This window comes from Podarcis vaucheri, assembly GCF_965113315.1.
Source record: "Podarcis vaucheri genome assembly, chromosome: 11".
Taxonomy (NCBI): domain Eukaryota; kingdom Metazoa; phylum Chordata; class Lepidosauria; order Squamata; family Lacertidae; genus Podarcis; species Podarcis vaucheri.
Genome location: NC_138749.1, coordinates 15,262,486 through 15,375,552, shown reverse-complemented (window position 1 = coordinate 15,375,552; position 113,067 = coordinate 15,262,486). Strand labels below are relative to the sequence as shown.

At 45.4% G+C, this 113,067-nt stretch overlaps 1 protein-coding gene and 4 long non-coding RNA genes across 5 annotated transcripts; 3 read left to right on the top strand and 2 right to left on the bottom strand.

The window, feature by feature from the left end:
* The first annotated feature begins 3,605 nt into the window (after positions 1 to 3,605).
* On the top strand, positions 3,606 to 7,257 carry LOC309514420. The gene is made up of 2 exons (XR_014211983.1): positions 3,606 to 3,659; positions 7,135 to 7,257. It is a non-coding gene; the product is annotated as an uncharacterized lncRNA (long non-coding RNA).
* Positions 4,578 to 12,072, bottom strand: LOC309514419. The gene is made up of 2 exons (XR_014211982.1): positions 9,016 to 12,072; positions 4,578 to 8,890 (listed from the first exon to the last, which is right to left on the bottom strand). It is a non-coding gene; the product is annotated as an uncharacterized lncRNA (long non-coding RNA).
* A 603-nt stretch (positions 12,073 to 12,675) lies between these two features.
* On the bottom strand, positions 12,676 to 88,428 carry ONECUT2 (one cut homeobox 2). The gene is made up of 2 exons (XM_082242054.1): positions 86,706 to 88,428; positions 12,676 to 20,185 (listed from the first exon to the last, which is right to left on the bottom strand). The coding sequence occupies exons 1-2, from the start codon at positions 87,934 to 87,936 to the stop codon at positions 19,899 to 19,901; spliced, it is 1,518 nt and encodes a 505-aa protein (XP_082098180.1). The 5' UTR covers positions 87,937 to 88,428; the 3' UTR covers positions 12,676 to 19,898.
* A 4,235-nt stretch (positions 88,429 to 92,663) lies between these two features.
* On the top strand, positions 92,664 to 94,526 carry LOC309514311. Its single transcript, XR_014211912.1, has 2 exons — positions 92,664 to 92,787; positions 93,563 to 94,526. It is a non-coding gene; the product is annotated as an uncharacterized lncRNA (long non-coding RNA).
* A 4,421-nt stretch (positions 94,527 to 98,947) lies between these two features.
* Positions 98,948 to 100,420, top strand: LOC309514267. Its single transcript, XR_014211853.1, has 2 exons — positions 98,948 to 99,068; positions 99,549 to 100,420. It is a non-coding gene; the product is annotated as an uncharacterized lncRNA (long non-coding RNA).
* Positions 100,421 to 113,067: the final 12,647 nt, after the last annotated feature.

Below are 113,067 nucleotides of genomic sequence, written 5' to 3'. Positions count from 1 at the left end.
CACCGCTTGATTTCTGTTCTCATCCTGAGGTAAAGTTCTTAACCCGAGGTACTGTTTCTGGGTTAGCGGAGTCTGTAACCTGAAGCGTCTGTAGCCCGAGGTACCATTGTATACAAATTTTAACGACGACAACAACAATCTGGTTAGTCCTGTGAGAGCAGGATGCTGGACTAGATGGGCACCTGACTTGATTCAACAGTGTTTTCTCATATTTTTATGCTCATTATTGCCCACACTCATTGGCAGACAAGAGACTCTGCCAGTCCCTGGAGATGCCAGGAATTAGATCCGAAACCTTCTGCAGGCAAATCAGAACCTCTACCAACTAAGCTGGCTTTAATGTGAGTGTGTGTGCCTCTGCCTCTGCGCTTTATTGATTCTGCTGGCTTGTTTGTTTTTTTATTAATTCCGCTTAGTTTTTGTTTTTTTTTACTGCTCTTCTGTGCTTAATTTATGTTTGTTTTTATTTGATATTGCTCTGGCGACTGGAAGTTTTGTTAAATGGAAGGGTGGCACAGAGATGCCTTAACGTAAACAAGTAAAATAAAATAAAAGCAGTTTGCCTTAAATCTGGGGGCTCCGTTTAGCTTTCTTGGATGAGAGGTTGGCGGATAAATTGGCCTCTTTAAAAGCTAGCGAAGCCAGTCAGTGCAATAAATGAATTGCTTCTTGAGTGTGAAGAAGCGATTCCTTTTGTCAGTCTTGAATGGGCTGCTAATCAGCCCGGACAACTCTAGATCTGGGCTGGGGATCCTGTGGTCCTTCAGACATTGTTGGACTCCACCTCTGAGTCCAGCAGCCAGCACTGCTACTGGTTAGAGATGGTGGGAGTTATAGTCTAACTAACACCATCTGGGGGATGTGGGTGGTGCTGTGGTCTAAACCACTGAGCCTAGGACTTGCCGATCGGAAGGTCGGTGGTTCAAATCCCCGCGACAGGGTGAGCTCCCGTTGCTCGGTCCCTGCTCCTGCCCACCTAGCAGTTTGAAAGCATGTCAAAGTGCAAGTAGATAAATATGTACCGCTCTGGCGGGAAGGTAAACGGCATTTCCGTGCGCTGCTCTGGTTCGCCAGAAGTGGCTTACTCATGCTGGCTACATGACCTGGAAGCTGTATGCTGGCTCCCTCGGCCAATAAAGCGAGATGAGTGCCGCAACCCCAGAGTCATCCGCGACTGGACCTAATGGTCGGGGGTCCCTTTATCTTTTTAACACCATCTGGAAAGCCAAAGCTGGTAGAATGGAGTCTACTGCTTCAGAGTACAAGTCACATTATGGAATGCTTTGCTGTGTTATAAAATACACACAAACTTCCTGTGCCTAGCAAAGTGGGGCAAGCACCCTGGCCTGCAACATTTCTCCAGTATATGCTTAAAAAACAATACATTAGAGTTTTTGTTTGTGTCCGTAAGACAGCAATACAAGTAACACCTGCAGTCTGGAATAGTACATTCCACTCTACCCCCCTTCCCTCCCAAATTATCACCTTATCCTGCTGCATGTATAAACCAGGCCTAATATTGTTCCCAGTGGGGTGGTTGTTGGAATGAATGGAAATGTTCAGAAAGGATGTTGTCAATCAAGCCGCACAATGCAGGGCTGGGTAATTAATACAGTGAATTGATCCCATCAGTTAATTGCCACTTCAGATCCTCTTAATGGCCATTTGGTTTGCTCCAGTCACCCACTCCAGAAAAATATGAAGTGGTTTCTTAGATTTAGTCAAGTGGCTCAGAGTCAGAAGTGACAATTGGTTGCAGCCGGCTGAACTGCCATCCATCTCCGCGGTCTGTGCTGCTTAACACCAGGTCAAGCGAAATATAGGCTCTGGAAGTATCCAAAGTCTACAAAACTGAACTCACAAACGCAAGGGCAACACAGATGGGTCCTTTTGGTTGCTGGACTGGTTGAATGTCACTTGTGCGTTGCCAGAAGAAGAGGAAACGCCACTCCAAAAATGGGGACACAGAAGATGGAGCAAACCTTTAGGGGAAGACATGCAGAATGGTTGCCCAGCTGAGGTGGAGTTGCTATGTTAGCTTCCCAGCAGATCGGGTCCTCCCTTAAAGAGGGCACGTGTTGCGGTGAGACCTGGCAACCAAACCCTGTGTTGTGGGTGGGTACGATTGGATAGCCACAACACCCAATTGGTAGTCCCTTGATGCAGGTTTTATGAGGCCAATGGGACGCAGCCTAAACAGATCTAGGGACCTATATATACCCATGCACATGACCCAGAGCTTCCTCTTTCGGTGCGTGCATTCAGAACACCTGCCCAGCTCTCCCTACTTTTAGGGCATTGTGCAAATGACCTTGCTATGCTGTCGTGTGTCATCTGTCGTTGGGCCGGGCACGGCAGGAATTTCCCCACTTGGCTGATTGGCTGTGCCATTTGGGTTTCACCTGCTGCGTAGCAAATCGTCACAACTTGTAAGGTTGCAGATAGGCTCTGGTTCAGGTGATAGGGATGGGAGAACGCTCTTGCCATCCCTATGTGAAGGGTATTCCGTTAAAGGAATCCAGGGGCTCGATGTTTTGCTCAACCCTGTGAGGGGGTTGTGCCCGTGCCAGAGTCCAGGGGGACATCTGGGTGGCGGACATAGCCTGTTCCCAGCTTTCCGCCTATCCGGGTATTCACCCTAGGCTGACCTACACTGGTGCCCTGGGTCAGTGCTACCTGCAACGGTGCAGGGAGCTAGTCGAACCAGAGCCTATGCAGCCACTCACGTGCAGTAATCAATAAAGTTGTGGCCTAAATTCTGCCAAAAACCAAACCAAAATTTGAGTCTTGTCTGAATTAATTTAAGGGGGAGGTTTAAAGGTCTGAACACGCAAATGGGCTGTTGCTGTTTACCAGGCGGAAGGGGGCGGGGGATGAGGCAGTTGAGAGGTCAGCATCATGCAACTGCACCAACAGAGACAATCCTGGTGCTCAGCATTGTTCAGATTCACCAATGGGCCAAATCTTCTGCTCCTGTAACCAAAGCACCTGGCTGGAGCCCTGCCCCACCGGACCAGGTTTACACAAGTCGTCCTCTATGGCTGCTTCTGAGCAAACTGATCTCATCCCACGCCACATGCAAGGAGTCTTCTTAGTTGAAACTGGAACCACCTTTCAAGGCGCAAGCCCAGAATAATGAAGAACAGCCAGCCAGGAGCACAGAACACAATTGTGTCTCTGGGTGGGTACTTTGGGGTTGATTGGGGGGGGGACTTTTTATTATTCAATTAATTTATTTCTCATGGCCTGCTTGTGTACCCTGGCACACCACTTGGGAATCATGGCTTTAAATATTGCTTCAGCAGGTTAGTATGAGCCACTGTCAGTCCTGAGACCACTTGCATCTAAAGTCAAAGGGAAATGGACTTAAGGTCCTGTGTATGTATTTGTGTGCACGCGCTGTTTTTCCATTTCAGTTGATAACAGAGGAAATGGCTTCTCTAAACGCTTTAACTTTTTTTTCCCCTTTTAAAAGAAGCAGCAGCTCTGAGACACAAAGGGAAAGTTCACTCCTAAGTGCTTTCCCTTGTTTGTTGATGCAATTGCATCTGTTCTACTCTGCGTGAGGCCACTCGAGAGACAAATACTGGACTTTTCCATTCAAAGTAAAATGAAGGTCAACGGAATCCATTGTCAGAAAGCCTTCAACTCTCTTCTAGGTAACTAAAACACTTTTATTGGGGGGGGGGAGAATTGTGTCTACATTGGATGGTTTCGCTCAACTCTTAAAAGATAACTATCCCAGTTATATTTGGATTCTCTGAAGCGGTTGCCCTTTTATTCTCTCTCTCTCTCTCTCTCTCTCTCTCTCTCTCTCTCTCTCACACACACACACACACACCTGTTGGACTTACTGATTTAACAGTCTTTCTTTCTAGAGAATCTTGGATTGGGAACTTGTGAGGAAGGTCAAAAGCTACACAATACACTTAGTACATTTCGAAAATTACGTATCCATAGTGGTATGTAACTATAGGGTCCACTGTAGAATTGTGGGTTGCATCCAAACCAAGTTAGCTGAACTTAATTCCTATTGAAATCAGTTGGGTCGAGTTAGTCCTGATGTAATTTCCATTCCACTGGCTTCAATAGGAAGTAATGTTGCCTGAATGCAGGTCTATGTTCATTCCCACCAGCTCAGCTTTGTAGCTTTCTAAGAAGAGTTTGGATTTGATATCCCACTTTATCACTACCCGAAGGAGTCTCAAAGCGGCTAACATTCTCCTTTCCCTTCTTCCTCCCCCACAACAAACACTCTGTGAGGTGAGTGGGGCTGAGAGACTTCAGAGAAGTGTGACTAGCCCAAGGTCACCCAGCAGCTGCATGTGGAGGAGCGGGGAAGCAAACCCGGTTCACCAGATTACGAGTCTACTGCTCTTAACCACTAACAACATTTGGGCATAACTCAGTGTCTACCATGATTGGCAGAGGCTATGCAGTGTTTCAGGCAATTCCTCCCTTTTGCCCATGGCACAAGGTGCGTCTTGTGCAAGGGGATGCAACAAAATAAAAGTAAAGTAAAATAAAAAATAAAAAAGAGTAGGCATTCTTCATTTATTCAACTTTGACAAACCATACGTGTTTTTCTCTTTATTTTCACATCAAGAACTATAAATTAAGACTTTGACACATATACAGTAATTTGTTATTAAGGTAAAGGATGTCTGTTGGCACAAATAATTGAGTAAAAACCATTTAATAATAAAATAACATTCATTCTGTAGCTACTTTTATTTGTCTGGAACACTCGATTTAACATATCACCTTCACGAAAGAAAAACAAAACAACAAAAAAAACCAACGAAAACGAAAACCCAAGACATATAATGGCATTATAAAATATACCTTAAATTACAAGTATTCTTGGCAAAACTTAGTAACCTGGACCACCCGCTGTTTGGCGAAACAGCAGCTGGCATTGCCATTCTCTCACATACCCCTTATTTCCTTTGGATCGAAAGAAAAAAATAAAATAAATGCATTTGAGTGTTATGCAAACATTACAACAAACGGCTGCATTTCGGGTAACTATGGTTTGTGAATCTGTTAGCATGACTGGAATTCACTTGAAACAGATATTTGGTTCGGCTTATTGCGGAAGAACATATAAAGCTTTTGGGAAGTTTTTTTTCCTTTTTCTTTTTAAACACTATTACAATCATTAACTGTCTTACAAAAAAACCTATTTAAAATCCTTGTATCCAGTACCATCTTTGGCAGATAAATAGGAAAACAAAAATAAACAGACTATAGTACAAAGCTTTCGTTTATCACAATCTACTTTTATAAGGCCAAATAAAAAATATGTTCCTTTGCACTAATGTAAAGCACACGTCCAATATATTCTTAATGACAAAAGACATAGAAACACACTACGGATGTTAATGTTGGACGTCGTCTTGTATAGCAGACTGCCGTTTCCCACACACGGCCTATTTCCTAAGTGGCACTCTCCTAAACATAGTAAAGTGTACTTAGCAGTTTTTTTGGCTTTATGGTGTGGCCGGGTGGATGGGTTGAGGCAGAAAGTTTGCAAATGGGACCAGTAACGAACCCAAAGGAGATCCGGTGTGCTAAAGGCAAGCCAGTTCTGCCACATACTATGGTTTTGGTTTTGTTTTAATTTGGTCAAGGCTGGTTCAAGTATTGTGTACTACCCTTGACAGGAGAGTGTGCTGCTGGGATTGGGCCAAAAGGAATTCCCCTCATAGCCTGAGAGTGCTCCCCATCATTCTTGTTAAACCACAAGGATTCTGCAAAGCACTCTTGCAAGGAGCTGGCTGAGACAGATGCAAGAACCTGTGTTTGACATCTGATAATGGCAGGCCCAAGGTCTACCCTGCCTTTGAGGTTGGTTCCAAAATGCTGGACCAGATCTTGTGGGTGTCCAGTTTTTGCGTTCATGGTTGGAATCCGCGAAGGTGCCCCAACCAAGGACCAAAATCTATTGCTGCCCACCCTCCTTAGCAAAATGCTTCTGAAAGCATCGAGTCAGAATGGAGTGCACAGCATTCTTGACCTGTCTCCAAAATATACCTTCGTAAATATAAGCCGTGGCACCCTACTTTGTCCTGTAAAGAATGTTGTCCCCATTTTCTTTCTTTCTCTTTTTTTGGGGGGTGAGGTACAAAACAAAACGGACAAACACCCTTTGGACACACTTGAAAAGTGAAATACAGTTGCATAGGCAAGGTAGATGAGTAGCTATTATAACCGTGTTGGGTGTGTGGTTTTTTATTGAATTTTTTTTAAAAGGCTGAACTACCAAAAGAGCCTGTTGTCAATCACAGCAGACAACAAGACTTGAACAGACCCTGCTAATTCCGGTGGGGTTTGGCGCATGCCAAACGTTGACCACCTTGTATACACCCCAAGAGAAATAAAGCACTGGACCATCTGTATGGTGTTCATTACCAGCAGAGCTAAGGGGGAAATTGCTGCTCTTTCTTCTTCATCTTCTCAGAATCGCTATATAAATTTGCTATAATATTTCATGTATTGCTGGAGATTTATTTTATTTTACTTTTTAACCATAAAGCCAAAGGAACTCCTTTTGTATTGGAAAACAATGCACAGCTGACTCATATTTCCAATTAAGAGGTGTCAAAGTACCCACATATAAGTGACATTCGTCTTAGAAACAGGGAACTGCCAACTGGCCAATCTTTCTTGTTAACATTATAATTTGAATCTAATTTGGACTAGGTGTGGGTTTTTTCTCTCTCCCCAATGTGCACTGATCTAAATGCATATTAGAACGGAAATACCTTCACTTTGCAAACCAATATTTCAACTGTATGAGACAGAACTGTGCACATTTTTCACAGTCTAAATGCAATGTATACACAAACTGTTTCACAACCGCTAACGGATAACAGGCTCTCATGCATAAATAAATTTCATCAAATGAAAGGGAAACATCTATTTCCAAATGAAAAAGAAATTGCTATTAAGAACCACAATGCATTACACTGCTAAGTTTTTTTCTTTTGCCTCATGCATCAAAATTATAGCACTGAAATTATAGCAGTTGCTAATTATAATACTACACCGTTAACACAGAACAATTAATTGTTCAGACCAAGTAGCACAAATGTAGAAAATAAATCATACTTTTTTTTTCTTCTTCAACAGAGCAAATTAACACAGATTGTTTCTTCAGCAAAATATGAAAAACTGTAAACTTTGGGCTCATTCTGCAACTTTTCCCAATCCAGAATAAATAAAAATCCAAAGGGAAGAAAGACGGACATACAACTTTAAGCGCACCTTTTTTTCCTGTCTATTACAAAAGCACAACCTAAAACGTATAAAGCTTTTTTTTATTTCTTTTAAATCACAGTTACCAAAATGAAACAAGTGAATAATTTATTACATACGCTATAATAACATTACTCTAAACACTATCATCTATGAGGTATATCTGAGAAAATTCGGTAAGGAATTGAGCGGTCTGCGTTGCCAACATGCCCATGGTTATATTTTAAAGCTTTGGAACCATGAAGAAAGAGAGAGGAGAGGAAGAGAAGGAGGGGAAAGGAGAAGGAGAAGGAGAAGCAGAAGAAGAAGAAGAAGAAGAAAAGGAAAGAACCTTTGGTATTATTATTACAAGTCATGTTCTTTGCAGGGTTGCATTGCAAAGCACCACAGTACAATAAGCCCACCAGTTACAATATGGCGGCCCAGTTGACGCTGAGGTATTCACAGGAAGAATTAAAAAAAAAGCACAGAGAGGTCTAGACTGGCAAAATCGTTGCTTTGGTTCAAGCAAGGCACTCATCCTGTGGTAAGTTCACACTTTGCACGTGAAGCATGAGTCTGATAGGAAATGTGGTTTGCCATCAAAGGGCCCTGCCAATTTTGCATCATTTTCTGTGTCCAGGCTCTGGGACTTCCTTCGACGTTCCCTTGCAGGGCGAGAGGTCGACGGAGGACCTGGCCGGGAAGGGCTCAACACAAAGGATCAATCATTGTCTTCCACACATGGAAGGCATCCTGAGAATTATTATAGCTCTATGTTGAAGGCATATCGCCATACGCAATGTATAAAACTTTACACAATAGGAGTCAAGAAATTGGTGGCGGTGGGAGGGGGGTGAAGTACGTCATATGGAGGGGATGGGAGGAAGGAGGGGAAAGGAAGGGTGTGAAGGCAAAAAGGAATCTGTGACAGGATTGGGGTTTCATTGTGTTGAACTGACAAAGGGCACAGTTTGCACGTCAAAAAATCTTTGTTGATCTGCTAAAACCTTGTTGGAAAAAAGCAAAGTGGAAGATGGGAGAGGAACCACTGTTATGATTATTAATTACATTTGTGTACAATATTGTCTCATTTTACTTTTTGTATATTTTAATCTCTGTAAGATGCCTTGGATCTTTCTTAGAAATAGGCAACAACAACAACAACAACAACAACAATAATAATAATAAAACCTAGGTCTTATCTGCACTATATATTTATATACTATTATAAACAGCCATGGCTCCCCCCACCCCACCCCTTTTTGCCTCACAGGGCTATTGTTTCCAGGGTGGGGTTGATTGTTAAACAAAATCTGGGAATAGGTAAGATGAGCTTTGCAAATTTTTAAGCTGGGAAATGGCAGAATAGAGCTGGTTTAAGCAGTATTCCAAGAAGCAGTTGTTGTTTTCCCCTGGGACAGTGAGTTCCTGCTTCAGATGTTCTTTTTGGGGAGGCCAAATTGGTGATGGCTAGGAAAGGGTCTTCTCCTGCGTCATTTTTATGGAATTCCGAGCCCAGGAAGAACCTGGAAGCAAGTTCTCCTCAGAGTTTGTGAGGAACTTCTGAAAGCAAATTTCACAAGGTCTTTTGAATATTTTGGCATACAGGAAGTTGCCTTATACTGAGTCAGGTCATTGCTCCATTTACCTTGGAAGTGTTTACATCGACTGGCAGCACATCAGCTCGAGGTTTTCAGGAGGCAGGGAACTCCCCAAGGAGATGCCTTGGATTGAACCTTGAGCCTTCTGTATGCAAAGCAGATGTTCTACCACTGAGTAAAATATACTGATTTAATCTGCCTGTGGTTTGCTTTTTTTAAAAAATAATAATAATCAAAAGATGTATATTTGTGGTTTTTTTGTTTACTCTCTTTTCTTATCCCTTTAAACTGGATTTCTAGTAGAGGACCGTTCTGAAATAAATGATTATGTATTGTAAACTAAGACACACAGACAACCTGAGTATGGCAGAATCAAACGGTGTCAACAAATCTTGGGTGAAGTCCCTCAGATATTTCCAACAAGTATTTAGCAGATAGCAGAAGGAGAAACAACAACGGCTGAGGTAATTTCCTAGGAACAACAAGAATAGCAATAAAATATGACTCATGTTCAACACATTTGCCTTCTTTACTTTGTAGATCCCACAGCTTGATCTCAAACACATCTACCCTGATCCTTGTGCAGAAGCTTGCATGAGAATCAAGCTCTTCAGTGAATTGGGCCGTTCCTTGCATTCAAAGAGGTGCCTTGCTGAGCTTCTGCTGAAGGTGAAACATGGAGGTGCTGCTGAAGGTGAACCCTGGAAGCTTGTGTATACAGAGAAGCCCACATGGCTGGAGCTCCACCTCCAAATAGCCACAAGCCGGAAGAACACTGGGCAAACTGAAGGTAATAAAATGCATAGGTTGATGGTCCAGCCACAGTTGCTCTGAAGTAAGCACCACTGGTGTTAGTTGGATTTACTTCCAAGGAAGGGTATACTTTAGGGCACCCTTCACTAACCTGCCCACCCTCCCAATGTTTCGGACTACAATTCCCATCATTCCCAGCCATCTGGGGATGATGGGAATCGTAGTCCAAAACATTGGGAGGATGTTGGGTTAGGCAAAGCCTGCTTTAAGGGTATGATTTGGTACGCTTAGCACATTCATCTCTTTGACCCGGATCCTAAACACGCCTGCTTGGAGATTGCATTGTTCTCAGTGGAACCTACATCCAAGGATGGGAATCTATAATCACAGTCTTACACAGAGTCTGAATGCTCCCCTCAAGTGAGTCCCCTTAAAACTGGTGCACTTGCTGCATGTCTGTGAACAAACCAAGCTAAATTATGCTGTGTCAGACCATTGGTCCGGTCCAGCTAGCTAGCTAGTAGCAGGCAACATTTTTGATCTTCAAGAGCTGCATTCTCTCAGGAGTTAAGCTGCTACCAGCTGTTACCCATCAATTGTAATCCACAGTAATAGTTGTAGTGTATCTCCTGCTTCCTTCAGCAGCGATACATTATTTAATTTTAACGGGCGATGGCAGTGGTTGAACCTGCGCCCTTCTGGGTGCATAGCCTGAGTCCTAGCACCAAGCGACTGTCTTTCCCCATCGGTCCCAGGCCATAGTCCCAATCAAGTTATAGTCATGGGCAACTAGATCTAGTAAACTTAACTAGATTCCAGAAAGGGACTCACATTCCCATTCAGTTGGCTAAGGCCACTCCAGCATTCCACCCAAAATTTCTCTGATGAAAACAGGGAAGTCCTATTCCACAATAATAATTTTACTATTTATACCCTCGCCCATCTGACTGTGTTGCCCCAGCCACTCTGGGCGGCTTCCAACATATATAAAAACATAATAAAACTTTTTTTTTTTAAATCTTCCCTATACAGGGCTACTTTCAGATGTCTTCTAAAGATTCTGTAGCAGCTTATCTCCTTGGCTTGGAGGTCACGTAACTCCATACCCTCCAACATTTATCCGATGAAAACGGGGTGTCCTAAGGAAAATGCGGGACATTCAGAAACTGGGACGGCTTCTGTAAATCAGGGACTGTCCCTGGAAAACAGGGGTACTTGGAGAGTCCGCTCCAGAGAGCGCGATGCTAGATTTTGTACATCTTTCTGATTCATTCTAGAAAGGGATGCATGCTGCCATCCTTCAGTGTAGCAAGCGTGAGCATCATGATGCAAAAATTGCTGGGCAATTCCATCAGCTACAACACCCCTCTCTTTTCCGCATGTGGATCATTCTTGCTGTAAGAAGGCAAGTGTGCCTGAGATCAAGCCGTGGGTCTCAGTTTTTTTGGAGGCAGTGGGTAGGGACTGGGGCAGGGGGAAGAGGGGGTGGCAGAAGGATAAAACACAGAAAATGACTTTGTCAGAATTAGCAGTTCCCTCTGATAACGGTGTTTGTCGGGACAGAGGACAGGGCATCTGAGTTGCAGCTGTACATACTGGATGTAAAGGAGGAAAAGTTAAAACTATAAAGAGCACAAGCAAAATGCAGACCGCACAGAGAAAGAAATCTTTGGTATCTTTGGTATCATCAACACGATTAAAATTACAAATGGAAAAAGTCAGTGAGGTAGCCTCTTTGGTTCTCACTAGAAATAGAAAGTTTTTTTTTTCCTTTTTCAGTTTTTTTTTAATCCTTTTAATTTTTAATTTTTTTTACACACACACACAAAGTTCATTCTTGGAAGCAGCTACTTTAAGGGTTTCTCTCTTTTTAGGTTTTTTTTATTTGTTTATTATTATTATTAGTATTTTTTGCTTGTTGTTATTTTATATTTTTCCCCCAGCTTAAGTTTTTAAAAAGCCACAAAGTTCAGGCAAAGTGTTGCAGTGTCTTGGTTTTTTTTTTTCTTTAAAAAATCCCCTGTTGTTCCTGAATGCATGGTTTAGACAAAATATTCCTTGCTTGTCCAAAAAGAGAAAAGGAAAAAGAAAAAATCATCACTCTGTTGTTCTGACAGCAAATAAGTTGTAGTGCTTTAAGTTGATTTCATAAAAAAAATAAAAATATAAACTATACAAGGGCACCTGCAGTAGATGCTGAATAAGTTAAATAAATAAGTTATATTATGAAGGCTCTTATGTGCCATAATAATAATAATTAAAAAGGTATCCCTCACTGGGGTTTTTTTGGTTTCATTATTTTGAGTGAGGTGAGGAGGAATTAAATTAAATAACTTAAGGGTCAATCATTTTATAAAACCATTGAGATTGATTATAAGAAATAAAGCATGCTCCAGTTTAGGGAGAGGGGTTGGGGACAATTTAATATTTTTGGTACCTTGTCTCCCCCCCCCCATTTGTCTGTAACAGAACTTTACTAATACTCCCTCCCTCCCCATTAAATTTATGTGCTAACCTCAGATTTGCATCTAGGATGCACTACTATTCTAGGATTGATAAATAAGAGGGGGGGGGAGCAAATTAAGTCTAACAAAAAGGCCCAGCCCAGCAGAAAAGGCTCTTGCACACGACCCATTGAAATCTGCGGCAGTAGCATGCATCCATGCTCCTGCACAACTTTGGTTCATTTCAGTGGGACATGTTTGGGAGCACATCCAAGTGGGCTGCGACCAAAATAACCAGCAACGTCATCAAAATAATCACAAAGGGTAATCAACAGAAGCGAGACCCTACCGTTTTAGCTCCAGCTAAAGTTGCATCCGAAAATCCAAGATGGCGCCCTGGCTCCATTGGAACCCACAGAAGCTTTGGTCGGAATGAAAATTTAAGTGGAGCTAAAGCTTTTGGCTTAGGTCTTGATCTCATCAAAGTAATTCTTACGATCGATAACCACCAATATAGCCCCAACATTATCAGGAAAGAAATAAAGGCTTTGAAGATGACTGGCGTAACTTTTAAACAATAGCAAAAATAAGAATTCCCATAATAAATATAGAGTAGGCCAAGCATAATCTATAAAAATAATAATCACAAAATACTTAAATATGGTGACAAGCAAGAAAAACATCAGAATTTTTGTTCCCCCATAGCTATGTCATTGCCACTTCTCCTCTTTTTTTTGGGTAAAAAAAAAGGAGGTTGCTATTCCCGTAAGTCGGTCTGAGCTTTACGTTTTGCTGGTTTTTGTCCTCCGTAGGTCTTTGGATTTAGCTTTAGTTAAGAGAGATCCAGTATAAAGCTATTCAACCGAAGTAATCAAGCACATTCTTTGTTCCTCCACAGATGATTAAACAATATCCAAGGTTTCTTGAAAGTTGAATTCATCTTGGATGTGCCCATGGAAAAAAAACTCCAAGTATAAAAGGTAAGGAAGATGTTGGGATACTATATCGCTACTATTTGGTGGAGCAGAACACACAAAATGAGCAGTACTCAATGCATTTATACAGAAGTTTAAGCCAAGACATTAAAAAAAAAAAAATCTTAACAACGGCTGCCATGTCTCCAAGATGCCCTTGTCATTCGGTGAATGGCAGGTGGCAAAGTTACATAAATGTTTACCAACAGTGCAACTGCAACAAAGGAAATATGGCTGGGACAAGTCAAAATAAGACCACAAGAGGTTAGGAACAGAAGCAGCTGTTCGTAATGGGAACAGAGACACTGGATAACTTCAGAGAAGGAAGAATGTGTGTTATACGTTGAGTAGAAATCACCGGCTAAACTGCTGGCAGCCGTTGGTGGAGCTACAAATGGCATGTCAAACATTAACCACTTTCTTTCGTATTCATATAATTAAAAAAGAATATGCGTCTCATGCCTGAGTAGATATACCAGATGACAGGATTTGATAGTCTGAGATTATCCCTTTTCACCAATATGACCATTCTGCCAGAAATGCTGTCAGAGTTCTTTTTAGAGTAAGACCGCAGGTAAGTCTGAATGCGTGTGTCTATATATGTATATATCCATGTGCAATGGGTACACACACACACACACACACACACACACACACGGGAACACATCATTGTGGATAAGGTATAGTTTATCAACACTTGGGCACTCCAATCCTAGCAAAGCACAACCTTAGCAACCTTAATTGTGTGCAATGAATCTGCTCTCCACATGACTCTTTCTCCTTATCCCTAGGGATTCCTGCTCTGGAGCTTTGCCTTCCAGGGCTTGCCGTGTGTGTGTGTGTGTGTGTGTGTGTGTGTGTACATATGTGCACACACACATAATGCCAGTGCTAACCTCAGGAATGCAGTTCAATGCTGATAAATACTTTTGATGTTTCAGACTATGTGGGAAAACCCAATGAGATACATGCATGCTCCACTATTCTGAGTTTTAATCTCTCTCTCTCTCTCTCTCTCTCTCTCTCTCTCTCTCTCTCTCTCTCTCTCCTGGAGTAAATGGAAGACCTAATGTGTGATGATAAGCAAAAGTCACATCTCTGACTTGCCCCCAGGTAGCAGGGGGCTAAGGATCTCTAAAGGAAGTTTCTCTGTACTTTCCCAAACTACCCTTCATGGGATTTTTAGGGGAAGCCCACTATAAATTTGTAATGTAGCTATGCCTTACTGCAGGGATGGGAAGCCTCAGTTTTGCTGGATGAGGCTGGTGGGTTTCTCACAATAGCTGCAGGGCCACAGGTTTCCCATTCCTGACATTGCTTTGCCAGTGCAATCCTATACACATCTACTCCAAAGTAAGTCTCACTGAGTTAAATGGCACTTTCTCCCAAGTAGGCGAATGTAGGATTGCAGCCTAAACCTTTTGCCATGTAAAATATTTTCACGCGGATTTTGCTTGGGTAGAAAGGGAGGTCCTAGTTAAGAAGAACATAGTCAGTCAAAATGCAGAGCTCTTGCATCAAGTGTATTGTTTGTACTGAGCTGTTGCTCAGTGCAATACCAGCAATTATCCTGAGCCCTGGTGCCTCTAAGTGCTTGGATAAAACTGAATTCCACTCCCCTTAACATGCAAAATCTGTGTCTTCCGCATTTCTTGTTTTTAACCTAGATTTCCTGTTGTTGTTGACTGTGACTTCTTTGCCTGCATATAACAGAAATGGAGTATGGAGTCTTTCGTGACTTGTGACTCGCATAGATTACAAGCCTCTTTGGACAGCAATCTTAGCACTGAGATGTTTATAATGTTATCTAACCTTTCCAATAGATAACTGAGTGCTTTCTGCCCATTGCTTGTCTGTATGGTATGGCTGCAATTGGATTTTGTCCGCATCTTTGACAGAGTATGGCGGGATTTGTTCTAATACTGTCTCAGTGGGTGGTTCTAGCTCAGAGTTTTCCAAACTTGGGTCTCCAGATGTTTTGGGACTACATTTCCCATCATCCCTGACCTGCTAGCTAGGAATGATGGGAGTTGTAGTCCAAAAACAGCTGGAGGGCCAAGCCTGGGAAGCCCTGTTCTAGCTCAAGGAATAGGGGAGCACTTAGTTATCCCTGCCTTACCAGGGATGTGTGTGTGTACTGTCATGCCAGTGCGTGGGGTGGGGTGGGGGGTGGGAGCAGGTAAATGTGGAGGGAATCTTCCCACCTCTTTGCTTGAAAGTTTGTAACATCAACGCAAGATACTCTTTGGACAAAGGCGGACTTCTGCAATTTAGGAAATCCCTCCTGTTGCAGCCGTTTACACTGATGCAAAGACTCTGCAAGTGACTGAGCGTAACGTGGCCTTTTCCCTGTAGCATCTATGGCAGTCATCCCCAAACTCAGCCCTCCAGATGTTTTGGGACTACAACTCCCATCATCCGTAGCTAACAAGACCAGTGGTCAGGGATGATGGGAACTGTAGTCCCAAAACATCTGGAGGGTCAAGTTTGGGGATGCCTGATCTATGGTCTCAATTGACAGGATTGGAGCGCTGGCCATGCTCCCTAAAAAAAATGATACAGAAACATCTTCTGCAGTCCAGAGTGTGTCTGATGGTGTGAGCACCTGGATATTAAAAAAAAAAATAGTTCCCCACATTCACCAACAACTGGAAAAAAGGCAATATAAATGGATTCTAGATGAGCGGCATTCAATCTGTGTCACTCTAGGGTTCCTGAGAAGTCTTATCAGGGCTTCCTGGATACCTAAGAGCAGCCAGCATGGCAGACAAGCATTCCGAGAAAGACAGCTTGCTTATCGCTGCTAATGTTTCCCTGCAATGTACACACAGCCACAGGGGAAGGGGCGGCTGTAATATAGGGCACACTCTCAGTTCATGTAGGGCAAGAGTGAGGCCTGACAGTCTTGGCCAGTGCTTGAACTGAGTGTGCTGCCCAGGAAGTCCCCCAGAATCACCCATCTCTCCCTGGCAAGCAAAGGAAAAACAGAGAGCAGCATTTGAAGAGGTTGGAAATGGCCTTTTGCTCTTCAGCTGAAGTACCATGTTCATCCCAATAAGAGACTGTTAGACGTCTGAGACATATGAGCAAATCAAATGCAAGAATGAATCGACAGCATTGCATAAGTGAACATTCTTGAATAGAACATGACCCAAGATGCAAAGTGTGTATCTTATTTGGGAGGGATGGGCCACATCTGCCAATGCCTGCATCTGACCATACCCGGACCTTCACATGGACCTCGGGATCTTTTTCATTTGCACAAGAGGCTTTGCAAAACTCACTCAGTGTTGATGTTCTGTGACCACTGAGAAGCCACCGTGGCAATGGTTAGACCTCAAGCCAGGCTTTCAGTTTCTGCCATGGAAATTCTTAAAACAATTGGAAGGGAAATTTAGGTTTTTGGCTCCAAGACTTTTAGGGCCAACATTCCCTTCTGATAAAAGCAAAATCCACCTCTCACACAAAAGCACTTTGGAATGAATTTTGGGTGCTTTTCCTTTAGATCTTCAGGTTAGAGTTTGAAAAGACGTTTCATCTCGAACTCTTTCTCATGGAAGAATCCAAGTTTGTTCTACTGGTGCAACAGTTCCAAATTCTTTCTTACAATGAAGTTAATCATAATTACCCTGTTATTGTTATAGTGATGGATCTGAACTGAGAGCTTAGTCCAGAATTATTAAAGGGGGGGGGGAAAGAGTTTTGCTACCAAAGTCTAGCAATACTAGCAACAATTTTAATGGGTGTGGATGATAGGTACAAGTCAACATCTCCAGCTCCTCATCCAGCTTAAGTTATTGATTCCCAAACAGCAAATCAACACCCCACAGAGGAGTTGGAGGTGTCTTAAGGGTGGTTCCCCTTTGAAGTGGGGTGACTGGAGGTGGATTTTGCATATAGCCGTTATGAAAATTTCATTACTAGCTCGAATTAACAGAATGCAGGCTCTCGATGGAGACAGAATACCATTGGTGGGTCCGCAATATTTATAAAGTCACCAAGAACAGTGTTTCTCAACCAGGGTGGTGGTGTGTTATTACTTAATACGCTTTCAATATTCTGGGTTCTCCAAAGGAAGGATTACCACTCCACTCACATTGCTGACTGAGAAGGGTAGAGTCATGCATCTCTGAGGTTATATGTCCAGTTCCTGAGTTCAGAGAGGGAGTTCTCCCAGGAAGAGTGAATGTATATGAATCTGAGGGAAGAAGCTGTATACTGTGGATGAATCAGAGCTGTATACTGTGTGAGCAGGAGATAGGTATAGGATTGTTTGGGCCTGCTTGGTGGTGTGGGGACCAAAGAGCTAGAAGGTCTAGAAGGTCTATGATTTTCTAATTTGAGAAACACTGGTCTGGTGGGAAGATCTGGACCTGAGTGGTCAAGACTTAATGGCCATGTGCAGGACACTGGACAGTGAAGTTAAACTACCCAAAGATCTGACAAAGAACTAACTATTCACTGTCTGGATTATATGTGTCAGGCTCCTTTCCAACAGTATGAGATTCCTCAAGTATGAAACAAGAACACATACCATTCATTTGCATTCACAAAAGTTGTCCTCTAACCCCTGTCTCCTAGGTTATCATTTAAAAATCACATAACATATGCAACCCCACTGAGCCAAAATTATCATTTAAAGAGTAAGATGTTTCTCCGCTCTACACACGCACAACATCGGATTGGAGAAGATCCATTAGCTTAGTATCCCAACATCTTATACTTGGAGCCCATGGAATCCTTTGGAAGATTCCACGTGAGAGCAGAAATTGGAAAAAAAAGAAAAGAACCTTTTAATATTAAAAAGAAAAATATCATCCTTTTTGTGTGTTTGTTTTTTTGTTGCTCAAAAGAAACAGAATCAATTTACCTTTGCACAGATCAATCGTGCTATACGCATATTAGCTGTGCAAGGGGGGGAAGAATGAACTGAACTAAAAGTCGTGAGAAATCCTCATCTTTGGTATTGTAGCTGTTGAGGTCTCGGTTGCTCTGTTCCTTGTTCTTTTGAAAAAACTGCATAGGCACAAATTAAAGACAATCTTCAACTTTAAGATTACTGAGTTGTCAAAATGAAGCAGCAATCCCCATTGGCTTTTCCATTCGTTTCCTTTCTTGTCAACCCTTTCTTTGAACTCTGCTTCCTAAAAATGTCCCAAGATGTCTGTCAAAACACAGTGTGTTAGCATTGGTTTGTTTCCTGACGTGCTTCCTTGGTTTGGTTTTTTTATTTTTTTATTTAAATTATTATTCATTTCTTTATTTTTTCCCCCTAAATGGAACAGTTTGTTGCAGAAGAAGTAGGTGCAGAAAAAGTTTCTTTGGTTTCGATTAAGTAGTACATAAAAGAGTCTCAAGTGTCTTTAAAGGATCGTTACAGCATTTGGCTTGCTTCTGAACACTCAAGCGGTGTTCCAAGGAATGGGGGGCTATTCACTGGTGAATATGCACATTGAGTGACCATAGCAATTCTGATGAGAAAGATGGCACATGTTGTGTGTGGGTCTCCTTAGGTGAACACTGTACCCTAGTGAGATTAAAAGTTATCTTTGATGCTTCACTTGAGAACACTGTCTCTTTCAGCTCACTGGACAGGTGAACTGGAATAGAGCTGTACATTGACTGGTGTTTACTTCTAACATATTCAAAACATGACTACACTGATGACAAGGACAATGGTGATGACAATGAGGTTGGAAAATGGCAAGTTATAATGGTCTTTGGCTTGCAATATCCTGCATCTTTGGTGTGTTGCATTCTTACATGAAGTGGTGGGTGGGATGCTTTTTATCCATGGAAGAGACTTGGAGTAAGTGCTCCAGTGGTCAGTGAAGTTATGAAGGCATTGGCTTTCTTTTCCTGCCTGGAAACACCAACTAACTCAAACACAGAATGGATGTGGCCAAAAAACAGACAGAAAATTAAATAAATAAGTGACGGGATGAAATTGGATGTCTCATAACTGTTTAGGACATATTCACGATTAGTGTTTTTTTTTAATATAAAATAAAGTCTAGAGCGTTTCAAGTGTTGCATTTGCTCTATCTGTGGTAGCATCTTAATCTGGCTTCCTGAGTGTGTGTCTGCACTATGTACAAATAGAAATTGTGAAGACCTGCAAAAGTGTGCTTGAAACCAATGTGTTCGCTAACACCCCCTAACTCCGAGCACGTCTTGTAAGAACAGGCAAAGAGTCCAGAGCTGTTCCTGTTTTCTGGTGTCTTTGTGCTTGATAGTTTGGGTTCAAGGGAACCGAATCATACTGATCCAAGACCTTATCTCCACTGACATTTTTTCCCCCCTTAAGAGAAAGCAAGTCGGATAGTTCTGAAAATGTTTAACGTAGCAATGCCTGAGTTTCTAAAATAAACCCCCCGTGTTCTTAGGTCTAGATTAAGTTTGTGCTCAGTACTTGTATGTTTCAATGCTTGTGAGCTTTGGTATAGTAGTGTGGAGAAACTAAGCATGTTGGAAACAAAATAGGTCCAGTGTCTTTGGATTTCCTTTGGTGAACAAATCTTAGCAAAGTTGGTGCTGTCTTGTTGACCGATTCCTTGGCCCTCGAAGCTGATGAATATTTTCAGCTTCCATTGGCTCTGTCATGATAACCCTGGATTAATTTGGGTCATGCACGACCTACTTCTGTTTCAGACATGCTTAGTCTTGCCTTTTAATGTATTTTTGACCTGCACATATATTTTTTTAAAAGAAGAAAACCCTAAAAAACCATTTAAATAAAATTAAAATGCCCTGTGTTGTAAATCAGTATTACTGTTTTAAGAGGATTGTGCTTTCAAATCACCAGTGAAGGGCCCCGGGAAGAATCCATTCCTTTTCATATATATATTAGTTGAGTTGTGCCCAATTTAGATTCTGATTTTCGATCATGCTTTGGTACAAGTGGTGGAGGTTGAGGAGGGGCCCCCCGTGCTCAGATCATCCTGCCATTTCTCGAGGCTCCGCCTCCTAGCATTCATGAAGAAGTTACTGACAGTGGTAAGTTCCAAGCCCAGCTGCTGAGAGATGGTGATCTGCATTTCTTTGGACGGACGTTTGTTCTCTTTGAAGATGGCAAAAAGTGTTCTGCGTTGGAGATCAGTGAAAACCAGACGAGATTTCTTCTGGGAGTTGTTCCTATCTTTGTTTGGTTCTTGTTCTTTGCGTTTGCATGCTTAGGAAAGAGAAACAGAGAGAGGAGAGAGAGGGAGAGAAAGGAAAAGAGAATCAATGCATGCATAAGTACCAGTCAACTGAGCAGGTGATACATTGAAAACATTGATGAAGCTGTAGAGTAGATGTAAACTGTTAAACTTTTATTGTGCAAATTGCAGAAACGTCAATATCCAACCTGCCCAGGCCCATCTTTTCTGACTGGGAGTGACTAATGCAGGCAAAGTGCATAGTAAAAACCATCTCTGTTAATACAGAGTGTGTAATTAACCGGGTCGGCATTAGCATATAGGCAGACTACCATGGCTCTGCCCCTAGGAATGGAGGAGAAACTCTGCTCTGCTCAGATTTCAAAGGGAACCCACCCTATCCTGTACTTTCCAAAACAATACGCAAATAGCCATCCTTTGAAATTTGCACTCCTCTGAATTTTGCAGCAGTGAATTCTCCAGCCAAGTAATGTGTAAAGGGACCCCTGACCATTAGGTCCAGTTGTGGCTGACTCTGGGGTTGCGGCGCTCATCTCGCTTTACTGGCCAAGGAAGCCGGCATACAGCATGACTGTGGCCAGCATGACTAAGCTGCTTCTGGCGAACCAGAGCAGCGCATGGAATCGCCGTTTACCTTCCCGCCAGAGCCGTACCTATTTATCTACTTGCACTTTGACATGCTTTCAAACTGCTAGGTTGGCAGGAGAAGTAATGTGTACAAGAAGCATATCAAAATAACATGCAAAAGTGAATTGTTTTCGGGGAAACTACACTGCAGAAATGTGTATATTAGGCAAATTTGATGAATCGCACAATTTCAGTTTCTCATTTTTCCAGCCTCAAGTTCAGTTATCCAGATTTGCACATTAGTTTGTGGTTGGTTGGTTTTTGTTTTTTTTAAAAAAAGTCGTTGTGAAAATTCAACAGCATTTTAGTGTACAGCGGTATCTTGCTTTGCAAACAGTCTGGTTTGCATACATTTTGGATTATAAACACGTCAAACCTGGAAGTCCGTGTCCCGGTTTGTAAACTTTTTTTTTTTGAATGACAACCCATTTTTGGGGGATTACAACAACAAAAAAATATTTGGAGGTCCCATTGGTGAAAGCACGCCTTGGGTTACAACCTGTTTTGGTTTACAAACGGACCTCCAGAATGGATTATGGTTGTAAACCAAGGTACCACTGTATTCCCCCCCCAATGTGCCCATTCTTATCCCATTTCCCCTAATGTATGTCCTTTTCACCAATATGTGCATTTCCCCCCACACTTCTCCCCAGTACGTGCATTTTGTACACATTACTTGACTGGAGAGCTGCATTGCAAAATTGGGAGAAGTGTGAATTTTGAAGGGTGGCTGTAGTTTTGTGTATTGATTCAGAAAGTGTGAATTTAAAAGGTCCACCTTTACTTGTGAGCCCAATCAAAATTCCTCCTTCCAAACAAGCTTGTTTCATCCTCCATGTGACAGCCTTTAAGATATTTTGTGGCTATAATCTCTCAGTCTCCTCTTTCCCAGACTAAACATACCCAACTCCCTCAACCATTCCTTATAAGACTTGGTTTCCAGACCCTTAACCATCTTGATTGCCTTCCTCTGCACATCTTCCAGTTTGTCAATACAGTGGTACCTCGAGTTACATAAGCTTCAGGTTACATACACTTCAGGTTACAGACTCCGCTAACCCAGAAATAGTACCTTGGGTTAAGAACTTCGCTTCAGGATGAGAACAGAAATTGTGTTCCGGTGACGTGGCAGCAGCAGGACGCCCCATTAGCTAAAGTGGTGCTTCAGGTTAAGAACAGTTTCAGGTTAAGAACGGACCTCCGGAATGAATTAAGTACTTAGCCCAAGGTACCACTGTATCCTATTTAAATTGTGGTGCCCAAAGTTGGACACTGTACTCCAGGTTGGGTTTGAACAAGGCAGAATAGATTGGGACTATTACATCCCTTGATCTGGCCTCTGTACTTACATTGATGCACCCTAAAATAGCATTAGCTTTTAAAATTAAATTTATATACTGCCCTCATAGGGCAGCTTGCAACGTAAAAACACATAACATATAAAGACATAAAAACACATGCAAACAAAAACATTAACTCAACCTGCCCCCTGACACATTTAAAAGTGTGTTAAATCCCAATCACTGATTTGTATGGACAGATTCACATCTTCCTCACAATCCTAAATGAAAGCTGGGCATTCACAGATTCATGGATATGAACACTGAGAAATCTATGTGCAAAACAAACTGAAAAGCAGGTCTTACAATGGATTGTGTTAATCCCTTGGGAAGAATTACCGCAGACACAGTTAAATCATTGTATTTCCAAAAGATATAGCTATTAGTGTTGGCTTACGCTACTGATTCCCTCCTCCACCCCCAAACACTGTAGGATATATTCCCAAATGGAAGCGTTTTGCTCTTTTCCTACAGGGTCTCTTCAGCAGACATGCTTCTCTGCCTGATTCCTACAGCTGTTGGTTTGCTGTCCCTCAAATCCAACCCTGTGTTAGGCTGCAATCCTAACACCACTTACTCAGGAGTAAGCCCACTGAATTCAACAGGTAAAAGGTAAAGGTAAAAGGTAAAGGCTGGGCTGGATGAATCCCAAGCCGGAATTAAGATCGCCGGAAGAAATATCAACAACCTCAGATATGCAGATGACACAACCTTGATGGCAGAAAGTGAGGAGGAATTAAAGAACCTTTTAATGAGGGTGAAAGAGCAGAGCGCAAAATATGGTCTGAAGCTCAACATCAAAAAAACTAAGATCATGGCCACTGGTCCCATCACCTCCTGGCAAATAGAAGGGGAAGAAATGGAGGCAGTGAGAGATTTTACTTTCTTGGGCTCCATGATCACTGCAGATGGTGACAGCAGTCATGAAATTAAAAGATGCCTGCTCCTTGGGAGAAAGGCGATGGCAAACCTAGACAGGATCATTAAAAGCAGAGACATCACCTTGCCAACAAAGGTCCGTATAGTTAAAGCCATGGTTTTCCCAGTAGTGATGTATGGAAGTGAGAGCTGGACCATAAAGAAGGCTGATTGCCGAAGAATTGATGCTTTTGAATTATGGTGCTGGAGGAGACTCTTGAGAGTCCCATGGACTGCAGCTATAACAAAGGCGGCATTTTTTCATCTCCGCCAAGCTAAGCAGTTGGCCCCTTACCTCTCTCACCCTGACCTAGCCACTGTGATCCACGCGACGGTCACCTCCAGACTGGATTATTGTAACTCGCTCTACGTGGGGCTGCCCTTGAGACTGACCCAGAAACTCCACCGGGTGCAGAATGCCGCAGCGAGACTCCTTACGGGGTCTTCGCTGCGGGATCACATTCATCCGGTGCTATACCAGTTGCACTGGCTCCCGGTGGAGTACAGGATCAGGTTTAAGGTGCTGGTTTTAACCTTCAAAGCCCTATACGGCCTAGGACCCTCGTATCTACGGGACCGCCTCTCCTGGTATGCCCCACAGAGGAATTTACGGTCCTCAAATAAAAACATCTTGAAGGTCCCAGGCCACAGAGAGGTTAGGCTGGCCTCAACTAGAGCCAGGGCTTTTTCGGCTGCGGCTCCAACCTGGTGGAACGCTCTGTCACAAGAGACAAGGGCCCTGCAGGACTTGACATCTTTCCGCAGGGCCTGCAAGACAGAGCTGTTCCACCAGGCCTTTGGTTAGGGCACAGCCTGACTCCCTCCTTTGGCAATCTTTACAATACTTTAGTTTATGGTTGCCATCAATTTTGATTTTAATTAATTCTTATGATGTTTTTATAATGTTGCACTATTTTAGTGTTGTTAGCCGCCCTGAGCTCGGCTTCGGCTGGGGAGGGCAGGATATAAATAAAATTTTTTATTATTATTATTATTAAGAAGATCAAACATATCCATTCTTAAGGAAATCAGCCCTGAGTGCTCACTGGAAGGACAGATCCTGAAGCTGAGGCTCCAATACTTTGGCTACCTCATGAGAAGAGAAGACTCCCTGGAAAAGACCCTGATGCTGGGAAAGATGGAGGGCACAAGGAGAAGGGGACGACAGAGAACGAGATGGTTGGACAGTGTCCTCAAAGCTACAAACATGAGTCTGACCAAACTGCGGGAGGTAGTGGAAGATAGGAGTGCCTGGCGTGCTCTGGTCCATGGGGTCACGAAGAGTCGGACACGACTAAATGACTAAACAACAACAAAAGGTAAAGGACCCCTGGACAGTTAAGTCCAGTCAAAGGCAATTATGGGGTTGCAGCGCTCATCTAGCTTTCAGGTGGAGGAAGCCGATGTTTGTCCACAGACAGCTTTCCGGGTCATGTGGCCAGTATGATTATACTGCTTCTGGCGAAACGGGACACCGTGATGGAAACCTGAGTGCACAGAAATACTGTTTACCTTCCTGCCGCAGTGGTACCTATTTATCTACTTGCACTTTGAGGTGCTTTTGAACTGCTATGTTGGCAGGAGCTGGGACAGAGCAACGGGAGCTCACCCCGTCGCGGGGATTCGAACCGCCAACCTTCCGATCAGGAAGCCCAAGAGGCTCAGCACCCCCCACATCCCTATTCAACAGACTTACTTGTGACTTGCTGTGGTTAGAATTGGCAGCCTCTGGGCTCCTCCAGATTATCTGTTTATTGGGCATTCATGCAGATTTGCTTTCAGAAAGCTTATGCAGAGGTTAGCCTATGTCTGGTAATTACTGAGCATTTGTTCTGATTTGTCTGCAGAGCAGTTACATGACAATGAGAAGTGGCTATCCTGATTTGCATGCAAGGTGTTTGTACATCTTCCAGTTCATCCTTCATTCATCATTTTTCTAACCTAAGAAAAGCATGCTTTTTAAATAGTGAATCTGTTGCACTAGAGCACTTTAAAGTGCTTTAATTGCACAAACCTAGTATGTTCTCCAATCCCTCCTACAAAATAGCGATGGTTCGGAGGCAGCCCTAGTCCATAATCTGGTAGGCAAAATATAGCATATTCTTGAAGCAAGTGAAAAAGGGTGTGAAATGAATCCAGAACAAATAACTCTTTTAGCATAGTGGGTCAGACAATCTTGACCTAATATTTTATATCTACTCCCATGAACTCAACAGTACTATATTTCCTGCTCTCCTCGGCAGTACTATGCTGAGTAAATGCAACATTAATCTGCTAAGTTAATGCACATGGTTGGAGACAAAGCTGAGCGAACATTATTCTCCTCCCTTCCTTGTTTTGAGCGTGGAAAGGCCTTGCCAAATGCACATTTGCAGAACTGAAGTTCCCTGGATGAAATGTGGAAAGCCCGTGTGGAACATCTACACCAGGCATGGCCAAACTTGGCCCTCCAGCTGTTTTGGGACTACAGTTCCCATCATCCCTGACCACTGGTTCTGTTAGCTAGGGATGATGGGATTTGTAGTCCCAAAACAGCTGGAGGGCCAAGTTTGGCCATGCCTGATCTACATGTATTTCAAAACAAAACAAAACAAAATAAGAAGAGAAGAGTTTAGATTTGATATCCCGCCTTTCACTCCCTTTTAAGGAGTCTCAAAGCGGCTAACATTCTCCTTTCCTTTCCTCCCCCACAACAAACACTCTGTGAGGTGAGTGGAACTGAGAGACTTCAAAGAAGTGTGACTGGCCCAAGGTCACCCAGCAGCTGCATGTGGAAGAGCAGGGAATCAAACCTGGTTCTCCAGATTATGAGACTACTGCTCTTAACCACTACACCACACTGGCTCTCAAAACAAAACAAAACAAAACAACAATGCCCTTTGAGAAACTGTTTAGGTTCAGTTTAGACACTAGCAGAGCAAACCAAACCTCATTTGCACATGGCTGGGGTTGGTTTGGATTGGGTTAAAGTGTTCCTCTGTTGGGTCTTGGTGTCAGCCTTCTGACATCATTGGGCATGCTGCTGCCTTCAATACACATGCGTGCTTCCGTTCCCACATGATTCATCCATGAAAATGGGAGGAAAGAACTGTCTGCTGGAATCCCACCCCAAATCTGGCTTAACGAGGTTGCAAACATTTCTTTTTCCTTTCTGGAAGCAAGCATTGTGAAAATGAGTGCAACACATCTGCTAGATTTCAAGGAGTGGCTTTTGTGCGAAATATCACATAAAATGCAGAAAGCATCAGGTGTGGAACTGGGGAAATGGAATAAATGCTGTCTGAATGCAGCCTTAGGCTGCTTGTTGAAAGGGGAAACTCTTCGGCAGCTGGCCAAAAGACAACAGATAGTGTCTTACTAATATTCAAGGGGAGGGAATTCCAAGGGCAGTAGATGCCACAACACTAAAGGCCTGGTTCCTATATTTTATGGAACAAACTTTCTGATAAGATCTGCAGGAGGTCTCCCCCTGCTGTGACTGATTGGGCATATAAGGGGCTGGATCAGGTGGAAGAAGCATGTCTGCAGCAAGTGTTTAGATGCAGGATTCCTCACCCAGATAGAAACGGGCCCAAGGCAGATTGTTTTTACATCATCATCATCATCATCATCATTATTATACGTGCTCACCCTAACTGGATAGGAATAACATGCCATCAACAATCCCATTTTCACCATCCTGGCTTCTGATCGGATGTCCTATTTTTGATGCCAAGCTCTCGTGTGAGTCAGTTGGCTCCCGCGAGATCTTGGCACCAAAAGCTATGCATCCTCATCCCTTGATAAGACTCTGTTCTATGACTCTTATGACTCCAGACCTTAGGAATAACAACAGCAACAACTACAATACTGTAAGTGGAATAGTAATAGTACTACTAGTAGTAATAATAATGGTAACTACTAGTACTAGTGGGACGGCATGGCGCTGGGGGTTAAACCACAGAGCCTAGGACTTGCCGATCAGAAGGTTGGTGGTTCGAATCCCTGCGATGGGGTGAGCTCCCGTTGCTCAGTCCCTGTTCCTGCCCACCTAGCAGTTCGAAAGCACGTCAAAGTGCAAGTAGATAAATAGGGAAGGTAAACGGCATTTCCATACACTGCTCTGGTTCGCCAGAATCGGCTTAGTCATGCTGGCCACATGACTCGGAAGCTGTACGCCGGCTCCCTCAGTCAATAAAGCGAGATGAGCGCTGCAACCCCAGAGTCGGCCACCACTGGACCTAATGGTCAGGGGTCCCTTTACCTTTACTAGTAGTAGTAGTAACAACTACTAGTAGTAACTACTATTAGCAACTACTACTACTAGCACCTAGCAACTACAACTAGCCAGGGGCAGAGGAAGGGGGTGCAGTAGGGGCAGGCTGACCCAGGTGTCACCACTGGGAGGGGTGACAAAATGCTGAGCGGCACTCACCACGGGGCCTGCAGCGTGCCTGAGCCACGCGTCTCTGCACTCCATGCTGCCCAAACGGTCCGCCCGCCACCTCCCCCTCAGCTGTAGGGTGGCTGAGGGGAAGGAGGCAGGTGGACTCCTTGGAGGTCCCACGGAGCGTCCTGCCCCGGCTTGCCCCGCCCCTGGGAGCAGGGCACACGTGCCGCCCCAGGCGCCTGATCGGCTTGCTCCACCACCGCTACTAGCAGCTACTACTACTAGTAGCAGCAGTAGTATGAATAGCCCTTCACACTTAAGAGAGTTTCTGTTCACATTCTCCAGAACTTCTTTTCTGCCTTGGGAAGGAGAAAGATGAGAGAGAAGGTAACAAGCTGCTCAGGAAGCTTGCAACCTTTCCCCTTTCCAAAATACCCATTCCCTACTGGAACAAATCACTGCTGATAACCAATAATATGAAATCAGCAGCCATCGAGACAATTTCTGCCCTCATCTCACACTTAGTTGCTGTTTTCCCTGATGAGAGGGAAAAGGCAGCCAGTGCAGGAGAAAGCAAAGTCAGGGGCTGGAAGCAAATGGTCAAGAATGAGTGTATGCAGAGAGAAGCAAGAGCCAGCAGTCCCTAGCTGTGTCATTCTGAGACACACTTACAAATGGGTGTTACTACTAAGTTACTATAATCACAAACGTTATTTTAGTTACCCTTACAGTTACCCTTGTAAAGTAAGCCAGTCTATTATTATTCTCATGTAATCATACCAATACCTGCCTTTGTCTCTCTGGAATCTACTGGATTTTTCTGTGTATAAGACACCCCCTTTTTTTGGGGGGGGGGGTTCGGCAATAATCCATCTCCCGCCTGACCACCACTGCAAATCGCACGCCTCGACAAGGCGACCAATTGTTTGCCCACTTGCCGCCGCCAATCGCCCGCCATATTGCCGCCACCGCCGTAGCCAATCGCAAGCAGGCCTTGCCACAGCCACCAATCACACGCACAATTGCCTTAGCAGCAGCCAATCGTCAGCAGGCCTTGCCGCAGCCACCAATCACCCGCCCAATTGCCAATCGGATTCTCCAGTTCGCAGATGCCACCAATCGCCCGTTCCTCACTTACACTATCCGTGTATAAAACGACACCCTAAACAACCATCATTTTATACATGGAACAATAAGGGTATTTTCACTGTCAACTCAGGCTTCAAACATGTGAAGTCCAACTGAAGGCAAGAGTACCTCTGAGCATATGAAGAGCACTTTGCCTGTACCACTGAGCAATTACACCTCCAAGATGAGTGGTAAGGACATCCTAAATGACAACGTTGTGGCTTTTTATCAAGTTTCATTTTTATTTTATTTTACTTAAAGTGGGACTGCCTTATAAAGTTCTCGGAGAAGTCCACAAGAAGAAATAAAACAACCTAAAAGTCACAAAACCCACACAGAGTTGGAAGGGACTCAAAGGGTCATCTAGTCAAAAAACCCAACCCTCAACAAATGGCAGCAGCAATATACTCTTTGGCTAAGAGTAAAAATGGCTCAAGTCTAAAACAGATTTAAAAGGCCTGGGGAAATAAAAAAGGTAGTCACCAGGCACCTGAAAGTGCCAGATGAGCCTGAAATTGCAAAATGAGGGGCCACCACTGAAAAAGACCTTGCTCCATTGCTGTTATTCCTAGTTGTACTTTTCATGAGGCAGGAGCTAAGCGAGGCTTTTTTAAAGGTTCTAATAAATCCCCCCCCCCAAGTCTTAAACTGTGTGTATGTGGAATAATTACTGGTTTAATAGGGTCTTATGAGATTTCTTCCCCAACCTCAACACTCCCCCCCCCATTTCTTTTTGCTTCACTTAGGTTATTTATTTATGATGCCTGTCTCCAGTATGGTCCCGCAAAAAGCCAAGAGAAGTTACGGAATATGATCAGGAGCTCTTACCTTTTCACTGTAGTTCCTAAAAGGTTTTTTGGGAGGTTATTTTATCACATCACTAATTCATGGCCTTATCCTTCTCAGTAGCGAACAATAAATAATGCAAAGGCTGAATGCGTCTCGATGCGATTCGGTAAATACTTTCCTCCAGCTGTTAAGTTTGCTCTGGAAAAGGAATTGTGGGGGGTCTTCTCTGCCCTCCTCATCTCCCCTTGCCCCAATCACTGAATCTGAAATCACATCTCATGGCTGCAAAAAACCCAGCGCCACACTACACACCAGAAATACATGTTCGGCTAAGCATGTGAAATTTGCATGAGGAATCTTGAGGGTTTGTTTCTGGGCAGACTGAAGAAGAAGAAGAAGAAGAAGAAGAAGAAGAAGAAGAAGAAGAAGAGGAGGAGGAGGAGGAGGAGTTTGGATTTGATATCCCGCTTTATCACTATCCAAAGGAGTCTCAAAGGGGCTAAAAATCTCCTTCCTCCCCCACAACAAATGCTCTGTGAGGTGAGTGGGGCTGAGAGACTTCAGAGAAGTGTGACTAGCCCAAGGTCACCCAGCAGCTGCATGTGGAGGAGCAGAGACGCGAACCTGGTTCCCCAGATTACGAGTCTACCGCTCTTAACCACTACACCACACTGGCTGTCTAGAGTGCACTGGGATTGAGGCAGGAATGTTTCAGGATAGAAGCACAATAAATTACCTTGTGATGAGCCTAACAGACATAGTATTGTCCACACTGACTGACAGCAGCTCTCCAAAGTTTCAGGCAAGAGTCTCTCCCAGCCCTACCAGGAGATGCTGGGGGAATGAACCTGCAACCTTCTGCATGTTGCAAAGCAGATGTTCTGCCATTGAGCTATGGCCCTTCCCTGTATGATCACAGACAGCTCTGAGTGCAAACAACCATCATCCCAAGGCATAACTTGCTGCAGTATACACATAGCCACTTTGCATGCTCATCCCTCTTTATGCTCCCTCCTATTAAATGGGGAGGAGAATTATTTTTATGTGTGTATCACACAGCTGCATTTGATTGGGGCTTGAAGATGCTGACAAGCATTTACCAAGTATTAAAATGTACTGCAATGGACATAGCCCTGTCAGCTTCCTTCCTTCCTTCTAATATTTTTAGATTGTGGTTTCATAACAACTTTGCCATTCAAATCATTTTAAAAGCATTTTGGGCGGGATTCAACTAATGAGTCCCGCTAAGCAGAAGACTTCTGCTAGCTCAGAGGGGCTGTCCCCTGCTCTCTTCTCCCCACACGCCCCACAAAATTGTCTTGGGAGAACCACCAGAAAGTTGTGCAGGGGGAGGACGGGGGGATTGTCCTGTCCGGCAAAGCAAAATGCTTGCATTGACAGAACGATTGCCGTAGCGCTACATTTAATTCCTCCCTTTATATGTTTTTAGATATTTTAAATTGTTTTTATCATTACAGTGGTACCTCCGGTTACAAACTTAATTTGTTCCGGAGGTTCGTTCTTAAGCTGAAACTGTTCTTAACATGAGGCACACTTTTGCTAATGGTGCCTCCCGTTGCTGCGTTGCTGCCGATGCACAACTTCTGCTCCTGGGCTAAGTTTGCAACTACAGTGGTACCTCGGGTTAAGTACTTAATTCATTCCGGAGGTCCGTTCTTAACCTGAAACTGTTCTTAACCTGAAGCACCACTTTAGCTAATGGGGCCTCCTGCTGCTGTGCAATTTCTGTTCTCATCCTGAAGCAAAGTTCTGAACCCGAGGTACTATTTCTGGGTTAGCGGAGTCTGTAACCTGAAGCGTATGTAACCTGAGGTACCACTGTAGAGGCATCTACTTCCAGGTTAGCAGAGCTCGTTACATGAAGCATTCATAAGGAGGACGGTACATAACCTGAGGTTCCACTGCACACACATTCACCCAGAAATCCACATGTGTCCATGGATCTAAACAGGTTGGCAATTCCTGCTTTAAGCACTCTTGAGTGTGTGTGGCCCAATCCTACACTGGCTTCCAAGCACAATTCACGGTGTTGGTGCTGACCTGTAAAGCCCTTTTCGGACTTGGTCCTGCATAACTCCATTGTTTAGCCCGGACACTGAGGTCCACCTCCAATGGTCTTCTGGCGGTTCCCTCACTGCAAGAAGTGACCTTACAGGGAACCAGACAGAGTAGTGGCACCTGCCCTGTGAATTGCCCTCCCATCAGATGTCAAGGAGATAAATAACTATACAACTTTTAGAAGACATCTGAAGGCAGTCCTGTATCAGGAGATTTTTAATGGTTGATGTTTTATTATGTTTTTATATGTGTTGGAAGCTGCCCAGAGTGGCTTAGGCAACCCAGTCAGGTGTGGGGGGAATAATCATAATCATAGGTAAAGATAAAGGGACCCCTGAGCGTTAGGTCTAGTCGTGGACAACTCTGGGGTTGTGGTGCTCATCTCGCTTTACTGGCCGATGGAGCTGGTGTGCAGGTTCTGGGTCATGTGACCATAATGACTAAGCCGCTTCTGGCAAACCAGAGCAGCGCATGGAAACACCGTTTACCTTCCCACCGGAGTGGTACCTATTTATCTACTTGCACTTTGACGTGCTTTTGAACTGCTGGGTTGGCAGCAACGGGAGCTCACTCCCTCACGGGGATTCGAACTGCCGACCTTCTGATCAGCAAGCCCTAGGCTCTGTGGTTTAGATTAAATTAATCATTTGTAATTTGTGGGTTAAAGGGCCAGCTCTACCATAGCACCAAGTGAAGCGAGTTGCTTAGAGTAACATCATTTGGGTACATTTCAACCAGGGCAGCCGCAGTTGTTAAATCCCTGTTCCAAGGAAGCACGCCAAATGAAGGAGACAGATGGAGGTGGGCATTGATGTGTGAAAGGATTGGCCTTTCTATGGAGGGGGGGTGGGCAAGGGGCACGGCTTGGCGCTTTGGTTCAAGAAGCAAAATGTCTTGGACTATCACTGCTGAGCTGAGCTGTCTCTGGGATGGATTGTCTTGAGGCTGTCCCTGGAAGGGAATAAGGAAATGTCAGCTACTTGCCAGGGAAATTTGGAAAGCGCTGTTGAGGAAATCTCCGAAAGGCTAGGGGGACGCTCTGGTGAGGCGCTCAGCAAAATCATTAGCATTCACAGCCAGAGAAAGAAGCTGCCATTGCAACAGGTGATTTCTCAGAAGCAAAAGCCTCGAGAGATAGAAAAAAAGAGAGGAAAAGTCATGTCAAACAAGAACATTTTTAGTTCTTACCAGACATCTAACAATGCAGACTCTGGTAACTAGAGGACAAGAGACCGGCTGCGAAGATGAGTGATGATATGGAGACCCCCACTGCCAGGAGAATTGAGACAGAATCTGGTACGTTCCCCCAAACTTGCAACATATGCATTCTGCATATTGAGCCATTTTTGCAGGCTGGGAAGATTTTGGAAAGCTTGCACACCTTGTTAACTGGCATAATGTGTGCGCGCCTCTGCATGTGTATAAGGCAGAATTGGCTGTCGAGATTAGTCCCTGTTCAGAGTGGCAGGCGTTGCTTCTCGCAGACCTCCTGTGGGACCTTGTTTGTGACCTTGACAGGAGAGAAGGGGACTGAGAGACCTGCAATCCTTCCACAGAAGCAGCTGGATTTTCATGCCAGGGAATACAGGTCCCATTTTGGAATTCTCAGTAAAGCTGCAAGCGTGTTGAATGGCTTCTGCAATCTGCTTTGACCTAAAATTTGGATCTGAGAACTCTGCTGGCCAGATTTGGGTTTGACCCAAATGTTCCAAGCTAAAACCTTAACCTGACTTATCTGGGCTCCTTTACAAGCAGCACAGACCCTACCATTAGGCAGAGTGAAGCAGCCACAACTTTGGGTGTCATAAAAGAGCAGCAAATTGTTAGTAACTTCACTTTCTTATTGTATTTTTGCTGCAAGGGAGAGAGAGAGAGAGAGATGCAACATTTTGTGCACCCCTATCATGCCTTCAAAAAAAACAACAACGAAGATCATGGCCACTGGTTCCATCACCTCCTGGCAAATAGAAGGGGAAGAAATGGAGGCAGTGAGAGATTTTACTTTCTTGGGCTCCATGATCACTGCAGATGGTGACAGCAGTCACGAAATTAAAAGATGCCTGCTTCTTGGGAGAAAAGCAATGACAAACCTATACAGCATCTTAAAAAGCAGAGACATCACCTTGCCAACAAAGGTCTGTATAGTTAAAGCCATGGTTTCCCCGGTAGTGATGTATGGAAGTGAGAGCTGGACCATCAAGAAGGCTGATCGCCGAAGAATTGATGCTTTTGAATTATGGTGCTGGAGGAGACTCTTGAGAGTCCCATGGACTGCAAGAAGATCAAACGTATCCATTCTTAAGGAAATCAGCCCTGAGTGCTCACTGGAAGGACAGATCCTGAGGCTGAGACTCCAATACTTTGACCATCTCATGAGAAGAGAAGACTCCCTGGAAAAGACCCTGATGTTGGGAAAGATGGAGGGCACAAGGAGAAGGGGACAACAGAGGACAAGATGGTTGGACAGTGTTCCCGAAGCTACTAACATGAGTTTGACCAAACTGCGGGAGGCAGTGGAAGACAGAAGTGCTTGGCGTGCTCTGGTCCATGGGGTCATGAAGAGCTGGACACGACTAAACGACTAAACAACAATAAATCATGTCTTCTCTAACTTGTATTCCTCTAAACCGAAAAGTCCCAGATGCTGCAACTTTTCCACATAGGGGAGGTTTTTTTAATCCCACATGGTCATTTTGGCTTCCCTTTTCTGAAGCTTTTCCAACTCTACAATATCCTTTTTGAGGTGAGACAGTCAGAACTACACACACTGCTCCAAATGCAGTTGTGTTCTCATATTATTTCACATCACTTCTAATTAATTTTTTAATTGCTTCATCCTTAGGCTAGTTCACACACGATGAAGTGCTGCGGAGTGCCCTCCCTGCTGAAATAGGAGATGCCCCATCAACATTGGCATTCCGCCGGCTCCTGAAAGCAAACTTTTTAAGGCAAGCATCCTCCTGGTTTTATTGTTGTAACTGGTCCTTTTATCTGTTTAAACTGCTGTGCTTTGTGTGTTTTATTATACACTTTAATTAAGGATGTTTCAATACTCCAGTGGAATTGTTATTGCATATTTTAATTATAGGTGTAAAATGCTCAGGTGCCATTTTGGCATATAAGGCACAGCAATAGATTGTCAGTGCACTTGAATGGCAGACATTGAAAAGTGCTGGGTTGATCTGAAACTTCTACCTGTAGCCTATTTGTCATGCCAGGAGACCTGAACGTGTGGTCCACTGGGCTACAACGCCCATCATCCCTGGCCAACATCAGCTGGCAGGAGCTGATGGGAGCTGTAGTGCAACTACACTTAAAGAGTTTCCCACGCCTGATGCAAGCCATCACTTGATGCTGCAGTCATCAGGTGATGTACATGCATTTGTCAATGAGCCCCAAGGTTTCCCACTCCTGTTGTAAGCCATCACTTGATGTTGTAGTCAGCAAGTCATGCACACGAGCAAGTCAATGGCAAACACCCCCGTTGACTGAGAGACGTGACAGCAGGTTTGCCAGGGACGCAATAGGAAGCAACCGCATATCTCTTTGCAGCAAGTCAGGGTGACTGTATTCAACTAATCCATTTCTTAACTCTGAGCAAAGCATCATAATGTCCCCTTGGATGCATTATGGAGAAGTGATCAGATCTGTAATGAGGAAGAGTGATTAATGAATCACTCTATATGTATGAACTGGAAAGCTAGTTCAATTAGCGTGAGATCCTTAATGAAACAGGCTTGCAAGCCTGCCCGATGCAGAATACTAAAAATATTCGCACTTAATGCTGACATTAAAAGTGTTAGCATTTTAGTTGATCCTGTTGCAAGATTAATGGAGGGCAGGGAAGTTCAGGCTTTCTTAAGCTATCTGTTGGAGCTGTCTGGAGCTGGAGCTGCTTACACATGCAATTCCCCTGATCCAGTAAAAGGAAATCCCTGCATGGAAACCGGGGCATCATTTAAGGAGGACAGAGGGGAAGCGGTGCCCTCCCTTCCCCTTGTTTCTGATGTGATCATTCCTCAGCAGCATGGATATTTCACTGGTTCGACACATTAAGTGGCTATCTCTACAAACAATTAAATGGGCACATATCCTTGGAGCAAGGGGTGGCTGTGGTGACTCTTGGTTCATCACCTTTCAACCAATTATTATGAAGCTTTAAAAAGCAACAATAGCAAGTGCTTTTAAAAGACACCACTTTTGCTCTCCCCATTTATTTTTTTAAGCGCGCGCGCGCACACACACACACACACACACTAAAACAACATTATACACCTTTTGTTTCTTTGTTAACAAGCTCGCATCTTATACAGTTTCCTACTTCTTCCACAGGTCATGTCTCAAGTATGCATTCAAGCTGCCAAGCTCCAATATGCTCAGAAAGTCACAGTCTGCTTTGGGTGAATTCACCACTGGGTGAGCCGAAAACCCAGCCTGTTACCTACAGCCCACATTATTTGGAGATCAGGGGCCTTTCCAGAGCCAGGGGCTCTGTACCACAGCCAATGATCTATTAGTGCTTTTGTCAAGAGATATGTTGCGGCCCTCTATTTTCTCACATCAAGAAACACAAGGGCCTTTACTCTAGCCAGAAGCTCAGCCTTGCCCTTGCAAGTTTTGGAAGGAGCATTTGGAAAAGTCCCGTATGCTCAGAGATTTTGCGCCTGCCCATTAGGGGAAATAAGGAAGCCCCAAGCATTTATTTTATAGATGTCCCTTTTATGATGAGATATGCAGAGATACCATTGACCCTCAGCTGGAGAGGCTTGCTAAGCTTTCGGATAAGTCTGAACTCAATTTTCTCCACTTAGGCAAAGACCACAAGACGACCTGGATGGTTACCAGATTCTGTGCACAGATTTGCAGGTGCAGACCACCTCCTGAAACAAATGAGTTCACTAGGAAAGCAATCAAAGTCGGCCTCCATGGTGGCAGGGCCAATTTGTATGGTAGTCCAAATTTTAGGTCTTTATGTGTACAGTGGTACCTCTGGTTGCAAATGGATCTGTTCTGGAGGCCTATTCGCAACATGAGCAGAACGCAACTCGCGTGTGCGTGTCGCAATTCACCGCTTCTGCACATGCGTGTGATGTCATTTTGTGCATCTGCGCATGCGTGAGTGGCGAAACTCAGAAGTAACCCTTTCTGATACTTCCGGGTCATCGCGGGACGCAACTTGAAAACGCTCAACATGAGGTATGACTGTGTATGCGTTTATCTCTTATGTGTATATGAGTTTATGTCACTGCCAAAGAAAACCAGGGTTTGCCATGCTTCATAGAATTGTAGAGTTGGAAGTGACCCCCCCCCAGGGTTGTCTAGTCTAGCCCCCTGCAATGCAGGAATCAGGGGCAGGGAACCAAGGGCCATATTCCTTTGTGTGCATCCTTCCACAGCAGGTTGGGGGCGCACGCCTGTGGTGAGCAAGGCCAGAGGCAGAAGCAGGAAGAACGAGAAATGTAACTCTGAACTTTGTACCGAAGGCTACGCAAAAGCCAGAGGTGTTCTTCTGCATGACCTCCCGCCCCAAATATGCGTCATCCATCCAGACAAACAAGAAGCATTATCACCATCCAGGGACTCTTTCCAGCCAGGCAAAAGAATACAGGGAGGGCATGGAACAGGGCCAATAAGAGGGATGGTCTAAGCAGAGTCCTGAAGGCCAGGCATAAGTTCTCCACCCATCTCACCCTTTATTCTTGAGTACATCCCACAACAGGCTGCCGGGGATTGGCAGGGGTCTGCAGAGTGTGTGCCAAAGGGAAGGGACCAGGGGAGTGACCCAGGAGAGGGGACCAGTGATTTGTAGGGTGTGATGCCACTCACAAGGCAGGAGCCAGGGCAGGAGAGAGAGCCAAGGCAGTCCAAGGAAGGCGCACAGGGTTGGGTCAGTAGATTCCCCACCTTCCCCTGCACCACTGTCCCCTAGAATCCTGGAGGTGAAAAAGCAGGATTCAGATTTCAAAATAAATACATACAATTAAGCAAGTCAAGGCATAATTGTGGGAAACTGGAGATAGATAGAAAAGTCATCACACAGAGCATGTTCAGGGGCAGAGGAAGGGGGCGGTGGGGGCAGGCTGCCCCAGGTGTCACCACTGAGGGGGGTGACAAAATGCCCGGCAGCATTCACTGTGGGGCCTGCAGTGTGCCTGAGCCATGCGTCTCTCCTGGGAGTGACATGGCGGCTTGGGTGCCCGCCATAGCTGTCAACGTTTCCCCTTTTTAAAGGGAAATTCCCTTATTCCGAATAGGATTCCTCGCAAGAAAGGAATCACATAAGCCTCAAGGCAATTTATAAGCATACAACTAAAAAGAACTAAGATAGAAACACCCAGGGCAGAGACCTAGGATTGAACATTCATCGGGTTGGTTCGCACATCACTTAAAACCACAGTTATGCCTAACTATGGTTTACAGGCGAATGTGCAACACACAGGTGCACAGGGAAAAGCCACAGCCTCTTCCCTCTTTCCTTCTGTGCTAGCAGGAGTTAAGCCATGGTTTGGCTCACCATGATGTCCAAACCCGGGTTTATGGTTTGCCTCTCTCCAAACAAAGCACAGGCTGTAACCAAGGCTAGCTTACCAGTCCTGGAGAGAGGCAAAACACAACCCCAGGCTTGGATAGAATGCCAAGCGAAACCATGGTTTTAGCTCTTGGTAGCAGCAGAAGTGGGGGGAGCTAAGTGGCTGCAATTTTCTCCCCGTGGACCAGCATGCTGTGTGTTCACCTTAAAACCACAGCTAAGCTTAAAGTGTAGTTTAAAGTGGCGTGCTAACAAAGCAAGGGTGATTGCAGCAGTTTGCTTTGCCCATCTGGTGTTCCTGCTGGTGAAGAAGAAGAAGAAGAAGAAGAAGAAGAAGAAGAAGAAGAAGAAGAAGAAGAAGAAGAAGTTGTTGTTGTTTAGATTTTATATCCCACTTTATCATTACCCTAAGGAGTCTCTGTTAGTCCTGACTTAATTTTTGTTCCGCTGGCTTTAATGGGAAGTAACTTTGCCTGGATGCAGGCCTGTGTTCATTCCCACCAGCTCGGCTTTGTAGCTTTCTAAGAAGAGTTTGGATTTGATATCCCGCTTTATCACTACCCAAAGGAGTCTCAAAGCGGCTAACATTCTCCTTTCCCTTCCTCCCCCACAACAAACACTCTGTGAGGTGAGTGGGGCTGAGAGACTTCAGAGAAGTGTGACTAGCCCAAGGTCACCCAGCAGTTGCATGTGGAGGAGCGGGGAAGTGAACCCGGTTCACCGGATTACGAGTCCACCACTCTTAACCACTACACCATACTGGTAAGCAACAGTAGCCCATTCACTGGAATGCTATCACAGCAACACCCTCCAGCCAGTGAACCGCTTTTGAAGTATCATGTGGAATGCAGCCTTACCCATATGCCTAAAACCCATTGACCCTCGGCTGGACCATATCCATAGCCAATACATTCCTAAGTCACTCTGCATTTTTTCCAAGGGAAAGGCTTGCATATTGGTTTATTATGCATTGTTTTCTGCGTGTGCAGAGTGCATCCAGCTCAGCTGAGTTATCTGCCCAATGGAACTAAAAAAGAAGAAGAAGAAGCAGTTTCTCAATTTGATTTCAAACAGACCTCAATGTGAAGAGAAATTCAATTACGCCCGTAATGCTGAACACAATGAAATGACTGTCAAAAAGGGGCTTCCAAAGGTTTAAAATGTTTTCCTTTTTTCCTCTAATTTAGTTACAGCAACCTCTTGTATATCTGTGTTAGTACAATCTCTTAAAAAGTAGGCCCCAGAAATCAATTTGATTACCTCTCTGAATTAAGTATGCACAAATGAGAGCAATTGAGATCGATATAAATTAGGTTAAGTACTCCGCTGTGTACAAAACCATTATGTAACAGGGAACAATTGGAATGAAGACACAAATAAACATAGCGTAAGGGGGGAGGCTAGAACGGTAAACATATTTATCTGCTTATTTCCGCCAGGTAGTTGCCCATTAAGCCTGCCTGTTATTTTTAACCTTAGGAATACCCTCTAAAGACACTTTACATATCACTGTAAAACAGGCATTCGGAAGCCGTTAGTCAAGCCAGCAGTCCTCCTACCGGCATAGAAGTTTCCCATCCCTGGTGGGTGCTGGAACTTCAAGCTGATTTGGTGACCACTGGGAGACAGTAAGCCCAGTTCAGACATTGCCCTAGGGAGTGTGGTTGCCATGCCAAGGTCAGCTCAAGTTGCACTGGTGACAAGAGAAATTTCCTACCCTATGGGCCACCCAGATTGCATAGGTACTTCACACACCAGCGCCAGGGGTGTAAGAAAGCATTGTTTCCCCATTCCACTGCATGCAGTGCTGTTTCTAGTGCACTGCAGTTCATCTGCCACCCAATACTACATCATTCGTCTCGCTGTCCACTGTGGTGAAATTACATAGGTTACACCATTTACTGTATTTTTCGCTCTATAGGACGCACTTTTTCCCCTCCAAAAATTAAGGGGAAATGTGTGTGCATCCTATGGAGCGAATGCAGGCTCCTTGGCTTCAGCGGAAGCAACGCGAAGCCTCCAGAGCGCTCCCTCTGTGCTTTGGAAGCTTCGCATTGCTTTCGCTGAAGCCTGGAGAGCAAGAGGGGTCGGCGTGCACCGACTCCTCTCGCTCTCCAGGCTTCAGGGATAGCCGCCTGAAGCCTTCGGAGCGCAGCGCGAGTTCCCGCTGTGCTCTGCAGGCTTCAGGTTCCTTTCGCTGAAGCCAGGAGAGCAAGACTCTCCTGGATTCAGCAGAGAGGGAGAGCTGCGCAGCTCCCCTTCAGCCAAGTGGGAGGAGAAATGGAAGGGGCTCCATTTCTCCTGCCGCTTCGCTGAAGGGCCGCTGAGCAGAGAAAGGGAGAATTTTTTTTTCTTGTTCTCCCCCTCTAAAACAAGGTGCGTCCTATGGTTCTGTGCGTCCTATAGAGTGAAAAATACAGTAATTGTGTAAATTACATTGTTGTTACATTACTCCATTCCATTTGTACCATTGCAAACAAGGAAAGGAAATGCCAATGGGGTGGAATATAATTATGTAACATTTACAGACCGAAAGCAGAAGTGACAGCAAATAGCAATCTTATTCACTGGGTTGATTTCAGTTCTGGGCATGGGATGAATACGCAAACCCCGACCGTTCCCGCTCCTGTTTCCATTTCCACTGGGATTTTCCAACATCTCCAACTGGTGTGGGTGTGTGAAGTTAGCCACAAATATTCATCCAGGCATTCTTTCATTATGAAAATGCATATTCCATCTTTCCCGGTGAAATGCCCACCAAATGCAGCTTATAAGAGCGAACTCAGGTGGCAAGTGCAGACTAAAAAAGAAGCCCAAACTGGACGACCGAGAAACTAAGGAGTGGCATCAGCATACTCATGGTTTTCAAAAATATAGACTGAGCATGCTCAGTAGTCTAGCTTTGGTGCGCTGGGTGTTCATAGGCAAAGAGAAATGGAAAACCAGGTGGGAGTTGCCATGGTTTGGCTGGCTGGAACCCTGATCAGGAGCACGCACCTTACATACCCTCCAACATTTCTCTGATGAAAATAGGGACGTCAACAACAACAACATCCCACCAATCAGACTGGGCTGCTCCAGTGGCTTCCAACATTTTTAAAAACTTCCCTATCCAGGGCTCTCTTCAGATATCTTGTAAATGTTATACAGCTACTTATCTCCTTGGTTTGTGGGGCTCATAACCCCATACCCTCCAACATTTCTCTGATGAAAATAGGGATGTCCTAAAGAAAAATGGGACATTCCCGGATCAAATTAGAAACTGGGGCAGCTTCCGTGGGAACAGAGGGACAGTCTATTCACAGTGCTGAGCACCGGATTTAGCTCAGAGTGTAATATGAGCTGTACAGGAAGTACAGGAGGTGGAGTTTCTCTCTCTGCTGTTGGAGTTTGAAGAGAGCAGACGTGTTTCTCTGTAACTCTGCAAAGACAGAAATAAAGGCATGTAAATAGATTTCTGTCTATCTCTTTCCCCTGCCTGGGGGCAGGGAAGAGTGGTGTGTTCTTCTCACACTTGAGGAGGATCCTCGATCGTGACCTAGCCTGGATCCTGCTCGGGAATGCAGACAGGGAGGTCAACAGGAGATCAAGCCAGGTGCCTGGAGAGTGGCCAGTTTCTCCTGAGAGGCAAGATTTCCTGACATCACTGTCCCTGGAAAATAGGGACACTTGGAGGAGCTGCTCTTAGGAGGCAAAAATATATCACAATGTTTTGTTGCAGCAACCTCCTTTGTGTATCTTATGCAAGATAACAGAATGAGATAAAATATAATGAAAGCATAAACCAGTCTCACTAGACAAGGCTACGTGTAGCACATCCATACATCTGAATGACCTAGTATATTATGGGGAACATAATACTCTTCTTCTTCCCAGTAGGGTTGCCATGTTTCAAACTTGAACTTGGGGGGGGGGCAAAGTTGTCGGGCTTTTTTAAATTTTTGGCAAAACATGTTGAGTTATTTGTGCAAAATTGCAGAAATAAAAAAATTCTCCTCCTACCAGGTCCACTGCCCCACTATTCCCTACTGATCTAGGCCTTTATACCTCATTACTGTATGCTAGTTTGGGGGGGATTTTTACACTGCAATCGCCTCTCTCCCTCCCCATTGCCCCCTGAGGTGTAGTAATTCGAGTGCTGTGCTAAGACATGGGGGACCAGAGCTCAGATCCACACCTGGCTATGAAGCTCACTGGGTGAAATTCATCCAGTCACTGTCTCTCAGTCTGCCTCGCAGTGTTGTGAGGATAACCCATGTCCCATTTATGCCACCTTGAACTCCTTGGGGGGTAACATGGGGTATAAATGCAATGCTAAATAAAATAGGGGGCACTGCTGGTTCATGTGTCTAATTTCAAGCAAGACTGCAGAGGCGCCAGCAGATCCTGCTTCCCATCCATCTTATAGGAAACTGTGTTGTGCTACATCTGAAGATTTGCCAGTTTAGTCCAAGGGTGGGGAACCTGCAGTTCTGCAAAGGATGGACTCCACCTTCCATTAGCTCTGGCCAGCAGTGGCAGACCTACATTTTTGGGTCCCTAAAGCTTGAACTGTTATAGGGGTCCCTTTGCAACCAGCAACAAGGTCTGAGTAACCACTGTTATCTCCTTCAGTTGGGTTAAGATAACCACTGTTATCTTCTTCAGTGGGGTTGTTCCACAACACCACAATTTTTGGGTGGGGAAACACCTCAAATTTTGATTAAAATTGCTATACTGAATTATCTCATATTACGTGAAGCACTTGCTACAAAATACACCTTTCCTGATTTTTCTAGCAATCTATTTATGTACAGTTTCATCCTATGAGAGTTTCCTTGCAATATCATTTTCTAGAGGCAATAGGAATAAAGAATTTAAGCACTCTTACCGTGACATTCCACTTTTACAACGTATGTGCTACTGACTCTCAAACTTTGGGATTGTTGACATATATACAACAAGAAATTAAACAATCTGAGTCGTGCAACTCAAATTGGGTCTACTGGACCTAATGTTTTTTTTTTAAGCAATGTAGATGAAAGTTGCTTCTGGGGTCCTTCCTGGATTAGGGGCCTTGAAGCTTAAGAAGAAGAAGAAGAGTTTGGATTTGATATCGCGCCTTTCACTCCCCTTAAGGAGTCTCAAAGCGGCTAACATTCTCCTTTCCCTTCCTCCCCCACAACAAACACTCTGTGAGGTGAGTGGAACTGAGAGACTTCAAAGAAGTGTGACTGGCCCAAGGTCACCCAGCAGCTGCATGTGGAGGAGCGGGGAAGCGAACCCAGTTCACCGGATTACGAGTCCACTGCTTTTAACCACTACACCACACTGGTAAGCAACAGTAACCCATTCACTGGGACGCTATCACAGCAACACCCTTCACCCAGCCTTACCCATATGCCTAAAACCCATTGACCCTCGGCTGCTCCACTGCTCTTAACCACTACACCACACTGGCTCTCAGCTTCATTAGTTTCATAGTAGATCTGCCCCTGCTGGCCAACAGGGCCAATGGTCAGGGATTATGGGAGCTGGAGTCCAGCCATATCTATCAGGAACTCAGGAAGCTACCAAATGGTCCATCCAGCTCAATTGTGCCTACATTGAGTAGCAGAGGCTCTCTGAGGTGTCTTCTCCTAGCCGGAAGGGATACACAGGAAGTTGCCTTGTACTGAGTCTGACTATTGGTCCAAATAGCTCAAAACTGTCTATGCTGATGGGCAGTGATTTTCCAGGACTTCTGACCGGGATCTTTCCTACTTAGAGGTGTAAGGAATTGAACCAAGGATCGTCTGCATGCAACGCATGTGCTCTAACTACGAGGGGCTTAGTTAGATGTCCCTTTCTGAACTGCTGAAGAGCTACTGCCAGCCTGGTGCCTCCAGATATTTTGGACCACAACTCCCAGCAAGCATAAACGGACCATAAATGGAAGCTGCAGTCGAAATATTCCACAGGGAACCAAGTTTGCAAAGACGGTTGTAAGTTATGGCCCTGAATCCAAAACAACATTCACTGTTCCTGAGATGAAAGTTATCTGGTGCCATTCTGAACATGCTCTAAAGAGAGTAGATTAAGCTTCCTCTTCCATTTCCATTCTGGGGTGTCCAAAGCTGTGCTCAAAGTGCTCTGTGCAGCTATGGAATAACTTTGGTTGCCCAAAATGCCCCATCTGTCTTCTCTCTCTCTCTCTCTTTTCTCTACACAATGTGCACATCACCACCGGCCTGATGTTCTCGCTACCTCATATTTTCACACCCCAGCAGCTTGATTCTGTATCTCTCACCATCTCTCAACTGCCCATCATTCTTCTTACAGTTTAAATCAATAAAAAGTCTGGTTGACTATCAAATGAGAGTGCAATGCCAGACACTCTTCACATGCAAATCTCTGCCAGAGATCAATTGGAGATCTGAAAGCAGCGGGGGTGGGGGGTCAACCTGGCAGGAACAGGCTTAGACAAAAGACCCTTCACTTCGACACACAAACCTGTTCTGCGTTCAGGACTTGAATGGCATTCCCTTCTGTCAGAGCAACGCTGAACATGGACCTTTCTCTCTTTCTTTTTTTGACAAAAGGGTGAGATAGCTTGTGTCTGGAGACCCACATCATGTATATGAACATGATTTCAGTCTATATTATCTTTTGCAGAAGATTCTAAGAATGATGTTGTTGTTATAAATACATATCTCCTAGTACCTTTCCGTGCACAATGCAAAGTGTTGGTGCTGACCTTTAAAGCCCTAAACAGCCTTGGCCCAGTATACCTGAAGGAGTGTCTCCACCACCATCGTTCAGCCCAGACACTGAGGTCCACCTCTGAGGGCCTTCTGGTGGTTCCCTCACTGCGAGAAGTGAAGTTACAGGGAATCAGGCAGAGGACCTTCTCGGTAGTGGTGCCTGCCCTGTGGAACAACTACAGGAAATTACTACTGTCGTAGCTTGTTTCTCAAACAGAATGTGCTCCAGGAGTCTGTTCGACTCCTGGAACCGTTCGAAAACCAAGGCGCGGCTTCCGATGGGCTGCAGGAGCATCCTGCAGCCCATTGGAAGCCATGGAAGCTGTGCTGGACATTTGGCTTCTGAAAATTGTTCAGAAACCAGAACACTCACTTCCGGGTTTCGATAGTTTGGGAGCCAATTTGTTCAGGAGCCAAGGCATTTGAGATCTAAGGTACGACTGTATCTCAATTTTAGAAGACATCCGAAGGTAGCCCTGTTTAGGAAAGTTTTCAATGTTTGATGTTTTATTGTGTTTTTAATATTCTGTTGGGAACCGCCCAAAGTGGCTGGGGAAACCCAGCCAGATGGGTGAGGTAATAGTAATAGTAATAGTAATAGTAATAGTAATAGTAATAATAAAATATTTTCCTGCCTGCTCTGCAGCTCCTGAATTCCCTTGAGGTGCAAGATGGAGGGGGATGATTAAAGCACTTTCAGGGATGGGATTCCAAGAGCCACTGCAGGTGTACCCAGTGATGTTTTTGACTTCTTGTCAAATGTCCCGCTTTTCCTTAGGACGTCCCTACTTTCATTGGAGAAATGTTGGAGGGTATGCTGATTATGTTCTGATCCACACATTAGTCTAAGGAGCTTGGGTCCATTTAAATCACTTTGAATCAGAATGGCAAAGAACTGATTTCTCAAGCATCCGTGGTTGCATCCAATACAGTGGTACCTCGGGTTACAAACTCTGCTAACCAGGAAGTAGTACCTCGGGTTGAGAACTTTGTCCCAGGATGAGAACAGAAATTGTGCGGCAGTGGTACAGCGGCAGTGGGAGGCCCCATTAGCGAAAGCGCGACTCAGGTTAAGTACGGTTTCGGGTTAAGAATGGACCTCCGGTATGAAGTTTGTAACCCAAGGTACCACTGTAGCAGCTTTGCAGTTATATAAAGTAATTCTACTTTCCCAAGATGGGGGCGGGGGTCCCATTTCCTCCTGACCACACTGCTCTGAAGGGCTCCCCAACCCAAGGAGCAACTTTTCAGGGTGTATTTGGAGAGGTGGAGGTCCTGCAGTGGGGAAGTGGAACTGATGGCAATTCAACATAAGATAGAACTAAATATGGGCAAATCTATTTGTTTCTTATTTCACTTCCTCCTTATTAGTTTGCAAGGGCTTTTTTTTTTAACAAAAGTCCTCATAAATGCATTTGTTTTTCTACACATTAAGTGGCTGCACTGCAAAATTGGGGGAGGTGCACATTTCGAGCTTCAGTTAGCATGTTGTTTTGGAAACTGTGAATTAGGTAGGTTTGCCTTTACAGTGGTACCTCGGGTTACATACACTTAAGGTTACAGACTCCGCTAACCCAGAAATAGTACCTCAGGTTAAGAACTTTGCTTCAGGATGATGAGAACAGAAATCGTGCTCCGGTGGCGCGGCGGCAGCAAGAGGCCCCATTAGCTAAAGTGGTGCTTCAGGTTAAGAACAGTTTCAGGTTAAGAACAGACCTCCGGAATGAATTGAAGTACTTTACCCGAGGTACAACTGTAAATGTAAACTCAGTTGAATTCCTAGACAGATCCCCCCAATATCTTCTCACTGATATGCAAGGTCCCAGGGTACAGCCTGGAAGCAAATGAAGCTACTACCTTGATACAGCTAAGCAGGTCTGGATCCAGTCAATGCCTGGATATGTGGCCTTAGTGATGTTTTACCCTGTGCAAGGCCAAAATTTGACGCCCTTTCCAGCCTCACCCTATAAAAGCTGAGTAAGTGACAGGCTTTAAGAATGAGGTGTGAGGCTCTGGCAGCATCCTGAAGCCCTTCCTCCTCCTTCCCAATGCCCAGTAAGTTAATGCCCAGCTTTAGTAAGGAGGTAGGAGGACTATAGGACCCTGCCAGGCAAGTGCTTACTAGGCTTTGAGAAGATGCCCTCCTTGGCTGCATGTCAACTGTGGGTGAACCAGTGGCGCTGCCCTAAAACCGCCTCTGGTGTGACTACCTGAGCCCATAATTAAAGAAAAGATAGGATATACATGAAAAAAGCTGATTAAATTACTCTCCACCTGCAGAAAGCATCATATGATTCCATACCCTGCAACACTTCTCCGATGAAAACAGGTATGTCCTATTCTATAATAATAATAATAATAATAATAATAATTTTATTATTTGTAATCTGACAGGGGTCACAAAGAGTCAGGCACGACTAAACAACAACAACAACATGTTGAGAAAGTGTTAATATGGCATTTGTTCCAGTGTTGAAATGGCATTTGTTCCAGTGCAAAACCTGTTGAAATTGCAAAAAAAAAAAAAAGGAAAGGAAAAATGATTCCAATCCTGAGCACACATTTACGAGTGGCAGTGCCTAGCATCAGTGCCCACATCAGCATAAAGAACACCACTAAAAAACTAAGGAAACAGAAAGTCCCAACCAAAGAAGAATGGATAACCAAGATGATGGAATACAGTGGAACCTTGGTTCTCAAATGCCTTGGTACTCAAAGAACTTGGAACCCAAACACTGCAAACCCGGAACTAAGTGTTCTGGTTTGTGAACTTTTTCCGGAAGCTTAAGGTACTCCATTTTGAGTGTTATGCTTCTGATTTGAGTGTTATGCTGAGTTCTGCCTGTTTTTGCTATTTATTTTGTGTTTTTGTGGCTCTTTTTTGTTTTTGTGACTTTGTGGAACCCAGTTCATCTACTGATTGATTGATTGTGTGACTGCAGTACATTGTTTATTGCTTTCATTTTATGGAACAATAGTCTCATTAGATAGTAAAATTCATGTTAAATTGCTGTTTTAGGGGTTGTTTTTAAAAGTCTGGAACGGATTAATCCATTTTTCATTGCTTTCTATGGGAAAGTGTGCCTTGGTTTTGGAACGCTTTGGTTTTGGAACAGACTTCTGGAATGGATTAAGTTTGAGGACCAAGGTACCACTGTATGCCGAAATGGCAAAGATGACAGTGTAGATCAGACACCAAGATGATAAAAATTATTTAGTCAAGAGTTGAAAAAAATGTATAGAATACCTTAAAGACCACTGTAGATACTTAAAAACATTAGCAGGATTATTATAACACTTACAATGTAATATGACTTAAAGTGAAAAGGGAGATTAAATGGATTAGAAAAATGTAATTAGATGCACTAAAAATAGGGGAAAATTGGAAACCAGGGGGTGGGGTGGGGTAATGTAATAGGTATGAGTTACTCGTGCATAAGCTGGTGCCTTTCTCGGTTAATTTGCCTTGTTAAACCTTTCTGACTGCACAGCCCCTTCTCACTGCAGCTGCCTCAGTCACTGGCAGAATCCGTCAGTGGGCGTTTCTTGAACCTCTTCCAGCATAAAAGTTGTTTGACACCCAGGAGGACCTGGGCTCTCCTCACTGATGTCCAGTGAAGAGTCCTGGAGCCCTCTCTCCAATTCCCCCATCTGCCCCCCTTTATCCCTGGTGTTGCACTGATTGGCTTCCCCCTCTACTGAGCTGTTTCTCCCCCTGCTGCTGGGTCCTTGGCCAGCATAATCTGGGAACCTCCCCTTCGCCTCTCCCTCCAATGTCAGTTCCCTGACAGGTAAGTCCGAGGGATCTAAGTAATCCCAGAAGTGCAGAAACTGAAAATGATGTGAATGTATAAGAATATTGTTAAAAAATGAAAATGAAATCTTTTTTTAAAAAAACAAAACCAAAGGAAGCAAAAAGAGAGAGGCCTCCGTATGTTCCTGAATAGGACTTTCTAACAAATAATAATCATTATAAAACAAGAAAATACCCCATGCGTTGACATCCTTCTAAGATAAATGTTCTCCTGTCAAGGCAACGTCACTAGGACTTCACCCAATGCCCAAATGGAATATTGCTCTGAAGCATTATGGGAAATTCCTAAGAGCAGGTGAATTACAATATTAGCAGCTGCCCACCACCACCTAAATCCAGGGCAGGAGGGCTGTAGGGCCCCAGTCCCACACAGGTCAACATCAAGAGATCCCAAGAGGGTGGTCAGGCCCCAGCGGCTGCCCAGGACTGCCAAGTGTTGATGCCAGACCTACAGCGAAAGCCCATTTCTTCACTGGGGGTTTGAACAGGCTGTGTGCAATGCAACCCAGAGCTACATAACAATATTTAGAAAACATTGCATGGCAGATGTGCCTTCTGCACCTTGCATGGTTCACAAACAGCTCCACAAGTCTGTTCCTAATCCTGGAAGACACCCAAGTCTTGAACAACTAAAACAACACCAGATATATCGCTTCGTTCAAACCAGCTGTTTTAATGGCTAAGATATAGGGCAGCCTTTGCCAAGATGGTGCCCCCAGATGCTCTGGACTACAACCCCCATCAGTCCAGATGATGGGAGTTGTAGTCTAGAGCATTTGGAGGACAACAGGTTTGGCAAAGAGGGATATAAACTTTCTTCAGAGCACAAGACGGTACCAAGTGTGTTTTGTATCTCCTTTCCAATTAAGTCTACAGAGCTGCCAAGCCCAAAACACCTTGTCTGTCCAGCTACATGTTCCTTTGTTACCCATCATTAGTGGCACAACAACATCTGGAAGAGGGAAGCAGGGCTGACCACCCAAGACTTTTTGCTGCCTGAGTCAAAGGCCAAGGGGCTCCTGCCTTTTCATGTGCAGAATTCAACTTCATTGGCATTTGAACCTTACTTCAAACTAGCAGCAGAACAGAGTCTGAAACTATACCTGGTTAGTTTAGAGCAGGTCCAGGGAAGCCTTTTCAGCCCTAGGGATGTGTTCCTTAGTGGGCAACCTGACTTAGAATCGACTCTGAGTTTCATCCAGTCCAAACCCACTGCAATGCAGTGGGTTCAACTAAAGCATCCATAACAGATGGCTATTCAACCTCTGCTTAAAAACCTCCAAGAACTTGCAGGATTTTAGGTGGGGGACAGCCCCAGCCCTGACTGCAGATGTTGGGGATTGAACCTGGGACCTTTTACTTGCAAAGCAGATTCTCTACCACTGAGCCTTCCTCTACATTTCTTAAATTTCATGGCCCTTTTGGCTCTATGGTTTACTTAATAACACACAAAATAAAATAAAATAAAATAAAATAATAAAATAATAAAATAAAATACAACAACAACAACAACAACAACAACTTATTATTTATACCCCGCCCATCTGGTTGGGTTTTCCGCGCCACTCTGGGCGGCTTCCAACCAAACACTAAAATACAACAACCTATTAAACATTAAAAGCTTCCCTAAACAGGGCTGCCTTCAGATGTCTTCTAAAAGTTTGGTAGTTATTTTTCTCTTTGACATCTGGTGGGAGGGCGTTCCACAGGGTGGGTGCCACTACCGAGAAGGCCCTCTGCCTGGTTCCCTGTAACTTGGCTTCTCGCAGTGAGGGAACCACCAGAAAGCCCTCGGCACTGGACCTCAGTGTCTGGGCAGAACGATGGAGGTGGAGATGCTCCTTCAGGTATACTGGACCAAGGCTGTTTAGGGCTTTAAAGGTATGAAAGACACCTGAATAAGTGGGTTCCACTCCATGAAAGCTTTTGTCACAATTATAGTCTTTAAGGAGGTGCGGAACTCTTGCGTGGCTTTGGCCAGAGCACCTACAACGATGGTTTGATTACTGGGCTCAAGGAAGACATCAGATCCACCGTGGTTTGCGCTAATCAGACTTAAGAACTGAATGCCATGGTTTGCATACAACAGGAAAACTGTGAAGCAGAGCTGCTTGCTTTTGTTTAGCCACACCAAAACCACCCATCCCATTGCTTAAAAACATAGACAGCCCAACAACGACTCAAAACCAAAAGTGGGAGCGCTGTGTAAATAACGCTGCATCGGTTATTGCGGCATACACAAACATACACATGGGCACACAATGATACTCTTAACCGCTCCCCCTTGCAGTTTAACCTTGAACATCTCTAAAAGCAGGAATTTGGACCTTGCTAAATCTTGTTGCAACGCACCGAAAATAAACATAACTTTGTTCCTAAACTATTAGTAATGTTTGGCATGGAGTTGCCTGGCTCCCATTCTTAGGCATGATGCTGTACCAGCTTTTTCTGTCAGCAGGGGTGAGGGACCTGTGGACAAATCAACCCACTTCAATTTCTCATTTTGCGAACTTTCAGTTTCCCCCATTTCTGCATCCATTTGTAACATTTTCTCTTACAAATTCCGAGAAAGATCCATATACATTTTTGCACAGAACGCACAAATCGTAAGTGCAGTTTTGCACGCATCTGGGTCTACTAGAATGTAGCTTGACACATTATTTTCACTAATGCATGCATCCTTGTGCACATTTTTTGCTGAAGAAATGCATCACAAAATTTGGAGGAGTGCAATACGCACAGGATGACTGCATTTTGGTTTGCTTGTTGACTCAGGAAATGTGAATCGGGTAGGTTTGCATGAACCTGCAACCTGAGCACATTTCTTTCTCCCCCATCTCTACCTGTCCAATGCTGTTGGACCATGCCTTCCATAATCCCTATTGGCCAAGCTGGCTGCAGGTGGATGAGAATCCAGATAACCTGCAGAGCCACAAATTCCCCTTTCCCGATCTATTGAGATGTACTTTAAAAGCACATGGTTCAGCAACTGCGATCCATATTCAACTTATGCAAGCATTTTGCTCATCAACCTTGAAGGGAGGGAAAATGCAGAAAGACGGCAATGTTTGTAGATTGCAGAAGAGGGTCTTGCTGCCTTTGACTCTTTCAATGGACTATCATTGTTTATACAGTAGGCCTACTTGACCCTTGACCCCTGGCTTCTGCAAATAGCCACCAAATGAGAAACAGGTTAATGACACTTGCTGGAATCCCTAATTGCATAAACAAAAGGCTCTCTCCATTCTAATAGAACCACTTTTTATTATTCATCGGTCTGAGTATCCCCCTGCCTGCCCTCTCTCTCCAGTTTCTGCCTCTCCTCTGCATGTCAGTCATTCCAGTATACCAATTATCCAGTGGCAAAAGAAAAAACTGCTTCTTATTCATAGTCATAGAACTGTAGAATTGGAAAGGACCACAACGGTCATCTAGTCCAACCCCCTGCAATGTAGGAATATTTTGCTCAATGTGGGGTTCAAACCCACAAGAATAAGAAGTATTTTACAAAAAAACCCCAAAATTTTATAACCAAGTAGTGTGAGCCTGTCTTACCACTTCCATTTCTGTAAACAGAATTTCTTCTGGCACTGCCCCAGAAATGCAGCTGTTTTCCTACCCTGGATTTGATACAGCACCTCTGTCTGAATTTTTTTTTACTTGCTTTGCAGGAGCACACAGACCCTAGGAACCTGGCTTTGTGTGCAATTAATCTGAACCACGTTTGAACTCTGCCCTTTGAACTCTTCAGAATGGTGATTTTGCTCAGCTTTCCCCAAACTGGTGTCTTCCAGCTACTTTGGACTACAATTCCCATCAGCCCCAGGACTGTCGCTCTTCTGTTCCTGGTTGAACTGGTTTTGCTGGGTTTTAAAACAAAAAAAACACCAGCCCTGTTAACCAGACAGTAGAACCATTTCCTGACAATTTCATCCCTCCCACTTCCTTGCTTGCTTCTCATCCAACTAAAGGACCTTCAGCCTAACAAGGTAAGGGTGCCTCTGCAAAGCCAAAGCTGGAGCCAGCTTAATGTTTCCTTCCATGAGAATTATCCCAGAATGATTTCCAGAAAATGTTGCATCAACTAAAAAGCCGTGCAGTTTGTGGAAAGATCTCAAAACAGGAAGAGGTGGCAGGGGTCTAGGATCTTCTGGCGAAGGCTAGCTCAGTGGCCTGCCTGTCATAGGCTACTGAGAGAGCCACTGGCTGAGCTGCCCTGTTCATAAGGGTTTCTGTTTGTCATTGGCTTTGGTGCTCTGAATCTGGTCCGAGAAAGATGTCTTCAGCATCATTGGCTACCCGTCCCAGTTTGGTATCATCTGCAAATCTGATGAGCATCCTCTCAGTACCTGCATCCAAGTTGTTTATACAGATGTTGAACAACAAGTGGCCCAGGACAGAACACTTGTCACTTTTTCCCCAGGATGATGAGGAACTATTAGTGAGCACTCTTTGGGTTCGGTCAGTCAACCAGCTACAAATCAGCCAAACAGTTAACTCATCCAGCCAGGTCCATCTAACCCATAGAGGCTAGTGGTGTGGGGCGCCAGGGCATCAAGATCTGGAGGGCACCAGGGAAGAGGCAGAGGCTGGACACGGTGCCCCCTGGCACCAGCTCACCGCCACCATGCTGCGCCAAAGCAGCGCCGTGCCCAGAGCCTCCGTGTGCTGTGGTCATGGCAGCACGAAGCAGGGAGGTGCCGCGTCCAGCCTCCTCCTCTTCCCCACTGGAGGAGCTGCCCTCCAGCCACTGCCCACCTCTTCCAGCCTCGCTGACAGCGCCATCCTCCCTAAAAAAACTCTGGGAAACTGAGGGTGGATGGAGCTTCGCACCACGGCGCCAGATATGCTTAAGACAGCCCTTCGTCCAGTCCATGTTGGCTCTTAGTAATCACAGCATCCTTTTCTATGTGCTCACAGGCCAACTGTTTAATTATCTGTTCCTAAAATATTTTCCCCTCAGACACTGCTGAATCTAACCACCACCACCCCTCCTCCTGCTCACGAGATCAGCTGAGAGGTTCTAAAAATGCACAACAGATGTTTCACTCAGGTCCCAACCCATAAGTGCACCTGCGCCGAGTAACCCCCTCACCACGAGAGGACATGCCACCTGGCCCCACATCTGGACATTCATAAGGAAGGAGACTAGATGCATATGTGCGAAGTCTCCTTCCTTGCAGACATTTGCAATGTGGGCCCAGGTGCCAGGATGGGGTGGGGGAATAGCTGGCGCATGTGAGCACAGGAACTCGAAAGAGAGCGTAATCCAGAATGCCTCATTGTGTAAATAGCCTGAGGCAACCTTCTTCAACCTTGGATCTTCAGATATTGTCGGACATCGATGCCTATCATTCCTGACCATTGGCAAAGATGGTGCTGATGGGACCTGGTGACCAACAACATCAAGACCCAAGACTGAGTAACTCTGGCCTGAAGTATGTTCAGATAATCCAAGTTCTGATAAAATCATAGGAATGCAGGGAGCTGCCTTATGTCAACTCAGACCATTGATCCATCTAGCTCTGTACTGACTGGCAGTGGCTCCCTGGATTTAAGGCGGAGAGTAATTTCCAGCCCTATCTGGAGTTGGTGTTGCTGTTTAAATTCATATACCACCCTTCATCCAAAGATCACAGGGCAGTTCACAGCATAAAAATATGAAGTGAGAACCCAAAATACATAATAAATACAAAAGCAAACCAATAATTCTCCTCCCACAAACCTGGGACCAGTGTGGGTGTGAGGCCTGGAAGCAGGGGTGCTAACTTGAATTAAAGATTAAGGGGGGCAGGCCTTAGTCTCAAGGTCGTAGGTTTGAGCCCCATGTTGGGCAAAAGATTCCTGCAAGTCTATGACTCCAATTCCCATCAACCTTGGTCAGTGGCTGCAGGTTAGCTAATTCTAGAACCAGGGCAAAAGGCATTATGTGCATTCTTGCTGCTTCTTTTTTTACCATGCCTTTTGTGACACAACTTGCTGCATTTTTGATAGCAGCCGGCCATTGCACGGGCATCTTCGGGGAGCTTCCGCTAATAATTCCGAGATCTCTTTCTTCGGCGGAAGTAGCTCGCTTTCCATTTCGTCCGCTTGTTTAATACCATCCGCTGTTACCCAGACGAAACCACTTAAAAGAATGTTGCAGGCACATAAAGGATAAATCTATCGAATGGGTGTGTTGGGTGGCGGGAGTGGGGGGGGGAGGGTGCCTTTTAACTATGCGGTTTCCTTAAAGGGAAAGATTGGATCAATAGGATCAATAGAAAAGGTTTCCCTGGCTCTGCATAAAGCATGCACACACATACACACACAACGGGCGGAAGCCTTCTTTTCTCGATGGTTTAACTTCCCTCCCTGACAAATGCAAATCAATGGATGTGTGTTTACAACAGATTCCGCTAACAGACTGGACTTGGGGGATGCCATCACTTAAGCCAATGGAAAGAAAGAAAGAAAGAAAGAAAGAAAGAAAGAAAGAAAGAAAGAAAGAAAAGAAAAGAAAAGAAAAGACCCAGCAAAGACAATGGTGCTGGACAGCTGCCAAAAGACCCCTGGGTCACGGCCAATTTACATAAAATGGAAAACATTGAAGGTGCCCTTACGTTTAACATGGAAATAGGCTCTGGGGATTCGGCAGGAACGATGCAGGCTAAACACTGCACAGGCCTCCCGACCCATCTTCTAAACCTTAGGCAGGCAACAGAGTCAAATTGGATTTTAAAAAAGATGCTTGCAATAATTTATGCAACACCATCAATGTACACAGAACTTTACAGAGCAGCGAAAGCAGGCAGGGGAGCCTTGAATCCACAGCACCTGTAAATGAAGAATAGGCTGTGCGGTGTCAGTGGTGGGGACCTTATAATTTTGCATACATTTTGCATATATCATCTCTGCATACAACAGAACATAGCTCCCCACGAACCACCACACGGCAGAGTAAGAAAACAGGAGATGCCGAATTTTCAAATAGACGCATGGTGCCACGTACTAATTGTGTATTGCGATCTATTTCCCACTACATTTAGTAACTCTTCTTTGCATCTAATCAGGACTGCAAGTTTCAGTCCAGAATTACAGCTAAGATGGGGGCAGAGGTAGAGCTTTTGCCTGTGCATTCTCAAAAGCCTACAGTGAGGGCCGAGAAAACTACAGTGGTCTAGGACAGAATGGGGAACATGTGGCTCTCACAGAATCATAGAATTGTAGGTTGGAAAGGATTCCCAACCCCCAGCAATGAAGGAATCACAGCTAAAGAATCCCTGACAGATGGCCATTGAACCTATGTACAATAACCTCCAAGGGCTTCCAAGCAGTGGCGTAGCGTGGGGGGTGCAGGGGGGGCCGGCCACACCGGGCGCAACATCTGGGGGTTAGGGTTGGGGGCGCAAATCCACGGGTTAGTGGGCGCAAATCCACGGGTTAGGGGGCGCAAATCCACGGGTTGGGGGCGCAAATTACTTGCCTTGCTCCGGGTGCTGACAACCCACGCTACGCCACTGCTTCCAAGGCAGACCATTCCACTGTTGAACAGCTCTTGCTATCAGAATGTTTTTCCTGCTGCTTAGTCGGAATCTCCTTTCTTGCAACTTAAATCCATTGGTTCAGGTTCTACCCTCTGAAGCAATAGAAAATAAGCTTGCTCCATCTTAAATGTGGCAGCCCTTTCAGATCCTTTTCCTGAGCTGCAGCTCTGTCTCTGCATCATCACTTGTTCTATTATAACCAAGTTGAGCGCTGCTTTCCTTTTGGGTTAAGACACAGGCTTTGAGTATTTCCGTCTGCCACCCAATAGCATTTCTCTGTCTTCTCCATGCAGAGGACCTATTGCTTCCTTGTTCCTCTTCTTGCTTCAAACATAAAGGTAAAGGTAAAGGGACCCCTGACCATTAGGTCCAGTCGCGGACGACTCTGAGGTTGTGGCGCTCATCTCGCTTTACTGGCCGAGGGAGCTGGCGTACAGCTTCCGGGTCATGTGGCCAGCATGACAAAGCCGCTTCTGGCGAACCAGAGCAGCGCACGGAAACGGCATTTACCTTCCCGCCGGAGCAGTACCCATTTATCTACTTGCACATGGTTTTGAACTGCCAGATTGGCAGGAGCAGGGACTGAGCAACGGGAGCTCACCCCACTGCGGGGATTCGAACCGCCGACCTTCTGATCGGCAAGCCCTAGTCTCTGTGGTTTAACCCACAGCGCCACCCGCGTCCCGCTTCAAACATGGCTGGGGGGAAAGCCATTTTAAACTTCTTTCACAAGCCTGAACTTGTTCAGAGTTTTATCGCACCTGACCTTCTCTCTGAAAGTGCTGGCTATTTGCCCCCTTCTTCCATTTCTTATACTTCTTATATTTCTTATATATCTTCCATTTCTTCATTCCCCCTTTAAAACCCCAGCTCTTCCGAAAGCTCCTTGCACAGCCACGCCTTCTACTTTTCTTTCTTGTGGAAATAAAATATGGCAACTCTGCCCCCAAATCCATATGGTGAGAACTTGCAAGCATTATGGTCCAGGCAGGGGTGGAGGAAGGGGGCTGCGGTGGGGGCGGACCGCCCTGGGTGTCACCACTGAGGGGGGTGACAAAATGCAAGGCGGCACTCATCGCAGGTCCTGCAGCGCGCCCGAGCCACACATCTCTCCTGGGAGTGACACGGTGGCTTGGGCACCCGCAGGCTCCACGCTGCCCAAATGGTCCGCTCTCTGCCTCCCCCTCAGCTGTAGGGCGGCTGAGTGGGAGGAGGCAGGCAGACTCCTCAGAGGCCCCATCCCATGGATGGCTGGCCTTGCCCCCGTGGACAGCTGGCCCCGCCCCTGGGCACAGGGCACACACACCGCCCCAGGTGCCTGATTGGCTTGCTCCACCGCTAGATCCAGGGCGGAGATCAGTCATCAAGGGGAACCAGTGGCATCCCTGTGGGAAGCATATTGCATGCCCCATAATCATAATCATAATAATAGTAATAAATTTTATTTATACCCTGCCCTCCCTGGCCAGAGCCGGGCTCAGGGCGGCTAACACCAGTAAAATTACAGTAAAATCATAAGGGGGGGGGCAACCCAATTTAAAATACAGGTTAAGTGCAATTTAAAATGCAGCCTCATTTTAAAAGTAGCCCATAGATCAAAACCATAAGGGGAGGGAAACATAAGGGTCAAACTGAGTCCAAACCAAAGGCCAGGATGTCCAATCCCGCAAGGCCCTAGTCTCTTGTGACAGAACGTTCCACCAAGTCGGGGCCAGTACTGAAAAGGCCACGGGGTCCCCTTGGCAGGTTTCATCCACTCACCCTACTTTTCAAACCCAGCGGCTGGTGTTTCTAGAGCGTCCAACCTGATGGAAGGAGAATGACATTGACGAGACGCAAGCAGCGGTCAGCAATCTGGCTGTCCAGGATAACATGCCAGTCAGGTCTTGCAAGAAAAGCTCCCGCCATGTAAATGGATCCTTAATTATTAAACAGACCTTATCCTGCTGTGTTTGGCTGAACAAGATTCCCAGTGGTTCAACCAGAGTGGGGATTTTCTGCCTTAGGCTGTCTGCACATCAATACCCTTTGTCACATTTTATTTTGCCCCTCACTGCATTTTCCACTCATATTATACAACCCCGCTCCCCTAGGGTGGTGGTGTTGCCTTTATCTATTCCCCCGATGTTGTTTGACTTTATTTCACCCACCCACCCACTGATCAGCTCATGGTGAAAAGGGGGCATTTGCTCCCTTGTATTATTATTTTCAGTGTGTGCTGGTTCAAAGTCTTCTTAACGTTAAGAATATTCCTTTGGAAGTCATTTTTAATTTCTTGTTTTACAATCGTTCACATCATTGGATGTTGGTTATAAGAATTCTGTTGTTTCATATATTGCTACTGTCTGTTTGTCAATTTGTAGTTTGTTTATTTGATTGTATGTTTGTCTGTTGGTTTGGTTTGGTTTGCTTTCCTGGCATAAATGTATCTATTTTAAAACAATAAAGATAGACACATTTGGGGGGAGAATATTCCTTTGTGAAAACTTACTAGGGAATTTGTTAGTCAACGGGCACTCATTTTCCCCAGACATTTCCAGGAGTTTATTTCCCATTTTGATTTTATTCCCAGAAAAGAATATCTCTTGAGCTTCTCAGCACACAAAACAATGGATGATGCTGTTGCATTGTGGGACGAGGAAGTATAACGTGCCAGAAGTGGGAAGCAGAGCCTTGGTTGAACCAAGTACTTTGATTTTTAAGGCTGTAAGCACCAGGGGTGGATGGAAGGATCTGTCAATTCCAGTGCTCTCAGTCTCTCATCCTATAAATCAGTTCAGTTCTCCACATTTTGCAGCAATTTGCAATTTAAAAAAACACACAAAACTTCGTGAAAATTCACCAGCATTTTTGCGTGAATTTATCATATTAGACACATATTTATACACAGTTTTGATTAGCGTACACATTTTTGCAAGCAATTCCCCCCAACATAATGCATTTCAATGTTATTTTTACTGTGATATATTAATTTTTATGGGCACATTCCTCTAATATATGCATTTTTGTAAACACTGTCTGGAGAACTGCTTTGCAAAATTCCAATAAGTGTGAGTTTCAAAGGATAGCTGTGTTTTGGTTTGTATTCTTTTTTTGGAATATACACCAGGCATTATTGTTTTCATTTTAAACACCTAGAATGCAAAGGATGAGAGAGATTCTGGTCTAGGTTGTTTGGAGGAGATGTTCTAGGAAGAATATATATATATATATATATATATATATATATATGCTTTCGTAGATTTTCACGGGTATAGGAATGCAGGTTTTGGTGTCTTCGGGTGTCTTCCCGTGTAAGAGTCGGGGTGTCTGTGCGACGTTTCGACGAGGTCTCACTCGTCATCTTCAGGCTGGTGCTTTCGGCTTCTTGTTACTGGAACAGAGCTCCACGTCGCACAGACACCCCGACTCTTACACGGGAAGACACCCGAAGACACCAAAACCTGCATATATATATATATATATATATATATATATATATATATATATATACACACACACACACACACACACACACACACACACACCATTTGTCCTCTACCAAATGTCTTTAATTATTCGTTCTTCTTAATGTAACTTTGCTCCATTCTGATTTCATATGATTAGTACTTACGACATGCTCCAAAGTCAATACTGGCTATATACATTTAAATTATTCTCTTCCTGAAGGAGAATGTGTATGTATATTCGATTACTGGAGCCAAAGTCCAAATGTGATTAAATTACGGTCGAGGTATGCTTATAACCCCGACAAAGCCAACCTGTTTCTATGAGAATAATTCATCTTTAAAATGATACAGTGCAGCAAGGAATGAATGCTAATATTTCCCCTGCCTGTATTAGTATTTTGGCCTATGGCTCCAGTGCCTGGGGAAAATGCTACTATTGAATACAGTAATATTTGGCTCGGGTTTTGCATGTTGTATTTTATGAAACATTAGAGGGTTTGCAGGACTTCCATTAGATCATCATTTGGAACCAACCCCCCCTTGTGCTCTTCTGTAATTACCACAATCATAAGGTAAAAAGGTAAAGGTAAAGGACCCCTGGACGGCTAAGTCCAGTCAAAGGTGACTATGGGGCTGTGGCGCTCATCTTGCTTTCAGGCCGAGAGAGCCAGCGTTTGTCCACAGACAGCTTTCTGGGTCATGTGGCCAGCATGACTAAACTGCTTCTGGCACAATGGAACACTGTGACGGAAACCAGAGTGCACGGAAATGGCGTTTACCTTCCCGCCACAGTGGTACCTATTTATCTACTTGCACTGGCATGCTTTCAAACTGCTAGGCTGGCAGGAGCTGGGACAGAGCAACGGGAGCTCACCCCGTTGTGGGGATTTGAACTGCCGACCTTCCGATCAGCAAGCCCAAGAGGCTCAGTGGTTTAGACCACAGCGCCACCTACCATAATTATATATGCTGCTGGCATCCGTCTGTCTAATGAGATAATTGAGGAGTGTGCCTTTGAGGGTGAAATCAAACCCTTGGAGGGTTACAGCACCTGCTGTGGCTGTAGAGACCAATGCAGGAGAGACATGTTTTATTGCAGCTGGGGCAGATGAAAGCGTCCAGTTGTGCTGTTGCAGATGCACCAGGGCGTTTCTTCTTTCTGCGCTCCTCCCAGCAGTGATTCCTCCTCTTGCCACTGCTGTGGATACACAACCTGACTGAATTGTCTCCAGGCACTGCTGTTGTCTGCAAGGGATTCCCACATGGTGGGTTTGATGCTGCCAGCCTTCATGTCTGTGGGATGTGATCCATGAGAGGCAGTCAAGTACAACATTCCTTGAAATGCTAGAGAAGACATGCGAGGGAATGTTCGGTCCAGCCAGTCGAAACTTCCTGTTCCTCCTGGCTGGAGCATCCTTCCTTTTTCATGTGATAGAAGGTGGGCGTGACCTAACCTGTCCAGGTAACAAAAGGACGAGTCACACAGCAACCTTTCTCTTTTTGACTTCCTTCTTCGTTTGACTAGCTTTTAGCTAGGACTGCTCTGCTAGCAGCTAGCAGAAGCACTGGCATTATTCCCCCACATGGGGTAGATCCCCATGTACATATTTGTAACTAAGTCTGCCTTCAGGAATCCAACTGTGAACTGGTGTAAGTAAACTTCTTTTATTGACTTTGAATAAGATTGTGGCGTCTTTATTCTTTTTAAGAGGGATTCAAGGGAACTTACCAGGAACGTACAATTCAATCTGAAGACAGACTGAATTGTAGATTAGTGAGAGGCTCACACAAGCCTGCAACCAGCTATCTGCTGTGCATGTAAAAGGGGAATGCAACAAGTAAAGGAACTTGCTAGCGCAATTTAGGAAGGATATTCAATATATCCTCTCCTGCCACCCTGAACATTCCAACAATGTCACGTTTGCAGACATCTTTGCAACACAGAGTTGGTCTGCCAACTCGCCTGGTGCCTGAAGCCAGCTCCCCATAGAGCACATCCTTGAGGGTCCTGCCATCTTCCATTTTGTGGACATGGCCAAGCCAGCGTAGATATCACTGAGACAGGAGTGTGAACGTGCTGGGAATGAGGGCTTGCGAGAGCACATCTCTGTTTGAGACTCTGTCCTGCTGTGTGATGCCCAAAATCTTCCTGAAACAGCGTATGTGCAAGGCATTGAGGCATTGCTCCTGGTGGTTGTAAGTTGCCCGTGACTCACTTCCATAAAGCAGTGTGCTCAACACACAAGCCTCGGAGACCTTCATCTTGGTATTGGACATTAGCATCACATTCTCCCACACCCTTTGGGAGAGACGAGCCATTGCCTAGCTGCCTTGCCAATGCACTTCAAAAGAATCTGAGCAGACATTCGGCTGTCTGAGGCAAAGGATAAAATAGTGCACCGGTCCATGGATGAAAGCTGGCCAGAGTGGCAGATGAATCATACTTCAACCCTGGCTGCAGCAATATCTTCTACTGCTCCTGAGGGCAATGGGGTGATGGTGAAGGTCAGGCTACATGACTCAGATGGCTTTTTCCTCCAGCATATTGCCACTGCAAGTTCTCCAGGTTCTGCTACCTCGGGCACCTGCCTCACTCTTCCTAATGATACAGCCATCCCTGAAGTTTGAAGGAAAGCCCTGCCGTTGTAATGTGAAACATGACCAATAGCATTTCTTTTACACACTGTCTCTCCTCTCCCACACCCCCACCAACAGGAAATACCTCATGTGTTTTTTTCAAAGTGAGATGTTTTGAATGCAGAACTTGCTTCTGGACTTTTGACCAATAGGAGTATAGCATCTAGATCAAGGGAAGTAATAGTGCCACTGTATTCTGCTCTGGTCAGACCTCACCTGGAGTACTGTGTCCAGTTCTGGGCACCACAATTCAAGAAGGACACTGACAAACTGGAACGTGTCCAGAGGAGGGCAACCAAAATGGTCAAAGGCCTGGAAACGATGCCTTATGAGGAACGGCTAAGAGAGCTGGGCATGTTTAGCCTGGAGAAGAGGAGGTTAAGGGGTGATATGATAGCCATGTTCAAATATATAAAAGGATGTCACATAGAGGAGGGAGAAAGGTTGTTTTCTGCTGCTCCAGAGAAGCGGACACGGAGCAATGGATCCAAACTACAAGAAAGAAGATTCCACCTAAACATTAGGAAGAACATCCTGACAGTAAGAGCTGTTCGACAGTGGAATTTGCTGCTAAGGAGTGTGGTGGAGTCTCCTACTTTGGAGGTCTTTAAGCAGAGGCTTGACAACCATATGTCAGGAGTGCTCTGATGGTGTTTCCTGCTTGGCAGGGGGTTGGACTCAATGGCCCTTGTGGTCTCTTCCAACTCTATGATTCTATGATTCTATGACCAACCAAACCTAGCCACTGAGGCTTGAGAATCTGGGGCCAACTAATGGAGATGTTAGCTTTGAAACAGGCCCATCCAGTGTTTTCTTAATTCCTTAATGCAAATGGTGTGGAGAATGGAATATCAGGACAGTACTATATCCATCTCTGAGCACCATATTTTAAGGAGGACATTGACTGAGAAGAGCGGCCAAGACGAAATGGCAAAAGGTTTGGAACCAGACCGGTGAGGAACAGTTGAAGTAGCTTGGCATGTCTGGAGAAGCAAAGATTAAGGAGAGGGCTGACAGCTAACTTCAATTGCCTGAAGGGCTGTCATGCAGAAAATGGAGTCAACTTCTCCCCTTTTACCGCAGAGGGCAAGAGCTAGAACTAATGGATGGAAATTGCAAGGAAGCACTGTTTGGCTGAACACTGGAGAAACTTTCTAACTGTAAAAGCTGTCCAATGATGAAAGAAATCGCCTTGGGAGGTAGTGGGCTGCCTTTCAGTGAAGGTATTTAAGTAGAGGATAGATGGCCAAATCTTGGGGATAGCTGTACCCTGCATTTAAATCCTGCACCAAGGTGAGACTTGTGCAATCCTACAGCAATCTTCCTTAATGATAGCCACTTAAGTGAAGCACTTATCAGGTGTTTTGGAAGAGACAATAGGCACAGTATCCCCAGTGAGGGGACCTTGCTTGTTTCCTGCAAGGTTCTCACAGCCATCTTGGGACCAATGTGTCCTTCATCTGTACAGAGAAACACAGGAAGTTAAATCAGACCATTGGTACTTCTGGCTCTGCATTGTCTGCAATGACTGGTGGCATTTCTCGAATATTTCAGGCAGGTGTTTTCCAAGTCCTGCCTGGAGATCCCTGAATTTGATTCCAGAACTTTCTACATGCAGAGCACTACCACCGAGTCACAAGGTCCTTTCCCAACAGACCACCGGAGCATTGAAATGTCTCTAACAAGATCTTTACCTAAATTTATCTAAAGCCCTGCCATACCACATCTGTGGCCGTGAATTCCATAAATTAACTCACCTGCCAGGTGAAGAAGTATATCCCAGATATATAATATTCTTCCAGTGCTCATTTCACTTTCTCCCTCTCTTTCTCTCCCCCTAGGCAACCCTTTTCTCTCCCCGTTCCTTTATCTTCATCATTTATCACACTGCACCTGAGACCTGGTTTGGATCGGCCCTGAAATTACACACCAGGAGTGGCTGACTGAGGAGTTGTGGGGTTATCTTCTGGTTGGTGCCTACAGACATCAAATGCATTTTTGATAATAAAAGTAGACTGAATAAAAGTAAAGACTGAAAAGTAAAAGTAAGACTGGATAAAAGATGTTATTATACTGCACTACGGGGGGTCGTCGGCCTTTTTAGACACACAGACACATTCTGATTTTTGAGGGAGCGCTGTGGACACCATCTCTCCCCACCCAATTACTTTTTGCCCCACCCTCGATCAGACCAGCTACCCACTAAGAGACAGAGAGTGCACATGGACACCTCTCTTTTCCAAGGGAAAATGTCAGGTGCATTATAATCTGAGCCTTGAAAGGCACATAGAGCTGAAAGAGGAAGTGAGAAAGAGTGCCGCTCTTCTGACTTCCTCTCTCAGCTCTATGTGTTTTTCAAGGGAGGGAAAAGAGGCAGTGTGGAACGGGGGTTCAGGTGCTTTATGGATGCCAGGGGAAGACCTCCTGAGTGCTACTGCATTCATAGGCATTCCTCCATGTATTGTAAGATGGGACCTATGGACTTTCAAGGGACTGATGTGATGTCTCCACCATTCACACATGCATTTCCCATAAATAACCCACACCACAATGTGCCACAGACTGAGGGCTGCAGTAATGCAAGGCATTGAATTTGGCATTGCACGTGGCTCCAGATTACTAAAGCCACCTACTAGGCTTTGGGTACAGTAAGGAGGGGACCACAGTCTTAGGCAAAGGGTGACAGCTTAATGGTAGAGCAGCTGCTTTGAATGCAGAAGGTCCCTTGGTTCAGTCTCTTGCATCTCCAGTTAAACAAGGATCTCTCTCTCAGGCAGCAGATGATGTGAAAAGCCTCTGCCATCCAGAGTGGACAATATTGGGCTAGAGGTCAAAGGCAGCCTTCAGTGTGCTATACCATTAAGGGGAAAAGGAAATGTGTTCCCATTAACCTCCTGCATCCCTGGGGACTGATTAGGACAACCAATGGCAGGGCAGGGATGGGAATTGACTTGATGTTCCACAGCATATTTTGCTAACATATTCATATCTCCATAGAGACAGCCACGTCTCACTGTGCCTCATGCCTTAGTAGGGTTGGGTGAATATGTCAATTCTGGATTCTCGTTTTTTCAATCTTATGTTCAGTTTTCCAGATTTCCACATCCGGAAATTTATCAGCATTTTGGAGTAGATTTTTTTCTAATGTACACACTTTTGCAAAGCAAATTTCTCCAACATAATGCAGTTTTGTTTGCTATTGTCACTGGTGTGTATGTAGGTATATGTATATTTATATGCATACTTTAGCCTAGTTGTGCATTTTTGTACACATTGCTTGGCTGGAAAGCTGCACTGCAAAATTTGGAGAAGCACCAATTTTGAAAGATGCCTTTGTTTCAGTTTGGAATATGAAAATTGGGTAAGTCTGCCATTCAATGAGAACTGAATCTGATTTCACCCCCTATCCCTACCTTAAAACAGTAGGAAAAAATAGTTTGTGTTATAGCTCAGCGTTCTCATTGGTGCTACTGCAATTTATGGATCACACTTGTCATCTGAAATATCTGGAGGGCATTAGGATGATGCTTAATTTTCTCCAGATATCTTCTTGGCACAACATGAACATGTGAACATGCTACATGCTGCATGTTCACATGGTATTGCTGTTCTGGGCTTCCCACTTTCCTGGCAGGGGAGCAGGGTGAGTGTAGATGAGTCAAGGACAACACTATAGAGTTTAGTTTCTGTTGGATGAGAGGGCATTAGGAGAACATAATGGAAGCAAACAGACTCTTTTTGTAGGCAGCACATGTGCTAATAATCCTGCACGCATCCGACTCCAGTGTAACATTTCCAATTCTCTGTGATGAAACTTTTTCTATCTATTTCTCGGTCCTTTTCTGAAACTCTGGTGAGTGTGACATCCCAAAGGCAGAGAGAGAGATTCCAGACCATTAAGGACCATTAAGTTCATTTTCTTATGCCATCCATCACCCATTAGTTGCATTGAAATCAGCAGGAACTAAGTGCATTGAACAGTCTGGTCTCCACACATTATTTTGTGAATCCTTGAGACATTTGCCTTAGGGCAGACAAGGAACATTGTAAGTAGTTGCTGAAAACAGCAAGACCTCCCTGAGTTTCCTCCTCTGTCCTTAACATACAGTTATCGAAATGCATGTTTGTCACCGCTATAGCAAGTGGTCCTCATCCTGCTGCAGCTGCCATGACAACTGATACTGTAGAATGAGGGGGTCCCATGAAATGGATGCTGCTAAAAACCAAGGAAGGGTGTTAACTATGTGCATAGGGCTAAACAAATCTCTTGCGTAATAGAGAGAGCTTCTTATCTCCCCATTAGAAGTAAGAAATACTGCATGTGGGTTTTTTTAAAAAATAATAAAACAACAACAAAGCAAATCACTGCTGAGTTATGAGCAATCAAGAGATTTTACTACAATTTAGAAGAGATATTATATCACTCCTGATGAGATTTCCCCCCTCTTACTCATGGGTTCAAAGAGAGTTTGTGTTACTAATTTACTTCTCCTAAGCAAGTGCGCTCTGATGGAAATGCTACAATGAGACTCCCTCCCTCTAGTAAGTGTGCTTAAGGCTGTAGATTTTAAAAGATGTTCTCGGGTCCTAATCATTGCACCCCGGTCACAGGGCATCACATCGTCATAGCATTGAAAGGGACTGCAAAAATCATCTAGCTCAGCCCTCTGCTGAAGCAGGAAATCTACTAATATTACAGGTCCCTGATAGGTGGAGACGCCACAACTAAGGCAGTCAAAATTGCACTGTGGAACTGCTACTACTATGACAACTACATTCATATCCCAGCTTCTCCAATGAACACAAAGTAACAACCGTGGTTCTCCCCCTTTTCATTTTGTCCTCGCAACATCCCAAGAGACCAGGTTTAGGCAGAGAGAAAAGGGCTCTCTCAGTTGGGCATCATTATGGCCACCAACTTAAAGTAAAGGTAAAGGAACCCCTGACCATTAGGTCCAGTCGTGGCCAACTCTGGGGTTGTGGCGCTCATCTCGCTTTATTGGCCGAAGGAGCCGGCGTACAGCTTCCGGGTCATGTGGCCAGCAGGACTAAGCAGCTTCTGGCAAACCAGAGCAGCACACGGAAACGCCGTTTACCTTCCCGCCAGAGCAGTACCTATTTATCTACTTGCACTTTGACGTGCTTTCGAACTGCTAGGTTGGCAGGAGCAGGGACGGAGCCATGGGAGCTCACTCCATTGCAGGGATTCAGACCGCCGACCTTCTGATAGGCAAGTCCTAGGCTCTGTGATTTAACCCACAGCGCCACCTGCGTCCCTGGCCACCAACTTTAAAAGATGATTGGACAAATTCATGGAGGATAAAACTCTGGGCGGCTACTAAACCTGATGGCTGCGTTCTCCTTCCACTTTTGCAGACTAATGCTTCTGAATACCAGTCGCTGGAAGCCACAGGAGATGAGAATGCTGTTGAGCTCAGGTCTTGCTTGAAGACTTCCCATGGCCATCTAATTGGCCCATAGGAGTCAACTCCTAGGGGTCGAGGTCCCTTTGGACTCCCCAATAAAATATGTGAGAGGAGTCTGGGGCCCCCAAAGTTGATAGGCGATGCCATTCAAATGGTGCGTGTGTACCTTGTCTTGTGATAGATTATTTGGGGCAGGGCTTACCTGTCCCCCTGCCCAATATTTTATTCAATTTGGCAACCTTGGGTTGGCCAAAGTGAGAACAGGATGTTGGACTAAATGGGCTGCCGGCCTGATCCAGAAGAATGTTCATTCTCATGACTGGTCCAAAGTCACCCAGTGAGCCTTATGGGGTTAAGGTTTGAACCCTGGTCACCCAGATCCTAGTCCAATACTCTCAACACTGTGCCACAAACCAATAGTCAACAATTCCTTCCTTGCCAATTAGTTTGGATGCAAAAGAGAAGGCAAATATGCTTCCACCATCCATGTTGGGCGAAAGATTCTTGCATCGCAGGGAATTGGGGCTAGATGACTCTTGTGGTCCCTACAGCTCTATGATTCAATGTGTCAGTCCTTCTTATAACTCAAGCGGCTTGGTTTTTTTAAAAAAAATAACTGCATATAAACAATTCCATAGGTTAACTCCAAGCTATGCGAAGAAGTACCTCCTTTTAGCAGAACCCCAATGCAATTTATCCAATACTGTTATTAGGTTGTGTTATTGCGGCGTTATCTGTCCTAAGCCACCCCAAAAAGGGCAGAGCAGAAATCTCTATATAAATAAATGGGAAATCCCACGGAAATAAGCCGTGTGCTTACGTTTCCACCAAAAGGCCTTTTCAATACCCTTCCCTGCCCCATGTTTGCTCATGAATAAGAGCCTCCGGGGCTTGCTCCCTCTCTTGAAGCCTTAGCAACTGGTGTGGCGACCGATTTTCAAAATCCAAGCCCGCAGCTCGGGGCTGTGTGGATCCAGAAAGCAAACAGATACAAAGGCTGGAAACCTGAATGCTTAACTGGGCTCGGTCACGTCACGTGACAACCTCCCCCACCCCCACCCCCAAAAAATCAATTCCTAAGGGCAGTATGAAATTTACAAAAGCTCTCGCTCGCTCTGCTCCTCTTTCTCAACCTATTTGACCTTCCAAAGGGTTGCGGGGCCGGAGGGGCTAACGGGGGGGGGGCACGCGGGGGGGGTAGGGGAACGGTCTTGCTACCGTCCTCTTGGTAAAGCAGCGCACTGCAATTCTTAAGCAGCAATTAGGAGATAACGGCGGTTGCATTTAGGTGGAGGCGGAATGTAGAAAGTAGGCGGCACAATTGGACTGGAAATCTCTAGCCTTATTCTCTTAATATACACCCGCGCAGTTTGCATTTAACTTATTTAAACATCTAAAGCACTCTTGAGGACGGGCTGGTGGTGTCCATACATTTGCTTGCTAAAATGAGACCCAACTCCCCTGGGAAGCCGGGGTGTGTCCCCCATAAAGGTTGTGGTGATGTGGTTTTCAGTGAGCTGCGCTCTGTGCATGCCCTGAGACTCTCTTCCCTTCGTGCGGGTGGGGGAGGGGGATGAGGGGGCTGAGCCTTAGTTTAGGGATCGGAGCGGCGTGTTGGCAAATAAGAGTGACCGACTCCCCATAGCTTCAAGCCTAGACCCTGTCTTCCGGCGCAGGGCAATCCGAATTGTCCGCTGCTGAGCGTTAAAGTGGACGGCGACCGGCTTTTGCAGGCGGGGGCCTCTTCTATTAATTCCTTCAGTCTTTATTTAGGTAGGTATTTAAATTTGTGGTGCGACCTCAAACTCACAAACCGAGAGTTGCATTCCATTGAAGCGATTTGATAGGGATTTGTTAAGAAGACCAGGGTGAAAGTGATTCCCATGCATTGGGAATCATCACTTTTCAATACATCCCATGTATTGAAAGCACATTTCTTTACCCGCACCCCCCAAAAAAAAAGAATCGTGGGAACTTTAGTTTACCTCTCGCTGAGCTACAATTCCCAGCACCCTTAAGAAAATATAATTCCAATGATTCTTTTGGGGGGAGGGGAGGGGGTAAGACTTAAATATACGATGTGTGCACAGAAAATACGCACAGGATGGGACCGCAGGGTTTCTTTAAATCTGCACACAGAGTTCAATGGGGCTTACTCCCAAGTAAGCGTCCTTAGGTAAGTTGCCTTAGTACAGTCCAAACACACCAGACCAAGCAGGAAGTCACCACACAAGAAAGGATTTTATTATATTCACCCGGTAGGGTTTAACATGCTGATCCTAGGTGCTTTTACTCAGAAGTAAACCTCATTGATTCCCATGGAATTTGTTTCCATTTGAATACAGTGACAATTGCGCTCCGATTTGAAGGTTTGAAACCTGCCTAAAGAATCAATTCAGTTAAGGCGCAAGAAAGGGTTGAGGTCTTTGTACACGGCGTTTACTTGAAGGTAAGCCCCGCTGAGCCTAGTGGGATTTACTTCCGAGCATCATCGGACTAAAAAACACCGAACAGCCCAATCTTAGGCTTGTTTACGCAGAAGTAGGTCTCCCTGTGCGCATAGGATTGCGGCTTCAGTCGATTAACTGTATGCGTTTTCAACTGCAAGTAAATTAATAAATAGATCTGCCTATGGAAAAAGCAGGTTTTGAAGGAAATGGCATATATTATGGGTGGGTGAGTTTTTATTTTATTTTATTTTTAGGATGCTCAGATCTGTCACAACCAGCACCATTTTAGAAGGGGCGTTCCCTCAAACCCCCCCCCCATTTTGATGGTTTATTATTGAGTATTGTGTAAACCGCTTGGTGGCAAATAATTGAATAGATGCGCAGGAATTTTTTTAAAAGGGGGAGGTCTCCTCTAAGTTGACACTTTGCCATCTGCAATTTTATTTCTACTTAAAATTATTTAAAGGGGAGGGGGAATCGGTTGCTCGATTAAGCGGGTGATGCTTTTTAATAGACCGAGAGGTTTTTAATGAACGCATCTAAGCGATTCATCATCGGGGTCACAACTTTGCAGCCCCTGCTTCCGAGTCAAACATACATAGGATCGGGATGAGCATAGATTGGTGGGCTTGGATTAAGAGCAGCAACGACGCTCTGGACCTGGCTTGCAAGGGAAAATAGAACTGTAGCGATATATACATATTTCTGCATCTCAGCGCTTAGGCTGGAAATGGGTAACCGAGGAAAAGGCTCACGGATTCTGCTCCCTATTTTGCCTTGCCTGCCACCGTTCACCGTGCTTGGATTTCAGGTGCGATCCAGAAGGCAGCTATGCCAACTGCCACCGTTCAAAACACGTGAACTTAGAAACCTGTTGCACTGAAACCAAGGGGATTTATTTCCAAGGAAACCGGTTGGCGATTGAGGCGCTGGATTTTGTAAAGGCAAACCACACCCGGATCGACGAAATTCCCATCGGCTGCCCATCCACTTCAAAGGGACTAGCACCTTAGCTCTGTCTCCCGGTTAAGAGAAAGCCCAAACGAATAAAAGCAACAAGACTGCAATTCTACGCGCCCGAAAAAGGTCCTTGGTCAATGCAGGGAGACTTGCTTCCGAGTAAGCGGCGGCAAATACTTCCCACAGAGTTCCAAGTAGGTTTGAGATCGAATTGTAAAATGATTGTTGGGGCAAGTGTTTTCCAATTTTGGGTCTCCAGCTGTTTTTGGACTACAGTTCCTATAATCCCTGACTACCGGTCCTGCTAACTAGTCAAAAAATAGCTGGAGACCTAAATTTGGGAAACACTGGGGACCAATTCGGGTTCGGCGCGGGCGATTAATTCGGAGTGAACGCTCGCTTGGTCTCTCTCCCTCTTTCCTCGCCGTCCACATTGTCAGTTCCAGCTTCTCTCTCTCTCTCTCTCTCCTCCCACCCCCACCAACGGCCCAGACTTCGGGGAAAGAGTGGTGGGCGATGCCCGGGGGTGGGGACGGGGCGAGCGCAAGCCAGACAAGAAAACTCACCCAGACTGGGAAAGGCAGTGGAGGGGAGGGGGCGATGCCCTGGGGGGGGGGGAGGTAGGGAAGCCAGAGGGGAGGGAGGGGGCCAGCCCGAGCCAGACGAGAAACCCACCCAGGCTGGGAAAGTCTGGGGTGTGGGCGCGGGGGGGGGGTTTGCTGGGTTGGGGGGGGCGGCAGCCTTTGATGCCTCTGCTGGGAAAGGCGCGCGCCGCCAGCTCGCAGTTCCTGGAAAGGCGCCGGCTCGAGTTGCCGGGCCAATCAATGGCGAGTCGGGCGCGCACGCTCTGCCGTCGTTGGCAGCATTAATGCGCTTTTAATCTTCGCAACATTATCAGCATCGATCCGGCTCCATATACACATCGGCTCGAGAAAGTGACACAACCACAGGGGCGAGCGAGAAGGCAGGCGGGAATAAATAGAAACAAATACAGGGGAGGGGGAGGGGGGAGGAAGCAAGAGCCGCCAAGTACAGAGGGAAGGAGGAGGGGGGGGTCTGCAATGGCCCTGCGCCAAATCGAACACCTCCGTTGGTTTGTTGACAAGGTGCTCGCTCGTACAAAGCTGCTTCGCCCATGCAAAAGCTGCCTGAAAGACCTGGCCGCCAGACTGCTCGCCTAGGTAGCCTCCTGCTGCCTGCTCAAACTGGCAGCGCTGGAGTAGCAGCCAGTAGGCAAGCGAAGCAGGGGCACCAAAAGGAAGGAAGGATGGATCTCTCTTGGAAATAAGTTTGCAATCAGAAAACCCAGGGGGCCAAACTGTTCTAATGTCTGCATGCATAGAAGTTTTGTGTCACTTTTTAAAATAATATTTTCTTTTACAATCTAGTGTTCTTTTTTGTTTTGAATGGTACAAGCAGGGAGCACACCATAATCTTTCCCCTGTTTATGACCTCTAAAGGTCTTAATCCGGCCTGCAGACTGGCACACACAAAGATCAGAGGACAGGTCGCAGGCATAGAGGTTGTTCACATCACCAGGCTATTCCCAACTACAGTGGTACCTCGGGTTACATACGCTTCAGGTTACAGACTCCGCTAACCCGGAAATATTACCTCAGGTTAAGAACTTTGCATCAGGATGAGAACAGATATCGTGCTCCAGCGGCGCAGCGGCAGCAGAAGGCTCCATTAGCTAAAGTGGTGCTTCAGGTTAAGAAGAGTTTCAGGTTAAGAACGGACCTCCGGAAGGAATTAAGAACTTAACCCGAGGTACCACTGTTTAGAAGGCAAGAGCTGAACCCAGGACCTTAGTGCTCTGTCACTGAGTTACACTCTCCTCTCCTAGCTCCCGACTCAAGGCTGTCAAAGCACTGAGAATGTGGAGAATCAGAATAAATGATGAGCATGACCCACCTGGTCTCATTTACTCAAAGGGAGAATTAAAAACACACTTCTAAAAATATCAACCTATAAAATCAATGAAGTGCTGCCACATTTGGTACACACGTACTAGGAAGTTCATAAGGGTGCATCCTTAGGAGGCTTAACTTTGGCTGGATTGATGAACCATAGAATCCCAGAATTTCAGAGTTGGAAGGGATCCCAAGGGTCATCTAGTCCAACCCCCTGAAATGCAGGAATCTCAACATGAGGTGTCACAAAGCACGCTGGTCAGTACACAGTCCAAAGCTGGAGCTAACCTTTTATTAGCACAGCAGTTCATTCCTGGTGGGGAAATCAGTTGCTGAGACTAAAGGTCCCTCCCTCCCCCCCCCAGCTGTCTATATCTCCTTTTTTCCAAGCAATTGGAGACTATGCCTACATAGGGGCAGCCAATCTCTCCTCCGCCCTTTGCATGCCTCTCCTGGTTCTGGGATACAGTGGGGAGAGGAGATTGTCACAGCCGGAGGGAGAGATACCCATGATTCTTCACCGGCCTGAATAATCTCTGCCTTTTGGTCTCTCTCCTCCCACTCACCAGCTTCAGCTTCTGATTTTTGACTTCTTTCTGCCACAGCTCACCACCTGGTCTTCCCAGTCATCTCCCTCTGACCGCCCATTGTCAACCCACCACCACTCACCGGGCTCCTTTGATGGTTCCCCAGTTGGTTCTTCCCACCATTCCTCTGCGCCCAACCAGTCCAGGACATGGTGTCCCCCATCCAATTTGAAACCATGCTTAGCTTTGCAAATGTGCTTTATTGCTGCACCAATTGCAAAGCAATCAAAAGTTCATGGGTGTTAGGTATGTTCCATTAAATTTTCAACCCAGTCTTGTGCATGCTTATTCAGATCTAAGAGGGTTTCTTAGTCAATAAGGCTGCAACCCTGCGCACCAGCTATGGCTATTTTGTGGTTGGACTTCCATCAGTCCCAGTCCTTCCCATTCATGCTCTGGTATTTGTAGACGGCTTTCATTAAGTGCTCAAATTAAGTGCTTCTATTTGTTCTTTCTAGGATCCTATGGGATGGGTCATTGCTGTTATCCCCCCTACCCCGTGTTGCTGCAAGCAAAGATCTAACAGCTTGCCTAAGGCCAGGTACTGTAATGAGTTCAGCTTGGCCTACAGAACGGAAAGTGGTTTATGGCTTCTAAACAGCATCCAGAAAAACCAGGCAAGATCAGGAGCCAATACAAACACTCTTGGCTGGGTCAGGTTAAGTTATACAAAAGCAAAGTCCTACTGCAACCAGCCAGATTTACTTCCAGATAAGATGTTTCCCATTGGGGAAATAACATACTTAAAACATACAATTAGCATCGCAAGAAAACACACTCATATGAAATTGCTTTTGACCCCTGGCCCATCTTGCCCAGCACTGCGTACACTGACTGGCAGCAGCTCTCCAGGTTTCCAGACTGGGAATCGTTCCCAGCCATAATGGGAGTTGCTGGGGATTGAACCTGGGACCTTCTGCATGCAAAGCGGCTGCTCTACCACTGAGTTATGGCCCTTCCCTACACAGCTGGATCACAGGGGCCTTCTGTGTACAGATGTGCTCTGCCACCGACCTATGGCCTGCATTCAGACAACAGCTTTTCCTGGAAACATGCATGGAGCAATTCGCTGGCGCCTCATTTTCCAGTTCCCACATGCCCCTCTGCAATTACAAGACCCACCTATGAACAGACTGTGGGGACAGAAGTGGCAGTCACATCGAAGGATGAAACTGGCATGGACAAGGATGTGGTGGTTGTTTTTTGGCCATTTGCTTTAGAGGTGAAGTTAGGTAATTTTAGACTTTGGACCAAATGGTCTTAACAGGGCCTCTGTCCTCTAAAGAGAACCGTGTGTATCACTTCACTAATACAGTGGTACCTCGGTTAAGTACTTAATTCGTTCCGGAGGTCCGTTCTTAACCTGAAACTGTTCTTAACCTGAAGCACCACTTTAGCTAATGGGGCCTCCCACTGCCGCCGCCGCGCCGCCGGAGCATGATTATTGTTCTCATCCTGAAGCAAAGTTCTTAACCCGAGGTACTATTTCTGGGTTAGTGGAGTCTGTAACCTGAAGCGTATGTAACCCGAGGTACCACTGTATCAAACTGCCATAAGGCAGCCCTCCTGGTCATTCATTTGAGTATAATAGAGTAATGCATGCAGATATTTCAAACGAGTAAATTTATGTTGCGGGACAAAGACCCAGGGAATAAGGCAAACACAAGAATGACAGACTGGGCAGTTACGTTAGTGCAATGCCTTTGAGTTGCGCAATTAAACCTCCTCCTCCCTCTTCTCCCCACACTGCCCTGTCCCCTCTAGATCTGCTCTGCATTTCTCCTCAATCCTCAGGAACAGAGGGGTGCGCTGAGAGCACACAGGGATAGGATAGGGTAGGGTAGGGAGGTGAAACTGTACACCACGTCATGCTAGAGTAACTGGTTGGTTGTATACCACACTAAAGAATGTGGAAGAAGGGCCTGAATTTCCTCTAAAAAGGAAACATGGAGAGCAGTGAGTGCATAATATTCTTCAAATATCTCAAGGGCTGCCACATGGGAGATGGAGCAAGCTTGTTTTCTCCCGCTCTGGAGGGTAGGACACGAACAAATGGCTTCAAGTTACAAGAAAGGAGATTCTGACTGAACATCAGGAGGAACTTTCTGAAATTAAGAGCTGTTTGACAGTGGAATGGTCTCCTTCAGGAGGTGGTGGACTCTCCATCCTTGGAGGTTTTTAAGCAGAGGTTGGATGGTCACCTGTAATGGATGCTTAAATTGAGATTCCTGTGTTGCAGGGGGTTGGACAAAGAGGATCCTTGCGATCCCTTCCAACTCTATGATTCTATGACTCTATGGTTCATAGCATATGGATCAGGAACTGAAAGACCCCCCACCAATTTATTACCAACTTTCCAACATTCAGTCCAGAGGCTGAGGAGAACAGTGGAACTGAACATAGAAAGCTGCTTCATATGAAGTCAGACCATTGGCCCATCTAGTTCAGGACTGGCAGGAGCTCTTGCTTCCAGATACTCTAGCACTGAGCTCCATCCTTTCATTTGGCTGTGGGACTTGGAGAAACTCAAGGCGCAGGGATCGGGGGGGTGGGGGTGGGAAGTCTCTGGTGCCCAAGCTGTTGTTGGGTTCCATCTCCCATCAGCCCCAGCTGGAATGGCCAGTGGGCAGGGAGCTGTAGCTCAAGAACACCTGGTTCCATACTACTCAATTAGGTGGTCTGTCCCCTTTGGTTTTATGAGACTAGAGACTGCCTTATCTGGATACTCTGGTGTAAAATAAGCACAATAGCTGCTTTCTTTCCCCTGCAATGCACTGTTGCCCTCCTCCAGACACACTTGGCCAATGTCCTTTAAACTGAAGGGCCCAGGACTGGAGATAGATCTCCAAACAAGGAGGTATCTAACCAAAGCAGAATGAAGCAGTGCCATTACTGCTTGGGATCTGAGACTTCTGCTCATGCCATGAATGACAGAGTTTAGGCTGTGCATAAACTTACTTCCATAGAGCCACTTCATTCATATTCCTTTTAAGGAAGTTACATGGGCACTGCTATAGTTTAGTGATAAGGTCTGCTCCTACTACATGTGTCTTGATTGCTTTTTTGTGCATGGGGTGTAGAGTAGAGTCCTTACCTGTTAAAGGTAAAGGGACCCCTGACCATTAGGTCCAGTCACGGACGACTCTGGGGCTGTGGTGCTCATCTCGCTTTACTGGCCGAGGGAGCCAGCAAACAGCTTCCGGGTCATGTAGCCAGCATGACTAAGCCGCTTCTGGCGAACCAGAGCAGCACACGGAAACACCGTTTACCTTTCCGCCGGAGCGGTACCTATTTATCTACTTGCACTGTGTGCTTTCGAACTGCTAGGTTGGCAGGAGCTGGGACCGAGCAATGGGAGCTCACCCTGTCACAGGGATTTGAACCGCCGACCTTCTGATCGGCAAGCCCTAGGCTCAGTGGTTTAGACCACAGTGCCACTCGCATCCTTACCTGTTACATGTGCTTACATTTCTTCCATTTAAAGTAATTGAGGATTAATTGTGCTTAGATTTGTCTGGGCTGAGCCCCACACATTGAAATCATTCATGTTGTGGTTCCAGTGTAAAATTTGGTGGCATGGACACGGGTGGCGCTGTGGGCTAAAGCCTCAGCGCCTAGGGCTTGCCGATCGAAAGGTCGGCGGTTCGAATCCCCGCGGCGGGGTGCGCTCCCGCTGCTCGGTCCCAGCGCCTGCCAACCTAGCAGTTCGAAAGCACCCCCGGGGGCAAGTAGATAAATAGGTACCGCTTACCAGCGGGAAGGTAAACGGCGTTCCGTGTGCGGCTCTGGCTCGCCAGAGCAGCGTTGTCACGCTGGCCACGTGACCCGGAAGTGTCTCCGGACAGCGCTGGCCCCCGGCCAATAGATGTGAGATGGGCGCACAAACCCCAGAGTCTGTCAAGACTGGCCCGTTCGGGCAGGGGTACCTTTACCTTTACCTTTACTAAGGGGTTCAATGAGGACATGAATTTAGTACAAGTGAAGTGACACTATTTTATTTGAAAGAAAATTCATATTAAAGCAAGCATGATGCACACACACAAACACTGCTTCTTGAGCCACACAACGACTCCTCTAGGTAGTTCATTACTGCTCCCATTTTACAGATGGGCAAGTCAAAAGAACAACTTGCCCAAACCTATAAACAACAACAGGCCCAGTCCTGACTAACAAGTTCCTGAATTAGAATTTGAATCTAGAACACCCGTTTTTCTTTTGAACCACACTCTCGAGCTTAGGATGCTCATATTTTTAAAGTGAATTTTATGGAAGCAATATGTCGTGACTTATCATAACACAGGAGTGTAACATAAAGCTTTTATTTTTTTTAAAAAAATCAAATTAGGCTATTGGTTCTTCTAAGCCTACTGCTGCCTGTGGCTTTCCAAGATCTCAGGGATAAGTTGTTCTGAGTCTTACCACACTTCTGTCCTTTCTAAGTGAACATGCCAAGGATAAAAATTCAAACTTCCTGTATGCAAAATACCTTCTAAGTTATGGCCCCTCTGTAGTTCTGTGCACATACATGTCATGGCACAGCCTGATGCAGAAACATACCAGAGACTCAAGAGACTGCATTTCAGAAAGTACTCACAGTGGTAGGCAAGACAGAATAATACATACACATATTATTTGGTTATAGTGCCTGGAGACAGACAGATAGGTCATGCATTCATAGCCGTGACCGGAGGAGAAACTTCATCTGCCCCAGCTGCAACAACACATGTCTCTCCTGTATCAGTCTCTGCGGCCACAGCAGGGGCTGCAACCTTCCAACAGTTTGACTTCACCCTCAAATGGGAGACACTTTTCCATTGCCTCCTGAGAAAGGATGCCAACATCCAGTAAATCAAAACTTTTTCAGTTAGGTAAAAGTTGGTATATAGGTAAGCTTTAATCAGTCTGATCATTAGATTAATCAACCAAGCCTTTATAGACCAATTCTATGCCTATTTAGTCAGAAGCAAGCCTTAAGTGTAATAGTTTCTCTGCAAGTGAGTGTGCTTGGATTGGACCCTAGTTGATTGATTGGGAATGGGCTAATTTTAAAGGGTGAGGCCAATTTTTGAGTTGGTGTGTCTGTTTATTCTTCCATACACCTTTTTTAAAATTCTGCTGTGTTACTGCAACAAGCAAAGGAAATTATAACATTAAGTAAGTCCATGGTACTAACAATGGGAAGTAGCTTTCATTTCTCAAGGCTGCAACCCTGCGCACACTTATCTAGGAATAATTCCTATTGAAATCGGTGGAGTTTAGTTGAGTAGATGTGTATAGATTACCCTATAAATTGCAAGTTATTTCAAGGTCTAAAAAATAACCACATATTCCGTTTTTGTAGTATGTAAGTTATTTAAATTTTATTCAACAAATTGGTTAAAAGGAAGATTATTAATACATGATTGTTATCATGTATGCACGTGTTTCAAACACAGCAGTGGCTAAGTATCATTATTCCACATGTGACCGGGAATTTTCTAACACCAATTGATTGGGTTGTTATTATGACCAAGAATGCTCATAAACATTCCAGTCACTCAAAAACTGTCAGAATGTTTACAGTCCCTGTCCAGCTTCTGTAAGGGAACAAGAAATTGTTGGTCTGGCTAGAAGTAAAACCTGTCATACACTCCAAGGACAGAGGTGGCTTTGTGTGCTAGGCTGTGGGAAAATGGAGGGGAAAGGTGTGGGACAGAATTTTGCATCTTGATTTGGGTCAAATGATTCTTGGCTGCATATTCTCTACCGCTGCATATTCTGTAATGTATCTGTGCACACAAATATTTTGCCCACCAATATCTATGAATAAAAAGTGATTGCATTGTAACAACCTGTCTAAAATACAAAACATAATATTGAATGTTATGGTTTTGCAAGATGGCTTGTTTTGGAAGAGGGGAAACTGTGTGTTTTGTTATAAAGGCTTTGATATGAATAGGTGCTCCAAATCTTTTCTCACTCTCATAATGTTTTCGTTATTTATAGCTGCATGTTGCAATGACAGGCTACAGAATAACAGAGAGGGATGTGTAAACAAACCCAGGCAAATTTTGGAAGGTACTAATTGAAATTGCTAAAAAGTGTGGGAATATGAATGCATAAAGCAAAATACATGTAATATACATGCAGGCACCAATCAGAGATATTGCATACACACTGCTGAACACAAAAAGCCCACCACTAAGCAGGGCTTTATATATAAGTACTGACACAGCTCCCTGTCTCCCCACAAACCATATTGCACAAACCATAGAATTAAAGATTGTATAAACCATAGCATTCAAAATCCCTCAAACCATAACATTCAAAACTATGTTCTGTATTTTGGACAGGTCTCACCACCTTCTGAGTCTAGAGATAGAATCTATATGTGATAAGTAAAAATGGATGGATTGGTCAATTTCTATTTCTCATTTCTTCAGCCTTAAGGTCACGTCTCCCCATTTCCATATCCATTTGCAATTTTTTAATTATTATCTTTAAAAAATAGTTTGCATGAACACTTGCACGCATTATTGTATGCAACCTTGTCTAATATAGACATTTTTGCTAGTAGTTTCCACTTAGATACACACCCATCTTTTTTGTATGTTATTTTTGTGAATATAGGCATTTTTTGTGCAATCTCCCCTTAATATGTACAGTTTTGTATGCACTTTTGGGGTGGAGAGCTACATTGCTAAGTTTGGGTGAGTGCAAATATTGAAGAAAATATGTATTTCAGTTTGTTCGGGAAGTGTTCATTCCATAGGCATGACCAAACAAATGTCTTTCCCAGCCCTGGAGATTAGTACTGATGATCTGTTTGACAATGGCAATATGACTCAGTGTTTATCCCCCTCCTTCTACACAACACATTATTTCATGCGCAGGATCCAAAATGATTATTTGATTGCAGAATCTTCTTTCCACATGTGCATCACCATTTTTACACCAGGATAGCACAACACATGTGCACATTGTGATAATTAAATTTGTTTTTAAAAGATTAGCCAAAACGTGCAGTATTCAACTAACGGAGTGGTTTGCATTACATTATTCTTGGGTTATTATTGCTGACACTGTATTCTTTTGGCAATGGTATATTATAATAGCACTCTGCTTCTAAACATATTGCTGAACAATAACTCTTACACATGCTTAAGTTCACTGGTTTTAAATATGCTCCAAACTCTCTTGGGTTGTGTCTATTGATATAAGTTTAAGGAGTATTTAAGGATAATTAAAAATTGGTCAGAAATAAGTATCAATGAATTTAACAGGGCTGACTCCAAAGCAAGTCTGTATAGGTCTGTTTCCTTAGTCCAGGGTGAATTTCACAACAATTTAATGGGGGTTTTGGTCATTGGTTTGTAGTGTGTACATTGCAGTTTAAACTGGAGAGGGGAATAATTCAACCAGGTTGCAGAAATCAGGTATATATTATTGGGAGTAAGCCTATTTTGTAACTATCATGCACAATGTATGAACATAATCCACTGGTAGATGGTCCTGCAAAAGCTCAATAGAAATAAGCTAGAGCTGTGTAAGGGGTGTGTAATTCTTTCAATGGTGATTAGGCCGAAGTTGTTCCCCATTTCACTGACCGATTACAGCTGTATTCACTAATCTGCATGGTTCATAATGAATGTGCTTGCACCACTCTTGTGCAGTTCCCAGTCTGCACTGGAGAAAATCCCAGTCTGCTCTGCCTCTCCTCTCTTATATAATATACACACCCCATATTCAGAGGCCAAAGACTCTTCAGCCAGCTCATGGCATGAAAACGCAAGGCAACACAAAAATTGCAATTAAAGCAAGCAAGCAAAACAAATGAATGAATAAAGCAAATAGCAGAGATCTATAAACAAGCATGTGTTCAACGAAGCAGACACAGGGCTGATTCAGCCACTGTTAAGCACTCTCAGATCCCATTGATTCCTATGTACGATACTGAAGCACACAAAGGCGCGCGCTCTCTCTCTCACCGATTTCAGTGATACTTCAGAGGTGCTTAATTGCCACATATAATTGTGCCCTCTATTACTCCACGATCTGCATATCCCACAATTAACCACCCTTAAATCATCTGCCAATGCCCTTATTCCTTTGGCATGCTTGGAACATCTGTCAGAAGTCAAAATTCCATTGTTTTTTGATTTGCTTTCCCTCCATGAGTGTGCTTATTTACCCTAGCCACAAATTATCATTTAACAGGTCTTTAGGACAGCAAGGGAAATCTAAAACCTAAAACGCTCACACAAATGAATGCTGTTGTGTTTTTTTTAAAGGAGGGAAATGTTCTGTGCGAAATAGGTGTCTTCTGGGAAGAGAGGCGCGGCGGCGGCGGACAGAGTCCTCCTGTTTGCAAACAGAAGCATTTGCATTGATCTGAGTGGGAACCTGACCATGTGCTCCTGTGCCAATTAGGCGCACATCTGATGCTCTGGAATTGCGCAACGGCCATTGCGCATTCAGAACTCGCCATAACAAGAGGAGAAAATGTTAGCCGGGGGGCTGAAGGTCTCTCTCTCTCTCCCCCCCCCCACACTCCACCCCCGCAATCCTCCCCAGAGAGAGGCGGGGAGGGCAAATGAGGGAATGGTAATTAAAGGAACACCGGGTGTTAATCGAAACGATAGCTTCCTGATAGCACTAATATTAGCCGTTCGAGGAAAATGTGGGCGCTCATTAATAACCAGCGCCGCACAGCAATGGAAAAGGAATATATATGCGTGGAGCAGATAAAATCCCTCGGAATGTCTCCCGCTTGCACTGCTGGCCAGCCAGCGAAATGTGTGCATGTGTTATATGCGTAGATACACACAGATACACAAATATAATCAATGCATGCGTTATAGTGATTATCTGGCCTCTCTCCCCCTCTGTCCCTCCCTCCCTCTTCCTGTTATGTTTCTTCCTCTTAATTGAAAATCGTTAAATTTAGGGGGGGGGAGGGGGCGCCGAGGAAGTGGATGGAGAGAGTGGCGGGGCGACTTTTGCATAAGTGATATTTATCGCAAAGGTGAAAACAATTAACTAGCGTGTTCAGAGCTTCTGCCAGCGAGGGCAGGCCGGCCTGGCGATGGCTACGCGCGGCTAAGGGGAGAGACCACCACTACCAGCCCAGCCCAGAAAAGGCTGTTAGGAGAAACGTCTGCCTTCTGCATCTGTCTCTCTCTCTGTGGATAAATTTTAATGGTAAAATTCGAACCAGTGAAACCCGTCGGCTCTTCCTGCTGCTGCTTTTTCGAGTGGCTGCCTATTATTATTATTATTATTATTATTATTATTATTATTATTATTATTATTGTTGCAGGCTGCTTTCTGCTTGAGCAAACAGCCTAAACAGACATTAAATATGTAAAGAAATCACCCCGGCACAGCGGCCCATCTCGCCCTGTGGGGCTTGAGCATGAATTTTTAATAGCTCAGAGAGAGAGAGATGGAGAGACTATACCAAGTCACCTTCCATCATCACTCAAACGCGGCTCTTGAAATTGGCCAGACCTTCCCCCACCCCTCTGCACAGGTCGCTGCTGTTGCAGCTGTGAAATTGACTGGACCAAACGGTGGGTTGTCACTCCCTTGAAATGCGCAGAAACCTCCATCCTCGGTTTGCTGCCAAGGCTCCAGTTCTGTGACTCCTCAACCCAAACCGGAGTGCGCTTCGCAATCCACCCCCACCCCACAAGCGTTCCCCATTCCCCCCCCCCGCTCTCCATAAGCACCCAGATTTAGTTTAATAATTCATAGAAAGAGGGCTTTTGTTCTTTTTCTCTGCGCACGTCCCCCGCGCTTTTGCTGGTGTCTGCAGCTACGCGTAAAGTCCATGGTAATATCTCCTCTCTCCGTTGGATCCTTCCAGCAATGCCAGCTGCTTCTCCAATAGACAAGCTGCGGTGGTGAATATGGCAATATTGGCCATCCCCGCACCGTGGAGGACTCCTTAGGCTGCGTTGCAACAAGTGTGCCAGGGCTACTCGGAATAAAACGGCGGATCAACATCCAAAACGGAGCCGGAGCACATCTACACGCGGTTTTTCAAAAGGTGCAACCCGCATACTGTTGAAAGTAACAAGGGAACGAGATTGTGGCTGTACTAGAAACCTTATCAAACAATCAAGTTTTTCCTCCTCTTTAACTGACTCCTAGCCGCACCTTCAACGCACCTGCTGGAAGGAAAGCTCGTTGATTTCAATGGGCCCTACTTACGCACAGCGTATTCAGAGGGGAGCTGCAAGGAAGCAGCCTAAGAGCACAAGCCTCTATATGTTTACTCGGAAGTAAGTGTCGCTGTGGAGTTAAAAGTGCAACCTAAATGGGATCGCGACGCCAAAAACGTCCATAATAGTATCTTAGCCTACTGATATATAATAGGCAGGACAGGAAAGTATTTCCCACCTATTGTCACCCTTGCACCTCTGATTTTGGATTATAATCGGGCAGCTTTGAAGGTCAGCATATTTTTTTAATGCTTTGAAATATGAGCTTCTAGACACAAGATGTGCGTGCTGTCCCATTGGAATCCATAGGGTTTACTTCCAAAGAAGGGCGTTGAGGACTTGAATCCTAAAAAGCAAGAGACTTGGGGGTGCATTCCAGCGCTTCCCCCCATTCTGAAATTCATTCGGCTCTGCGTAAATCAGAAAAATCAGAAAGAAATATGGGACCCCCTCATCACCCCAGTCTAAAATAACGCCGCGTTAAACCAAGAGGAAAACACCACCGTAAGACTCTCTCCGGCCCCCCTCCCTTCGTTCCCAACGCTTTGCTTTATTACCGCAAACAACCTTGCTATTAAAAGGGGGAATACCATGCAAAAGGCGGGTCGATAGACCAATTCAGACGGTTCTCACGTTAATTATCATCAGTAAGACCCAATGAGAAAGGGGAGGGGGGCCGAGAGGGAGGGAAGGAGCGGGTGGAAGCGGAGCTCATCTTTGGAGACGAGGTGTTCACAAACTGTCTTGTTAGGGAAAGAGTGACGTGACAACACACACACACGAACAAAGGATGTAGCCACATACCCAGCCTCGCCAGGAAAGCAAAACATTCACACATTCAATTTCCTCTCCTGCCTTAGTTTCCCACGAGCTGGTAACGCGGCTCATAATTAAGAGAGCAGGAATGCTAATTATTAATAAACCGCTGGAGACGCGTCAGGAAAAGAAACCCCACTCCCCACTCTCCTAGCGCCCCCTCCCCAAAGGAGAGGGATTTGAAATCTCCTGCAAAGGATCGATCAGTCCTTTGGTACTGTATATCTATAGTAAAAGGCAAGGGTAATTTTGGAGATGGGGTGGGGTGGGAAATTGGGGTGAGGTGAGAAGAATTTGGAAGCGAAGTCATCTCTTGGGGGGGGGTATCCCTATGTAGTAGTTTTCCCCTCTGCTAATCAATACCAGCCAACGATTAATTGCAACAGACCAGAATCAATCAAACTACAGGTGAATGAGGCAATTGTCAAGGATAGAGGAGGAGGGATTCCTTTTATTAAACGCGGTTGTAAACATTGGACGGGGGCGTTAGACTGTGTGAGAATGTTTAAATATGCCCAGCTGGAGCAAGCCTAGGAAACAATAGATCTCAATGTACCAGAAATCAACACGCTCCTCTGTGACTCTAGCCTTGGGCATCTAACTACCTTGTGATGAAGGGTGATGAAAGGATGAGAGGCGAATCCCCGCGCAGGGTTATCTTTCCATACCCGAGGCTGCACCGCAAAATAGCTGTCAAAACCATGGTGCAATCAGTTTCCCCTACTGATGCATACATTATATGGGATGGAAATATATATATTTATACACATTCCCTTCTGGCGTCTCCCAGTTTCAGCCCATTCAGCGTGATTTGCATAGTAAGATCTGCCGACCAGATCCCCCTGCCCACCTTTATCCAGCTGATTCATTTGTCAACAATCCGTACTGTAATATTTTTTCATTACGCACAAATGGACGAAATTCCTTGCCATCTTTAGAACAATAGAAGGGGTAGAAGCCTTCCCTTAGCTGCCACTAGAGGGCGCCCGCAAACAACTCGGCGCACATCAAAAGAACAATATACCAAAAAATGTGATTGTTCTCTCTCCTTCCCCCTCCCCCCACGCTCAAATATATCCAATCTGTTCTGCAGAAAATAGCGCCCTTTCCCCTGCTTCCTTCCCTCCCTCCCAAAAGAGTCCCCAAGCTTTCTGATGCGTTCATCTGGTAGCTTTCAATCTCAGCGCCTCCTTTTTCGCAGAGCGAACGCGGGTTTTAATTCTCCATTTCCACTCATGATGACTTTTAAATGATACACACACATATCTGAAGGGAAAGGTGGGGGGTGGGGGTAGACGAGGATGGGAGATTTCCACCTCGACACAACCACACACGCTTTTATTTATCTTGCAGACACCATAGCAGACTCCAAAAAGAAAGGCTTTGGTTTCGTGCTCCATTTCGAATGTAATAAATAGACGAAAGAATTCACAAACAGCACTCAGAGATTGGAATTGAGAAAGGCACTGTCCTTTCCCAAAGCTGGGATAGTCAACGTGGCGCTCGCCGGATGCTTTTTGCACTCCCCTTAGCCCCAGACAGCATGGTCAGTTGGTCAGCAATGAAGTCCAGCATCACCTGGCGAAGGGGCACTCGGTTGGCGACCCCTGTTTCACAGCATACACAAAGCTGTAGCTGTCTTCTCCCGCGCCCGCTCCCCGCGCATCCTAAAAGCTGGTCAGGGGAGAAGAGCTGCTCCCTTTTCTCCATCTTCCAGGGAACTTTCCTGAGAGACAAGGGGCACAACACAACAACAACAACAACCCTCTCCCAAGAAGATGTCTAATTTTGGAGCATTCCTGCTCGGAAGATAGAAACGTCGGGGATTGTTTATAGGTGTCGCCATCCAGAAGTACCATAGAGACCCAAACCGAGACCACCGAATTAATAATAATAATAATAATAATAATAATAATAATAATAATAAGGCGGCAAGGGCGCGGAGGGAGGCGGGAAGGAGACCAAAGGGCCTGGGCATTGTCTCGCGAACATCCTCTCCCGAAAACCAAGGCGGTTGGTTCTTGGGACAACCCATCAGCCAAGTTCAAAAGCCTGTGCAGCACTCAGGCCCTACACACACACACACACACACAGGCGAAGTAACCTCTCTCCCTAGCCTCCAACCTGTTTTGACCCGAGGACCAACAGACTTGGCCGCTGACTCCCTGGGAGAGCGAATATTCTGGTGACCCCCCGTGACACAAGGAAAGACCCGGGGGAGCGAGAGGGACGGGTGGGAAGGCTTACCAGCAAGTCTTAAGGCTGACATCCTCTGGAACTCGGGTTCCTGCAGCCATTTCCACATTCTCCTGAAGGTCTCCCTGCCCGATTTCAGTTTACTCCAAGGTTTAGGGTTCCTTAGAAGGTCTGAAAGGGTCCCCTGAGAACGGCACAGCACCCTCTGGGCGAAAATGGCCTGCGGGATGCTGTAGCGCTTCAGCTCGGCCGTGATTCTCTGCGCCACTTCTTTGGTGTTGATCTCTTCCAGCTGCCCGGAGTTGTTGACCTGGGTTCCCGAGGAAGAAGACGGGGGCCTCTCCCTGCCGGAGGCCAAGACCGGCCCGTGAGACTGAGGGTGGCCTCCGGGGTGGCTGGGGTGGTGCATCCCGTTGAGGTGAGACATCATGGGCGCCGGAGGGGTGCCCAGGCCCCGCGACAGGTGCTGCTCCCCGCGGGCCAGCATGGCAGTGTGCGCGTCGAAGTTGGGGCTCAGCATCTTCTCGTGGCCCGCGGGGCCGTAGCTCTGCAGGCCCTGCTGGGTGTTGTGGATGGAGCCCAGCCCGTTGCCCAGAGGGCTGCCGCCCAAGGGGGACAAGCTCTGGCCCATGCCGGGCATCTCCTTGTAAGGGCTGTACAGGTTGTTCATGGCCGGGAGGCCCCTCTCGTCGCGCATGAGGGTGAAGCTGCCGCTCACGTTGCCCGACAGGCGCTGGTGGTGGTGGTGGTGCGCGTGCGGGTGGTGGTGCGGGTGGTGGTGGTGGTGGTGCGGGTGGTGGTGCGCGTGCGGGTGGTGGAACTTATCCGACACGGTGGAGATGGGGGGCAAGGGCTGCAGCGGCGTCAGCGTGGTGTAGGTGCTGGTCATGCTCATGCCCGGAGGAGACGAGTCGCACGGCATGCTCATGGCGTGGTGCAACGGGATGGACAGCTCCGCGCGGTAGTCCCCCGCGCCGTCCAGCAACGAGGCCATGCTGGTCACCATGGCTGAACGCGACGAGGCGGACGCCAAGTCCTGGTGGGAAGGCGGCGGCGGCGGAGGGCCTGGAGGCGGCGGCGGCGGCGGCGGCGGGTGGACCCGGAGCGATCCGGCGCTCCGGCTGCTGGGGTGGTGGTGGGGGCTGGGGCTGCCCATCAGCTCCTGCTCATGGCTCGAGGGCCCGTGCAAGGGGCCCAGCGTCTCCATTGTCATCTCCGGGTTCATGGCGCAGCTGTCCAGCTCTTTGGTTAGGCATCGATAGGAGGTGCACGCAGTCTTCATTCAGTCCATGGAGAGGGGTGGTCGGCACCAGGGGGCTTCGCGGGGGTGGGTGCAGAGGGGGAAGGCAGGCAGGCAGGCAGACGGAGCTCCGGGGGTCGCTTGGCTCTGGGGAAGGGGAGGAGGTGGGGGGGATCAAAAGCTCCAGCCGCGGCGCTTCGCCAGAGGAAGATGCTGGATGCTGCTGCTGCTGACGCTCCTGCTGTCTTGGGTTTTCCTTTCTTTTTTTTGGACGGGGGGGTGTCGATATAAGGCCTCTCAGTTGTGTGCGTGTGTGAATTGTGTGGTGAGTGCGTGTGGGGGGCGGGAGGGGAGCCGAGAGAGAGAGAAGGGGGGGTGGGGGAGAGAAAGAGAGAGAGAGAGAGAAGGGAGGGCAGCCACCAGCCTCTCCGTCAGCCTGGCCAGCGCCGCTGCAGCCGCCTCGCCATGTCCGAGCCCTTTCCTGCTCTTACGTCGTCTGTTTGGGTAGCTGGAGCTGTCCAGAGTTGCGATCGAGGCTCGCCTCCCATCAACCTAGCCCAGCCCCGGGGAAAAGGCGGGCTCTGCGGACGGATGGACGAGGAGATCGCCCACTCAGGACGCCTCGCCGAGCCAGCCGGCTCAAGGTCTGCGGGAGCCCGGCCAATGGCAGAGGCGAGGAGGAGGAGCGACGCGCCGGGAGGCTTCAAGCTTGCCTGAAGATTCCCAGGCACTGGAATCAAACGCCAAGGAGAGAGGCAGAGAGAGAGAATGAAAGAGAGAGAGAATTTAAAGATGCAGCGTCCTCCTGCCTTGGGTATCGAGACGGAGCTGGCCAGCCCTGCTTTTCTTTTTCTCTCTCTCCGCGCCCAGGCGCAAGCAGGGCGCACGGCGCGCACAAAGGGAACGCGGGAGAGGGAGCCTCTGAAGATGGGGGGGGGGAGAGGAGAGCCACGCCCGGGAGCTGCCTCCCTTCTCGGAAATAAAAATAAAATAACGGGGTACCGCCAAGGCAGTAATCAGAGGCGGTTAAGTGGGTACCTAAAAGGGGTGGCGATGCCCAGCAGAAATCTCTTTTCCAGCTCTCCTTTCTGTTAGGCACAGGCACCAGCTAGTCAACGTTAAAGGCTACAACACACACACACAAAGACACACACACACAAATGTCTATGTAGCGCCCCACTGTTAGTGATTGCCCCCCCCCCGCGCATTTTCATGGTCGGTCTTTATTTAGGGAGCCCGTCCACCGCCAACCCAGGTATCCAGGGCTGCAACGCCTCTGCGCGCCTGCCTGAAAGCTAGCCTCCCTGGAGTCCTGTGGGGTTTCCTTCGAGTAAGACAGGCAGCGGATCCGGCTCTTCCTCACCAAACACCCAGCCCCCTACACCAGCTCAAAGTCCCTCAAAGGTGATGTTCTGTGTTGTTTTTTTACTGGGAATATTTGGGCTGGCTTTGCTGGATGGCTGGTTTTTAGAAAAAAAATAAAAATCGTAAATAATAATAAAAAATGCATAAAACCGACTGTCTCTTGGGGAGGAAGAGGCGGGGGAGAGAACAGAGCTTGTGATCCTAGCCGATCGCCTTTGGATCCGGAGAATCTTTCAGCCTTCTCTCTCGCTTCACCCTGCGCCGCCTTCCTGGAGCGCGACAGAACTTAGCCAAACTTGGCTTCATTATGCAGCAGCCACGCTGATTAGCGGCGGGTTGATCTTTGCTGAGGAGCGTGGCGGCCGAGGCTACAGCTCCTCGCTAGGTAGACGGCAGCGGCGGCGCCTGCCTCGTTGCAACCACAAACAACAACAAGGGGTGTGTGTGTGAATATGCATAATATATGCGCTATTTATGGAGAGGGGATGGCCCTTTATGGAGATCTCGGCAGTCCCAAGAATGCCTCTAGCTGGGCTGCTTCGCCATTCCATCCCAGTCTCCTCCTCCTCCTCCTCGCCTCTTTCCAAAAAGAGGCTTCGGTGGAAGTCTGCGCCGAATGAGTCCTGCAATTATGGACTATGAAACTGGCATCTCGATCCTTAAACTTTTAGGGCGCATGGAGCTTAAGCAGACTGACGCAAGGAATAGAGAGGTCTCTGCCCCGAGGGCACGAAGCATTAAATTTACAAATTTTCCAGGTCGCCTTTTTGCGCGCAAGTATCGCAATCCTATGCATGCACACCGGCTCCTGAACACGTCGGAGCTGCGCACTTACACCGACGTGTATTGCAAGGGCAAACCAGTTGCGAAGCCAACGGCCAAGATTCGGCCGCAGCTAGGCACCGCTGCTAAAACGCCCACTGATTTCAATGGGAAAGTTCGGCGCCTGCAATGGGGACTTATAAGGCATTTAATTTAGGCTGGATCGTGGCCAATGCGCTTAGCTGTCCATGGAAGCAAGACCCTTGATTTTAGTGGAGCTCAGCTCCACACACACCCTCCTTCGGAAGTAGGATAGGATGGCAAGCTTATAAAGAGCACGGTTTCCTCGAATGTAAACCTCACTAATGTGAGAATATCCAAGGAGACGCTTGGCTGTCTTGTGTTAGGGACCCCCAACACGGCAGAAGCTTTGCAGTAGTTGTGCTTTCAGGAAGCTTAATGAGATTTCGTGTGTGTGTGTGTGTGTGTGTGTGTGTGTGTGTGTGAGAGAGAGAGAGAGAGTCGAAACAAACGCCAAAGGCCTGCTCTTGAACACCCTCGAGTTTAATTAGCAGATAATAAAGAAAATACAAATGTATGGTGATTATGATTATTAAAAACCTGTACTTTTGGTGGTTACTTTCCAAACAGCTCTTAATAACCAGAAACACAGAGACTCCAGAAGATTAACCCCAAGCGATGCAGTTGGCCCGATTCATATCAAGACATGGAACCTTTACCTTAGCTTATTTACTCCCAAGCAAATTCTCCCTAAGTTCGACATAGCTTCCTCCTCTGGTTACTTCGCCCAGGGTTGCAAGGAGGAAATTGACTTCGTGCAAGCAAATCCTTTACAGACTTACTTTGGAGTAAGCCCTAATAAGCTCGTGGGTTGCCATTCTGAGTGCAAATATGTCTAAGATCCTGCTGCACGTTCTACACCGAACTTTCTTTTTTAAACCGTCCAATGTACATTCACTTGCGAGTAAGCATCATGGAACTCAGTTTTTGAGTAAGCATGCCTTCAAACAAGAGAAATAAAAGGACATTGAAAGGACCGAGACTCAAACATAAATGAAGACTGCAGTCCTATACTGTATACCTACTGTAAGGCCCATTGGACGCAGTCGGACTTACTTCTGAGTAAACATATAGGATGGCGCTTGCAAGCTGACCCAAGGGAAGTGTTCCTGTAGATCACCCATGTCAAGTAAAATTGATGTCTAAGGAATTTACTCCTGAGTAAGGAGTCGATCTTGAAAGCGGCCCTGCCCCAAATCATTCCCCCCCAAAATTCAGAAATTGAGGGCTTCCGCTGAATTGGGTTGGGCCAGTTCCGGACCTGAGAAGGTGCAGCCCTAAGCGTGCTTACTCGGAAGTAAACCCTATCCAGCTCGGCTAGCTAGCGTCGTCGCAGTGGGATCCTATGCATGTTTCCTCCCTCACTGGACATGGCGAGGGTTACTCCCTAGCAAGGCTGCTTGCAAGGCACATCCCCCGCGCATTGATCCACCAGTTAAGACCCCATTCAGTGCCCTGGGATTTTTGCTCCAGTCGCGATGCTTATTTAGGATTACAGCTTTAGGGTCCTCCCAGAGGCCTTGCCTACCCGCCCACTAGTACACATCCATCCATCGCATTTTCTGTGCCAGCCTCCTTGGACTGACTAGCCAGCCGCCGAGAGAGAGAGAACGAGAGCGCGCGCAGCCCCTTCAGAAGTAACAGCTTCTCCAAGGGAGGGGGGGGGGACGACGAGAGAGCAGGTTGAGGCTGCGCAGATGTTGCCTTTGTTTAAAGAGACAGTAATTAAGGGCAGGAGGGACATAAGTTTGAAAAGCGTGACCTATTTTCTTTTGATCAGCTGTCAAAAGAAGAGCGGGGGGTCTCTTAAGACAGTCCCTTCCAACCACTTCCAGCTGTTAGAGAAAACTTGGCTCGGAAAACAATGGTGGGCTGCGGGGGGGGCGTGGAGAAAGAGAAGCCCCACTTTAAAAAAAAAACACAACTTGAGAAAAGCTTGCAAAATAAATCTTTGGACCAGTGACATGGTCTTGTGGGGCTTTTTGAGGGGGGGGGACACACGGAGGGGGGGAATAGTAGCGCCCCTCCCCCAAATCTCGAGGACGCTTGAGACCCTCATGCTAAAACAAAAAACAGGACTTCGAACGAGACGTGATTACTCAAAAGTTAATAATAATAATAATAATAATAATAATAATAATAATAATAATGGCCACTGAACTCAATAGGATTTCATTGGTATTATCATTTGAATGGGACTTGCCCCTAAGTAAGGTTTGAGTATGGGAGAGGGCGGGTTACTCGTGCGTAAAGCCCTTAGTATGAATACATATGGCCTGAGCCCAAGCGTGTTTATTCTGAAGTAAACCCTGCGTGGATTGGGACTGTCTCCCACGTAAATTCGCTGGAAATGGAAGCCATAGGCTGCAACTCTATGCACGCTTACTTAGGAGGCGGCTCCACTGAACCCAACGAGGTTAATTCCTGAGTAAACATGCCTAGGATCAAGACTACAAGGGCCTGAAATTGATTCAGTATTGGCCTCGGGAGCGGTAAATTCTCAAACCACTCACTTCTGGAGTAGTCCTCTTGAATGTAGGCTAACAACGGTAGTGATAGGAATAATGAAGATGATGATAAGTGGATAATTTGAGGATAGAGAGGTTCAGTCGCTTTCAGAATTGAAGCCCTACCTCGGTGCAAGAGTCCTAGACAGCGGTGGGAAGGAAAGTCCCAGCTTCTCAGGTAAAGCAACAAGGTTAACTCAATAGACGTTGGGGTATCAGTCCTTCCGGATAGCCTTCTTAAAATTTCTGTGGTATTAAATGATCAAATAGGATTAGGCTTGCAAACAAACAAACACATTATATTTTGTGCTAAAATAAATCTCTCTAATATTACCTGTATCTTGATGTGGGTAGTATAACCCCTTCCATAAAATATATTAATAATAATAATAATAATAATAATAATAATAATAGGGATTAAACTGAAGGGAGTCACTTTGAGATGCAACCTTTCTGAGCTGGGTTCAGGGGGTCAGGAGTCCAGTTCCTTACCCAATCATCCTGCTGCATTTTTTTTATTGTTGGTGGAGCACCGTCTCTCAGCCCAGTCTACCTCTCACACGGTTATTATGAGGTTAAACAGAGGGTGGAAAGGGGATTTCTCCAAGGAGCGAGGACAGAATAGAAACGTCACCATAAACGTTTTTAGATAGGGAATGTGTATTAATTTGTGGGCATGCATCTACATTTCTTGCAAAAAAAAATATTTCTAGATTTTTTTTGTTTGGTTTTGGTACGTCAGAGCAAAATAAAAAGCCATTAGAATTATTTCAACTCCCTCCCCATTAAAATCTTAATCCTGACAACACTATAAATCCTATAAAAAGTGGGTGGGAGGAACACTTTTGAAAGGTGCTCAGTTTGGGGCTTGAGAGGGAGAATCTCCTGTTTGGTAGAAATAGGAAAATCCATCCACGTGTCAGTTTTAAACTAAGAAGGAGGTGTTTTCACAGCGGACTCCAGAGGAGCCAATCGCAATTCCTGGGTGCGAATCCGCTTTGCTCCTGAAAGAAAGCCTCTCTGACTCGCCTCAGAACAGGGGGATCCACCGCACATCGAAACGATTAGCTGGGATTAGCAGCACTCCGCGCTCCTAAACCCGTTTCCCGGAAAGCTAAGTCCAACTGATCTCCAGCCGACTTACTCGAAAAGGTGCTTCCATTCACACGTGACGCTGCGCTAAATCGGACGAAGCCCCAGCAGATCGCTCCACCTGCTCTTTTGTGCCACTCAGGCCGCAACCCCAACGCCAATTTACCCGGGAGTAAGCTCCACTGCATTCAATAGGACTTACTTCTAAGTAGGCATGACTTAGACTGCGCTGCCAGCTTCCAATCTCTGTCAAAATCAGGATCCATCCGTTTGTAAGGTTTGAGGGGGAAGAGAGCCCCTATTTGGAGCAAAGCGTAAACATGCGGCACCCAGGCTGGATTTTTGAAGATCTCTGCGGCCTTTTTCACCTACATTTTCCTGTAGGGAAAAAGGGGAGCAGTGAGTGCCCCTATCCTCTTAACCTGGGGGGTGGGCATGGCGGGTTGAGGTTCTCTAGGGTGGGAGAAGATCAACCTGGAAAAATAAACCTGTTTTCTGGCTGCTGAGCTCTCTGGTCACGTGGGCCAGAGTTTAAAGGTGAGGTGTTGCGTGTTCCCACCTCCGGATCAATACTCTGCTTTCTGTATGGAATCAGGCAGACAAGCGGTTCTTTGTGTGCTGAATATGCCTTTGACTCGGCTCTGGATTTCCACGCTGAGCGTCTCGAAGGCGAAATGAAAACAAGTCTCCAACACCCCTTTTGTAGGGAAAGAGGCACACGACACAGGATTATTTCAGATTAGGATCGTTTCCTATCCAGGGCATTAAATGACTGACAAACACACATAAAACGCCTTGCTCGCAGGAGTCCTGGGAACCTCAGCTGGAAGCGTCACCATATATATATGCCTTTATTATCAGCAATAATAATATTCGTTTAAAAAAGGGAAACGTGCTCTTGGATCTGCATAAGTGTTTTGCTTTTTACCGTGCTATTTTAATTTCTTCCCCCCCCAAAAAAAAAGCAGTAAATAAGAGTGACTCAGGAATTGCCGCCCCCCCCCATTAATATTTGAGAAAAATTGCCCGCACCCCAATGATAGGAGACGTGGGTTTGCAGACAGCTGTTTGTACGCATCCAATAGCAAGCGTGGGGAAGGATAAAAAATACTGTTTTGATATCAAATATTCTCAGCGTCTTTCTATAATTGTAAGAGGAATCCTGCATGCTTGTGCCAGAATTTAACCTTTCTCCTCTTCAGTCCTTTATATTAAAAGGTGTGTGTGTGTTCTCCAAATATACTTAACCTTTCTCTCTCTCTCTCTCTCTCTCTCTCTCTCTCTCTCAAAAAAAATAAAAAAATAAAAAAAAAATCTATGTCATCATGACACCAGCGTGCAATATTCAAGGAGCAATCGTGGGCAGATTGAAGTCAAATTTGAGCACTCAAGTCCCATTCATTCCAGTGAGGGAGATTTAACCACCAATTCATCATCCCCCCTCCCTATTGAAAACAATGAAATGTTTAAACACACACACACACACACACACACACACACACACAATTTAATGCTATTCGATAAATGTGTTGACATACATTGTATATGTTTTTTACCTGATAGCCATTCAGGCATCTAGCAGTATTTTTGCTCGCGTCCTGAGCGAGGTTTGTGGAAAGATCTCAGGCTGAACCCCGCCCCCCGCTCTCTCTCTCACACACACGTGTGCACGTGTGCAGCACGAATGGCTGTGTCCTCGTGTGCAAAACCTTCATTCCTTTTGGGAACAACCTAATTGTACACGATGTGCTGGATGATTCTCTGTGAAGGTCCATCGGTGCCCTCTGATTTTTTTTAACCCCTTGGTCTCCTCTGAAACAAACTAAATCCTCGGGTACACGTGTTTAAACACGCCGCCCAATAGATACACGCACGCAATAGATGTTTTAAGCGAGTTTGTATTTGCTACAGAGGGGGTGGGGGAGAGGGTGAAATCTCAACATTTAATGGTGGGGGGCAGGGGCAGTAATTTTTTTTCTAGGAGGTGAAGAAGCAAAGAATAACGTGCCAGTGATATTTTTTTTTGTCGGTGAAATGTCTTTATATTTATTTTTAAAACCCTTCCACAGGTCTGTGGGATACTAGGGAGGCAGGCGTTGAGTGGACCTGAAGTCTCTCTTTTTTTTAGTTTGGAAGGTTTTTTTTTTTCCTGTCCCCCTCCCCTCCTTCTCTTCCTTTTCTTTCTCCTCTTCCAAAACCATCTGGCACGTGAGTGCGGGGGTATTGATCAAATCCGTGTGTGCTGGTGACCCCATGCTAATCTATAGCGTTGCTGGCCATCAGTTTTGCTTAGGAAGCGCATCTGCCTGCCCTGTTCCGCTCCCAAACAGTGCTCTGATCCTTCCTTCAGGTTCCCCTTTGCCCCAACTCCAACCTCCATTCAGGGGTAAGTCATGCGCTCTCTCTCTCTCAATCTCTCTCTCCTTTTCTTCACATTTTGTTTTGGGGAGGTTGGGGGCTGGCGGGGCGACAAAGGACCGAAATGCCGTAGACCAGGCTTTCCTGCGTTTGGCGAGCTTCTCGATTTGCCTTCGTGGAACATGAATAATAATAATAATAATAATAATAATACTGGCGAATTAATAGCAGGAAGGAGTTTGCAGGAAGGCCTAGGGAGATGCCGCGCAGATACTGGCGCTGCGTTTAACATCTGGAAGAGGAGGTGGACTCGCTTTCTCTGTGGTTGTATTTAAAGCAGAGGCACCTCAGGGAAATGTCCGGACGGTGAACGCGAAGGGGAGAAGGGTTTGGCCGGTGAAATGAGCTCGCCCCTTTAGACTCCAAAGAGGCGCTGAGATCTTGGGTGCCAATTCAAAGGGAATGAATTTAAAATCCTATTACTTCCGCCCATCACCCTAGGGGTCAACGTTAGGAGATGATCTAGGTAAGGAAGTGAGGAAGAGCCTCGCTTCTTCTGGCAAGAGGGAGAAGTTTTGCAATGTGTCCGAAGTGGAGTTTGAGAGTTTCATAGCTTTCTTGGTTGGAGAAAGGCGGGGGAGATGGGGGCAGAAAGAGTTGGGTGCGAATTGCAAGATTTATGCGGCTGTAAATGCCAGAGGAAAAAAGGAGAAAGGAAAGGAAGAAAGCGATTGGACAAGGGAGGGATCCTGCTCCTATTGAAGGCGAATGCAGTTGGGGTTGGAGAGAGAGAGGCAGGATTGGTAGTCCGAAGCGCTTTTTTGGGTGGAGCTTTTTTTCTTGGTGCAAAATGAGGAGGTCTGCAAATCTGGCCTCAAGGTATGAGCAAGGCAATGGTGGCCTTGAAACTGGTGAGTCTTAAGACTAGCCACCTGTCGGGATTTGGGGTACGGTGCCCTCCTCTCTCCATCTCCCCCCCCTCTCTCTCTCCACTCCAAAAAGCTTGGGGCTGAGGGGAGGAAGAAATGGATGCGGGGAAGAAGAGGGGGTGCAAAGAACCGAGATGGGCGCAAGAGAAAAGGGAGGACAGAGCCACCTCCCCCAAAAGCTTCGAAGTTCCTTGACTTACAGGCTGGCGAGTCAAGGCAATTGGCCAGGAAAGATCGCACATTTCGGGAGATGAAAGTCAACCCAAGAGTCCTGTGACTCCTGCAAGGCTAACACATGACTGTGCAGTCAGTCACCACCAGCTTTTCCTGTAAGGGAGCTGACCCTCCAGTCCAGGAAAACGTCCGTACAGTTGACCAATGTATAATAATAATAATGATAATATAATAATTGCCACAGACTAACATAGCAACCACTGTTGAATTTACCACGTTTTTCACTTCGAGTTTGAAAGGGCTTATTTTTTCTTATGTGTGTGAGGGTCTCCTTTCTCTCCGTCCAACACCCCCTTATTTCCCACCTCCCAGTTTTTAATCAGTAACTTCGAAAGGAGTTCTCTCTCTCTCCTTGTTTGGCGGGACAATCTTATCTCTGGCAACCCTGTGGCCATCTTTTGTTTTGTTAAAGCTGCCCTCTTTTCAATTCACCCTCTCCACCCCTTTCAACCCCTCCAACCAACCCCACCAACCCGCCCCCCCTCCTCCAGGAATCTGTTTCTTGCTGCTGGGAATCGCTAGATGGAAACGTCACCTTCTTTTAAGGTCAGAGAAAGTTAATCCTGTTTCTATTCTAACCCACCGAGGAGGACATCAGGGAGAGTTTCAAATTCGACAGAAAAGAAATAAAGAAGGGAAAAAGAAAGAGGGGAGAACGCGCAGCCTTCCAAATCCTTGCATCAAGATAGCTCAATTATACTATTTTGGGTTTTGAGCGTGGAAGGAGAAAAAGAAAGAAAGAAAAGGCCACAGGTTTCTTTGAAAGCAGAGGAAAGCTCTAGGGCTGGATCCAGACTTAATCGCACATAAAGTAAGTTAGGCATGGCTTACTTAAGTCCCATTAAAACCCACGAGTCTAATTCGAAGTATGACCTTAAGTCTGGCGTCAACCCCGTAGACCTTTGGAAAGGGAAAAATGCGATTTACAGTACTGGTGGCGAATACGATTGCCGCTTGGGCGCAAGAGCACTTGTGTTGGGGGGAGCAGCCTCCCTTTATGAACAGAGGAAAACTTCCCATTTGAAAGCCTCAAAGGGGGGAATGGGAGGGGGTGTATGGTGAAAGAGAGGTGACATTTTGCCCCTGTCCCTCCCATTAAACTGAAGACACCCCAGGAGTTCAGCAGGCTGCCGTTTCCATCGCCCTCTTGATTCGATTCCGGTGCTATTTGTATTTCCAAGAGGACTCCATCCGGCTGAACGCCAAAGAATTTGGTTTAACTGGGATGCTGACTGACTCCGCCGTGTGAGGCTTGTGTACGCGAGGTGTGTGTACCCCTGTGCTGACCTGCATGTATGCATTCATACACCAGACTCCCCAGGAGCACACGCAAGTTGGTGGTAGCAATACAATACAGTACAATACAATGCAATACAATACGTTTTAGTTATTTAAATTCAAAGGCCACTCTAACCCAGCTATAGAACCTTCCCATTCTTACATCTTACGCAGTACCTTTCTTAAACATACCCAATTTTATCTTACGCATGCTTTATTTGTGAGACTGTACAACTAGACTTTATATGTGTAGATTTATACCCCCTTTTATATATTCATATACATACCTCTGTCTACATTTTTTATATATATACTTTCTGCATATGGATTATTTAATTATACTTTATTTATCTACGTGGCTTATTTTATACTCTTTCTTTCTTTCTTTCTTTCTTTCTTTCTTTCTTTCTTTCTTTCTTTCACATTTTAGTAAAAAAAAATCAAATAAAAAAATCAAATGAGACTGAAAGCTTTTAACGTCCTTTATGGAGAGATCCCGAATTTTCCTTTCAAACCCGCAGTCCTCTCGTGATTCCAACTCAGGGACATCCTTCCTTCAAATAAGAAAGTATGTATAAAATTGAGTCTTCTCCTATCATCCCCCCTAACAAGCGACTCACCCTCCGTTTAACACGGGAGGAGGAGGCGGGCGGGGCGGCGGGGGGGGGGGGTCCCGAAGCAAAGCGGCGCGAGGTCTCTTTGTTCCGCTCAAGTTGGGCGTGAAATCTTTTTGTTGCGCTTTCAAAAGGAAGGCAAAAGTTGCTGTTGATTGTCAAAGGGACAAATTTAACTCTCCAAAAGCGGAAGCTAGCTTCGGAGGAGAAACTCGGGCCGCGATTTTTTAATTTATCGACACTTTGGGGTGGACTCGCTCGCTGGTCGAGGACATTTCACGTTTACTTGTGAGAAATCCAAAAGAGAAATGCAGCCGACGTCTCTCTTTCTGAAGTTTAAGGGAAGGAGAGGGAGAGGAGGAGGAGGACATACGAATTTAAAACCTGAAAAGTTTGAGCTATAAATAATTTTCTTTCTTTCTTTTTTACTTTAGGGGAAAGTTTCCCACTTGTTGGAAACGATAAATCTACAGGCAGCGACTGTTCTGAGCTATAGGAAAGCCTGCTTCGATCTGAGGTCTTTGGAAACTTTAAGAATAGCATGAAAAATTTACTAGGTTTCAGCTCTTTTCGGTGGAAGGTGCCCGAAAAACTATATTTTTGGAAATATCTTTCTAAGCCAGTATGGGAACAAAGGAAATTTGTATATATATATATATATATATATATTAACTCTCGGGTGTTTGCTTGAAGAGTTTTCCTGACATCCAACAAATTTCTTCACGGCTTCGCGCTCCACGCAAACACCTGCCCAAGATCCCGAAAGCACTTCCCTCAACTCCTCGGTAGTAACTTTTGTTGAAAGCAGTAAACTTCCAATTAATCGAGCAAATCAAAGCCTTGTAAACCGGCTCGTGAGCTTTCCTGCAGCTCGATCCGGAAAGCACTCGAGCGGAATTCAGTTCAAATCGGCTCAGAGATCCATCTAAATCCAACGCACAATGAAAACCTACTTGGCAATTCCGGCTGGATTTGGACCTCGGCGTGGTCGGCGATATGGAAAAGAGAGGAAAAATTCTTATTTTTGATGTGGTGACTTGGCAGAGTCAAATTCTTCGTTTTCCATTAGCTGACTTAAATATATATATATATAACTGTGTAAGATCCTACAGCTCAGAGTAGGAGAAATCCACGCTATACTCCTACTGAAAGAGGTTTGTAAAAGATCGGTTTGTAGTGGACTTCATGAGGTATATATTAAATCTGCCAGCCTGCGTTGAGGAGGGTGTAATATGAATAGTAAGAAATATAATTCATGCATGCTTTATGTTTACACATAGATTAAAATGTGTATATCTATCTCTCATTTCTTTGACATTTATTAATTACACAAAAGACTAGCCATATAAATATATTTATGGCTCTCCCAACTTTTCCTGGAAATTTCTGGTTTTAAGAGAGTTCTAGCTGTCTACTAAGAGTGTCAGAAATGTTAGAAAAGAAGTGTCATGGAGATGAGAAGCTGAAAGGAAAAAAGGAGGGGAGGTGTCAAAAAAGAAACAACCCATCCAGAATTGTGATTTTTGCGGCGCCCTTCCATCCGTTCGGAAGATGCTATTTTTGTAGGCAAATGTGTAGTTTAAAACTCTTCAGGAATACCCGGAATCGGCCAGGAGGAGGGAGAGCTCCCATGCCAAATAAGGGAACCCTCCTAACAGTACACAATTGGCATTTCCCAAGGAAAGGTTTTCATCTCGGCTGCAAGCAATGGGCGAAGGAGACCCGAGGGCAAATTTGGGACCCCAGTTCCCACCTCTTTCTCTCTTCCCGCGGAGCCCCAGCCCCCTGAAGCAGCCACGGAAAAGGAGACCCTCCCTGCGGAAGATTCTTCATCCTTGGGATTCTCTGACAAGCGGCTTCGGGAGAAACTGAGAAAGGAGGAGGAACCGCAGTCCAGGAAAGCGAATGCCACAATAAATCTGTTTATTTAAGGTTCTTGGCTGTTTTAGCTTTTCAACTTGAGGAGGAAGAATCTAGCAGGCAGTTTAGGTCAGTGCAATAAACACACTCTGGAAAACACGATCCTTTCATATACCTCCCTGCTCCCATAATTTAAGATGTAGTCCTCCTCTGCATACTTTGCCTGGACTAAGCCAAGCTGAACTCAGTAGAATTTACTTCTGAGCAAACAGCATTAGGCCTCCTTTCTGCACTCAGATAGGGGTTCAGAGTCCCGTTGCACTGAGCCTTGCCTGCTTCGGAGTATAAACAGGTGGGAGTGTTGCAGTGCTGAAATCCTTTTGCTGCTGGAGTCATCAGCAAAACTCCCCCTTGGTTTCAGTGGAGCAGAATGACTGCCGAAATGTTCTACATAGTTTGAACTTTTATCTTTGTCTTTGTTTCTGCCCGGGTAGATAATATAACCAAACACTTCAGCTGGATAGGTACATATAAATATGTTGAGTTACAGAGAGATAACCTAAAACTTTCTGGACTGCAGGTTTATATTTGGTCTTCCCAAGGCTGCAGATAGCAATGGCTTTGCGGCAACTTGCTCTCCGTGGAACCACACTGTTCGTAATACGTCCCAAAGAGAAGTGGAGTTGTCCACTGGAATGAAATATCCCAACCAAACTAAGATCCAGTTGTGGACTAGACGCAGCTGTTGTTGAGATACAGCACGGCCCTCAATTAAAATCTATGTTACTCCCAAACAATCAGTTTATCTAGAGCACAATGGCCAGGAAGTTCTTGGGTTAAATTTTGCCCATGCCAACTTTACAATTTTTTTATTTTATTTATTTCCCATGTCAGGAATTTAAAGAGGAGGGCTCTGGACAAATCACTGTCCCTCAGTCCTCACTTGCAATACAGGCAACGCTCAACTTACGCTGGGTTAGTGCGTAAAGCCATTAACACACAGTGTCAAAAAGCATTGGAGTCTATGGTGGGTGGGCTTGCCGAAGTCTTTTTCCCCCTGACGCCCACCCCTCTTCTGACCCCTTTTTAATTTTTGATTGACAATGATGTTAAGCTGAATGCACACAAGTTAAATGTGGGTAAGTTGCGAGTTACCCATACGTAGGCAACAATCCTGGCCCACTTTATGGGACTGTCATAAGTTTAGCCAAGATAATATATGTGAAATGATTGCAACACTTGGAGCTTGCTGTGTAAATGTGGAATGCTGTTGCCATCTATCTAGTGCTGGCTTGTGTGAATCCAGATTTTTCTCTATTGGTTTATTGAACTGATCGCAGCAGTCTGGTCAGATTACTTCCCTCCCATTCTGTCCATTCACCCAGTTGAAGTCCTGGAACAAGGTGTCCTGCAAGGGTTATTTCCTGACCAATACCACAAGATTTCCAGGAGCTGGTTGAGGAGAAAGCTATAACCATTTCATATCTTACAGTTTTCTTACAGTGGAAGAAATCACCCAAAACCTATGTGTCTGCACATGGGCATTTTCTGTGGCATGACAATGTGAGATATTTGAAAAAGGTTGTGCCCATACATGCTATCTCCTGCTCCCTGCCTGTTCCTTCAGACCAAAGCAGGGTCCTCAAGTGGTTTGTGTGTGTGTATTCCTAGAGAATTGCTGTGGGTCCTGGTTTAGCATTTAATAAACTTGTTTTTCCATCATCATCATCATCAAAACTAGTTGGAAGCAGGAACAAAAACCAGCAGGTAGACAAAACATGCTAATTTAGCACGTTTCAGACCCCGCTGGTTCTTCGACAGGGAAATCCAAAATCTGTTTTAAGAATCTATATTAAACTTCAGAGCTGAATAGTGTCCTATGATATAAGTCTATAGATACGATGTAAAGTATATAAAACCATATTTGACTTTAAAAGGAGCACATGAGAAACTAACACCCTACATTGATCTTTTTCAGAAAGCGAAATACACAGTGATCAAGAAAAAGTATTCTAATACTTATTATACTAGATTGAAAATGAATGTTAAGACTGATTACTTGCTTGGTGAAATAATGATTCAACATTTAAATGTGTTGTATTGTTATGTTATACTAAACCAAGCCAAGCAACTAGGGCCAAATATACCTCCCCAACTACTCCAAATTCCAAATATCTGTATCTCAAAGTTATGGTAATCACCCCAGAATCTTATTAAAGCTTATAGGAGCCACGATGTCAACCTCAGAATCCACCTGGCTTCCTTCTCCAAAAATATCCTGTCCATTAGTTTTTGGATTTTGTTTCTATAATTCCAAAAGAGAAATCCCATACTTTTTTGGTGCATTTCATGAAAACCAGTGACATATTATGAAAATCATGGTTCCTAGGCCAGAGTTTTGCTAGCCTGTTAGCAGGCTGTCCCACGTTAAAGCTGCCACAATCAGAAAATCAACTGATCACAAGACCAAATACAGATATTCTTCACTGTTCAAAAATCTTCCCAGCAGAACTGGACTTATGCTGCACAGATGACAGTTTGAAAATTGCCAGTTTTTCTGTGGCCCATGGTACTTGCGACTTCAACAGGCAAGTATTAACAAGGGGAAGCGTATATTTCTCCCTGCTGGGGAAAAAAAATATTCACCTGCTTATTTCTGCAGTTAAGGGCTCAGGATGCCGCCCCCCCTCCCCCGACTTCCTGGTCACTTGGTAACTCTACTTGAGGCTGACCTTTTATATGAGATTGCCCCACTGTCACCGGATACAAATGGCTTCTGCCTTAAGGAGGCTGGCATTAGGAAGTCCTCGATACAGCCTGCTGCACTTTCAATGCAGCATCTCAGAGGTGATGATCTAATGAGCTGCCTTTATCCATAGACAGCCTGATTTCACCCCACCCTTTGCCTCCCAGGGCACAGGCAAGCAAAGGTCAGCACCTTCAGGCATGGCCAAGCGAGGTCCTTTCTATTAGCATAGGCCTTTTCGTTTCGAAGACCAGTGGGTCGAAAGAAAGGAAATGGTGTGATCTAATTCAGGGCGAGCTAAGGCAGGGATTCTCCCGGACGCATGCACATTCTTGCACGCATTGCAATCAATGGTAAAAGGACACTAATAGTGGTGTGCGTTCTATCGAAGGAACAGAGAACGCACACAAACTGACAGCACAAACGGAGAATTTTGCACACTTCCTGGTCACGAAGCTGCCTTGGTCATTGGCTTTCAGTGCTTGTTTGATGGCATTCTATAATTTTGCTAAACCGATATATTATTTGTGATTTGCTCAGAGGACTCTGTTGCACAGTGGTTCATTAAAATAATAATAATAATAATAATAATAATAATAATAATAATAATAATAATAATTTTATTATTTATACCCCGCCCATCTGGCTGGGCTTCCGCAGCCACTCTGGGCGGCTTCCAAAAACATTAAAATAACGTAATACATCAAACATTAAAAGATTCCCTAAACAGGACTGCCTTCAGATGTCTTCTAAAAGTCTGGTAGTTGTTGTTCTCTTTGACATCTGGTGGGAGGGCGTTCCACAGGGCAGGTGCCACTACAGAGAAGGCCCTCTGCCTGGTTCCCTGTAACTTGGCTTCTTGCAATGAGGGAACTACCAGAAGGCCCTCGGTGCTGGACCTCAGTGTCCGGGCAGAACGATGGGGGTGGAGACGCTCCTTCAGTCATACTGGGCTGAGGCCATTTAGGGCATTAAAGGTCAGCACCAACACTTTGAATTGTGCTCGGAAACATACTGGGACACAAATAAACACAATAACTAATGATAAAATGCAGAGTTTCCATGTGATGTTGAAGAATGTGCACAACAAAAATTGGCGCATGTGTATATGGTCTGGTCACTGTTTGGATGCCCAACTTAGGGAGTATGCATACTGGTCATGTGATGCACGAAACTTCTTCAGTCTTCACATTGTCTGCTATCAGTTGGTACTGTAATTCTCCATATCGACGGGGCAGTAACTGAAATCCGCTGTGGAGTGTGTGGGTTCCCTATGTCTCTGTGCAAATGTGCCCATTTGTCCATGTTGATGCACGCTGTTCATTAAAATCACACCAACCCTAGTGTAAATATACCGTACTTTTCTGTGTATAAGATGCCACCATGTATAAGATGCCCCCTATTGAGATTTTTAAAGGTGGGATTACCAAAAATTGCTCAGTGGCACACAGCGCAAAATCTGTCTCTCGTATGTCCCCTCACCCAATTGCCGCAACACCAGCCCTTGACGCAGCAACCAATAACACGCCCAATAGCCGCTGACAACCGTGGCAGTAACCAATCAAACGTCCACCCTGTGCACTATCCTGTCTTGGCATAGTGGTGTAGTGGTTAAGAGTGGTGGACTCGTAATCTGGTGAACCGGGTTCACTTCCCTGCTCCTCCACATGCAGCTGCTGGGTGACCTTGGGCTAGTCACACTTCTCTGAAGTCTCTCAGCCCCATTCACCTCACAGAGTGTTTGTCGTGGGGGAGGAAGGGAAAGGAGAATGTTAGCCGCTTTGAGACTCCTTAGGGTAGTGATAAAGCGGGATATCAAATCCAAACTCTTCTTCATCTACATGGGATGATCTCTCCTTGATCACGATCTATTCTATTTTACAGTGCTGCATCTCCATTCATTTCTTCCATATAGCTTTAATGTTTTTCTTCATATCACAGTCCTGATGAACGACCTCTTATTCTGTAGCCAAATACAAGTCATTTAAAATTCACACAATTATGCCCAAACTCAGCAATTCTAGCACTTTTGCTTTGGGGGAATTATTATTATTATTACTGAACTTAACCATATAACCCTTTGGACAAAATAGAACACCATGCTCCTTCAAGCGCTCCTCATAAGGATTAGTTTCTAGACTCTTGATCATCTTGGTTGCCCCCCTCTGCTTATATTCTGCCCAGAATTGTGTGTGGTGCCCAGAATTGGACACAGTATTCCAGGTCTGGTTTGACCAAGGCAGAATAGAATGGTACTATTACTTCCCTTGATCCGGTCACTATACTTCTGTTGATGCAGCCTAGAATAACATTAGCTTTCTTTTGCTGCACCACACTTTTGACTCACGTTAAGCTTATGGTCCACCAAGACTCCTAGATCCTTTTCACATGTACTGCTAGCAAGCCAGGTGTTCCCCATTCTATATTTGTGCATCTGGTTCTTCCTGCCTAAGTGCAGAACCTTACATTTGTCCCTATTGAAATTCATTTTGTTAGCTTGTGCCCAGTTCTCCAATCTGTTAAGGTCATTTTGAATTCTGATTCTGTCTTCTGCGGCATTAGCTACCCCTCCCAGTTTGGTGTCATCTGCAAATTTGACGAGCATCCCCTCAATTCTTTCATCCAAGCAAAACTGGGTTAGGGAAGAATGCTTCAGAGCTGGAAGGTCTCTGGTTGACCTTCCATCCACACCTTCCTCATAGTCTCCTTTTTGTCCTCCTGTGAGGGATGACCCCCCTCACCACCTGTCTTTGACACCTCTTTTCTTTTTGGAAGAGCATCTGTTCCAGGCTATGAGGAAGCACCTGCAGAAGATGGGGTGAAAATGTGTGAAGCCGCTTGCTTACAGATTCATTGATTTTGGACTGGCCTCTTGGAAATTGGATTGTGGAATATTTGAGGGTTAATAATAATAATAATAATAATAATAATAATAATAATAATAATAAATTTTTATTTATACCCCGCCCTTCCCGGTTCAGAAAACCGGGCTCAGGGTGGCTAACAACAAATTTAAAACACTTAATGGTAGAAGCAGCATAAAATACAGTATAAAAACATGAATAACAATAAAATTCAAAGTTCAGAAATCAGTTTGGGGGAAATCCATCTAATAAGCATTAGATAGTCACCAGGGCTAGCTGGCTGAATTAGTCCTACTTGGGCCAGTGAGGAGACCAGGGGAGAATTAGCTGTGGGGTCTCAGAGTGGGTAATCTTCATAAAAGGGGAGGAGAAGGGAAATAAAGGATCAGGCTGAATTCAAATTAAAGGCCAGGCTGAATAGCTCTGTCTTACAGTTTATATATATATAATCTGCTTACACAATTTTGGAATGCTGGAGTAGAAATATTTAAATAAAAGCGCTTGCTATGTGGTGCAGATATGTTCAGGATATACCATAACTGATTGTGCTTTTGTGATATGAAATAGTATGGCATGGGAGAGCACCCAGTAGCCAGCAGGACCTAACCCAGAGACATTGGTCTTTTTTTGGGCCTGCACACTACCCTGGTTGCCTGCTACAAGATGGCTGCTGTGGCGGGGGAGTCTGTGTTATAGCACAAAATGGCTGCTGCAAGGGTGTGACATAATCAGGGCTCTTCCCCCCCCCCCAGCCCCAGTCTTCTCAGGTGGGCGCCATATCTGTTCTAAGACAACAAGGAAGAAGTTCGTGGTGAGTTCCGGCACCTCTTTTTTTGAGAAAAATAGCACTGGACAGAATTGTTTCTATACTTGTAATCCCCTCCCTCCCAACTTGTTTTATGGTTGCAACCAGTGCTTTTTTCTGGGGGTACTCAAATGTTAAAAATATGGCACTTACTGTAACAACTTCATGGTGAGTACTGGCACCTTTCTCCCCCTAAAAAACCCTGCTCTATTTATTTTATAATTTTACGTTTTGTTATTGTAACCTGTCCTAGGAACCTGTGGCGAAGAGTGGGTAAGTTTTTAATGTTTGATGTTTTACTGTTGTCATGGGCTCAGGGACTGAGCCACAGGGGAAGGAGGAGATGGAGAGCGAAGGGGAACAATCTGAGGGGAGTTCAGGAGGGTATGCCAGTGATCAGAGAGATTCCATGAGTCTCTCCAGCGAATCAGAGGATTCCCAGAAGGGGGCCCCCAGAGGCAGGGCAAGGGGGGCCAGTGGGGAGTCTCCAAGCGGCAGCTGGAAATCAGGGGTAGCTTCCCCACCAGAGTGTAGCGAGGGGGAAGAATCCCAAGGGTTAAAACAAGAGCCTCCTGCAGGAGGAGAGAGTGAGGCTGGACTGACCACGCCTCCGTCAGAGAGTGGAGGGGCGGAGGGAAGAGCAGGTCCGGCCAGCCTCCCTGAAGGAGAAAGCAGTGGGGGGAGCAGTGTAGCCGTTAGGAGGAAAGTAGGCAGCTGGGCGCGCGCGCCAAGTTCAAATGTGGAGGTGCGCGGGCCAGCAGAAAACCCGGATTGGGAGCCAGGTCCTAAAGCCCGCCGGAAGGGGAGGGAGGAGTCAGAAGAATCCGCCTCCGAAGAGAGTAGGAAGGAGGTAACCCCAGAGGGCAGGAGGACCCGGAGGAGAAAGGAGCAGAAGGAGGAGAGGAAAAGGTGGAGCAAAGCTCGGGTCTTGAACTGGTGTAGGGGCGGGGAGGAGTCAGATGGAGCTTCGCCGGTCTAAGGACTCAAACGTAGCGCTGAGCGCCATGGATGTCAAACCAACAATGAACCACAATAAAGACTTTTGTTTATAAAGAGCAACTGGCGTTGGTCCTCTGTGAGCTAGGACCTGAGGCAGCGCTGACAACTGTGTTTTTAATATTCTGTTGGGAGCTACCCAGAGTGGCTGGGGTATAAATAATAATAATTATTATTTGAAAGACAAGAGCACAAAACAGGGCAAGCAGACTCATATATCAGGGCCACCTCTCTGCCAAATAGGGGGAAAGGCACCTAAGCTAGGCAACACCAAACTCACTCAGAGAGAGATACCCTTTGCATCCATCCTCTGTCTAGAACAGAAGGGAGCGTGTCCAGTCCTGGCATCCAGTGAAATGTGGGCATATTTAAGTGAATGATTTACTGCAGGACTGGCTAAGCAGGAGCAAACAGGAGCTAAGTAGGAAGCTCAGTCTCCTGCCCACTGTGGATTTTTGAGGGGATATTTACTGAGTCCTTTTACGGGTGCCACAGAAGGTCCTGGTGGACACACTGGTGCCAACTTAACATAGAGGTTCCAGTGGTCTCCTGTCTTGGCATAGTGGTGTAGTGGTCAAGAGTGGTGGACTCGTAATCTGATGAACCGGATTCAATTCCCTGCTCCTCCACATGCAGCTGCTGGGTGACCTTGGGCTAGTCACACTTCTCTGAAGTCTCTCAGCCTGACTCCTTAGGGTAGTGATAAAGCAGGATATCAAATCCAAAACTCTTCTCTTTCATTCACACACACACACACACACACACACACACACACACACACACACGTACGTTTTTTAAAAAATTTCCTGATGGGTTCCGGTTGATATCTGTATCATACATTGAACTGTTATGGTGGTACTTAATGGAAATTTGAAACCATGGTCACAAAGTAATAAAAGTGGAGATTACGTACTTATTTAAATAAGAAAGAAGGGAACATCCAATTTTGGGGCAACCTTTACATAAATATGCAAGTTAGCATGATTAGGCTGTTGCATTTACCTCGGGCTACATACACTTCAAGTTACATACGCTTCAGGTCACAGACTCCGCTAACCCAGAACTAGTACCTCGGGTTAAGAACTTTGCTTCAGGATGAGAACAGAAATTGTGCAGCGGTGGCAGCGGGAGGCCCCATTAGCTAAAGTGGTGCTTCAGGTTAAGAACAGTTATAGGTTAAGAATGGACCTCCGGATTGAATTAAGTACGTAACCAGAGGTACCATTGTATACACTGTTGAGTTAGAGTCTTCTGCTTTGCTATGTTGATGTGAACATCTGCAGAGCATCCAGAACAACTAACAGATCCTACAAAGTCAGGCGAGGACAAAGAGATAGAGAAGGCCTGGGGGTTTCCAGTGCACAATAAAACATTTTATTTAAAAACAATGCATTCAATATCATGTTTTGGCACATGAGTCAATGTGGCAGGCACATCCACACCCGACAATAACGTTGTTGAAATATTCAAAAGGAATCGTTGCAAATCTCCCGCACCCCACCCCAATAATTTTCAATCACAATAACTATGCAGAATTCATCTACAAGGAAACAATAAAGAAAAGAAAATACACACACCAAGGTGTACAATCCAACCAAACTGGATCCAACCTTTCAGCCTCTTTGATTTCAGAGGAGGTTTCTGATGCTCCCACTGAAACCGGTAAGGTTGAAACATCTTAATTTTGGCTGGATGAACTAGCTGGCAATGAACAAGTCAGACGAAATATTTACATGTACATTACATTGTACAGATCACATTCCAATCTCAGAGGTGTGGCCCTGTTTCATACATCTATTATCCTGGAGCTGAACCGAGTTCTACATAAGCTATTGGGAACAACTCCTCCATCAAAAATGAATTAAGTTCTGTATCAGGGAAACACTTCATTCATTTAATGGCGCTTGCTTGTTGACCCACCAGTGAAATCTCCACTGACTTCACTAGAACAACCTCCAGGTTTTTTCCTCCCCCATGCCAAACGTTTTGAAACATTGTGCAGCTTTCCACACCATTTCACCTGAGATTAAATCCTGACTCTAGTGTACATTTGCTACCTGAAAAATAAAGACTTTCTAATATGGCTATTTAAGAACAAATGGTTGGTTTTGATGACCATGGCAGAATTTCTGAAAAATGCGATTTCTGTGTAAAGATGATGCCACTCAGCAAGGAACAGCAAGCTCCTTAGAGTAGTTCACACTTATTTACAGGATCCTGTCCTCTGCTTGCAACCTCCATTCACATTACCTATGCTTGGCTTTTTGGGGATTTTGGATGCTTAAAGGAAAGAAATGGGAGCAGAAGACCTGTTGGTATCTGATTGGGCCTGCACTCAACATACTCACCATATTATGGTCTGTCAGGCGCCCTCTCCCCCTGGCTGTGTAGCTCCAGGCAAGTTTTCCCCCTCCATCTTCCTTGGACCTCCTATGCTTTGACCATGCTTGGACAACTGTCTGCCTTTGGCTCCCTCTATCAAAAGTTGTGCAGGCCCATTTTAAATGGATGGATACTAAGAAGTACACACCTGCGCGTAAGTCCATGAAATTAGGGAATCAGAAATATTTGTTGATCTACTGCCAGTCACTCAGAGATCTACTAGTAGATCTCAATCTCCCTTCTGCATGCCTGTTCTATATTTTATATAGACCAATTGACAATGGACGATCATGTAAGCCAGAGTACATAGATCTGGAAATATTGTGTGTCTCAATCACCAGCCCAGTCATCAGATCCTCACAGGTAGTTTTGGTTATTTTGACCAAGGCCTATCTACTGATGCCTAATCAAATCAAGAGCTTAACAACACATGTTGTAAACAGCAGTGTGTACCAGCATGGGGTACAGTCCCCATGCACTGGGGACTGCCATTCGGAGTGTTTGCACATGCATATCTCTTTGATGCCATTGCGGGCCTTCTGCAGGTGAGAATGAAGGCATGTTACATTCGTGGACAATGGAATACGCATGCATCTTGAACACATACGTTTGGATGTGAGCTTCCTTCCACCACAGGCAGTGCAAGTTTCTCATTTAATTTCAGTGAATGCAAGGTAGGTCTTCATGCACGATGCTGTCAAGAACAGCAAAGATGTCAAGCACCCCAGTCTAAACGCCTACTGTCTGCCAAGATGCACACATGGACCTCTTGTGCACATGGAATGTGCCCCGCCATTAATTTCAATGAAGGGAGCCAAGCTACACGGCTTAGCTGGTTCCTTCCACTAAAATGAATTGCGTAACCTTCCAGGTGGGAAAGCTGTGTGCACATACCAGAACACTCATGCCCAGAACAGATCACTTGGTACAGTGGTGAAAAGAGGTCCTAGAATAATTGGATTAATGTTTGTTTGTTTTGATAGACATCTTATTTAAGTCCTGCCCTATATTTACATTTCTGCTGCGTCTATCTATCTATTGAATCTCTTAGTCAAGGACCCACGTTACTCTAGAAGCCATGCTACTCAAGGAGTTGTGTCACCCTAGAATTCACAACTCATTTAAAAATCTATGTTGCATGAGTGTTACATACCATTTCAGGACTGATGGTACTCAAGCATTTATACGATTGTTGAACAGCCTCTCTTGGGCTCGGCAGTGGACAAACACAGTGGAAGTCCTTTCAACTGATGCCAGCAGAAAAATAAAAGCTATTTACAGTTTTGGCCAACAACTGTAGGATCACACCAGTTTTCAAAAGCAGGATTAAAGCAACATATAGGAAATACATGGTCGTGAATCATACACTTTGCTTTAAGGAGAGACTTCTGCCCTGAAACCAAGTGTATTGATACGTCAAAAAAAGTAATTTGCTTTGGATGATATTGAGCTGTTGATTTTGAAGTTGGACTCCCTGATGGAATCTATGGCTCTGAAATATTCAATGAGGTTATGAAATATCAATGGTGAATTCCACATGAAAATCAATGACTATGATATGACCCTTTCGTTGTCAATACCTTTCTGAATTCCAATTACTAATGTCTGAATAATTTGTTTTCTTTCTTGGATCTCTTTCTCTCCTCTCTTTTTACAGAGCCATAAGTGTTAACCTGCACAATGTTTTCTTGGGTGGATTTCTACTGCGGTCAATGGATTGCTCTTGTTAAAGAGGTTCAAAGACTGCAGGCCATTATACCCAGCAATTCATCTTAGCTGGATTGATGGCCAACTTTGTGACTTGGTAACAACAGTAGCTATACAATAAGGAGCACATAAGTGGTCAGTGCAATTTCTTACCGTCATCAACTAGAAATTGAGAAAAGAGAGAGAGAGAGATACTCACAAAGAACATTAGTCTGTGGGTAACACAAACACTATTACTATGTCCCTATTAATGCAACAACATATCAATAATTAGAGATCAGTGCTGTTCAAACGTTCAATGAATGCCTTCCCTGAATTGTTGTCAAGGATGACAATTATAATTCAAATAGAATAACCAGGCTGGCTTCTGATCAAGTTCTTAATTTAGGACTTAGCTTGGAAGTCCCCAAATGCCTGGACCACTATAGGTTATCTTACATTAACATGTATTAAAAAACCACAACAAAACAAAACAAAAACCTTAGCAATCTAGGGTAACTAACACAATGAGATAGGCTCTGTTTAGGAGCTTAGGGTCCCATATGCAAAAATGGCAAATCAGGAGGCTTCCATTTCATCTCCCACATTTAATA

Bases quoted from the DNA above. Each gene is read 5' to 3' on its own strand.
- ONECUT2 (XM_082242054.1), bottom strand. From the start codon at position 87,936: ATGAAGACTGCGTGCACCTCCTATCGATGCCTAACCAAAGAGCTGGAC. The intron at 20,186-86,705 runs GTAAGCCTTCCC...CTCTTTCCTAAG, and splicing joins GTCAGCCTTAAGACTTGCTG to CATGCAAACGCAAAGAACAA.